The sequence below is a fragment of the Python bivittatus genome, unplaced genomic scaffold, assembly GCF_059951505.1.
Source record: "Python bivittatus isolate LINGU-HERP-01145 unplaced genomic scaffold, Pbiv_v1 ctg000400_np1212, whole genome shotgun sequence".
Lineage (NCBI taxonomy): Eukaryota > Metazoa > Chordata > Lepidosauria > Squamata > Pythonidae > Python > Python bivittatus.
This window is the reverse complement of record NW_028277073.1, coordinates 4,525,623-4,666,943: the sequence shown is the minus strand read 5'-3', so window position 1 is coordinate 4,666,943 and position 141,321 is coordinate 4,525,623. Positions and strand designations below refer to the sequence as shown.

At 39.5% G+C, this 141,321-nt stretch overlaps 1 protein-coding gene across 18 annotated transcripts; it reads right to left on the bottom strand.

Moving 5' to 3' along the window:
- Nucleotides 1-21,141: 21,141 nt before the first annotated feature.
- On the bottom strand, nt 21,142-125,222 carry COL13A1 (collagen type XIII alpha 1 chain). 18 transcript variants are annotated; one of them, XM_088144336.1, is made up of 37 exons: nt 125,171-125,222; nt 119,986-120,021; nt 116,791-116,817; nt 113,869-113,919; nt 104,956-104,991; nt 102,921-102,947; nt 102,550-102,576; nt 97,944-97,970; nt 97,214-97,240; nt 91,375-91,431; nt 87,878-87,943; nt 86,130-86,228; nt 85,750-85,782; nt 84,742-84,768; nt 83,845-83,880; nt 80,362-80,424; nt 78,915-78,941; nt 71,268-71,312; nt 65,366-65,392; nt 64,309-64,371; nt 61,596-61,649; nt 60,267-60,353; nt 58,009-58,077; nt 57,208-57,231; nt 56,136-56,189; nt 55,283-55,327; nt 53,501-53,590; nt 52,796-52,840; nt 52,531-52,572; nt 50,844-50,870; nt 47,365-47,445; nt 39,214-39,267; nt 35,746-35,799; nt 35,073-35,108; nt 30,842-30,928; nt 26,115-26,153; nt 21,142-25,541 (listed from the first exon to the last, which is right to left on the bottom strand). In XM_088144336.1, exons 2-37 carry the CDS (start codon nt 120,004-120,006, stop codon nt 25,539-25,541), a joined length of 1,677 nt encoding a protein of 558 aa, XP_088000462.1. In that variant the 5' UTR covers nt 120,007-120,021; nt 125,171-125,222; the 3' UTR covers nt 21,142-25,538. The 18 variants fall into 18 exon arrangements, 17 of the variants coding, with proteins under 17 accessions (XP_088000462.1, XP_088000458.1, XP_088000464.1 ...); XM_088144332.1 differs by having other exon boundaries at nt 21,142-23,108; XM_088144338.1 differs by lacking the exon at nt 30,842-30,928 and adding an exon at nt 29,852-29,929.
- Between the last annotated feature and the right edge of the window lie 16,099 nt (nt 125,223-141,321).

Sequence of the window (141,321 nt, the reverse complement as noted above, 5' to 3'; positions counted from 1 at the left end):
ATTCATGTGGCTCCCACCCTGATGTCATTTAGGAAACTATTAAAGATCTGGCTGCCTTGGGAACAGGGTTATTGTGAAGCCTCCTTTTGTTTGTTCTGTTGGGTTTTGTTTTGAATACTTTGCTCTTCTGGTCAGTTGTATCTTTTATATATATACTGGTTCTTGTAAGCTGCGCAGAAACATTTGGGAGTCGGGCAGCCTGTAAATAAAATGAATAAATAATAAATAACAAAAAATGGTAATAAAATTTGTCGTGCTGTGATGCACTCTACCACTTTGTCTGCTGTGACAACCATGTGGATTAGAGATCCAGCTGTAGAAAATGCTTTCACTGTTAGAGAACACGAGTCGAGAAAGAAATCATGTTTGAGTAACGTACTGCTTAAGAATAAGGCTCTAAAACATATGAACACATTTGTGTTACAAATTTTAACACCATTTTGGGTTACACAATTTGACGCCATACCCCACAACCACTTTTTCTACTGGTTCAGTATCTCACTTTGTGCAAATCTGCTTTATGCAAGGTTTTCATAAATATGAGGGAAGCTTGTATTTTGGCATGGATGTCTGAGAAAAACGGGGGATTTCCAGCACAGGAAGAGGGTAAATAAATTGAGGACAACATTCAGTGATCAAATGATCACGCATTAGATAAATGAGAGAGATATTCTTTATTACAGTAATTGACCAATTGACATAAAATAACAAAGCATATAAGATAAATAATAGAGCAATGAGTCATATTCTGACATTAACTTACCAGCACCTGCCAAATTTTATGAACTATGGCAAAATTTTACAAGGTACACATCTGTTGAAGAATAAATAATTGAAATAAAACAAATCTGAGTGGCCTTAGAATTTTATTATCAAAGGGGTTATGAGGTGAGAATGCATATCCCTTTAAAATTAGTAATGTAAAACAATGTGGGCTATGCTTTCAATAGCAACAGCGCAGCAAGGGCAAAGTCTAACTGCTTAGACCAGGTTGGTAATTAAACTGAAATGAAACTTGGAATATGTGGGTTGTTCCAGGTTTGGGCTGAAAAAAAAATCTGGAGGGATTTTAGGAAATGCTGGTGTGTGTTGCCCCTCCCTCTGTATGTCATGTGTGCTGACTGACCTGCAATCACGTTCAAGGCACTGGGAAGATGAGGAAGGCAGTGCAATTGGTATTCTGTGCTAGAATTCAAGGGCAGCTGTATACAGTGGTTAAGGTAAATCTTCCCTTGGTCACTGCCCTTGAATTCAAGCATGGCATATGCACCCTGCCCACCCACCCTTCCCTTAGTCACACTGCTACCAATAGTCTTGCTTTTCTTCCACATGTTTTGCTCTGGACACAGACCACCCAAAGTGCAAAAGCTGGACTGCTGCTCAATATTAAAAAAAAAGATTATGTCAATTGCTTATGCAAAGTAGAGAAGCAACTGAAGCAGTAACAGGCTTTATATTCCTAGGCTCAAAAATTCACAGCAATTGTAACCGTAGCCATGAAGTAGAGACATCTGCTATTCAGACTATGACAGTTCTAGACAAAATATTAAAGCACAGAGACCTCACACTGATAAGAAAAGTGTTGTCAAGACCATTTTTTCCCCATTTGTAAGACTGATGTGGAAGCTGGATTTCAGCAAGGCTGAATGAAGAAAAACATGTTCTTCTTACAGATAATGTGATAAGATAATTCTTACAAATAATTTGTCAGGTTCAGCCGGCACTGCACGCCTAGGAACTTGCCCAGCCGCGCTTTAGTCAATTTCACGCTCGAGCGCCAGCGCAGAAAGAGGAAGTGCGAAACCGCAAACTAATGACTGGGCCCCCTGGCGCCACTTCACTAATCTGGAGCGGATGCGGATGTGTTGTGTTAACGCCAGAGGGCCGGGGCGCTATAGACAAAGGAGAGAGCCGCGGAATTGAGGAAGAGATCAGCGCGAAGGGATGCTCCCGGCTGTGCGCGCGACAGAAGCCCCAACGAAGGCAAGACCATGCAACAATCAAAGAAACAAGAGAACTGGGCTGAACCTGCCATTCCAGTAGAAGGGGGGGATTACAGGGGGCAATCTGCAATCTAATTTGTAATATGTAACCTAGCAACGGGCCCCGCGGGGGATTGAGACAACTATAAAGGAGCAATGTAAATGTGCCAAGCCAGTCCTGGCTTTGCTTGTAACCGCTACGTTACGCACGAGTAAACCTCTTTTGTGAACCACACGTGTCACAGGAGTTTCTCTTTACATAAAGCCAGGACTCCCATTGAGTGCTACCCGGTACACACCGAGGAGCGCTCACCTTTTTTCCCTGCAGCCAAGACCGGAGAGGAATCGATTAACGGCACCAGGAGATGGCAAGCGATGGGGAAACCGCTTGCCAGCTGGGCAACCAGGAGCCCAGATCCGAAGGCGTGATGGCGGGACCAGTCCGGGGAGAATGGCGCACTGACACAGCCAAGAGGGCGCCAGAGGACAGGTGGTCGTTCGGCGGGGGCAGGAGCCCCAACGGGTCGCCAGCATGGGGGGTCGCGAAGAGTCGGAACCCGAGGCCCGGGAGCTGGAGGAACGATTCACCCGACTGGAGGCCAAGATCGAGCAGCGGATGGACGCTGTCCAAGTGATGTTGCAGACCATCTTCCGGCGGGGCAAGGCCCCAGGGGCAGAGTCGCAGGCGAAGAAGGAATCGGACGCCGGCAGCAGTGAGGGTACAAACTCAAGAAGCTGCACGGAGCCTAGACCAGAGGTTGCGCAGATGGCTCCAGTCCCTAGCGTGAGGAAGAGGGGACCCACAACCACGGCCAGTTCGCGGGGCGCCAAGCGGGCGCTCAGCAGCGGGACGGAGCCAGAGGGCTTGACAGGACGTGCGGTTCCCGGGAGCAGCGGTTCCCGGGAGCAGCGGCGCAGGATCCAGGAGCCAGGAGCCGGAGGAGGGGCTGGACCGGCTGGAGGGCGACCTCCAGCAGCAGACGACAGCTGTACCGGGCATGCGGGAGGCATGGCGTGGCGGACCCAGGGCCCCGGCTGGGGCAGCCGCAGAGGGCGGCGTGGAGACCAGGCTAGCAGAAGTGGTCAGCCTGACGGGGAGCGCGAAGGGGGGTCGGCGGCCAGCAGAGGCGCCCCGATTCAGGAGCTCAAGGAGCGAGCTCTCTGGGGGCCCCGAGCCACTAACCTATCTCCGTACGCAGGACAGGCTCCACTCAGAGATCCAGGGGGGAGCCCCCAGTAGGGACGACCTGGAGGCTCTAGTGAAGTGGAGCTGGCTGGCGGAGGCGGCACCGGAGGCGAGGCGCAGGAGCCGACGGCGGCGGAGGATCGAGGTTGGAAACGCCCGGCAGACTGCAGGGACTTGCTACCGGTGTGGAGGCAAGGGGCATCGGATGGTGCAGTGCCCCTCGAGGCAGGGAGTCTTGGCGAGCTGCACAAAGGACGGGGGCTGGCGATTCCCGGCTACAAGGAACCCCGACCGATCCTGGGAGGAGACAACAGCTAGTGGAGCGGTGTGCAGCGGAGCCGGCTGGCTCACGAGGAAGCCCGGCTCTGCGAGGAGGGGAGAGCGAGCCAGCGGGAGGCGACGGCCGGCGACGCTGAGGCGCACCCCGGAGCAGCCAACGGAGTGGCAGCATGAGGAAGGGCAGGACAGAAGAAACTACTCGCCCATGAGGATCAGGGTCCACCTCAAGGGGGTGAGATCGGAAGCAGAGGCGAAAGTCGACGCCTTGCTGGATTCAGGATGCACCCACTTCCTGATCCACCCGGTACTGGCATCCGCGCTGGGGCTCAGAGTGAGGAGACTCAGGGAGCCCCTCGCACTCAGCCAGTTGAATGGATCGACGGCAGGGGGGGACCCGGTGCAGTATCGCACTGAGCCGGTCGGTTTGACAGTGGGGACAAGCCGGGAGGAGCTAGGCTTGGTAGTTGCCCCGGTGGCCGACCATGCACTAGTGCTGGGGCTGGCATGGCTTACGCGCCAGAACCCGCACATCGATTGGGTGGCCAAGGCGGTGCGGTTCGGCGGCACCACCGAGCAGACGGAGTCGAGCCGCGGAGATGGCACGAGAACAGGGGGCCCCACAGAACTCGGTGAGGTGGCGGCTGCATGACGGCGAGCCGAGGGCCAGCGAGCTGCAGCAGCGACAGCAATGGGGCCCGGGCAACCAACCGCACACGAGGTGAGGGCGGCGCCGAGGGAGACCGGCAGAGGAGCCGGGGCGGCAAGCGCACGAGAGAGTGTGGCAGCAGAGACGGTGCGCTTTGACAGCACCACCGGGCAGGTCAGGTCGAGCCGCGGAGGCGGCGCGGGAGCTGAGGACCCCACGGAGCTGGGCGAGGTGGCGACTGCGCGACGGAGAGCCGAGGGCCGGCAGGCCGCAGCAGCGACAGCAGCGGGGCCCGGGCGACCAACCGCACGTGAGGCGAATACGAGGACGGCGCCGAGGGCGACCGACAAACAAGGGGGGTCAGAGACAGGGGTCGGCTACAGCAGAGACGGTGGCAGCGGGACCCGAGGGCCCCGTGGCAAAGCAGGCGGCAATCACACTGGCATCAAGAGCGGGGGCAGGAGCGGCGCCGGGAGCCGACTGGTCCGCGCCAAGCGTGAGTGAAGCAACCGGCGGTAGACCGGGACCTGGCCGCGGCCAGGGGGACATGGAGGGTTGTAGGACCCTGAGGGAGCCGCTGCTCGAATCACGGACCGAAGGAGGACGACTCAGCTGGAGGCGAAAGGCGCAGCCCAACCCCCAAGGGAGAAGCAGGGGAAGGGAGCCGAGCCGGAGCTGAGGCGGCGCTGTGCGGAGGCGAGCGAGGGAGACCCCTGGTTGGTAAACAACAAGGACTCCCTGAAGAAACAAGGGACCTGCTGGGAGCACAAGGGGAGGCTCTACGTTCCAGAAGCTTGCCCGGTGGATGTGCTCCGGAGAGGGCACACCGAGGACACTACGGGACACTGTGGGTTTGTTAGGACTTTCCACCTCCTGAGTGAACAGTTCTGGTGGCCGTCTCTCCGGAGGGATAAGAGGGAGTACGTGGCCAGCTGCTCGACGTGCGCAGCGGCGAAGGAAGGGAAGGAGAACCTTCGGGGACCCGTCCTATAAGTGACTCGGCCATGGTAAGGCCAAAGCCCCAAGCCAAGGAAAGGCACACCGTTATGGCAGATGGGGGGGGCAGCACCCTAGTAGCCCAATTAAGAGGGGGACTGTATGTCAGGTTCAGCCGGCACTGCACGCCTAGGAACTTGCCCAGCCGCGCTTTAGTCAATTTCACGCTCGAGCGCCAGCGCAGAAAGAGGAAGTGCGAAACCGCAAACTAATGACTGGGCCCCCTGGCGCCACTTCACTAATCTGGAGCGGATGCGGATGTGTTGTGTTAACGCCAGAGGGCCGGGGCGCTATAGACAAAGGAGAGAGCCCGGAATTGAGGAAGAGACCAGCGCGCGAGGGGGAGCTCCCGGCTGGGCGCGCGACAGAAGCCCCAACGAAGGCAACGACCACGCCACAGGCAACAACAATCAAAGAAACAAGAGAACTGGGCTGAACCTGCCATTCCAGTAGAACGGGGGGGATAACAGGGGGCAATCTGCAATCTAATTTGTAATATGTAACCTAGCAACGGGGCCCGCGGGGGGGGGGGGGGGATTGAGACAACTATAAAGGAGCAATGTAAATGTACCAAGCCAGTCCTGGCTTTGCAGATTAAATTAAACTACAGACTGGAAAACGAATAATAAATTTAAATCCTAAACATTTTGGATAGATTATGTGAAGGCAAAATCCTTGGATAAGACCCTGCTTGGAAAAGTCAAAGACAAGGGACAAAGTGGCTAGATACTGTTACTGATGATGCAAGCATAAATTTTCAAAAACTTAAAGAAGTGGCTACTGATAATCTCGTGGCACTGATGTTCAGAGCTGGAAGCGAATGACTGGATAACAATCTTACCCTGGTGGGATAAGGTTTTTGCAGTAACAGTAGGTGGAGGAACAGTTTCTGAGATGCCCCCATTGTATTAACTATCTTGAGATACCCAGCTTTGAGCTCTAATATCTGCAATCCATAAAAATATTGTTGGCAAAGATGTTTCATTTGAAAGATGAATCACATAACACATTGGTAAATCCATTAGATTCAGCTTTATATTTTTCACTTACTAAAACAGCCACCATTTTATCATATTCTCATAACTGGTTTAGTGTTGAATGTGCTGCTCTTAAGAAGGAATTGTGGCACGCTTACCATAGCTATAAAAGTTAAAATCGTCCTTCTATAATTAAGTTGCATTTGCAACTTAAATGGCTAACTGAATTAGTCTTCCATTAGAAAGAAATGGCAGGTAGGGTTGATAGAATTTAAATTCAGGAATGTAACTACAAATTTCATAAATAAATGACCAAGGTAATGAATACAATTTGGCATATAGTTAATTCACTAAATGTGCTATTAAATCTTTACTTGGCTGTACATTCCATTTTTATGGGAAGCTTACTTTCAGTAAAGGTTTAACCTAGTTAATCATCTGATACTATCCCTAAATTGTGGCCTATCTGTGGAGGTGACTGTTGCTCAATAATTATAGAACCATTAGATGATGATGACCACTTTACAGTTTATTAGGCAAACTTAATAAATAAGGAAATCAACAATATGGATGAATTTAAGCTTTATTTATGAAGAATAAAGTGGTTTCAGAAAATGGGCTAGTAATAGTAATATTTTGATTCATTTGATGCACAAGTATTGCAAAACTACTTGTATTGGTAGACCTGATCTGATTTGATCCCCAAATTAGCTGTTATTTCCATAGATAAACTGTTGTTATTTATTTGGTTCTTTATTCAGGTGAAATTCAGTGTAATATTAATGGAAAGAGAATTAATTCTACTTTTCTGCTGCAGGAGCAGAAAAGTGGATGTGGGCTAGTTCTAGCCATTTTCATCACAGGTCTTCTTTCAAGTTGTACAAATATGTAGTAATGCAATTTTAGTATAAATGGATGATGCAGTTTTATTTCTATAGCTATGTTAATTTGATTGACACTTGTCTATTCTGTTAAACCTTTTAAATGCCCAGTTGGTCATTTGTTATAATAAAACTAGTTTTTTATCATTGTCTAGATACTTGATTTTCTGTGGATAATGTCTGCTCATGTGCTGAACTGTTTATTCAGTTAAATATTTGGATGTTAGGTACATAGCTATTATGTAAGTGCAGTCGCTATCAGTACATTTTTCTTTACTAAGAGATTTGCTTTTTGCTATAGCCACCTTTCTAGACACTGTATATTGATGGCTTAATTATTATATGGCATTCAAATATGGATTGCAAGAATGAGATAGGAGTTATAAAGCACTATGCTGTTATTCATAAAGAATAATAAAAATATGAATCAAGAGAGAATACAGTACAGGCATCCTAAGACCATTTTTTTTAAAAATGAAGTTTTAAATTAAATCTATTGATATTTTTTCTGCAATATCAATATCCTAACCCCATGCCAGCTAGTTTTCTTTTACTTGTGTGTTTCTGAGGAAAAATTTTTAAAAAACCTCATTGGAGACAATGGAATGATCCCATAATAACTGGAACTATAAATACACCTATGAACAATCATTTGAAAGGATTTTTACTTGTTTACCAAACGGAACAAATTATTTTTTTTACATTTTTCCATTAGTTGAATAATAACTGAAATATCAGATGATTGATATGTTATACATATGTAAAATTCTTCCTTTAAAATATTTCAAAAAATGTTCAATAAAAAATGTGACAATTAAATCGTACTTTGTGTTGTTTATTAAGGACATACAAGTCTTAAATGCACTTTTTCTAAGGAGCTTTCCTGGAGTGTAAAGCTTTTGGGGCCCTATGCTTGAAGAATGACTAGCCTAAATTTCTCTCTGGATCCATGGCATGGAAGCAGGTAGGAGGGTGTAGCATCCTTTGAATCCACAACCCTTTCTAAGATAGCCATTGCCCAATCCTTATTATTTTCCTGTTCTGAATTTCTGACATCAGAGTTTTTGATGAAAGAGGGAGGGATGGCACACTGGTCTTACTGTGAAAGTTTCTCTTCTACAATGGATCGATTTTTTGGAAGTTGGGTTCTGTGAAGCAGGATTAAAAGACAGTAATAATCCCAAGTAGGAGACAGCATACTAGACAGTAAGGAGATTGAAAAGTGATAGGAACTCCAAAGAAAGTTCAAAGTAAAAAGAAAAAAAAAGTGAAATGTTTTTGTCCCCCTGATGGTAGAACTATATATCTAAGAATGTGCAAACGACTTTGTGCACAGAGCTGCTTTGGGATAACCCGTGTCTTCCATAGGCTTTGCTCTGTCTGAAATTGGGAGTGGGCTTCATATGGAATCTGAAAGAAAAGGGTGGCATTCCATTTTTAATTTAAATGTAAATGTGGTGTACGTTTAGGATGGATGGCAGCCAGGCAGGGAAGAATTTTTTTAAAATGTGCGCTTCTCAGGATGGGCTTTCTATTATTCTGTCAGAAATTGCTGAACTAATTTTGTTTATTGGTTTGTTTGTTTTTTGGTCAGCCGGCCAGTGCCAGGCTGCCCAAAACAGGGGGAAAAGTCCATCCCTTAAATGGTGGGTGGTGGAGGGGTATTTAAAGAACCCGTCTCTTCACCCCCAGCAATTGCTAGATAACAATAAAGAGGTGTTTTTTCCATCTCCCTCAGTCATCTCCCCAGATCTCTGGAGGTGGGGAGAAAAATGCTGCTTGTTATATTGTCTAGAACTTCCATACCTATCTGGACTGAGGGAATGCAGGGCAAGCAGACAGTTATAAAACCTGCTCCATCCAAAAATCAGCTGACCCTAGCACAGCGATTGAACTTGCAGAGCCCAATATGGCTGCTGTACGCATGGAGTAAAGCGCAATTTCTGTTTTAGGCACACCTCTTAATGTCTCCCAGGAGGGACAGATGTACTTCGTTCGCTGAAACAGAACATTCACAGTACGTTCGTGTGCGTGTAGTGTGTTCGTGCACGCAGATGCACATGCCTTCAAGTCAGTTTTGATTCCTGGAACTAGAGGTCACAGTCTTCTGGTTTTTAGTCTGGTGCCTTAACTATGATACCAAACTGGCTCCCTTGCAATAAGTACAATCTTCCATTACCTTGTGAAGAAAGGAACTGTAAAAACTAGGAGGTACCAAAGCGATCTTAGGAAAAGAGGGAAATAACATGAATTTTAGGAAGTTCCTTAACAAAGGAAGATGGAAAGTAATAGTAATAACAGTCTATATAAGATTAAAGGGAATTTTGGTGGACAGAATGATGTTTTTGTAGAATCAATTATGACTCCCTCTAGAGCAGTAAAGATGAAAAAAGAGCAGAACTACATTGAACAGAAAACCTATGTATTAATATGGCTTGTTAAAAGGAAACAAATAGTTCAAATCTCTGACATGCTCAATCCTAGAAAGATACATCTGTAATATTCTTTGAAATCTGTGCAAGTCAATCCTTTTCCAGAATAATCTATTGAACAAAAACAATGGTAGAGACAGCAGTTAGAAAATTAAGATACATATTGTTCTTTTTTAAAAATATTAATAAAGTTATTATAAAAAAATGAAAAAAATTAGGATACAAACGTTCTAAAATAATAAAAATGAAAGGATACCAAAATGGCAATGTAATATTTAATTACAGGAGATATGTTAATTTTGAAAAAAACACTGCTGAATGGTTAGAGAAGCAGGGTAGAGACCTGTATACAGGTAATCCTTACTTAATGACCTTAATAGGGACTAGCAGATTTGTTCTTAAGCAGGGCAGTTGTTAAGTGAATTATGCCAAATTTTATGACCTTTTTTGCAGTGGTCATTAAGTGAATAACTGCAGCTGTTAAGTGAATCATGTGGTTCCTCATTGGTTTTGCTTGCTGGAAGCCGGCTGGGAAGGTCGCAAATGGCGATCATGTGACCCAGGGTGTCTGCAACCGTTGTACGTGCAACTGGTTGCCAAGTGCCCAGATGGTGATCACGTGACCATGGGGGTGCTGCGACAGTTCTAAGTCCCTTTGTTCAGTGCCATTGTAACTTTGAACAGTCACTTAACGAATGGTCATTGTGAGGACTACCTGTAAGAGAGATTTAGGTATATTGTAACTTAGAGAAATAATGTCCTTGATGTCATCATTAAAGAAGTAATACCTAAGGTTTATTTTTTGTTTGTTTATTTAAATCAATTTATATGGCTGCCTATCTCATTAATGGGGGACGCGGTGGCGCAGCGGCTTAATGACGCTGAAAGTTGCTGGCCAGAAATGGTCGACGCTTCAGCGGTTCGAGTCCAGCCTTCGCGTTAAACAGGGTGAGCTCCTGTTTCCTCCCCAGTTCCTGTCAACTCAACAGGTCGAAAACTCATGTGAGTAGACAAATGGGTACTCTCACTCCGGTGGGAGGAAAAATGCTGGTGGCGCCTTGCAAAAAGGAGTTGGGAGCAGTTGCCGGTAAGCGCAAAAAACCGCGCGCGCCCAAAAAGGGCGTGAAGCAATGGAAACCCCGCCTCCTGTGTGCGCCAGCTGGGCTCTGCTCTAGGAAAGAGGCTCTGGCAAACCACTTCCGAAAAGCAGTTGCCTTGAAAACTGCAAGGACTCATCCAAGCAGTCACTGCAGGGTCAGCAATGACTGAGCGCAGACCAAAAAAAAAAAAAAAAATCTCATTAATGCAACTCTGGGCAGCTAGCAGAAATTTTTAAAAATGCAATATAAATACATTATAAAAAATATGTATTAAAAAACAACTAAACAAAAAGTGGCTGCTGAAGATACCATACATCAACAATGGCCCAATTACTCTCCTGATCTCCTTGGCTGGGAAAACAGCTAGGTCTTCAAGGCTTTCCAAAAGATGAGCTAACCTATCTCAGTCAGTATTCTGTCCCGGAGGGCAGGCACAGCAACAGAAAAGGGATGCTCCTGGGTCCCACTAAATGACAAGCCCTGATTGACAGGACCTGGAGCATGCCCCCTCCTGCCCAAGCTAAGAAGATGATTAGAATAAGGCACCCCCACATTCTGGACCATTGAAGCTTCCGTATGTTCTTCAAGGCAGCCCTATATAGAGTGCATAATTCATTCAGGAGGTACCAAAGCATGAGTGACCATGCACAGTACCCCCTGATTCAGGAAGGTACACAACTGGTGCACAACTTGAAGCTGTATAAAGAGCCCCCAGCGATGACTCCCATCTACTCTTTGAACAGGAGCCATGAATCCAGGAGATCACCCAAACTGGGCACCAGTTTTGTCTGAGGTAGTAGAACCCCAGGAGGCCCTAAGACCCACAGCTACTCCATCTTGCTAGGGTTGAGCTGAAGCCTGTGCTTCCCCATCCAGACCCCCACAGCCACCAGGCACTGAGACAGATCAGCATCACTTGGCCAGGCAGGGGTGGAGACACACAGCAGAGTAATCATCAATGTATTGGTATTTCATCCTGTGCCACTGAATGATCTCACCAGTGGTTTCATGTAGAAGTTAAACAGGAGTGGGAAGAGAGTCAAACCCTGAGGCATCCCACACAAGAGGGGCTGTGGAGCAGACCTCCTTCCCCATTGTGAATGACTGTAGGAAACAAAACCAAATGTGTTGATAAATAAGATTCATTTAGTAAGTGTGTGTGTGTGTGTGTGTGTGTGCATAATGTGTATTCCCTAAAGATATTAGAGTACCAGGGAGATAACCTATTCATTAAAAAAAAATCTCTTGACTGTACTGACTACAGTGACTCAGGTCCTTGTCATCTAACCTGTGGTTGCAGATTTAACCATATTACACCTATGCTATAGTTGCTGCACTGGTTGCCTATCTGGATCCATGTCCAATTCAAAGAGCTGGTCATCACCTTTAAAGCTCTGCATGGCTTGGCTCTTGGGTATCTACAGGATTGTCTCTGCTGGCAAGATCTGTCCTGTCCTTATATTCCTGTAGGGAAGGTTTATTGAGGATTCCCAACCCTATTAAAGAGAATGGGAAGCCAACCATGTATCTTCTCTGTTGTGCTCCCATGCTGGAACTCCCTGCCTCCTGAGTTACTGAATGACCCAAACCTCCTTGCCTCTGGAAATTGCTCAAAACATAACTGTTCTGCCAGACAAATGTGGGCTACTTATTAGGTAGCAATATATGCTGGATTTGCCTGATTTTAATGAACATACTTTACACCTTCTTCTAAACTCTCCTGAGTCTTGTGAAAGTGGGTGGTATGAAAAAGGATGTAATAAATTTTAGCCTGATCTGTGTCTAAAGTTCCTTAATTTCTAATATCACTAGGTAAGGTTTCTGACGTTCCTAACCTACAGTTAATGTTTATTCACAATTTTAAAATATATTAAGTTAGATATGGGTTGGCTGGTGTGGGTCTTCCGGGCTGTGTGGCCGTGGTCTTGAAGTTTTGTTTCTTAACGTTTCGCCAGCACCTGTGACCGGCATCTTCAGAGTGCAGGAGCACAGACAGGAGCAGTTCTCTCTGTGCCCAGGGTGATGTGACCCTTTTGTGGGTATTTATAGAGATCTGAGGGGGGGGGGGAAGGGGGGATTGGGGGTGTGTGGGTGGGATTGGGTTACTGAGTGGCTGCTTGAATCTCAAGGGCTTCCCTGTATAGCCTGGTATAGTGGCTGTTGGTGTTGTCCAGTATCTCTGTGTTTTCATACCATCCTGGTATGGATGCTGTGTTTTGTGGTCCCGATATATACTCCAAGAATGAAATAAAAAGAGCCATCAAACCAAGAAAGCAACATGCGACTGAAGAAGAAAAACAGCCACCCACCAACAAAGTATTTCTGCCCTATATCAAAGGGGTCACAGACCGCATGGGAAAACTGATGGAAAAGCACAATTTCCAAACAATCTTCAGATGACCAGAAAAGTACAAGAAGTGCTAAAATCAGCAAAAGACAAAAGGGATCCCCTCACCGCCACAGGAGTATACCGCATACCATGCAGTTGCGGGCAAGTATACATCGGGACCACAAAATGCAGCATCCATACCAGTATAAAAGAACACGAAAGACACTGCAGACTACAGCAACCAGAAAAATCTGCAGTAGCTGAACATGCTCTCAAGCACACTGGACACAAAATCCTATTTGAAAACACAGAGATACTGGACAACACCAACAGCCACTATACCAGGCTATACCGGGAAGCCCTTGAGATTCACAAACACCAGCATAGCTTCAATAAAAAAGAGGAGAGTCTAAAAATCAACAAAACCTGGCTACCAATCCTGAAAAATACAGCCTGCAAAAGGTCAACGAACTCAGCTCAACCACCAGGACATGTGAACAGTTCACACAATGAACTTGCTAATCACTCCCAGCAGCTCCTCGTTAACAATTCAATAGAAGAAAAAACCCTGCCTAATCCCCAGGAAGATACACACAGATGGTGACACCAAAACAAGCAGCCACTCAGTAACCCAATCCCACCCACACACCCCTAATCCTCCCCTTCCCCCCCCCCCAGATCTCTATAAATACCCACAAAAGGGTCACATCACCCTGGGCACAGAGAGAACTGCTCCTGTCTGTGCTCCTGCACTCTGAAGATGCCGGTCACAGGTGCTGGCGAAACGTTAGGAAACAAAACTTCAAGACCACAGCCACACAGCCCGGAAGACCCACACCAGCCATCGTATGCTGGCCGTGAAAGCCTTCGACAAGACCTTAGATATGGGTTACTTACAGGTAGTTTGGAATGTGTTGGGCTATCCAGTTTTAAGAAGGCATTGGGTTAGGGTTTTAAAAATGTTAACGTAGTATTGTGTGATCCTTAGTTGAGATTAATTACAGAAAACATTATTTTTGGACATACTAGACACCTCACAGGATGGATAATAAGGGTTGGGTTTCAACTTTTGTATGTTGGAAAAGATGCTAACTCATATGTTTTGGGTCTGTACTACATTGTGATCATTTTGGTTGAATATTCATAAGGTTATAAATAGGGTGCTCAGGAAAGTAATAAAGGACAAAAATATGAGTGTGATGTTGAATTACACTCCAAAAATGTGAAACCTAAAAAGTATGAAGAACTTCAAATCATGTGTGGCCAGAATCTAAGAAGATTCTAATGTACCTGACTTAAAATTTTGGATAGAAGACATGATTATACTTTCTGCATATGAATTGATTTTCTACTGACACTGTGGGAAATCTAATAAATATGATTCTGTGTAATCAGAATTTAATTTGCTGTTAAAGATGTGATGTAACTATACATTTAATTAATCTAATATGTATTTTTTCCTTTTATTTTGTTTTTTTTAAACATGCCTATATTTAGGGGGTGGAATTGCATTGTTTTGTACTTGGTTATTGGTTTCTTTTTCTTTGTTATAGATTAAAAAGCAATAAAATACTTCGTAAGGATAAAACCTGATGAAATAACGATGCCCATAAGGTATATTTTCCATTTTGTTTGAGTCTTGGTGCCAAAGGACATGGAAGGCATCCATGAACACCAGTTGACAGTCAGAAGACATTATGGAAATTCTTTAATTTCACAACAAAGAGAAATTTAACCACAAGTTCAACTGGAAAACCACCATTTTAGACCAAACCAAGAATGCACAAGAATTCCTAGATCAACCATTAACAGACACATAGGAAGAAACCTGGTCTACAAAGTATTCAAAATGCAAAGACCTCAGAAGGAAGGAAATGGCTGGAACACGTCCTCCCTATCCACAGAGAAAGGAGAACCAACCCCACAGACAGAAATAATCTAAGATGAAACATTACAGCCAACAAAGCCAGGTAGACCAGTTAGAAGCAGGAATACAAACTACAACCCTAATCAAGATAGATAGACAAGCTGCCACTCATAAAAGACCCCACTCTCTTGTGTCAAAGCACCAACAGCTTTACTTAGTTTGCAAGAAGAAAACCAAGCTCACTGAACACCAAGATCCCAACATTTTATCCCTGAGCGACACATTTTCCACTACTGAGGCTCCTTTCTGTAGGTCTCCTACTAATAGATTAGGAATTTATCTTTGAGGAGAAATTGAGCAGCAGACATTAATGCTGGGTTGAAAAGGAGACTGCAGGAGGATTCTAGGAGTTGAAGCAAAACCATTTTTTTTGGTCAGTGTTAAGGTTTCCTTCTGAAATGTTTCATAGAGCAAACCCTGTGAAGGTAGGCTTCAGTTTTCTTGAATGCAATGAAATCATCAGCTGTCAGCGCAGGGAACTTTTCCAGAAACTTTTCCCAGTCCTCAGATTATATTAAAATATCTTCAAATTGCTTATCAAAATCAATATTCCACACATGCACACTGAGGGGAAGCCAAGTTAGCCTCAACCTTGAAATATATCCTTCATATATTACAATTTCACATTTATACTTATCATGTCTGTTGCCAAGACGCAGGTAAAAGAGAACATTAAATGGCAACTGAATGGAGCCGAGTGACCTTATAAATTGAATAATAAATAAATAAGGATTTATTGTCAAGGCCAAAAACCCTCATTGCTTAATCAAACCATTTGCCGAGCACTAAGCACTAGCAGGGCGTCCAGCTCTAGAACATTTGGGGCCAAAGGCTGGAGGTCTTTAGAAGGACCATCCTTAGAGGCTGATTGATTAACTATAGCATGAGAGCTACATGGCGTCTCCTGCAGCTTCCCTTGGAAAACCCTCTCAGGCCTTGCCTGGGAACAGGGAAGTAGCTCCCAAAGTAGAAGAGGCTATTCCTCTTGTCCTCATGGCTTAGAGAAAACAAAGATGGCGAATGAGGATGTCCTTAATGGGTCACTTATTTATTTATTGAATGATTAAGCCTGAATGTGCCCTCCCATTTCTTCTCTCTTGGGAGAGAAGGCAACGGCAGTTCTGAGTCGAAGCATGCATGGTTGCATCTGGACAGGCACAGAGACAAAGACAGAAGGACGTCTTAAGGACGAAATCCTCTCTGTTTCTGCTCAGGTATCTCAGTGTCCTTTCCCTTGCAAGCTGGGTGAATAAAGGTCTCCACAGGAAAGAGAGAGGGAGACTTTGTGATCTCACCAAATCACTCAAATGGTGGGGAATTCTGGGAACTGAAGTCCACACATCTTAAAGTTGTCAAGTTTAACTACTTTCACGAGCCAGCTTTCAGTATTTCCAAACACTTCCTCCTGCTTGCTGTGCTCTCACACTGCAATACGATTTCCAGGTCAATGGGCAATATGATTTCCAGATCAAACCAAATTAACAGATGACTACAGTAGCAAGCAGCAGATTCTTCTGTCCATCAGCCAGGAAACGGAGACCAGAACAGGTCTTTTCTTTTACCCCCACCTCTCGTTCCATCAGGACCCCCAAACCTAAAAGGAAACCAGCAGCTATCAAGGAAACGTGACTCCAGTGACTTGCGCAGCCCTCTCACTGAGGTCCGCTTGACTCCAGTACCTGCGCAGGTGCAGTCAGCAGTGAAGGCGGAAGTTGCTCTCTGTGCTGCGGCTCGAGCGCTCCTCTTGTGTTGGGGCCACCAGGCAAACCCGCTTGCTAAAAACTGGGGCTTTTTCTGGTTTTTGTGGGTGTGCCGGAGCGGGACGACTAGTCGCCCGATAAAGGTTGAGTCTGCAATGTCTCGCTGCCTTTTCCACCTTAGCCCTTCCCTGGCCTACAAGCGCAAATATTGCATCCTCTTCCTGGGCGCTGGTCCTTACTGTGCTCAAGGAAGTTGGAGGCTGGAGATGGGCGATGGGTGTGGAGAGGGATGGACCGAAGGAGGGAAAGGACTGAAGGATTCTCCCGCGGTGCATCCTTATTTTAGATGAGCAAATGCCAAGGAAATTTTGCTCTGGGTCAATGGACCTGACCACATCTCTTGTGTAAATGATAAAGTATGTGATATAAAGTAATCTCTATAAAGCGTGGCTTTCATGAAATCGTGGATAGCGGGTGGCAGTACTTGGCATATCTCGAAAAGCAGAGCAGGAGTGGGTTTGGTTAAGGGTTGGAGGGAATACCGGAAGAGGGCTTTAGCAAAACAGCTCTCTAGAATTATAGATAATATTTCTGTGTAAGCCTTAGGAGTTACACATATGGCACATCACCTGTTGCTCAGGAAATATTTGTTATTAAGTTTCATAAGAAATGTTCAGTGCAGCTGAAGCTCAAATAGTAAAATGCAATTACTTCATAACGTAAAAGCACACATGAAAGGAAACTTCAGAAGCAGCGTTTTGGAAGAGAATCCACACTTTATTTTTATAGCGGCTGCATTTGAAATGGCAGGTGAAATAATAAAAAGTAAACATTTTAAAAAGGAAAATATTTACATCATACACAAACAACATAGTACAGAAATGCATAAAGCTAAGGCCAATCTATCTCACTGCAAAATTAATACAGAGAGAATATTGGTAGTTTTCTTGGAACGGAGTCAAACCGTTGTCCCATAGTTCATGATACAATATAGTCATTACTGGTCAACTCAATATCCATTAGATGTGACTACAATCTCAATTTTGTAATACTTTGAAAAATGAGAAATCAGTGGATTTCTGTATGAAAAAGGAAACATACTTTTAAAAAGGTGTCACATGTGTATATAACAGTATCTAAATTGTACAATCAGATTTTTTTTGTTTAAAAATATACATAAGTGTACTATATGATGAAGATAACCTATCTGAAGAAACGTGAAAATGTAACAGAACAGCTTTCCGATGATGATTTATGTGGAAAACCTTATTGAAATATGTATGTAGTGATAATTACCTGTATTAAGGAAAAAGAATAGTAACAGAGTTTTCAAAAGCTTATTAAAATATCTTAAAATATTTATGTATGCATATAAAGTAATTATTTAACAAACTTGAAAGTTCAGCAAAAAGTATGTACAAACACAGAGATTTAAATCTCAGATCAGTTGATACCTTCATAACAAAATGTAAAAAAAATGCCCCATCAACACTCATTTATAAATCACTTTGATAAAGTCGCTTAAAGATTTGTACATCAACTATCATTGGATAAAAAAGCAAACTGTCCTGTAAGTTAACACAGCAGAAACACATCAGATTACTTCCAGAAGTCTCATTCTGTAGAAATTAATTCTATAACTGATGTCCAATAAAGAAAAATAAAAATGATAACCTTTTGAAGGATTACCTATTCATAAATAAACAAGTTTCTTTCTGGCTAATAGAAAGGATGTCATTCTGAAGTTATTTCGGGATTCCATTGCTTATTAAGAGGTAGGATACCAGAAAAACAACCCAAAAGATAAATTTCTGTCTTTTCCAAGTATTACCTCTACCTATTATCTACAAAGGTTGATAATGATTTTTGTATTGATTTGCTTTACCAGGACACAGTAGTAATTCCTGTAGAATTAAATCCAAATTAACATTTGCATTTACAGCTGTCAGAATTTTTTCTTTCTTTGGGGATGGTGTACATGGAATGAAAAAGCAAATAAACAAGACCATTTGACTGGAATGGGCAATCTTCAATACACCTTGGTTCAGGTAATACGGACTCTCAATGCATTACAGGGGCTATTCAAAAGATTTTTCAGTGCCTTTGGGTTTTATCAAATTCCTGTTTTCTAATCATTTTATCATGCCCATTTCCACAACTATGAACTTACAGAAAAAAGTTTACATGAAGTCTCCTAGGCATTTTTGTGTGCATTTCATTATTTATTTATTTATTTATTATTAAATCTGTATGCCACCCATCTCCCCCAATGGGTGACTCTTTCATTTATTCATATATGAATTATCAAGATGAATTAATACTTGCATGCACACTTTTTGCAAGTGATTTTCTGTTACATAAATCACTTAGATTATGTATTATCTTCACATTTTTGTGTACAGATTTCTTAAATATGCACTTTTGGAAATTTAGATCTGAAAATCAGTCACAGAATTCTTACATATGTGCTCCAACTTGGGGACAGGTTTAATAAGTGAACCTTGGGTAAGTCCCTAATAATATTTGGATCAAGTCAATTTTTCTTTTTTTATGATTTTTACCTACAGAAATCATATCCATTATCTCTGCATGCAGGATGTTGTTTTGGTAAAGGGAAATAACTGCTAATGCTTCTATAAAAATTCACACTGCGGTAGTAGGAGATGATATAGCATTTCTTATAATTGCAGAAAAGTTTGCACAGTTGGAAAAATACCTCCAGATTTAATTTCACTTTTCTGGTTCAGTGTGGTAGCATGTAAAACAGTCCTTGAGTAGAAAAAATAGAAGGAGTAGCTTTACCTCTAGTTCAAAATATATGGGTTTATTTGAAAATATTTGGGTGTATTGAAAAAGATGCGAGGCTGAGCAGCAAAGGTAGCACAAGAAGTAATGGCATATTCACCAGAGAAATAAGAAACATGTTGAAGTGAGATATCTGAATAAAAGGGCAGGAAATTTCTCAGCACTATTCTACATTCCTTAATGTGCTCTCATAAAGAATTTTGCACCGTGGAAGAGACATTTATGGGTTTGATGGCTGTACTTTATAATTTCCATTAATGTCTATTTTTTAGTTACATGGTAACCTTTCAGGAAATCAACAGCAACAAGGAAACCTAGATTACTGCATTTAACAACAATAACTTTCTGTCCAGTTCCATGTTATAAGGAATAAGACTGAGCTAAACTTTATTTATTTAGATTTGAAATACTGGAGCCTAAGTTCAATATGCAAGCAATGAAAATGCCCAAAAGACTTCACTGAAATCCGGTAGTTGTTTCGTAAAACCATTCTAAAACTACACAGTGAACAAGTGAATGAGACGTATGAAGAACGTTAATCTAGTCCAGCATTCTGTTTCCAACCAAGAGCAGGGTGATGTTTCAGGAAGCAAACAATCAATGTGTCAAGATGGTTATAGACCCCTTTGCCTGTTTCTCAGTGTTATATATTGCTCTGAAGCACAAATGGTTTACTGTGGGCAGCAGTAGACAATCTGGGTACTCCAGATGTTGCTGAAATTTGACTTGAGGGCTGCTGAACTCCCAGCCAGTATGGCCAACATGGTGGAAGATGCTGGGAGTTCAGCATCCCTCACTGACATGTATAAAAAGTCCAGATATTATCAAAAGTTTTGATGAATTAGGCAAAAAAGGCACCATGGAAGCTTTTCATTTCAGCTACCATTTCAAAAGTTTTGAATTAGTATTAGTCAGTCACTCTTTCCGATAAGCATAGATTCCAAGCCCACCTTCTGTTTGAGCAATTACCTATCATCAAATGAAACGATTTCTTTACCTTTCCTGGTCCCTAAACATTTTTTTAAAAAAAATAACTGTATAAATGATGGCTTCAGTCTAGGTGTAGTTGTGCACATTGGTGCCCGACTAGCACTGGCAGAATGAAAGGCGAGGGGAGAGGAATCACCTCTATCGGATGCATATGTAATTGAAAGAGATACAGATCAATTATGTCTACACTTGGATATGCATCCCCTTATTTATATAGCATTAATATCTGCACCACATTACTTTTATTATGCATCCTTGTAGTGTTATTAGCTTTCTCCAGCCTGGTGCTTTTCAGATGTGTTAGAATTCAATTCTCTGTGGCCATGCTGGCTGAGGATGATAGACCTTGAAGTATGTCAACTGGAGGATACCAGATTGTGGAAGGCTGGGCCTGCATTGCTAGGACTTCATTGTAGCCCTGTAATTAGGGAATCTATGGTTGTTTGGTCCCCAGGATTGTTTGTGGAAAATAAATTGTCGACTGAACACCAGTCCGTCAGGAAAAAAAAAAAAGCACCAGCATAATACAGTAATTTGGGAGGCAAGAACACCATTATTTAGGAACATCAGGATTAGGAACAATTAAAACTTCCTTGCATTCCAGAAAACCTTAAAGTAAAATGAATAAAAGTGTAACTTGAAAAAAAAAAAAGAAATGTAATACTACATAATGAATAATAAGATAGGTCATTGCTAAATTAACACGAGTGAACTCATATATATATTTCTTACATAATAAAAAAGGCACACCGCCCTGCAGTTCTGGTCACTTTTTTTCTCTGCGCACACATACAGATAAACATAAGAAAGTTTATAACAAATACAATGAAGAATCTAAAACTTGTTTCAATCATATTTTTGTAAATAAAACATCAGTTTTGCTTGCTGTGTGTGAGACAGCAGCTTCTCTGAAACTGAAAAAAGGCTGTTTTGGATCTCCATGGAGATCTGACTGCAACACTGAATAAATGTCCTATAAATGCAACTGTGGAGTTCACTTTTGATAGGAGTTCTGTATTATGGCCAGTGCAGCATGATTATCCACGCTTAAACTATTAATTTTGATGACATTTAATTACAACTATGCACTGCGTAGCAGTCAGTATGTTTCGAAATTAGATGTGATTTGATGCTATAGTTGCATAAGAATAAAAAATAGCATAAAGATCTTGGATCATTCTGATTTGATTATCTCTGATTTTGCTGTAGATAAAACTAAAGAAGTGACGAAGGGGTGGTACCTAGTAGCAATTAAATAGTGTACTATTTATTCCCCATATTATGAAACTCTTCTATAGCTTCACTAAATAGTTCAGAATCTTATGCAAAATGTACTTTGATGATGAATCAGAAAAGGATTGTACATGTGGTTCCATTCACTTAAGAGAATGCCATTCCCTTTTGGCTCCTTAGTGTATCTTACACAATTCCCCCCAATATTCAGAAATAGACCTTTGAGAATTTGGAGGGAACTGCCTCAGAAAGAGAAAGAAAGCTTTTGTCTGTGAATTATTATCACTCATGGAAAGGAAGTTAGGATGAAAAGTTCCTACAAGCATTTCTATTTTGTTAATTGTTACTCTTTTTTAAAAAAATATATTCAAAGTTATTAATCCAGAGGTTTGCCAATGCTTCAGTAGGCCTATAGAACTCATGTATGAATCAGTTCCAACAGATTGGAAGGCTACTATGTACCAGCAAGAAGATGCTCAAGAGGCTGTCTTGTGTGCAAGGAAAAATTGGACTGAAATTTCGCTGAGATTTCTGAATGTAATAAACCAAAAAATTTCAGAAAAAAATAGAAATTTCAGAGAAACAAAACGGATTGTTTGAGCATGTCTTCACAGAAGAAGACATTCCAAAAGTTATCATACCCGATTTTTTTTTTTTGAAAAGTTGATGCATATAAACTAAGGAATTAGTATAAATTGACAAATCATGACATACTGCAACTATATTGCAAGTATTATTTCTGCAGAACTGTATAAAAATAATTCACTAAAAATCTTCAATAATAGAATCAAAGGTGAAGTGTTACACTTTTTTTGGCTAATTCTTTTTCCATAGACCTGTACAATCCAATAAAAGTAGTAATATAAGTTTTAGTACTGGGACAGTTGGGTTGAAAAAGATCTGTTAAATATATTATCAAGACAAACTTAAAGCAATATGTTTCTAATACAAAAATGTAAGTCTGAAAATTACTAAAACAATAAAATTATGCTAAAATGAAAGTGATTTTCTGCTATACTGAAAAGAACTTTCTGGAAGAAAACAATTCATAGGCTTTCGAAGAGAATCTGTGAAAGGATTCAGGAGGGAATCATCAAATCTGAATACATGAATGTTCACCATCTGACAGCCAGGGAAAATGATGAACCGGTTCAACTGGCTGTATTTTCACTGGGCTGTTCAAAATCTAGATTCAAGTTTATCATCCAGAAATACGGAAAGTCCTTTCAAAAAAATACAGCAATCATAGAACCATTGTCTATGTCCTTTTGCTTTTCACACCATATTAGACAATGTGTGGAGATCTCCACATGAAGGCTTCCATCGTGATAACAGACTGAACTGAAAAGGAAAAAGTAGAAAATAGAAGCCAATTTCTTTCCTGATCGACTTTCTGCTGACTCTGAAAGGAGAGAGCAAAACCCACTGCTGAGTCCATCTTCTGTAGCCTCACCAGGCCTGCTATTCAGGAACAAAACTCCGGTGTGCATGACTCAAGAACATTTCGGTGCTCTTTGGTGGTAATGCAATATCTTCAGCAAATCTTTGAGCAGGAGGTTCTTCGGTCATCACTGCAGACCTTCCACAAGTTATCTGCACCCTCTTACTTGTCTCATTATTTTGCTATCAGCCAAGGAGTTTGACCCTTTAAGGGACAGATGTAATTATTTTACATAGAAATGTCTCATAGAAAGTAATAAATATGCTGCTTATATTTGCTTAAATTATGCAAAAGTCTCCCTTAGAATTACTTATCTGTGCTACAGTGTTGTGCATTATAGCATTGTCCACATTTGCCTTTTCTATGTGCAGTTGTAATATTCAGTTGACCCCGGTAGTGATTACTTCTAGTTGCTATTTGCATCTGTACCATACTTAAAAAAATAACAGTCATTTGCAGCCAGTATATTTGCAATTGTCTTACCATTCATTGCCCCAATCAGAAAGTGGCACCGTAAGTACTTGGCATCTTGTCCCAAATGAATCCAGGTCATGTATGGTACCTATCTATTTGAGTTGCTCTGGGTAAGATGCAGAATACACAATGACTTATTTAAAACTCACTACGCCGCTACTGTAGTTCTTAGCGGCAGTTGTGGTGAAGAATTTGCAGGGTGCAGTACAGAAATATAATATAGAAAACCTCAATTTAACGAGGTCTGTTAAACTGAGGGTTTATCAAGTTTCAGTATGAAGAAGCGTGCTAATAAGTTGTGGGGGGTATATTGTCCGCAAGGCTGGAAAAAGCAACAACACAAAATTCTAGCATTTGCTAATGCTAACCACTTCCAGTTTAAGAGAGTTAGTGTAGACCAGTGTTTCTCAAAGTGTGGTCCTAGGACCCCTGGGGGTTCCCCAAAACCCTCTCAGGGGTCCGCAAAATTAATTTATTTGCCAGCCTATGTTGAAAAAGAATACAGTATTAAAATCCCATCGAACAATTGTGAGAAGTGGTAATGGCAGCAAATGCATCCATTTTAATTTTTAATACAATAAAAATCTATAAATACTGTATAACCCATACAAAGAAAAGCTCTTTTGGGGTCCTCCATAACTTTTAAAAGTGGGAAGGGGTCCTGAGAGAAAAAGGTTTAAGAAACACTGGTGTAGACTATTCACTGTGACCACTGAAGGGACCCCAGCTGCCTTCATATGGCAGTCGTAGTTCCTGTAATCATGTTAGTGGAGCTCAAACAGAGTAATAGCACTGCTCTGGGACAGTGGAATTAATCCTTTACTTTGTGCCATTTTTGCTAATAGCCTTTCCTCAAGTTGCTAGCTGCCCTGTGGGGACAAAAATGTGTGTAGGCCCAAGAAATGGCAGTTTTAGAAAGGAGATGTGAGTCCAAGAAAATGGTACAGTGTTACTTCTATTTCTTCTATGGTGCTGATCTATTTTCATGATGATCACTTACAGCTGTTGGGATTAAAAAACACACATACACACAAAGAATTTTCCCCCCTCCCAAATTTCTGTATATGTGTTTTAAATAATGGTAATCATATCCCATTATTATAAACTTCCAAGTTCTGTTTAGCTTGATGCTGAGATTATGAGGTAGGGAGAACAGCAATGTATGCTGCACGGGCTGTTCAGCATTTCCCTTCCAATTCTTTACAAAAATCTCCAGCTCTGAAAAAAAGGTGTCTGTTGGCCTTTTCTTTCCTGCATTGTTGTTCTTAAAGAATTTCCTTCCACAGAGCATTAGATGGACCTAATGGGGCAAGGATATTGGAAAACCACATCCAATGAATTTATGAGGGAGGGAGCATAGGACCAGGTTCATTCCTAATGGCCCTAGCCTCCAGAGGCTTAATCTGTGCAGTTTCCAAATCTCTTGAAAAGCTATGTAAAAATGCTAGAAATGTCCATTATTTGCTAAATCGATCACAACTACATTTAGATCTCCATATTTTTGCACCAAAAATTGTGCTTCTGTCAATGAACAGAATCTGATGGAAAAAATTCAACTTTGTCTTGACTCATTAATGACACTAGATACTTTTTGGGGGCATGTATGTCCCTACTTTGTTGTCCTCAATTCTGAACAATGATGTGCATTACTTCTACCCTTTGTGTACAGTAAAAGTGAGGATAGATTGCCCCTGTTATCTCTTACTATGTTATTTCATTTTGCACGTTGAAATACCAATATAGAATGTATTTACAAATGCTACATTTCATTTCATTTTAATAATCAAAATCCATAGTATTTTAAGATGTTCTTGCACCCACTTTCAAATGTTTTTTGTCTTCGTATGTACATAGAATGGTTCCTTCTGGCATCTTTATGCAATAGCTTATTAAGCCGTAGCACTTACTCTGAGTGCAGAAATATCATGCAAATATTGCAGCTGAATCCCACAATGCAAGAAGCATAGTTATCAACATATATATATAATTATACAAGCAACTGGCAGACAGCTAAAGGCGAATTGTAGCATTTTATGTACAAAAATATGCAGCTTTTTATGCATATCTGTCGGCACTTTCAAAAAAGAACAATGTATAAAAATAAATATTCTATGCACAAACATACACACAGACACACAGGCCAGTCCTTGGTTAGAATATTCACTGCAAAAGAAAAACATATAAAACTATGTTAGTATCACTCATCCTGCTGGAGGTATAAAAAATTGAGGAGTCATTGACCCGTATGATATTGTGAACTTTTGGTACTTTTTGAATAGTATTTCAATATACGTAAGTAGATTCATGGGGAAATCTCTAAACGTTAAAGATGTTATGTATCCAAACTCTGGAATCTGACTGTGAGGAATCACGTCCATTTAAAAAAAGAAACACTAAATGGCCATTTTTGCTGAGTTAGAGGTACGCAACCTTTCTCTTCTGCATTTTTAACAAAAGTAAACTAAGCTGTTACTATCCTTAGAATGGAAAGTCCCCATGAACTTTCTTTGCAGGGCTAAGAGGAAGCATTTAAAAAAAAAAGCTTTGTATCATTTTCCCCTAATCATCATGTAATATGTAATTGTACTTTTGTATAATTTAACGGTCATAAACATATATAGTACATGGAAAGATAATATGTTACTACACATCCTTCATGCTTTACATTTTGTTACTATATTCACAACATGCAATAGCACCAATGTCATAACATGCCACAATTTGAGGTATTTTTACCTTATTCCAGCATCCCTGAATTGGCAACCCATCTTCCCCCTACAAGAGAGAATTATATAATCAGGGTAGACAAGGAGAGGGACTAAAATAGGGAAAATTTATAACCATAGAAGCTGTACAGCATTTAAAATAATTGATGGAAATTAACCTAATGCAATACCTCTTGCTTAGACCTCTTGCCCACAGACACAGGGGTTGCCAAAGTGTTGCTGTTTCTATACTGCAAAATGCACATGGTCAATCCCCCATCATCTGGTCGACTGTAAGCCTTTCAGTATGATCTACTGCGTATGTGAATTCTAGGTCCATCAGACTCAGTAAGGCTTGCCACTGATTCCTGTGATGACTGTGAAGATCACACTTCAAGGATGGAGTTACTACTGGTTGAGAAAGACCAAGTCTTTCCTTCAAATGCTCCTTCTTAGCCTTCTGAGTATAACACAATGTAGAGGGAAAGTACGCTTCAGCAGCTACAGAATGGTAGTACATATGATGGTGAGCAACACAGGTGCCCTTTATGTGCTGTTTTGTTACAAGTTCAGTATTTCTAAATATTCTTCAGAGACAAGGTACTGTATGTTCCTGCTATTTAATTGAAACCCAAGAATGTTCATAAGGTCTTTAAAAACTTAACTCCCTCTGTGGAATTTTTCATACACTCTTTTTTCCCCCAGATATTTTTGAATATATGTAAAGTCTTTCTATTCAAAAGCTTGAATGAATATCTGCAGTATATATACTCTGTGTGTGTGTGTGTATACACACTCATTGTATAATATACTGATTAGATCTGACCAATCCTGTGGACCAATCTAATTTCAGGAAGAAACATTATCTATGTATGTATGTACCTATGTATGTTTTCTCATAATTAAACAATAATCTGGAAAATTGTATTAGAAAGTAACATCTGATGACACCTGTTCCCAAATAGTTTAATGTTAAAGGCACTTCCATACTGCCATAATTTTTTCTCCCCAGTCCTTCAAATGTAGTTTGAAACTAGTTCGTGATAGTCTTAATTCCTGCTCACCTTGAAAAGCTAAGAATAAGGAACAAAGAACATCATTTAGTGATTGTCCTGTCATCAGCTATCACAGGTCTTGAAGTAACAAAAATGCCCTCTCCTCCCCATTCTCCACAGAAACAGAAATAAAATAAATAGCTAGCATTTTCCCCAACACCACCACATCCTTCATACTGTATGGATTTACAGTATCTGTTTATATGCCCACCTCAAATAAATATCTGTTTTTTTGAGCGGCAGCTGCAAAACCGTCAAGCTACCATTCCCCTTTAAAAACCCTGCCAGAAGAATGTGTTGTGCCAAGAATTTCCACTAATGGGGAACTGGACTGTCTACCTGCTCCATATACTTACAGGGTTTCCAGAAAAGGAAAGAAAAAAATTGCTTTGTGGCAGTTTCAAATAAATTGCAGTTGAATCTGAGATAAATTGACTCGAATCCCAAACACTGCTGACATCATGGGATCACAGAGGACCAGAGCTGGTGCAGAACCCTTGTATGGAGGAGCCCTAAGTAACAATGTTGGCCTTTATATAATCAGGTGCTTTCTAAATCAATGTCTTAAATGCTGCCATTTCCTAACGATATTGACATCTATAAAATTCAATAGCTAAAGTTCTATTAACAAGAAGTGGGAAAAAATTCCATTGGTACAATGAATCCATTGGTGGGAGTGAATTATATAGTGCATTGCACATAAACCCCAAAGTTAGAGAAAGTGTGATAGGAGTTACAACTCAGGGATCAACAGCAGGATATGGTCACAACAGTATATTTCTTTGCAAAGGCTGGGAATGGAAGCACATATTAGTAAAAAGGAAAAATTAGGTATCTCAAACTGAAAAAGCATAATCACTAAATTTGCATAGAATATAGTTTAGCTGAACTATAGAATGAAAGGCAAATGGTAAGTGGCTTGCATGCTTGAGTTAGAAAGTATATTAATTTAAGAATGGTAAACAACAAAACTGTGACATTCTTAATTTTTTAATACAAATTGTATTCCTAGTCCTACAGAATATATATGTCTTTTACAAAATAACACCAATAAATGAAGACTATTCTGCAGAAAATGTGGCCACAAATTATTTGGAACTAGTTCTATGAATCTCAGACGGAACTGTTTTAATTCTTATTGAAGTTAGGGGTGCTTAACATTTTTGAGGTTTGTGACTGCCAAATTATTCAGTGAGCTAGATGCAAATGTGCACAGATGTATATAATTTCCAAATTGTATAAAAGCAAGCATTAATTGTTTAAATTAGGGTATATGCAGAATGAGCAAAATGAATGAATTATTATGCTTTTAAATAACTAGCATTTGAGATTTTAATCTGGGTTCCCTTGGTGAAATTCTTTGTTTGCATGTTAATAGTGCTGTTGAGAGCCTTTCTCAGCAACATTTGAAGAAAACCCGATCCATTTCATATTCCATGTGTTGCTCAACAGTTATCCTGTGGTGTTGCATTTCTCCCCTGTTCAGTGAATTTGTATATTTTAAAAACTTACATGAATGATTAGGGGTTTAATTTATCCCTTTTGAAATTAAGGAAAAGTGAAATTACACATATTGTATGTTTTTACCAAACGATGTCTCAAAATAAGAGGAAAAACAACCTGGTATTTTCCTTTATAATAATTTCCGTTGTTTGCGTGTTTCTATCACTTCAAGGGAGTTTCTCACTTTTATGAAAACAAACCAAAATGAAAGCAAACCAGGTAATTTCTCTGTGCTCACCCCACAAATAAATATTTCAAAGTAATACAGGGATCTTGTTCCCAGTTGGGGCAAACTTCTCCAACATGATATAGAAAGAGTTGGTATAGAAAGAGTCAACAGTCCTACTAGAACACCTGGAGATTATTTAAAAGCAAAATAAGTAAAACACAAGTGACATTTATTATGTTTCACTGTATTTTGTTTATTATTATTTTATCTTTGAATGTTGTCCTAGAACTTACTTGTGTGAATAAAAGGTAGCACAGATTTTTACAAAATAATTTGATTGGGATGGGCAAGCTGTATGCTCACCCACCATTGATTTCAGCCATGCTCCACACTGTTACCTCCGAGAGGAGGTCCTTGACTGGAAAAAAAGAGAAAAAGACTGCCTCCAATAAATAAGGGCAAGAACAAATGATAAAAAAATAACCACATCTGTGGACTTTGGATGGAGGGTTTTCAAAGAGCCCTCTTTCCACCATCTGTATCAGCCAAGTGTTCTTGGGTGTAGACAAATGTTTAAGGCAAGTAAACAAGAAATATTATGAGGGTAAGGTTAATGAAGAAGCAAATGTGAGAGTTTCAAATCCAGGATCAGTCTCGTGTAAGGCAAGAAAAATGGCGGTAGCAACTAAGCTCATTTTCAAAGCAGTCATGCATGATGCTCTGAGTGCTTCTGGCCACCCGTTTGCTGTGTAACTGTATTCCATCCATAGAGGAGACTCTGGCACTGTCATCTTCCATTTGAAAACTTACCTTATTTTCCTATCACCTTCCCCCCGTTTTTTATTTTAGTTTTAAAAACTGTTGTGGGGGTGTGGGGAATCAAATTATCTGCATGAGGCTGTTTGCCCTGGGCACTGGCTGCCTGGAAGCACCCTGAGCATCAATGATCTAGAAAGCCGCCAGAGATCTGGAAAGGGTTTTTCAAAAGCAGGTGAACCAACACAATCTAGAACATGCAGGAAAGGGAAGGTAACACCATACCAATGGGCAAGGGGCATCCAGCCCGTCCAGCCCTGGTAACCCCGGCTCACCCTTCTCGCCTTTAAAACCTCGGAGTCCCTGTTCATGAAATCAACCGCTAGAATTACTTTAGTCAATGTAGATGATCTGCAATTTCTGGGTGGAGAAACTCTGTAAACAATTATATACTAAATGCACTCAGCTTATATACCCAGTGTATTTCTATATCATGGTGAAGAAAGATAAACCACTCTTCGTTTTCTAGAATAACCATAAAGTATTGCTTAATTGTAAAAAGTTAGAGGGTGTCTTAGAGATATGCCTTCCTTCTGGTATGGAAGGTAAAGAATTAGTTGTACAGGTTTCTACAAAGTGGCCCATGTTTGAAATTAATCTTCAGAGAGCTTTAGAAGTTTGGGAGTGGGGGATTAGAAAGACCATTAATAAAATAGTTCCATATCAAGAATGTTCTCCTTTTCTTCACACCGTGATCAGTTTGTTTTCTACTGGGATCATAAACTGAGTGCCTTGCCTCATTCTCAACCACAAATTATTTTCAATTATATCATTTAATCACAAGTGATGGGGAAAAAAGAAGGCGCTTTAGATTCCCTTGTGATTTAGGCATATTCACCTGATAACTACAACATTGAGTGATGACTTGAACCTATTCCAGATCTGATTGCAATGCAGAACTTTCATATTGTCTCATAACACCTCCATGCAACACAATTCACCAGGCATAGCTAACGTACTGTATTCAAACGAGGGTTCAAGTTTGCAGATGAATTGGCCTTAATTTTTAAAGAAGCACGCGAAGAAGGGTTAAGGTTTTCCACTTCTTCAGAATCCAGTTGCTTCCAAAACTTAATTTATATTTCTGTCCATACCCAACAGTACAGAAGAATGAAAATCTAATCTTGTAATGCAATATACTACTACTGTCTTTACTCCTTCTTTTTTCCCCGGTGGCTTAGTTTAAAACAATACATTTGATAAAACGAAACATACCAATGGACAGGGTGCATCTAATCCAGGTGCTCCTTGGTCTCCCTTATCCCCTTTAGGCCCCCTAGAGCCTTTCTTGCCCCTTTCCCCCTGTGAATAATAGTTTATTAAAAAAAATACATAAACGGACCATCTAATCCACGTTTGAGTTACAGAAACAAAATATAACATTATAAAAATAATCACTTCAAAGGCTTGATTCTTTAAGCTTTTGCAGGAAACAGTTTTGCATGGACACTGGTGAATTTTACTTTTGCATTGAAATGAATGCACTTTAAGCCATGGTTAAAATTTCAAATTAGAAGAATTAAAAGGTTTTTGTTCTCCCACGTTCATCAGTCAGATGGCAAGAGTGAGGCCAAGATGTTCCAAAGTCATGCCATGAGGAACAAGAGTTTCTCATGCTTGGTCAGTGGTCATTCCCTTAAGTATGGTGGAAAGTTCTGATCTCAGGAAGACCCAAGGAGATGATAAATGATTTTATTTCATGGAAGTCATTGCTCTTTTTTTTCTGTTCATTCCACCTTTCCTATGGTCAGTAATAAACAAAAACCAACCCTAAAGATATGTTCATAGATTTTCTTCTCTCCCAGGACATGTTCTGCAAAAGCCAGACCTTCTAAGTTACTGTAAAGATGGCTTTACTTCCAATAGGCTATATACAGTATCTAGCCTGATTCTTTGAAATCCTATGAATGAGAATGAGACTTCATGGGAGCTAGCAGCAATCACACAATACTGCTGTCACTGGGCATTTCCTCCCCTGTGTCAAATATGGACAGATATGCTCCAGTAACCTCCTTTTTCATAACATTGCCTTCATCCCTCTCTCATTTTCCCTCCTATTCCAACACAGATTTGCTTTGGATACAATCTGACATGCTTTACTGTCCCTTATGTTGATGGTGTGGTCAGATGAACCATAGGAAATGGGATCAACTCACCACCTATTGGCCAATTGAAGCTGGTATGGGTATACTTCCTCTCCTCTAGTCCACGAGACCCCCATTGCATTGTGCATCCCTCACACCTAATAACTATTATTCAGGCTACTTTTAAATACAGATTTAGCACTCTTTCAGAAGAGCACTAAACCCATGTTTAAAAAATAGCCTAACTTAACAACAGTGAGGATTGTTCACCTGTCAACTGTTAATAGCCCAAGGGTTGCATGGCAGGGAAATCTCCCTGCTGCTGCATCACACAGCTTCCCCACTTGTCTTTTAGCTGTTACAAGTAATAGGTGCAGGGAGTGGTTGGTTAGTGAAGCAGAAAGATTCCCACCCACCTCCCACTGGCTGGTGTGCAGGGGCTGTGCAGTGTAGTATGAGTCCCCCTCCTATCCTGTATCACCCCTTGAATTTCTAAAAGGGTGAGAAAACTCATCCTTAAATGTAGCCTAAAATGTAACAGGTGCAGGACCAGGAGATGGCTGGTACAGTGCTAATACTCTCTCCCACTTCACTGTACAGCTGCCCCCCCCCCCCGCCAAAGCATCTGCTACTTGTTAGTCAGACTACTGTTGGACTCATCCATGCAAAACCCAGAATGAATTTTGACATTGAAAATGTCATCCTATCCATCTGATCAAACTCGCCTTTTCCTTATCCCAGCTTCATCTTATATTAAGGGCAGTGATTGGTAGATGTTTTCTCACCACCTGGTGAGTTTGTTGGGGAAGGGAGGAAAACAGAGTTAGAGAATCCACCAGTCCCTTTCCTGCATACAGTAAATAAGAACGCCACTTTTGGCAGCACCTTGCTTGTGGTATGGTGGAGACTGGCAATGGGGACAGCAAATATTACCTAGATATAATTTCCTGCTAGCACAAGGATAGTCCTTTAACTGAGCCATGAGCAATAGCCCATAGTCTAATTCTGCATATGTGGTTGGGGAAGATGTAATTGGACACATCAACTGTTTATATTTAGCTCTGTTGGGTTTTTTTTTTTTTTTAACATAGTCCTTTCAAGAATAAATGTAAAAGGCATTTTAAAAGTTGTCTTGCTTCCTGAAAAGAATACACGCTAATGTTAATGCTGAATTGTTATTTTAAAAAGCTCAAAATATCACTTTTTAAATTGATAGGCACCCAGGGCCTATTGTGATTTTGATTTCATAGGAGAGGAACTTAGCAAAGCAATTTAAAGCTGTTGTGTCCTATTTAACTTCTTAAAGTTGAACCCCGATGGGATAAAAATAGAGACTGTGGGCTTGATGCCAGCTTCCTGTATAAAGCTGAAAAATCACCTTGAGTGTCTCTGAGGTCAGTCTATTTTGAACAGAGCCAACATCCAGCCAAGGACCAATATTCAGTAAGAGAACAATATTCCTTTTCTGGACCAATTTAGAATGTCAGTAACATATGCAGTTTTGATACGTGCTCTGGATATAAAATGTAAGTGGGATTGGCGGGAAGGAAATTTCATTTAGTATTTGGTATAAGGATTAGATGACAACATAAAATTAGGATGTAATAGATTTTCCCACTCTTGTTTTTAATTTTGGAGGGGAGAAATGAATGGGATTGAAACATTAAGCTGGCAGGAGGAAAAAAAAATGGATGGGAAAGGAGAGGTCACCCAGGATCAAACGCTGGCATGGAGGAAGCATAATCCAGGAGGAAATGCAGAATGGGTTGCGCAGGAAGAGGAGGAAGAACTCAGGAGAAAAGGCAGAAGAGCAGGAAGGAATAAGGGGGACAAAGGTAGACCTGTGGAAGCAAGGAAAAGACACACGCGCAAACACACATGTAGAGAGGAGAAGAAAAAGAACAAATTGAAATAACAAATTCCACTTCAACGGATAGCTTAAGCATTGATATTTTTTCAGTTGGTTTGCTCCAAGAACATTCTACGCTCCCTAGCTCTCATTATATGTCCCACGCCATCTTGACTGTTTGGTGTTAAGAGGTTACCAGATCCTTCAGTGGTAAGACCTAAAACAATGGAGCAGAACTGCAGAAAAGAAATGACTAGCTTGCAAGGGAGCAGATTTCTGAGCCAGAATTAGACCGGCTACTGGATCTCTATAAAAGAGGAGTTGGGAGGGATGCTGAAAAGATGCTCGGAACAGACAGGGATGAGGTGCTGAAACCTGTTCTTCCACAGCTCTCTCTACTGGTTCTTCCTGGTTGCTTTTCTCCCTTCACTAGGACTGAGAGCAAACCACCATGCAGAAGGGGAGGGAGGACCAGAGTCAAATGAAGGGACCAGAACTATCTTCTTGCATTTTTCACCAGCCTTTCATGCAGCTTTCGCAGTTGCTGAACTGGGTCCAGCGTAATCAGTGTGGAATTAGGCTACCCCTACATTTTATCTGGGAGGACAATATCTGCATCTCTGAGAAACTACCAATAGCCTTTTCCTGTCAAAGCATCAGGCTTTTTAGCAACTTTTTCACACCAACATGTGAAAAAGACTAGGAACATGTTTCCTTATTAAAGGCTAAGTGACTATTTCTGCATGATTTGGTCCTGGTTTGGGAGATGTTTGCTCTAATTCAGATCCTTCTGTCTCATTATTTTGCAAATATACCACCCACAGGCTACAGAATAAAACTTTGGATTTTTGGTCCTAGTAAATGTTTCTTGCATTTTTTTTCCTTGCATTTTCCTTGCATTATGAGCCACAGCTAAGACAATTTCTCCCAGTGGCTTATTCCAATTAACAGTATTTTTTCTTTCAAGATTCATCATCCAGATGGACGGAGGTTTATCTGATTCTACCAAACATCTCATTAGTCAACCAAGTTGTTGGAACAAAATCCAAGCCTTAGTTAACCAAGACTGGACATTGTGTGTCCAAATTCTATACAAATTTAAAACCAACTAAAAAAATATCAGGGTGTTGCTAGGTTACTTAGTATGGAGTCATCCTGATATTAAAGGTTGTATTTATATCTAGAGGAAATTATGGAACATAATCAGAAGTAGAATGATTAATATGTGATATCAACCTTGGAATCATGATGAATGGAGGCATGTTCTGTGTCTGATTAGCAACCAAATATTTGTTGCAAGTTAATTTTAAGACTAACCAAGGAATTCATGAAATTTAATCCAAACTTTTTTTTTTTTTAACCAACCAGTATTGTTGTCAAAACTCATGAAAACTTGTGCAGCTTCCTGATAGGATGTAATTATCTTTTCCATGCCATAAAAATTAATCATTCCACCATTTCTTAAAGACAAAAGTATGAAAAAGTATGTAAATGAGCTTAATTGAAGACTTACCCGGTTTCCTTTTTCACCTGGTGAGCCTTGAAAGCCCTACAAGATATTTTTACAACTTTGAAAACGTTATGTCACTTCAGGATATACAGAATTAGGGTTGTAGTCAGTTTGCCCCAAACCTGGAAGCGTTGTGGAGATCCAGAAAGATTACCCTGTTACAACCTATATTTTCCCAAGTATTCTGCACTAGAATTCCAAAAGGGTTTCTACCCAGTTTTTTTACATTCTGAACTAACTGCAGCTAACCTACTACACTTCAGTATATAAATCTTAATTTTGATTTCTCACATTGGGGGTTTATCTGCATGAACATTTTTCTCATCCCTGGGTTTAAATAAAAGCAGATTGGCAAGTATAATGTTCATTTTTGAGCCTTACAATTTCTCAGCAACGAAGCAGAACATTTTTATTGTTTCTGCTTGTGGAGAGAACATTGAAAGCCTCTAGCACTTTCAAAAAAGACATTCCTGTAGGAGAGTGTTGTCCAAACTTGGCCACTTTAAGATGAGTGGACTTCAACTCCCAGAATTCCCCAGCCAGCATGGCTGGCTGGGGAATTCTGGGAGTTGAGGTCCACTCATCTTAAAGTGGCCAAGTTTGGACAACACTGCTGTAGGAAATAGTTGATATAAAATGAAAAATCATCAGAGAGGAATACTAGGTCTATACTTACAGGAAGCCCTGCTGGTCCTATCGGTCCTGTAGAACCAGAATCTCCCTTATTTCCCTGCAACAGAATTAGGAAGACAGAAATAGTTCTGGATTTTGAACAAGTACTGCAGACATGGAGTAATGTTGTCTCTCCATCAAGGAACGTTCAACCATGCATAAGCTAATTTTTAATAATCGTGAGCTTTACTAACTGGAGCTAGGTGAAAAACAGCAGCTTAGGAATTGAGACAACTATAATGGTTCTGAACATAAGTATGCCTGTGCCTCTGGGAAGACATAGAAAGAGCTACTTTTAGTTCCTCCTCGCACGGTTTCTTCCACCTCGGCTATCTGATTTAGATGTGTGTGGGAGAGAGAGGCGTTTTTGCTCTTGCTGCCTAATACAGTTGTGAGTCAGACATCCTTGCTGTTTGGACTGCAGATCAACAAATGATCTAACAGTAAATACTACCTTGTCCCCTGCCCACCGCTGTTTTATAGAAATTACCTCCTTTCAATCATAAAACAAAAGCACATCTCCAGTTTAGTCCTTTAAAAATATTTCTACCTTGCCAGTTCAAGGCAATTTACAGTAAGATGGTAAAACATACCATAATAAACGCAACAATATATAAAAGAAACAAGTGTGGACACCAGCAGCCTCAAAATTTAAAAGCAACTGAATCAAAAGCATCCTGAGACAAGCAACCTTAGAAGGCCAAAGATTTTCTTACAATGTAAGGTCCAAGCAGTAAGACAGAAGCTTAGAAAAGAGGAGGAATGATGTGGAGTGGCAACAGAGAAGGCCCTCCTTCCTGTCGCACCCAAATATGATTTGGGGCTGCCAAAAATCTAAATAATTTAATAAATGGGAGAAAGTAATTGAGACCTATGGATATCTTCACATAGGAGCACACGATCCATCAGATAGTCATGGATGTAAACTTCATTAGGCTTTAAAGGTCATAACTGGTATTTTGAACTGGATCTGGAAGCAAAGCTAGAGCCAGAATTTCAATGTGTTTCCAGGCCCTTCTCCAACTCAGCTCCATTTAAAGCGCATTACTGTAGTTCAGTCATATGAGAACCAGTTGTGGTATAATGGTTAAGGGGCTGGACTAGCAGCAGGGAGACCCAAGTTCCAATCCTGTCTTAGGTGCAGAAACCAGCTAGGGGGACCTGGGCCAGGCACTCCCTCTCCGCTATGCTCAGCATCATTCTCTGCGACAAGCCAACTGATAAAGAAAACAGCTTGTCACATCATGCATTGGTAGTTTTGCTGCAAGAAGTAGGTGAGTGCACTGCAAAAACAAGGGAATTCTGCAACCATGTGGGGCAAATGCTAAGAAACAACAGAAGTTCAACAACAACAGCAACTATCATGGTTGGTCATATAGTCAGCCAGATGTTTAGACTGGATTTGGCATATTTGTCCACCTATCAAGTCCTTCCCAAGGACCTGGGATAGGCAGATGTTGTGGTTTGATGGTGTTAAAGTTATTGTCGCAGGATATAAGCTGTTCCAAGTAAAGCTGTTGTTGCTGCTGTTGTTGTTATTATATTGTTATGGCTGCCCACTCCAACAGACTCTGGATGGCTTACAAAATTCAAAAAATAGTAAAAATGACACAGTCCAGTCTAAAACAACCATAACAATAACAAAAACCACAACAGGCCCCCCACAATCACATTAACCCCAAACCTGGGACCAGAGCATGTATGTATTTATATATTTTATGTTTTTAATGTTTGTTGTGAATTGCCCAGAGTTCCCCCATTGGGGGGAGATGGGCAGTTGAAAAATTGAATGAATGAATGAATGAATGGCTCTCTGGAACTCCAGGAGAGAAGGTCTGGATCTCTGAGGGAATGCTGTTCCAGAGGGCCATGACAGAGAAGGCACACTTCCTCAGTGGCTAAGATGACAACATTTAATTGAGGGAACCTGGAGCACACCCACTCTGCCCAAATGTACTGGGCGGGCAGAAACAGTTGGAGGTGGGAGGTCCCTCAGATAACCAGGCCTTATGCCATACAGGACTTTATAGGTAACAACCAGCACTTTGAATTGCACTCAGAAGCCAGTTGGTAACCAATATCACTTGTGTAGCAGCAGTGACACATGGGCATAATGAGAAGCATCCGTTACTGCTTGTGGTACTGCATTTTGAACGAGTTGCAGCTTCTGGATGGTATTCAAGGGCAGCCCTATGTACAACGCATTGCAATAGTCCAATCATGAGGTGACCAGGGTGTGAGTAACTGTCTGAAGGGCCTCCCTGTCAAGGAAAGGGCACAACTGCTGCACAAGATGAACTTGTGCAAAGGGTCTCTGGCCACAGCTGCCATCTGCTCTTTGAGCAGAAGCTGTGAGTCTAGAAGGACCCCCAAGTTGTGCACTAGTCTTCAGTGGGGAAGTGCTTCCCCATCCAAGACCAGTGATGGAAATGCACCTGACCCAGGGAGGCCAAACAGCCACAACCACTCAGTCTTGTCAGGATTGAGCAGAAGTCTGTTCTACCCCATCCAGACCCAAACAGCCTTCAGACTCTGGGTCGGTCCATTGACAGCTTCACCTGTGCAGGTTGGGTTTGAGAAGTACAGCTGGGCATCATCAACATAATGATATAGTTCAGTGTTGTCCAAACTTGGCCACTTTAAGATGAGTGGACTTCAACTCCCAGAATTCCCCAGCCAGCCATGCTGGCTGAGGAATTCTGGGAGTTGAAGTCCACTCATCTTAAAGTGGCCAAGCTTGGACAACACTGATGTAGTGTCTTTGGCTACAGCTGTCATCTAAAGGATTAAACTGGGTCCAAAATAACTTGTACGTGATAAGCCTGTGTTTTAGAAGCATCATTCCATGCAGCATAGGTTAAAACACTATTTCTTGAGCATCTCTGTCCTTATCTGGATTTTCAATTTATTAATTCCTCCAGCATATTACTGACTCCATACATTGCCGCAGAACATGCACAGCTATGTAGTGAAAAGGAAACACAATGGTGGATATCAGCTGCTGATTGGTGGGTTCAGAAACCCTAATTACCTAATGTCTTCACTTTCTTATTTCTGTTTTAATTATTTCACATCATGCAAGCCGCCATGGGCTTGGAGACAGCATATTTCAATCCTTATCCAATAAAGAGAAAAGGGAATGGGGTGTCTACAGGATGTGGCCCCACATTCAAGATGGCAGCTGTGATGATGCAATCAAAGCTCCACTTGTTTTTACGTGTGACACACATAAAAGTAGGAGGAGCTTTGATTGCATCACCATAGCCGCTATCTTGAATTTTTTTAACCATATCCTTCAGGGACCCCATAAATAGTAATAGAAAGGCACTAATTTAACATTCCCATTACTGGTCAATTCAGGAGATTGGAAGGATTATATGGGATCATCATCTTAAGCATGATATTAGCGTCCTATTTAAAATGTGCCCTTGTACCTGAATTCTAAGTCACTTGTTTATAAAAGATTGCTCACCCTTTCTCCTTTTGGTCCTGCTGGTCCTGGGACTCCAACTGGTCCTGGAGTACCCTGAATTTTTTGGTAAAAATAAATTGATGAAGCCAATTATTCAAACATATTTCAAGCAAGGCAAGATTATGGTTTCTCAAGAAAAGAAGAACTAAGAAAAGGATTTGATTACTGAAGATATTCACCACTACAGCTTTTAGAGTTGAGGAAAATAACAGTTTTACAGTATATATAAAAGTAGGATCCTTGGCTGAGTGATGAAGGTTATAGATAGTAAATGACAATCTTCAGTGAATGAGACAAAACATTTTAATCCGTTTAGTTCCAATCACCAACAAAGCTAAAAGCTGTAGAAAAATGAAGGTAATCACCGAGGATAGTGTAAACCATTTAAGGAGAAGCTGAGTCGAGTTGGGGGGCAAGTAAAATTTGCATCACTTTTTTTCTAAGAAGTTCATCATGCACGTTGACAGATAACCATATCGCAAGCAGTAATGTAAATATATTAACAGAACTGACAACATGAGGAGCACTCATTCGTGTTCAAGTCTTCTATTCCCCAGGTGCCATTTATGCACCACTTCACTAGAGCAGGAAAGAGAGAAATCCCGGTGGGAATGTTCTATTTCCAGCTCTATTTCCAGCTCACAGGCACTTTCTTTTTTTATAGTCAAATATTCTTAAGATTAAATTGGATTTTGGCAAGTTAATCAACGGAGCAATCACAGTTTGATCCCTCTTCTGGATCAGTTTGTAAAATCAGAGTAATTAAGCTTTCCCTGGTTGTATCACTTCAAGCTGCAGCTGGGAGTAGTGAATGTTTAAACACTCTCCTGGTAAACTGAATCTTCTTATTAACTACTGTTTGGCCTCTCTGATTTCAATGAGAATGTTAAATGGGTTCCTCTGTTGAAATAGATCGTGCTTCACTTTGGTGGGATTTTTCTTTTCTTCCCCCCCCCCTCCCCCAGTAATATTCATGGATGTGCAGTACAGATTCTGGCAAGGAGAGGCTGTCCTGAAAGAGAGTTGATATGCACTGAGTTTAGACTTACACTTAAACTCTAACCCTGCAGCACCACTATTGGTTTGATCTGCAAGCCATTCCCAGGGGGGTTCCCTCTCTGTTTTTCAGGAATGGGATTTTTCAGACACTCACTACTGCTGGCTGAGTGCAAGATGGGTGGAAGGAGGAGTCAGCCTCTTTCCAATTCAAAGCCAAAGGCAAGAGATGTACTGTAGATAGCGTGCCTGTTCCTCTCAATACAGAGGCATGGAAGAAGGGGGCGGGGGACTTGTTTCTTAGGATTGCAGAGCAAGTGGGATCCTTATTTTCTTGCAAAATATTTGCCCTGATTTGCTGTCACTGCTACATGAATGTCCAGTACCAGACCTGGGGTATAATTCCATATGGTACAGCTCTACATCTTTAAGAATACCTTCAAATACTATGCATTGTAGCACCCTGTTCTCCAGTGGTTCTGCATTGAAGGCTTTCAAATGAGCAAGCGTGGGGCCATTTCAGCGAAACCACTTAAAAAAAAAGTGGTTCAGGCCATACTTTTTTTAACTTCACTTAATAGAACCAGGAATTTCAAGAATAAGAGACTTGCATATTTGGGGTAGGTAACCAATCAACCGAGTTACCTTTGCATTCAGGATTATATAATAGTAAATATAACTTAACAGTTAAATAGGTTCTGCAAAAGTCCTTGTATTCATTTATAGAAGACTGATATATAGATCATCAGTAATATACAATTATTTTGTAATTTCAAAGAAATTGAAATTATAGGGACTGCATGAACTAGTATGAAACCTGATAGAAATAATTGTCAATTTCTAAGAACTTGGAAATCCTTTGGGGGAAAAATGGATTAATCTTTTGGAATGAAATTCTGATTAATAATAAAAAGGGAGTTTTTAACTCAAGACAGGTATTTTGAGACAGTTAACCCCATCAACATAGTCAATAATTCCAATATATTTTAGCAATATACAATCTCTAATTTCTCATGCATATCCTGCATTTTACCATCTTTTGCATAAATAAGATAGCACCAAATTCCTTTCATTATCATTTATGATCTAAAGGGTAAAGGAAGAAAGATGAAGCAAGGAAACCCATATTTTTCCCCAGTAGTGCTGGCAATTCTTCAGCTCACATAATTTTCATACCTACCATATGCATGTGAGCAAATGGAGCGTGAATAGCCATTAGAGAATCACTGGTTGTGTGAACCTGGCTAAAACCAGACTAAGAAGCCAAGAGTCCTGAAACAGCAACCACTGTTAAGCTACTAGCCCACAATTCACATGAGAGTCACCAACTAAAACTCAAAATCATTGCCCACTTTAGATATAGATGAAACTGAGATCACTTGCAGAGGCAGGACATCCAAGTTTAACATCTGGGAAAGCAAGATGGTTGTGGGCTTTACTTCCAAGAGTCCTATCTATCTATAAAGAGCAGCCAGGCTTTAATGAGATCAGAACAAAAAGCTTGAAATGAAAGAGCAGCAGAATTCCTTCCACCCATACAGTTCATATCCAGGCCATTTCCTTGGCCCAGAAAAATGGGTGGGGATGCTTTAGGCAAGATTTTAATGGGAAGGAAAAAAAAGAAGACAATGGACAGTTGACAATATGACAACAGAGGTACATAACATGTACAATGACTACATACAAAGCTTTCACTTGTATTTTACACAATATAATTGCAAATAAATCAAGAGGCCAATTATCCCAAATACTTGGAACCCCATGGACATGTAACGATGTGAAACACAACTTTACTGTTGTTTAGCATCAAAATGCAGTCACTTCCCTTGTTCTACTCTAGTTGTTGTTGTTGCTGCTGTTTTGAAAGACAGTGATACAAATATGGTTGTGGCAGGACAAAGGAGACAAATCACAGCATCAGGGAATAGGAACGTAGGGTATTGGAGAAATGGAACTCACCGGTGGGCCAGGCCTGCCGTCTAAACCTGAAGCGCCCTGGACAGACAGGGAAGGGTTAACAAAACAAAAGGCAAGAAGGAAGGGGTGAGGAGGGGAAACAAGAGGTGAGTGAAGCCGTGACCAGAGACACACATGTGCTAACCATAAAACAAAACTTAGCTCTCAAGGACAGGTGATGGCACTTACAAGGAAACCAACGAAACGACAGACACTGAATGTAACGTAAGCTGGTGGCTTTAGCAGGACTGTGAGGATGCACACTTCGATAAATACAGTACTTCAGCAGGCAAAGGAACAACATTCCCCAGGCTTTACTCTCCCATCCTGAGCAGAACTAAAAACATTCCTGTGGTGGCAAAAGTGCACCGGCCAGCAGTAGGAGTAAATTCTCTTGGACATTTTTTAGAAAATGAAAATGTTTCCTTTGAACATATTAGTGTAGGTTCAGAATCTTCTCAGACAGAAAGAGGAATCCAACAGTGATTGCAACGGACTTGATAAAACATGACATCCATGACATTATAGCTATACTCCAATGGTTAATTTAAGTGATAGGAGAGGGTTAAAACTTACTCTGCAGTCCCTTCTCAGAGCATAAAATTGTAATCATGCCTCCCACAGGAAGAGATTGAAGGAGCTGCATACAGCTGTTGGCATTATCAGCTTCAGGAGAGTGTTTACAATAAAAGCAAGGTTATACGTAGATGACTTTTTGGGTCTGTGTTGGAAGTACAAAAGCATAAATGCCATTTCACTAATTGTTGGAACATCTTCTGAAGCCTCCCCCCTTGCGTCATTCACAGATAGAGTTCCCACATCACATATTTGTTAAACATATTTCATATGTTTAACACAAGGGCACGGAAAGGAAACATTTAGCAAGCATGGCACCTTCTTTATCATTACTTTCTCCATTATGCATCACTTTCACAAGCTTCTGAGTATATTTATTGGCAATCCAAGTTGAGATCAAACTTGTAACAGAAAACTAGCATATGTTCTATTCTGATGGAGACACTAATGAATTCTGGGTTTGAACAATACCAATACCTCTTCTCCAGACACCAGCTGAAATCACGACCTTTTACCAGTTAAGTGTTTTGGTGCTTTAAAAAGTTGTCCAGGCCCCAAAATGATGAAAATGCTATATGAGCCTAGCTTGATTATAGAATAAAATGGTTATTTTTATAATTAGAAAATAAAAATTAAGAAAACCAACATGTAAAAATGAGACTAGGGGTTAAAATTTTAGCAGGCAAATTTTTGCTGTTGCTTTTTTTGTGATGGAAATTTTTACAACTTCAGATATATTTAAATACAAACAATCTCTCGAAACCGGTCACTTTCATCCAGACACACTGAATGGAGTTCCAGTGAAAAATGTGATAGGGGAGTATAGTCCAGTGTGCTTCCGACTGGGCAGTGCAACTGTGCTTTTTGAAAGCATTTTTAAAGCATTTTTGAAAACAAAAACCATGAAACATGAAATAATAAAAGAGTAAAGCACAATAGTAGAATATCAGTAAGTAAACATGGGATCTAAAGTGTCCTGGAGGTTACAGTTGTTCAATATCCTTAGTTATAATTTATCACATACATAATTTTTTAAAGGAGAGTCTAAAAGTCACCAGTAAGCTTCAAAGTAAAAATACCTGGATAATGCAATATAAATCACTAACTAGAATTATAGGTTATAACTATAGGCAAGTTAGGTCAACACTAGGAATCTAATTCCTTATTGAGGAGGAGGTACAAGCTGAGAAAGAGGGACAAATCCACTTTCTTTCCTTTTCTTACATTCAGAGATTTGGGAAATTAATAAATATAGAAAGGGAATTTAAGAGAGCTTTCAAACTGGACTCATTAAGAGATAAAATTTACTTACAATAATATTTCAGTTGATATTTACCCACAAATCCCCAAGTGTTCCATAGGAAAAATGGTACTAAAACTATTGAGACTTGATTTAGGAAAGGAATTTTTGAATAAAGGAAGGCCTTTTTTTTTTCCTTCATTCTGAATAACTGCAGCTACAAAATCACAGTTTCCTGTCAAATGATACATACATTTAGCTTGAATATTGGCTTTTGCATAGAATGATCAAAAAGGTTGATTATTCTTTCAATAAGAACTATTTACAGTTGTGAATCATTGAGTAACTCAAATTACATTGTTCTTACTGGAGAGATTATTAAGTCATCCAAGCATCAGTAGTTGCTAGGAGAAGTGAAACTGACCTGATCTCAGGTCTGAAAAGTAGGACAAAGTTGAAGTACCATCTGGGGTGGAAAGTGCTTTAAGAAATACATGAATGTTAGATCAAACTAGCAGTAATCAACCTTACACAAATAAATTGATAGAAAATGGATTTTACAATCAGAAATATAATCGCAGATGTTTTATTTACAAAAAGTAGGGTGCTTCTATTACAAGTTGCCATGTATCCATTTTCATGTGAATTGGAGGAGGGTGTGTATGGGTGTGTGTGTGTGTGTAACTGTTACATAAAGATCTTTATGTCATTTGTTGTAACCTTCTCCCTTCACCACTGGTCTTTCCAAATGTGATGTTTTCCCCATTTATCGATTTTTACAGAGTCTAGACAACAGCATAGTACACTTCCAATCTACATGTTTCTGGTTTTTCAAAGAAGAATCAAGGCCTACCTCATTAGCTTGAGTGTTTTAATATTACTGTTTTTATCTATTATTCCCTTTATAAGGTTTACAGTATTTATTGCACACTGCCTTGCTTAATGTTTGCAGAAAGAAAATATAAGATTTTTTTCAGTAGGCAAACAACATTGTGTTGCCATATGGCATTCTTGGAAGTTCTTGAACAGAAAATTACTCTTCAAAGGGTCCGCAAAGGCAACATTACAGGTTTTAGAATGTTAGAAGAAAAAAGGTAGAATGCACCTCTCAGATAAAGCTCTTAAAGTAAGCACAACTTGCTTACTCCTGGTTCCAATCTGGTAGGCTTCCAGTATGAATTTCAGTAGAAAATTCAAACCTAAAATTTATCAGGTAAATGGAGCAAACTTACCTTGATTTATTAACCCATAAGGGAAAAGAACCTGGGTAAGAAGGATCATCTATCCATCTATCCATCTATCCATCTATCCATCTATCCATCTATCCATCTATCCATCTATCCATCTATCCATCCATCCATCCATCCATCCATCCATCCATCCATCCATCCATCCATCCACATTTCTAAAACTGTCCAAGTTATCAGTGATTCTCCTTTCCCTCAATTGTTTTTCTGGTTGTCAGTCCTGCAAAGCAAATCCTTTCCTTTCTTCCAAGGCTTCCCTGAGTTATAAAAGAGGAAGATATCTCACTGAACACAGCTATGTTTACTTCTGAATAAACTATCCTTTCACAGATAATCAATTAATTTTGTTTTTCTTGGGACTGAAATCCTAGATCTACTACATCTGTGCTGTAAAACTTCAGACTTTGGGACAGCCAAGTGATATAGAGAATCCTAACACTTTGCTAGCGTCTAGTGGTCATCTGGAATTCTGCAGTCCAAGTAGGCTAGCCCTACACAATTCTGGAATAGGGAACCTGCAATTGTGCTGATATTTCTGTTTTTAAAGAAGAAAAGGAGGAGAAGCTAGTGCTGGGCCAACTATGGTCCTGTTCAGAAAATTGTCATTGCCAGCAAAAAAGGAAGGCTTTTCCTCTTCCTTTCCTCTGAATGGTGCAAGAATTCAGCAAAATGTTTAACGCGATGAAAAAGAGAAGGATGGTTTCTCTCCATTTTCTTTAAATATGACTTTCCTTTTCCCCAAGGACCTGAATTCATTAAAGTTCTGGTTCCAAGCCACCAAAGATCTCTCCTTTTCCATTTTCACTCATTCCTTGATGAATGGGGATAAAATCAAAGAAGAACAATACTTTTGCCCAACATGAGATGAGACAGACACATGGCTTGTCCATTTCAGTTGTAAACTCCTCCCAATTAATCCAAGGAACCCATCTCAATAGTCTGGGAATATGATTCTGCAGTTTTCTAGGCTAAGAAAAAGATACATCTTAGCTCCATGATGCAACCATGCATGCTTGGAACTAGGGTGAAAATCCTTTGGTGCTGTGTAGGAAGTACCCTTGAAATCTAAACAACCTCCTAGTTCTGGAATGATGCTACAATTTTTTGGGAGAAGGGAAGTGTGGTAGCTATGAAGAATTGGAAAAAAGAGAATAAGGCTATTTCCCATTCAGCTGTGTTGCGTCCATTGTGTGAATGGCTCATTGGGAGATATTTCTTTATATATACATACATACATACATACATATATATATATATATATATATATATATATATATATATAATTTCTATGGCCACCCAGATCACAACAGAAGCTTCCAAACTCCTCCATCTTTCTAGTTTCACTGTGTTTCTTCTGCCATGAAGCCACAACCTCCAGTAAGAAAATCCTTCAGTATCTTCCTACTGTCCGGCCTTCCTTACTAGCTCTTAATGATATGGCATCATGATTGTTAAAAAAGTGGATATCTCAGCTCAGCCTGTTACAATATTCTCTAGAGCCACCACTCAAATGTCCAGTGGTTGAGTTCACCAATACAGGTGGTCCTCACTTAACAACCACTCATTCAGGAACCGTTTGAACTTGCAATGGCACTGAACGAGTGGTACTTACGACCAGTCCACGAAGTTCCAGCCGTTGCATCATCCCTGCAGTCATGTGATTGTAACCCAGGTGCTTGGTGCCTGGCTTGCGATTATGACATTGCAGCATCCCGCAGTCACATGGTCACCATTTGTAACCTTTTTTTCAATTCATGAACTTGGGAAGAAAACTGTACCAGATATTTCCTTTACATTGTTGCCAGTCTTCCCGTCCTCCACATTTTTAGAAATAAATGAATTCTGTAAGTTATTTCTTTTAATTCTTGCATATTTCAACATCTGAACTAGCGTTTTGAATTTTTTTTCATTATTACAATTATGATTAAAATGTTAAAATCCTAATAGGCAGTTTTCTTCTTGTCAGCATTACCCAAATAATAAAAATCTGGAGGAATTGCCTATGATTTTTCAAATCCAAGAAATCATTATAGATTCAGATGCTTCTCTGGGTGATATCTGAAATATTCTCTTTCATGAATAATTGTGTTAATTGTTGTTTCTCGTTGTGATTTCCCTTTCTTTCTAGATACTTACGGGCAACCCCAGAGGACCTCGGTCTCCTTTTTCTCCTTGGACACCCTTTTCACCTTTCATTCCATCAATGCCTGCTTCTCCCTAAAAGAAAAATACATCAGTAAAAAGCTAATTCTTCCCTGGTATGTTTCTAAATAGGAGTTAATTACAGAGAAAAGACCTTGGTAACATCTAAAAACCATTTATATAGAAATGACAAGATGGCATTTTGCTAACTTTACTAATGACTGCAAAAAGAGAAAGTTCAAGTCCTGTATGAAAAGATATTGGAAGATAACTTAATCTCCCAATAGAATGAAAGGAAAGTGAACATAAGGAAGGAAGATGTGAAAGCTGTTTGGAACATAGAGGGTGGAGTTATGGTCATGGGCACATAGAAAAGGATGCCTGGTGGAATATTGATGTGAAAAGGCCATGGATGACAAAAAAGGTGCATGAGAGAATGATTGCTGCAAAAAAAGAAGGATGAAAAATAAAGAGATACTATATAATGTGTACGTCGAACAAAGAAAATGGCAAAGAATGTAGACAGAGAGAGCAAAGAACAGATATGATTAAGAGACAGAGAAGATGCAGCATGATTTTAATGGAAATAAAAAATTGCATAGAAGTCGGTGAAGAGGGATTAACAAGGAACCTCCAGGAAAATAAGTGGAATGAAAAATAAAGGTAATGAAATGGTTTGGGATGGAAGTGAAGACAGAGAAAGCTGGATGAAGAGTTTCAGAGACTTGCATGGGAATTATAGCGATGTCAGTAGAATTGAAAAGAATGCTACAAAAGTAAATGTGCAAAAAAAGTGAAAACTAAATAATAAATGCTTGAGAATATTGAAGATGGTAAGAATGCAGGTAGAGACACTCTATTTGGAGTTAGGTTAAAATAGGGATGTTGTTTGTTTGTTGAATGGATTTGTAATTTGTTTAAGGTAGGCGCAACGGCCTCCTCTACGCCATCAAATTGGAAAAATGCGAATATTGCTCCCTTACATAGAATGAAAAGCAGCAAAAATGAATGCAAAAGATACAGAAGGATTTGTGTATTAACGGGGAAGGAGTCTGGCAGAATTCTGATCGAAAAGGTATGAGAGTTAACAATGAGCAGCATCTGGGATATGTTGATGAAGGTTCTCAGTCATCCAGGTGGAATTGTCTGGAGGTTGAGTCATGGCAACTGGACTTCTTTTCTTTTGGTTTGATATGTTTCATGGCTTGTCCAAGCAGCTTCTTCAGTCTAGAAAGTTGGTTGGGGGGGACCCCATAAATGTCTTCCAGGGTGGCTGCGTTTCTCACTAACATGATGGGCTCGTTGAAGGGACAATAGGAGATGTGACTGGTAGAGTCTTTGGGATGTGGATGTCTTGCTCCTAATCCCTCACTCATTAAGAGATGTGCAGAGCAGATTTTTGCTCAGCAGGTCATGAATGTAAGGGAAAAAAAACTTATTGGGTACTGTGTTGATATAGAGAATGCTAAGAGGAATTATGGAAAGTTTTGCATGAGTATGGAACTGATTGTTGATTACTGAATATGTTAAGAATAGTATATGATTGAAATAAATTGTTCGTGAGAATAAATGAAATGTTTAGTGAATGATTCAACATAAGCAGGCAAAGATAAGGAAGTGTGTGTTTATAGATGCATGCATAAAAAAGTGTTTGTGATGTGTTATCTTAGAAGTGAGATTAGGAATATATTGATTGTGGCTGTATATCTACTTATATATGTAGATAGTGCCAATATGAATTACAGTGAATTTTGGATAGATTATATGATGCAATGAGGAGTATGTATCTCAAAATTAATATGTCAAAGCCCAAAGTATTTGTATTTCACAAGGGAAATGGAATGAATGACAGGACATGATGCATAAATGGAAAAAAGCTAACGCAAATAGATTAATTTGTTTACCTTGATAGGAAGTTTATGAGAGATAAAAGAGCTTAGGAATTTTATGAAATATTTAGGAAATTTTAGGAAATATAAATGCTGATAGAAAGGTAGAGGACAGTATATCGTTCATTGTGAGCAATGAACATTTGTTGAAAGAAACTAAAATGAAAATGAAAGAAGAAATGAAAATGATTGAGTTTCTGCCAGTTTTGCATATGGAAGTAAGAGTTGGATCTGTCAGGAGAAATATACATTTTGAATGCAGTAGGAACAGAATACTTGAGAAGTGTGTGTGGTAAAACCAGAAGAGAGAGGGTCAAGAATGAACGGATGTTGAGTGAATGTAGATTTACAATAAAATGAGAAGCTGGTTTGTTTATATAGAGAGAAGAGTGAATGGGTCAAGAGGAAGAGGGGGATTGAGACAGTCATGGTTGGATGGAGTTGATGAAATCCTCAAAAAGACAGAAGTTTAAAGAAAAAAAGGTGGCATATGAAGTGGAATATGGACATGGTAGAAGTCTGATGATTTGCATGACAGAAAGGTATGGAGAGTAAATGATCTATAGAAAATCTAGTTTATGATTTTTGTTTTCTTTTTTCTTGTTTCATGTCTTTACTTTCTTATTATTATTTCCTTTTCCTTTTCTACATTTTCCATAATAACATGTACTCTGAAGGGGAATGGCATGATGAATGTGAATGCACATAGAAAGACAAGCAATGTTTCAGGTTTCATGGCCAACATTTTTAGTATACAACAGACTAGATGCTAGTCAGATCAGCCTATTTGGTAGTTCCCAAACTTTGGGTTGTTTCCACACCCTAGCACTAGAAATCAAATGCCATTGTGCAATTATTAGACCTTTTTTTCCCCTTAATGAGTGTTCATTCAAAGAAAAAAAAAGTGGAAATACATCTGAAATGTATATGTAGGAAACACTGTAGTCTAAACACAGTTGCAACATTTCATGAATAAAGAGGAACAATTATGTGATAAATCTCTTCTGGAAACCCTAACCCTTTGTTGGAATGTAGTTGCCTGTGCTCCAGCAGATGAAGTTTAAGCATACTAGGACTCTACAAAACACTACTGTACTGCTACTATTACTAATGCTCTAATATAAGGGATTGACACATAATAGATATAAAAGGGTTAGCTGCTTTATATCCTTACACATGCTATGCAGGGATATAATGTGTATGTATGTATGTGTGTATATATATATTTGAAGAAACTCAGGGATGGACAAAGCATTGTAGGCATTGTTGAACATCAACTCCTGACAACCTTAGGAAGTTTGGCCAATGGCAAGAAATATTGAGATATATACCTCAGTAACTTTTAGAGCAGTGTTTTTCAACCTTAGCAACTTTAAGATGCTAAGTTGAAAAACAAACATGCTGGTTGGGGAATTCTGGGAGTTGAAGTCCATACATCTTAAAGTTGGCAAGGTTGAGAAACACTGTTTTAGAGAGTCACAGGTTGATTACCTCTGCTCCAAACTGTTTCCCTTCCACAGCAGCACACTCAGTATTTCTCCAAGCTGCCTAATTTAGTTCAATTTGATTACTTGTGATTCTTACCTTAGGTCCTGGTAGGCCTTGAAGACCCTACATTTGGAATTTTAAAAAAAGTTGATATAATAATTTTTCAGCTTAAAGTTCTAGCACTACAAGGACACCCAGCTTTTCTCTACTGCAGTAGTTCTTAAACTATTTGAAATAATGTCTGAAATAACGTCATTATCCCCACCAAAAAAAAAAAAAAAAACCAGACTCACTTGCTTTACACAAGTGTCTTGGCAGTGGCAATCCCAAACTGGATCTTCGACTCACAAACAAGCAATTACAAATTGCTCCATTACCCTCAGGATATGCCCAAATTACCCCTGGTTTAAGAACCTCTGCTCTACAGGTAGTCCTCACTTAACAACAGTAATTGGGACTGGAAAATCCATTGCTAAGTGGCACAGTCATTGAGTGCGATATCCTGTGACCACATCACTTAGCGACGGCAGTTCTGGCAGTCCCGGTTGCCATCATTAAGCATGGGTCATTAAGTGAGGACCTCACATGACTGTGACTTCCAACTTCCTGCCAGCTTCCCCATTGACTTTGCTTGTGCAAAGCCAGCAGGGAAGTTTGCAAACTGTGATCATGTGACTGCAGGATGCTGCAACAGCCGGAAATGTGGGCTGGTTATCAAGTGCCCAGACTGAGATCATGTGACCATGGGGGCGCTGCAACGGCTGCAACTACGAGGACAGGTACTACTCATTCAGTGCTGGTGTAAGTTTGAAGGGTCGCTGAGCAAGTGGTGGTTAAATGAGAACTACCTGTACTGGTTAGCTAACATTTTGAATCATAATAAATGACAGTTACAGGAAACATCCGCATTGTGTTTGCTTGCATACCTACCCATTATGGTCCAATCCATGGAAAATAAGTGTACTGTTCCAGTAATAATATACGCAGTGCTTTTGCTGATTGACCCTATCAACAAATCATTTAAAGGCATCTGCATATATCAAATAGAAGAGGTAATGCTCATTGTGATTTCTGTAATTCACATATATGAACCGTTACATTGTGCAGCCTGGAATTTTGTGGAGTTAAACCTTTTGGTGACTGCTCCTTTCTTTTTATATGCTGCACGCTCATAGGCAGGACTCCCACTGATGCTCCTTGTTCCTGTAGTGGTGCAGGCAGTGATGAACATGTCTCACTATGTCCATGCGACCCCACTGCACTGCATGTTGCGCTGGCTACCAGTTAGTTTCTGAGTGCAATTCAAGTTGCTGGTTATTATCTATAAATCCCTTCATGGCATAGGCCTGGCTACTTGAGGGACCATCTGTCTCTGGTTATTTCTGCTCATCTTCTGCAATCAGGCAGAGTGCGTGCACTTCAGGTCCCATCGATTAAGCAGTATTATATTGTGGGATCCAGGAAGTGTGCCTTCTCTGTCCTGGTTCCAGCCTTCTGGAATGATATCCTGCCCCCCTGAGATCCAGATGGCTTCCACTCTGATGACATTCAGGAAACGATTGAAGACCTGGCTATTCTCCCTGTTAAAAGCTACAAAGAATAGACCACACTGAGAAAGTTGTATTTCTTGTGATTACCAGTTATTGGTCCTTCAAAAGCCAGTAACTTGGTTTAGGCCAATGTATTTGGTGGAAGATTCCTCCAAAATAAAGAGATGGTATTAGGGAATACTGTACTTCAGAAAGGGAAAATATTTATAGTTCACATTACAGAAAAAACTTACTGGGGTTCCAGGTGGACCTTGAGGCCCTGGTGGACCAGTTACCTAAAACCCAAAATAGAAAAGCAAATGTCATTTTCATAATAAATCACTTTCATGCTCAGTAAATAAAAGCAGTAGCCTGACCCACAAAATATTATATAGTAATTAAACCTGTCATTGTGAAAGTAGTACTTAGGAAGAAGGGATGAAGAAAAATGAGCCATGGATAGGGAAGGGAGGAGTTCCTCTAGTGTTCTAAAAGATAACTTGTGTTTGGATCACTTACTGAGGTCCCAATATCTCCTTTTTCTCCAGGTTCTCCCTTCTCTCCCTGTAAATACAACAATATGGTAATAAAAAGAGCATCCATATAAGATGTTAAGTCATTATAGTGGTGAAATTTCAAGATGGCTAACAATTCAGATAAAGACATCATAAAGAAGTAAATAAAAATGCAATCATTAGGATGTTTTTGGAATACTACTAAATGCCCCACTGGCTACTACGATTAACTAGCATTCTATCTAATTTGAGCAATGTTTTTAAACCGTAATGTATGTATCGAAAGGAAGCACCAAAGTTGAAATCTTGAAAAGAAATCTTGCAATGATGACTTTCCAAACCTGCTTTACCCCAGGGATATGCCTGCATACACACCATTGAGTTTTTGTTCCTTCTCAATGATTGCTCTGCATTTGTTGCTCACAACTTGTCAAAGCTGATGGTCATGAGAAGTCTCTTGATCAAGCAAGAGCATGAAGCTGTGTAGGGGAATGGGTCTTTGGAGACTTTGGTCTTGGCAGATCCAAAGGAATCCAACCACAAACTTGCTGAGTGGCCTTCAGTGACCATCTGAACTTCAGCTGAGGAAGAAAGCTTAAGGCATATTGTTTTGTTCAGGGCATATTGCTTTCATCTGATGAATGATTTCACTAATTGATTTTCTTGATAGTGGCAGCAATATTTTAGAAAAATCATTTGGTGTGCTTACTGTAAAACCCGGAAGTCCAATTGGACCGATGAGACCTGGAGGTCCAGGCATCCCTTGGTCACCTTTAGCTCCAGTTAGGCCATCAAGACCCTACAGGGGAAGAAAGATTTAAGGTGGAATTATGTAATGGGAAAGATACTTTAATTGCTTGTTTTTTTTTCAAATGGGAGTAATATTTGTATCCAAGTGCAGCCTTTAAGGGACATGGAGTCCTTTGTGAAAAAGTTAATCCTATGATGTGTTTTTAACAGTCTCTAGTTTAAAAGCACAGTAGATGCAAAGCAAGCAATACTTGAAAAGAACCCAAAATGTACCACGGAATCCTCGATTCAATAGCCACAGAAGGTATGGAAAGAAAGAATATAATTCAAAAGTGTGTCAGTCTGTGTCTTTGCAAATGTAGATATAAAATGTTGGAGTTAGAAACTTTTCAATAGCCTTCTTTATAGACTTGCATGGGGTCACCTTAGTGTGTACTTTCCCCAGTAACGCTTCTCAATTTTAGCTAGTGTTGTGATCAGCTAAGTCCTTAGAAGAGGCTTTCTTCTCCATGATATCCTGTGATAAGGAAGAAGACAGAAGAAATGGTAGGGGAAATACTTAAAATGTAGGCTTGATATGATGCAGAAAGACTTCTTTTTTCCCACCTTCATCTTGACTTAAAACAAAGGACTTTTTGGTTGTTTTAATGCTGCCTTCAGCTGGTTGTCTCCTATGCATAAGCTGGCTAGATGTCAAGCTGGTTTAAGATATTCCTTTCTGGGTTTCAACCCCTTCTTCCACTTGGAACACATTGATGGCCAGGAGCTCTATCTGGACTGCATGGTTCCTGACTGGTGGATTCCCCTGCTTCTTTTCCCTTCCCACCCAGGCCAGGAAAGCAAATGACCTTTCTATTTGTGGGCATGTCTTTGGAGGACTGATGAAAAAAGAAAAGTCAAGAGTTTTGCAGTTCTTCCTGTCTCTTGGGCTAGAAGGGAAATTTAGCAGGACTCTGCTCAGTTTGAAAGCAAAGTAACAAAAATAGCCAGCATTTCACCATTCTGCTGCTGAACCTAATAGACAAAGAGACAGACAAACAAAGGTCCACCCTTTCATGTCAGGCAGCCCAACAGCAGACTGTTGAAGGGAGAGAGCAGGGACAGAAGGTGTACCTGCCAAACCACACATCAGCCAATTGGAATAGAGGCATTTGTGTAGGCCAGAATGAATGCAATAGGTGGACTGGATGCTCTGCTTGCACCAGTGGAGAGAGGAAAACATTACTCTTCACGTGGAGTCAGAGGACCTGAATGGAGATCAGGGACAGGCTGAGGATGACATGACCTGCTCCTGCCCTCCCCTAGATGTGTTCTCGTGCTGGGGTAAGTAGGAAGTATGGATCATCCCAAAGACTTATACAAGGTGTAAGCTCTGTAAGTTATGATACCATGTGGAGTACAATAATCCCATTCTCAATAACTACCTAAATATAGGCTAAGTGTATCACTTTTCAAAATGAACCCAACAAACATTCTTCTTCTTCCATGGAAACAGTTAAACTGAAGAATGTCTTCGGATAGCAACTCCAGCTTCAGGCAGCAGAGTCACCTCTCTGAGAATTTAGTATTGTTATTCTTCTTTTATGGAAACAAACTCAAGAATGCCTTTGTATAGCAACTCTGGCTTCAGATAGGAGAGCCACCTCTTAGAGAATTTAATATGGCAATTCTTCCTCTTGTTATCCTCTGTGGGCCATCCCACCAGACATGCAGCACATATTTCTCATATCTAGCCCCTTACCTTTTCTCCATCACGTCCTGGAAGACCTGGCAGGCCAATTTCACCCTGAAGTGGGAACACCAATGGAAAGGGGAAAAAGCGAAACACTTTTTTTTTTCCTTTTTTTTATTTTATAAAGCTTGGAACTTTACAAAAGAGATGTGAAGACAGAACAAATACTCTTAGCAAAAGTGTTATTTGAAGCTTGACGAATAAAGAGGGAACAGTTATGTTTAAGAGACTGGGATCATGGACCAAATTAGCACTAAAAGTTGAATTATAACCCTAAGATTCTCAGATTCTAAGTATGAAAATAATGCTTGTTCTTTGGGCCTCCAAGTTGTTCTTGAATTTATATTGCAAACATGATACAGTAGTGTCAGCTGTTACATAAATATCTGTTGCAATCTGAAAATGTTCACTATCCATAGGAAAAAGGAAGCAACCACTTTCATTTTACCCTCTTCTTCTCTCCCGGTTGTGTGATGGGGTTGTCCATTTTAATCTTGTAAGCTGCCCACAGTCACTTGTGTGAGATGGGCAGCTATATAAATCATATAAATAAATAATAAAACAAAAGCGAATGGGTGATCAGCAGGACCAAAGGGAAACATTGACTGCATTGGGAAATCACCAAGTACCACATTGACAATTCCATTTGCTTTATAAAAGCTCTCAAAGGGTTTTTACATAGTGCATTTTACAGTGGGATTCAACTCAACATTATGATTATCCACATTTTGAACTGGCAGAGAAGAACAGTATCTTTCTCTGCCTCTGTTTAATTTTCATCATATTCATCCAATTTTTAATTCATGAGATGGAAAGGACTTTATCTTTGTTGACTCTTATGAATCATGAAGACTGAAGTTACCTTCTGTCCAGGTGGTCCAGCTGGCCCTGCAATCCCTGGAAGACCAGGAGGTCCCTGACAGAGGAAAAACTCATTGTTTACAAGTACCTAAATATAACTACTTATTTCCCTTTCTTCAAAAAAAAAGTCAGTGTCCTTATTTGGAATAGGATAAGATGTATGTGGATGTGGGTGTTGCTGTATATTTAATCAATTTCTCTGAAGCTCCTTAAGATGGACAAATGTGAAGTAGGAAACAAATCAAAGCACAATGAAAAATAGATATTCTGCTGTGTGGCTTTCATACTTAGGCTACTGATCAATCTTCAGTATCCTAATTAACCTGTTAAACGAATAGAGTGCCAAAATGAATTTATCTACCAGTCCAAATTAAGCATCAGATGAGTCTTTAAATTACAGGAGGAAGAATTTGGCATTCCCAACATGCTAATGTTGGTCAAACTGGCCGGAAATGATAGAAACTGTCATCCAACATATCCATAAGGCACCAAGTGGGGGAAATTAAGGATGTATGCTTGATTTCCTACTCTGCTCCCATTGGCTAGTGTATTAATGAATTATGGAAGCAAGCTTTGTATATGGAGATGGCCACCTGAATTGTAAAGATAACCTGTTGTTTCCTCCCACTCACCCACAAAGTATTTCTTCCTGGGCTGCCTCTCCGACTCTCCCTTCCAAGGTGGTCACAGAGTGATGTGAATATAGGACAATAACCTACTGCTTTGTTCCCTGTAATAGGAGGGCAGGCCCTGCATATACTGTTTTGGTAACCTGATGCCACACTTGCTCTTTGAGAGGGGGACAGGTTCAATGGCAGTGCTATATCCCACTGAGAGGCAAGAAGACAGCTATCAGTAGGTACATCTCCCAGGTTCTTGTGGTGGGATGAAATGCTGAGATGAAGAACAATGAAATATTACACAACTAGCCTATAATTATAGAAAATGATGAGTTCTCCATTTAGCTGTGTGTGGCATTCTATAATACACCTGCCAGTATTGATAGGTCTGTCCTTCTATTTAATTGACTTTTTATTAAGAACCACAGCTCATACAAAAGAAGATTAACTCACCATGAGGGCCAAAGTTCGTATCTCCTGAATGAAAGAAGAACAACTGTGTGCATACATCTTCTATAGCTATGCTTGTATCTATGTATCACAGAAGCTACAGTGCTATAGGTAGATATGATTCAAATAATTTCAAGTAATAATATGGTTGCAATCAACCTGCCAGTTAATGTATAGGTATCTTTCTATCTGCAATCTCCTTGCCATTCAAAGCCTATTTCAGAGGATTAGGGTTTACTTTGGAATGCTATGAGAATATAATTAGCTGGTGCCATTCAGTCTGTAACAATAGTCTAGATCCATACAGGTAACACTATCATCTTCATCTATGTGTCTAGAATAGTATAAATGAAGTATGTAATTTAATCATATGCTGCAGTGCAATCTACACGAAACTCCCAATTATTCTTCATGTAATAGGAAAGAGGAAGAGGACTATAGGAAAGAGGAAGAAGAAGAGGAAAGAATTATAGGAAAAGAAAAGGACTATAGGAAAGAGAAAGAGGACTATTGGAAAGACGAAGTGGGCTATAGGAAAGAGAAGAGGAGGATGAAGCAAAGAAAAGAAGAGGATGACCAGCAGCAAGGTAGGTGGACTCAGTTGCAGTGGCAATGAGTGCACTGTTGGGAGACCTGAAAGAATATGTTAGGGATAGATCATCATGGAGAAAATCTATCTATGTGGTTGTTAGGAGTCTAAAACGACTTGATGGCACATAATCAATCGATAGCAAATTGAAACAATTAATAAGAAGGTTCACAGGAGCATTATCTGTATCTATAGTATATCTGTTACTTCCTTACCTGTAAAGCTTCATTGATGTTACCATTGTAGTCTACCATTTCACTCTTCCCTGGTTCACCCTTGGGGCCCTAAAAGAAGATATAAATGGTTAGGAACTGGATTTCTGGACTAATACATATTTATAAAGTGTGCCTGTGTCCGTGGCTGAAATCTATTCTGTAAGGAAAGTTGCAAAACCCTTGTCACACACAAAACAGCTAGATTTATACACCACAATGCATTTGGATGGATTTTGGTGGACTGTGATATATGAATTCAGCACATATAATACAGGAATGGCAGCTGTATTCCTTAGTAGCTAGGAAATCTTTAGGAGAATTTTAATACTTTTTGTTTATATATAGGGAGAAAGACTATCAAACTACAGTACCCTTGTATAGAATTTCATCTTACTAAATAGGGTATTTATTTATTTATCTATTTAAAATAATTTATACTGTGAACAAACTTCCTTGAAGGAGATTTTTCAAAGGAGTTTTCAATCCCAAAAGAAGAGCACTAGGGATGTATCCTACTGACACCATTTTTTCAACATCTATGAAGAAATATTTGATGAATTAAGCACTGTAACAGAACTATCAATAGGTGGTATGAAAACAAACAGTTTAAGATATGCAGATGATACTGTCTCCAGGCAGAAAAAGTTAGAACCAGAAGCTTCTAACTGAGGAAACAAAAACAAGTGGAAAATAAGAGTTATGTTTTAATACCAAAAAAACAAAACAAAACCATAAAGTGGTGGTAATCTTAAGGAAAAAAGATCCTCCGAAAATTACAAAAAGTTCAGTGATATCCCTTTTCAGCAAGACAAGAATTTTGTCTATTTTGCATACAATAGCTGATGAAATAAAGAGGTGAATAAAAATTGCCAGAAATTTAAACATGATGGGTATCTGTTCTCAAAGGGAATGGATACCAAGAATAAGAATGATCATATGCTACATTTGAGCAATTCTCCTTTACAACTGTGAAATATCAACAGTATCCAAGGAAGCTGAGAACAGGCTGAAAGCCTTTGAAACTTTTAAGGAGAACCTTGAGAATCCCTTGGAGTGACAAAAAATGAAATCTTGAAGTCCCAGAGGTGGCAGGAGAAAAGACCATCAAACAACAACAAAACAAAGCTCTGAGGTATTTGGATATATACTCAGATGCAACTCTCTATAAAGGACCCACTAGAGGGAACAGTAGAAGGAAAACGAAGCAGGAGAAGACAAAGAGACAACGGGATTGGTCTAATGTAGAATCTGCAAGAGAGGCACAGAGACAGACCCTGTGGAGACTCATGGTCCCCAACCTCCTTGAAGGAGCAGACACTTGAACTGAAATGAACTGAAGTGAACTGAGGGGGCTTTTTGGCAAATGCATGAAGTGAAATACATGGATGGGTGTGGAGTACTTGTAATTTAGCTGACATCTGCTTGCTGGAGGCCTATTTATACTAATTTTAATTTTATTACTGATACATAATTTTATATAATATAGTTGGCTAATTTATTATGTTGATCTATTAAGTTATTGTAACGTGGTCTGATTTTAACTGTACACTGTTACATGTCCTTGGGAAACATGGTGCTTTAAAATATAATAAATTAATACATGCAAACAGTCATACTCATGGGGGAGGAGACTGACTGGATTATGTTCTTTGTGCTTTCTTATTGGCTTTCCTATCTTGGGGGACAATTGGGGAGCACTGATTGGCTCATGGGGCTCTCTGTTTGCTGTGTTCTGAGCTTGGCAGAAGAGAAGAGAATTGTGGGTCAGTTTACAAATGTATTTTTTGAGGGATTGTGGGATGGAAACACCAGTGGTATGGAACTGCCTTAAGCCTCTCCTCACATTAATAGATAATTATGTAAGTCTGTATGAGCATGAACTGCAAGTTAATGTAGATCTTTTATATCTGTGTGTGTTTCATATTAACTCATTGATTACAAGGGGGTGGGTATTTATTAGACCTGAGCAGGTCATTTGGTGAGGACTTTCACTCATAAAGGTTCTGCTCCATTTAACTGCTCTTCTGAGCATGTGTCTGCACACTTGGATGACACTTCCTCTGGAGGGCATCAGGGTGGTAGGTGAAACGAAGCAAGCAGAATAAAAGCAGGTAGGAAATTCTGATACCTTTAAGAGATTAAAGAGTGGTTTTATATTCCTCTTGGAAGTGCTATTTGCTGACCTTCATAGTCATTTCTAGCCCACTTCTGAACATTGTTCACTACATAAGTGTGGAATGTCATAGAAATGCATTCACCTTTGGTCCTGGAGGCCCCGGTAATCCTGGTGGTCCTGGTTCTCCTTTACCTCCTCCAAGTGCATTGCTAGAATCTCCTTTTTCGCCCTTAAAGAGGTTAACAAAATGAGCCATGATTAGTATTAATGAATCATATTTTCTATATTTGAGGGCGATCTGATGCCCTCCAGAAATAATGGAATTGCAACTCTGGGAACTCTGAAAGTTGTTGTCTCAACACATTTGCAGAATATTAAGTTGGTAGCAAATTCATGGCAGACTCAATTCTTTGAGTGCCTGTCCTTTGGTTAACCAAAACAACCCCATCTATGCAGAAGAGGGATATTTCAGGAGAACTTCCCCAAGATTTATAGACTTAGACAAAATATAGAATGAAATCAACATAACTGGGAAGTGTTGATGGTGGGGAAACAGTTCAGTGAAGATTAAGCATCCTCAATGGATTGGATATAGAGCACTTTTAAATGGTGTGGCTTGGAAACTGGAATTATTTTCTTGCTGGATTTTTAAATGAAACAGTCCAGATGGCAATTTTTTTGCAGGTTCTACATGTTTATTATTTAGAGATGCAAAACTATCATCATCATCATCATCATCATCATCTGGACAAATAGAAATAATACATTTGTTGGCAACTTAATTACTAATTTATTGTGGCATAAGGTTTTGATATGTAGCCTGTTGTCTAAGAAAAGTTATGCTTTAAGTTAGGGTTCCTCAACCTTGGCGACTTGAAGACGTGTGGACTACAAATTCCAGAATTCCCCAGCCAGCATGGCTGGCTGGGGAATTCTAGCAGTTGAAGTCTACACATCTTCAAGTTGCCAAGGTTGAGGAACCCTGCTTTAAGTCTTTAAAGCCTTCGGTCCTTAACTAGCTACTGGATAAGAGATGGATCATTATGGCCGATAGGCTGTCAAATATTCATAAATGGAGTTTATACTTGGAGTTTATATTTGGAATAAATTCAGTCCCAGTCATGACAGGTCCAATTTTAACACACACACACACACGCACACACACACACACACATATATATAGAGAAAGAGAAAGAGAGAGAGAGTGCGCATAAAACAGGATTGAATTAAAGAAGTTGATTCAATATACTCCAGATTTTTGTACATAGCTCACCATGTAACCGCTTCAGTTCGATGTATCTACCCATTCATTTTCAAAGTTAATCAAAGCTCTGTTACAGTTTTATCTCAGTTTGAGATGCTCATTTGATGCCAAGAGGGGGATCAACAACTTATATGTTTTTGAGCTTGCAATAAAATAAAATAAATCTTCCCTCACTCTCCTAGGTCCCATTTAGATAACAAAACAAACCTTTTCTCCCATGGTTCCATGAGGTCCCGGGTCACCAGGTTTCCCTTTCTCACCCTGTTGACGAAATATAGGTAAGATCAGATGCTAGATGCTATGATTTGTTTTATCTTATAAGGGGGATTGGAAAAAGAGCATAATAACCACCTCTCCTTTGTTACTTATGCCTATTTTTTTACAAGCTTTCAGCTGGAAGAAGGTCCAGATTTTCAAAATAAATGTAACCTGGATTTCCTACCAGAAGTATTTTCTTTTTGCCTGGAGAGCATGGGTGTCTGTGGGGGGAGGGGAAGGAAGGTGATGTCATACGCAGCATGATGTCATTGCACAAATAATGCAAATTAGACAGTTTGTGTCATTTGTGCCCTGAAAGCATGATGCATGTCACGTCATCATGGCTTGCACCTCACCTCTGTCCTGCTGGACCCTATCACACCATGGTTGTATGTCATTATCTGATTATGTCTGCAAATATTTCAAACTAAAAGGCTGCAAAAGTCAGAAGGAATCTCAAATAATTGATATTAATTTTTTTTTTTTAAGTTGGGCTCTTAATCTTTTTTTAAAAAAAACTGCTCTACAATGGGATTTAAAACTAATGTAAATTTTAAAGCTGGTAGCCTTAAAGGAGGAGGTGATATACCTCTCCAGAAAAGCTTTCCCAAAGATGCATCAGGGACCTCTTTACTGGGCAAAGTACTGCAGAGGGCAATATTTGTGCAGCTGCAGACATTTTGGGAAGAAACCGATTAACCTGGCCTGTGTCAGTCTGGGTTCAAGACTGAATCACTTTGGAAGCTCTGATGAATCACCTTCTGATGGAAAGAAACAAAGAGGGAGTACAGCTCTGTTGATTCTGATAAGTTGCTTAGTACCTTCTGAATTATCTCTGTAAAATGGGGACTGGAGACAGTGATTCAACTCCTACTTGCAGGGACAGTTTCAGATAATACTATTATGCATTTAAGCTCCAGCACCCTTCTAGTTATAGCACGAGAGCTACAAGTCTGTCTTGATCCCATACTCTATAACATCTATGTGAAGCCACTGAAGATGCTCATCAGGTATTTTGGGTGAAGTACTAATGACATCTAACTCTGTTCCTCCATAATATCTCAGTCAGGTGAGGTGTATAACCTTCCATGGTATCTGGACGAAATAATGAGTAGAATGTTAATACATTTAGGCTGAGCCCTGATAAGTTGGAGGCCTTGTAGGTGAGTAGATCCTAGGTATGGAAAATGTTGACTGCCTGTTTTCATTGGGGTTGCATTAGTTCAAAAGGAACAGATTTGGAGTTTGGAGGTTCTCCTATTGTCATCATCACTAAAAGCCTAATCCCATCCTGGATGACCTTCTACCTAGGGCCTTTCCTGGACAGGGACAGCCTAGGTTCATTTTTGGATTGCTAAAGTGCATTAATTTACACGATGATTAAGATAATCTGAGTAAGTCCAACTATAAGTGGCATGAATTACTGGTGTCATCTTACAATCATTCATGACTGAAGCTTCTACATAATAGCATCAACTCTTTAGAATGATATTCCCCACAATGTTTGAGAGGCAACTAAAGTTGCATCATTAGGGGTTTACCAAAGACCCAGTTTTCACCCAGGTTACTCCTGGGTGAATGATAGAAGCATTTTCTTCTCCCATCCATTTTTAATGTATTGTACATATTTTCTATCAATTATTGTAAAGTAGTGTCAGTTCATTATTATTCATTAATAATGAGGAAGATAAGTACATTAACTTATCTTCATAACATAATAGATTAACATTGGAGGACAGTAACTAATAAGTCTCAGTAGACACTAAAATCAAGGCGCTGCCACTATCTGACAAAAATTATCCACTGAGCTCATGTGGATGCCTTGCTCCTTCTTTATGCCCAACTACCTGGACAATGCACTAATTCAGTGTTTCTCAACCTTGGGAACTTTAAGAGGTGTGGACTTCAACTCCCAGAATTCCCCAGCCAGCTTTAAGTTCTGAAGCTTGAGAAACACTGCACTAATTTAATTTGGGGTGGATGGAGGGGAAAGACCTAGTCATTTATTTTGCACAGAGAAAATGTTATTTGCCTAGTAATGAGCACTCTCTTGTTTCTAGAAGTTCCTAGAAGTTTATGACCACCCTCTTGTTTCTAGAAGTTTCACCCTCTTGTTTCTAGAAGTTTCTGAAGATTTTGAAACACATGCTTCTGAATTATGTTAACATTATATTTAGTTGGAAATAGCTATTTTTTTTAAAAAAGGTGCATATATAAAACATTTGAAATCTTAAGGAGAGTTACAAAGTTTTAAATCTTGGTATTCAGTATTCTTGCCTGGAATGAGCCATATCTAGCATACATTCTGGTGGCAAGACTTTATAATTTTCCTTTCTTTTTCTTTTTCTTTTATCCCAGAATAAAACAGCATAAAACATAGAAGAATCTAAAATCCATGCAAAATCCATGCTATATCATAAAATTGCTGTTAAGCATTCAGCATGCTGAGATGTTTATTTCATAATTTCAGTGAAAAACCAAATTAATAAAAAATAAAATAGTTTTGTTGGCCTTGACTTTGGGGTTAAGCTTCAGCCACGTAGGTAGCAGAAACCTCTTTCCAACTTTGAAAATTTAGCTCACAGCACTCTGATCACGAGTTGTGGGTTGTTGGGAAGGACAATACAGACCAACAAAATTCAAGCTTTTTATGTTTTCCTACCCTCTGCCCCCTTTTTCCAGGCAAACCTGGGGGGCCCATCTTCCCTGCAATTCCACGTTCTCCCTTTTTTATTTTTTGGTAAAAAAAGAAAGACACATAATAATGTCTGTTACACATAATAGGTAGCATGGCATATCGAAGAGCCAAAAATATGACCTCCACCCCAATCCCCATTCCTCACAAAGGACAAATTTAGATTACTTTTGTACCAAATAATATATTCCTTTTCTCCATTTCACTTAAGGTTGCTTTCCCTGAAAGGGAATAGCATGATGGGTTTACATTATATGTATGTATGGAACCAGAGCAGTCTTTCTCCACTTTAGCAACTTGAAGATGTGTAGAATTCAACTCCCAGAATTCCGCAGCCAGGGAATTCTGGGAGTTGAAGTCCACACATCTTCAAATTGCCAAGGTTGAAAAACACTGAACCAGAGTTTTTCCACCCAACATTCCACTAGCATCATACTGATATAAATAACAAGAGCCCCAACATGAAAATATGACTGTTCTAAAAAACTAATGATAAGCATAGCAACAACAATAATAATATTTATATAATGCTTCCAAGCAGTCAGAGAAATTCACATACATTATTTTAATAATTTTCAGACAAAGTCTGTAAGATGGCCACTGTTAGTGTCTCTTTAATGTAGATTGGAGAGGAAGGTAAGAGCTAAGAGATGGTAGTTTGCCTAAGATCATAAGACAAATCTGAACTGTGGATTTCTTGTTTCAAAAATGAAGTTCTTAATCATCACACTACAATAGCTCTTATTCCTCTGAGGAAGACTCCTTGAGAAGTTAATTGGTCTCCTTGGTGCTAAAGAGCTCCCACATGGAACAACTACACATGAATTGTGAACAAGGGTATAGTGAGTGTAGTTTGGAAATAAATCTCTCCTTTTTGTCTCTCCAGAGCAAACAGATGAAGCCAACTACCTGAGTTGACATCCAGTTATTCATATACTGGTTATTATAATACCAAATCTACTTAGGAGACTGAAATAAAATATGGCTAAACAAATTTAGAAGATTATTTTTTTAAATGCAGTACCTTTGCTCCTGGAATCCCAGGTTCACCCTGCATTAGGGGGAGGGGGAAAAAAAGGAAAATATATTGAGAAAAAGGGATGGTTCTTTTCTTCCTGAGTAATTGACCATTTCATGTCAAAAACGTTGTGCCCAAGACCACTTCAGATTTATTTCAGTTTCTATTTACACCTGTTTAAAAATTTCACTAAATCTCACACAGAGAAATTCACTAACACAAAATTTTACCCAGCTTTAATTGGACCAACAACCTTTTAGAAAATAAAAGGAAATCTGGAAGAATAGAAAAGCTGACAGTGAGACTGGATTAATATTTAGATTTGTCTGTGGAATTCATGAGGAATACATGGGGCACCCAATCTTATAGTTCCTTTGTATTGCTGATGTAGATTTGAGGTGCATTTCTGCCAATGCCCCCCTCAAGTGAAATTTAAGGAGATGGATATTGAAAGAGCCAGGGCCGATGGCATTTCCCTTTGTCTTTTTCCACACAAGGACACTTTAACTTGCTACTAAACAAACTTATATAGCTTCCCATCTACCAGAAGGAACTCTTGGAGGCATCCTGGCAAGAACATGGACAAGCCCAGTTCTAATCAGGATCCTTATGGGGTAGAGAGTCAAATCTACATCAGTATCTAGAGCATCTGTAAAAATATGCAGTTCTTCCTTTTACACCATTCCACCTATCATAATGGCAGCAATTTCACTACACTAACAATACATCTATCTAATCCATTCAGGGGTGTCCATGGGAGAGAAAGCTCCAAAAACTCAAGATGGTGGCTACAGCCATGCGATCAAATCTCTGCTCCTTTTTTATGTGCATCATGACCCCCCTTCTTGCAGACACTCCCGAGCCCATTCAAGATCTCATGACCTTGAAAAATGGATGATACAGAAGGTTTGGATATAGACCATATTGTCTCAGTATGGATTGCTATTCTGTATTATTGCTTTTGTTGGCACATTAAGGTTGCTTTTGACTCCTGTTTTTTATTTAAAAAAAACACACCTGTGTATGTCATGTCATGTCAAATGGGAATAGTCTGTAGTTATCTGTTGCTGTTCATTCATGGCTGCACATAATATTTTTATTCTGAAAAGATATGAAAGTTATACCCCACTTTCAGGAGTTAGGGGGAATGGAGGCCAGGGTGTTCTCTTTCTCAGCAATTTCCTCCTCTCTCTGCTACTATTATTAAAACTCCTCTGGGACCTTTTTCTGCTGAAAAGTAGAGTGAAAAGTAAGACATCTGTGATCAACATCCTTTGGGTTTTATCTCCATTTATATTTAGGGGCTCTTTCTGTAAGAGGCAACCCTTGAGTAGAAAACTAAAAGCATCTTCAACCTTGCCAGTGCAGTTCCAGGAGCCCAGATGGAGAGAGAAGAAAGACAGAATCTTTTGAAGAGAAAATAAGCATTGGTTGAGAAACAGATTGCTTAGAGAGAGAGAGAAAGTTTAATTGTTTAGTTATTATTTAGGCCAAAACATACAGACAGTATGTTGGGTTCGTGATCTAGTTTTTAGAGCAAAAGGACATCAGGTGAAAAGATGGCTTGTGAAACTCTAACTTCCCTTCTTCTCCCAGTTAACCTGAATATCCAATCTCTTCATGCTTCCTATCTGAGTTTCTGTTCTTTAAAATCTGGATCTTACTCCAGCTTTATATAGGAGGGAGGCAGAATGGGAGATATAAACTCAGTTTTGCTGCTGTTCTGCAGAGAATGGCCCATCAGAGATCCCTTTGTGGGGTCCATAATGGCAGATAATTTCCAATGAAAGATAGCTTGACTTGCACTGGCACTCTCCCCCTGCAAGGTCTAACTTGCATGCTGGAGGCATTGAGGGTCCTCTTTTTAGTCTGAGTGGGGGGCCTTCTGTGAATGGAGAAGGGAAGCTTCCTAAATTCTTTTGTATGCCATTCCATGCAGGACGTCCTCCACATAGTCACAGTGTGCCTCAGGAGACAGGGAAAGTAGTCCTTCAGTGCCTTAACCTAACTGAAGTGCTTTATTGATGTTTTTTCCTATCACTGTCCCATCTCTTCCTTTTTATTCGCAAGTGTTTTTCTTTCTCTTAATTTTTAACAGAAGACGCACTATTGAGCATCCCTGCAGTTGCTGATTTTACCTGCTTCTTTCTTCTAGCAACAACCAAAATCTGGTTGCTTCACTGTCTTAAGGATTTCACCCTTTCTTTCCTCAACCCTAACAGAGAGTTCACAGTCTTATAATTACAGTTTGTAACTGTCCATCTGCAGCATTTTGTTTCGTCAGAAAACAAGTGAACTTTAGAAGGGAGACATTAATAGGGAGAAAAAAAGCAAAACAGAATAAAATGAAATGTAGCAAAATTGCTGGGCAGTCTTAGACCTCATCCTGGGATCTATGCCCTCTGCACAGTGAGGGGAAATAATTTCTTTGGTTCATCTACACAAGTATAGTGACTTGTAACAAACTGGAGACATTTATCCTGATGGAAGTCTGAATCTTCACGTCCTTTTTCATAACATTTTCTCCTGATTCTTATTCCCTTGGAGCACTTTCCGTCCATAAAAATGAGAAGGAAACCGTTGAAGGCAATTAAACATTACATTTTGGCTGTCACATCTTAAAGTTTTCTTCTCATTGCTCTGTCAATGTTTTCTATTGCACTTGGAAATTTAAAACATATTCAGGAAAAACAACCCCAATGTTTGCCAGGTCAATGAGATACAATACTTACGACATGACATTCAGAACAAGAATCTATCCCAGTGTTTCTCAACCTTAGCAACTTGAAGATGTGTGGACTTCAACTCCTAGAATTCCCCAGCCAGCATGCTGGCTGAGGAATTCTGAGAGTTGAAGTCCACACATCTTCAAGTTGTCAAGGTTGAGAAACACTGATCTATCCATAAACAATGTTGTTCTTTAATGGCTTCACAAGTGATCTGATGAATCTTTGGGGATTCTCTGTGCAATTTGAAGGACATACATTTTTGCTCATAGGCATAGAGCAAGATCTATTATTAGGCATGACAAGATGGCCATTCAGCTAGAAGATTGGGGGGAGAGGTCATATAGAGGCTGCAAAATGATTTGAGTTCAAAATCTTTTAAGCTCAAAATGTTCCATTTCAGGCCCAAAACAGTGGCTTCTGTTTTGAAACAGACCTTTCTAATATCACAAGTAATGTTTGAAGCTTGAAATAACTTGTTTGAGCCACAAAACAGATCTTAGGAGTTTAAAATGGTCCTGTTTTGAGCTCAGAACACTTCCAGAAAGATCAAAACAGCATTGGAAGACTTCTGGACACACTTCCAGACAAGTCAGAACATCTCATTTTGAACCTGAAATAGCCTTGACATGTTTGCACATTTCTCATGTCGTAAAAGACAGCGTTTATTTTATTTTTGAATGTTTACAGCTAGGAGGAGATGGACAGAAATATTTGCAGGGTTTTCTGCCTCAGGGGACACAAGTGCTTGTATGACCTTGGCAATACATGTTTTGAGTTGGCCCTACATAGGATTACTACATCAAATAGACTTTCTATGATAAATATTTGTTGCTCTGCCCATAATCAGTAAGTTTTGCACAACATTAAAGTCAGCTACATGGGGAGGGAGAAGAGATTTAAATTCTTAATCCCTCTAACTGAAGTTGTAGGGAGAGGGAGAGATTTTAGAAATTGTATGCCTAAGTGTAAAGGTGCTTTAATACAGAGCCTCAGGTATCAATGTGTTTGTGTGTGGCCATGTGGATGCAGCCTTGATCTACCATCCATTGTTTCATGCAGATCTTGGGGTGTGGTGGAAATTATCTGTTCCTGCACCAGCATCATTATGAGTGGCATTATGAAGATGGGCCTCAGCAAGTCCAAGGCTCAGACACTCTGCCTTCAATTCTTTACCTTCTGGTGCTGCCATGAGAAGAGTCAAACGCTGGCTTCCATTTTGGATTGAATTCAATTTATCTCATATGTGGGAAAGCTGGCAATATTGGGAAATATGCATCATATGTATCAGGGCCAGAAGAGGGCTCTGAATATTTAGAATATGGTAATTCAGTCCATTTGGAAGGTGCTTATTAAGGACACAGCAAGGTAATGAATCGGATACGAACAGGCCCTTTTATACTGCTCTTAGGTATATTTCTCAATATGAGAAGCAGTGTTAAAATGGATTCCATTAATGAAATAAACAGCATCTCTGGGGCAAACCTCCTGCCCGCTTCAGCCAGTCACATTTGACTGCATCTCCCAAGGGGAAGCAACTTCAAGAGAAGCCATCGTAAAAAATATAACATCTGCCTCACGAAGAAAAAGTGCTCCTGGAAATGATACCAAGTGGTAAGCAAAAACAACAGTAACTAAGAAAACCAGATAAATGAGACAAAATGAGGGCATGTAACTCTGCAAGATTCTTTATGGCTATACTGCTGAAAGAGCTGCATATTCTGCAAATTAGTAATTTGTTTAGTATCTGTTAGGCCAGTGTTTCTCAACCTTGGCAACTCTAAGATGTGTGGACTTCAGTTCCCAGAATTCCCTGGTTATATGCTGGCTAGGGAATTGTGGGAGTTGAAGTCCACCCATTTTCAAGTTGCCAAGGTTGAAAAACATTGTGTTAGGCTATTCAGTATTTAACTACAAGAGCAGGTATGAGGGGGAGAAGTAGGAATAGGTAGGACGATTTATGGTTAGAACTGGGATAACGTGTGTCTGCAGGATTTCATGCAAATGGTGAGCAACAAAGATATGGCTGCTTGGAGAACCCAATCAGAAGATCATTGAGAAGAGCTTGCAAAATATGAGAGGAATGAAGCAGGCAGATGGAGATAGAAGAAGAGGGGAGAAGGATCGTACCTCTCAACTTTCTGAAACAGAAATCAGGGACAAAGCTAAAAAACATAAGGACAGAAGATGGAAATCAGGGATTCTATGTCATAAACAGATGAAAGAAATAGTAAGAAATGTATCAGATGTGAGTAATGGTTAGTACCTATGGGCTAGAAGGATGAAGAGGATTCTAGACAGAAAAACAAATTTTGAATGATAGATTTAATTGAAGAAATGGCACGTCAGTCCTTTGTCAAATAGATATATTTAATTTTTGCAATTTAAATGTTTCTTTTCTTTTAGAATATGTGCATTCTTGAGTGTCGGATGTACACACGGTTAAATCTAAGCCACACATGGATTTAACCTAAAGCACAAACCTCAGTGCAATTCCTATCCCTGAAAAAATAATACACATTAGAACTTGCATCAGATTTAGTTCATTTCTACAGTGTTATATGTAATAGCCAAAGCTCTGACTATTGTGTGGTCGTATTAATGAATTACATAGTAATTTCAATGCATATCTTAAGGCTACAAATTTTCTTTTCCTCATTCCTACAATGGAAATGCAGAAATGAACATGCCATTTTTTCAACATTTCTTCTTTGTTCTTCCTCTGCCTAAATTGAGCTTTATGACATGCAGTGATTTGGATTTGATTCCATAAAGCAGGGTTCCTCAACCTCAGCAACTTTAAGATGGGTGGACTTCAACTCCCAGAATTCCCCACCCAGCATGGCTGGCTGGGGAATTCTGGGAGTTGAAGTCCACCCATCTTAAAGTTGCTGAGGTTGAGGAACCCTGCCATAAAGGAACTGCATTTAGGGTGACAGAGGATTTAGGGTGACAGAGCACTTAACTCTCTGCTCTTGATGCATGATCCTGGGAGAAGACATAGCTGCTTTAAAGCGTTGCAGACTAGTGCAACTCTTTCTGTGCAACAGGTGCAACATACATATGTATAGAGAAAGACATATAAACACACCAGCTTGGAGTCATATGCAAAAGTAGGAGAACAGTTGAAAGGTATGGGTTAGAGCAGCTGGATAAATCAAACTCCATTCCTTGCCGTATACCTGAACTCCTTGTTTTCCTGGCAGCCCTGGCATTCCCCTCTCCCCCTGGAAGAGGAAAATAAAATAAAGAAGATAAAGAAGAAGGAAGAACTGGGGGCAAATATAAATTCCCCATCTTAATTAGTGATCATTTAGAACAAAAGAAAACTATTCCATGAGATTCTAAGAAGCTTTGAAAGTCATGAATAAAAATCCATTGTAACAGCAAATAGTTCATTTGTGGTCCTTTTAGACATCACTCAGTGGGCTGATATTAGCCCCCTCCCACATGGACTACAGTTTGCAAGGAGCAAAATATTTTATTTTATTATTTTATTTTATTAGCAGACTACCCAGGTTGCTTTGGGGTATTTAAACAAGCATTCCTCATTACATGCAAGATATATCTTTGGAATGGTAATGTTATATCCAGTATAAAAAGAATATTACTGAAATGGTGCTTTGATAGGGAAATTAGTCATGCACAGGGAGGCTTTATATCAGTGTTTTTCAAACTTGGCAACTTTAAGACGGGAGGACTTCCCATCAAAATGGGAGGAAGGCCCTGGGGAGTTCTGGGAATTGAAGTCCACCCATCTTAAAGTTGCCAAGTTTGAAAAACACTGCTTTACAGCAATTGAGAGGACAGAGAAAAATCCGTAATACTTTAACCATAACTGTGCTGGGCCACAGAAAAATTACTTTAAATTCAACATTTTCTGGCTCACCTTTCCTTTATGGCTTTATGGAGGAAATTGACCCACTTGTGTTATGTGAATGACTCAGTGCAAGCACCTTAACATATGGAAACTGGTGTGGAGTGATTCAAAGTTGACAGCACTCGTAACACCTAATATCCTTCATTGTTAGGGCAGAACTTGGCTAGATGCACGAAATTGGGACTGACAGAAAATTACATCCCAGTGCCAATTCCCTTCTCTACTGCAGAGTATCATTTACTGCTAGACCACAATGTTATGTGTTTTCCCATTCCATGCTGCTGATTGTGACCAATGGAAGTGGGAAATTACACAGCATGGAGCAGAGAGAGAGAGAGAGAAAGAGAGAGAGAGAGAGAGAGAGAGAGAACTCTGATCTTTTGATTCAGGATTATGGCTTTGATTACACTCCTTCCTATTCTGCATAATATATAGTTCTATCATTAGGATTGTACTCATCAGTGTGTTTCTGAGTGTAGCTGAGGACAGGCTGATATTCACGGAAGTATTTATCAGTATAAGTCACCTGATTAAAAACTATTGTGTGCTCTTCTTGGATGAAGTGCATTTCCGTGAACTTATTTTTTTCCCAAGAGCTACTTCCTTGTGTGACATTTGTACCAAAGTACCTTTACGTGGATCTAAAATTTCTTGTACAAAGCAGGTCTAAGAGAATATATATGTATCTGACTGTGTTAGTTATTAGCCTTCAAGGGAAGTTCATATTAATTACCTGTTTGGAATTCAGGAAATTAATATCCAATTTTATACCTCCAGAGTGAAACATGTGGACAAAGTGGAATTGAGATAAACTCAGATCTAGTTTAGGCTCTTTTATCTTTCCCCAGTATCTGTTTTACAGTCCAGGTCTGTCTATAATTCTTTCCAGTCTCCTACCAGTGAAATGTCCTTGCTTGCATTTTTTTAAAAAAATAATCATGAAATATTAGTTGTTGCTCAACTCTTGCAAGCAGACTTTAATTCTTTCATATGAAATGAATGTTCACCCCCCCTGCCCGCAGCCCCCTTTTCTACAATGGAGAAACAAGCCTTTGTTCTGCTTTCTGATTTATTCTACATTTGTCCCAAAGAAGAGACCAGTTTCCAACACTAACAAAGGGCCAATAATGGACCTTTGGCTCCTTGAATTAATTAAAGCTGGGTGAATCTTGCATTCTCTGGCTCACAGCCTTCTCCTTCTCTTGGTGACCTGGTCCTCCATGTCCAGTGTGTTTCAAACTTGGCAACATTAAGATGTGTGGACTTCAACTCCCAGAATTCCCCAGCCAGTGTGCTGGCTGGGGAATTCTGGGAGTTGAAGTCCATACATCTTAAAGTTGCTAAGGTTGAGAAACACTGTCCTAGTCCTTTCCCTAGCTGAAGAATCCAAGGGATGTGTTCCTGATACAGCAACATAGGGCTTTTTGGCCAGGCTGCTGTTCTGTATTTTCATTATGGGAATAATAATAATAATTTGAAAGTTGTTGATAAGCAGGTAATTGGCCTGTAATTGCCTGGTGCTGCCCCTTTTCTTGGTTCTTTCATTATCAGGTAGGTTTTGCCAGATGTTAACCAATCTTCCATTTCACCTCTTTGCAGCAGAAGTCAGTAGAAACATCAGAAGCTTTGTGCAAAGATCAATAGCACAACAGAAGACACAGTTGCTGGTCAGTGGTGATAGATGGGGAGAGGCTAACATCAAGAGAGGAATCTTTCAAGGAGACTCACTATCACCGCTATTGTTTGTCACGGCATTGATTCCTCTGTCAACAATACTGAACGAATCAGGCCATGGCCATCAAACATCAAAAACGTCTGCCAGGTTATCCCACTTCCTTTACGTGGACGATCTGAAGCTTTATGGAAATACACCATCTGAAATGGAATCGCTGCTCAACACTGTCTGAATATACAGCCAAGATATTGCAATGGAGTTTGGAATGGACAAATGTACCACCCTGATCATCAACAGGGGAAAAATAGTGAAAACTAAGGAATCAAGATGCCCAATGTAAATAACATCAAGAGTCTGGATGAAGAAGATCACTACAAATACCAGGGCATCCTTCAGGCTGACAACATCAAGCACACTGAAATCAAGAAGAAGGTTAGTAGTGAATACATAAGGAGAGTGAAGAAGATCGTAAAGTCTAAACTTAGTGGAGGAAATACCATCAAGGCAATGAACACCTGGGAAATTCCAGTCATTAGATACCCAGCTGGAATAGTGGACTGGACTCAAGCTGAACTAGGAAGACCAGAAAAATAATGACAATGAATCATGCCCTTCATCCACGCAGCAATATTGACAGACTCTACCTACCAAGCAGCATAGGTGGGCGTGTATTGTTACAAGTACACCAGACAGTTGAAGAAGAAAAAAGGGTATTGAAATAATATATGAAGGACAGTGAAGATGATGGACTGAAGCTAGTATGCCATGAAGGTTTATTGAATACCAAAGAGACCAAACTGGCCTACAAGAAAGACCTAATGAAGAACAGAAAAGACAAAGTATTACATGGCAAGGGAAAGTATTATATGGCCAGTACATAAAAAACTAGCAGGCAAAGCAGATAACAACAAGACCTGGCAATGGCTAAAAGCAGGAAAGTTGAAGAAAGAGACAGAATGGCTAATTCTGGCTGCACAAAACCAAGCCTTAAGAACAAATGCATACAAAGCCAGAACTGAGAAGACAGCAACAGGCAGCAAATGCCACCTCTGCAAAGAATCTGAAAAACAGTGGACTACCTAGTTAACTGCTGCAGGAAGATTGCACAGACTGACTACAAACAACAGCATGACAGAGTAGCAACAATGGTGCCCTGGAATATCTGCAAGAAATACCATTTGCCTGCAAGCAAGAACTGGTGGGACCACAAAACAGACAAAGTAATTTATGAAGAAGCTAAAGTGCTCTGGGACTTTAGAATTCAAACAGACAAGCATACAACACCCCACTTAACAATTGTTGATAAGAAAGACAAAAAATTCTAGATAATGGACATTGCAATACCTGGAGACAGCAGAATAGAAGAGAAAGAACTGGAGAAAATAACAAATTACAAAGGCCTACAAATAGAACAACTGCAGCAAAAGAAAGCTAAGATAGTACCAATAGTAATAGATTCTTTGGGTACAATCCCAAAACATCTGGAGCACCACTTGAACATCATCATTGGCATTGACAAAATCACCATCAGTCAATTGCAAAAGGCAGCTTTACTTGGAACAGCTTGCATCCTGCAATGATACCTTTAATATTATTAAACAACAACATCTGCCTATCCCAGGTCCTTGGGAAGGACTTGATAGGCGGACAAAAATGCCAAATCCATCTGAACATCTGGCTGACTGTGCAACCGACCACAATAATAGTAATAGATTGCTTATATTTTCACAACCAGATTTGGATTTGACATGGAAAAAACCCCCCACATCTGGACCTTGCTACTCAGTGGTACTCAGAGGGCCAACCCTCAATGAGTTTAGTGCAATGCACAACAGTGCAAATAAGCTCATTCCACTGTTTGCAGAATAGAATTTTTTTCAGTGCTGTTTGATATAATTTTGCCCCTCTTTCTCTTCAATACTATTTTTCGTTGTTTTGTCCTAAACATCTCTAATTTCATTTGCATTCACCATTCTTTAATTCAGCGGCCACACACATGATTTCGTTTACACATGACTGCCATGTTCAGGGGTAGTGCTATAGGGTCATCAATAAAAACAAGAGACCCAGATGGCAGTGACAGCGCGTATAATGAAAAACAATTGAGGCAAAGAAAATGAAAGAAAATCTCAAGGATTAAGAGCAACAACTTAGGAAGAACAGAAGTGCCTTCGCAAAGCATAGAAGCAAAGTGTCTATGTTTGCAACGAGTAGCAAAATTCACAACACACAGCAGCACAATGCTGAAGGTCATCACTCAAACATAAAACCATGTATATCAATTGTAAACTTGAAATATTAAAATATGACATGGAGCAGATGATGTCTTCTAGTAAACCACCAGAGGGCAGTCCAAGACCTCATTTTAAAGTTGAGAAAATCACTGGGATTTGCCCAAGAGCAGAACATCTGTTGGCATCCTCTTTAAACTTAATCTTTTATGGTGCTTGGACACTTTTCCTACCATGTAATATGCGCTACCTTCTGAATGCTAGCCCACTGGAAAGACTGAATTAAGGAGCTATACATCTTTAAACTGACCAAGCCAGCTGGGCTGACAGAGTTAAGTTCCTGAGAAATCTTTTTTTTTTTTAACTGTAGTAGATAACTTAAATGTCTTTGGTTCAGCTGCTCATGGGAAATAATAGGCAACTTGTAAGTAGGTATGAAAAGCAACAGTAAAATATATTGGATGGGTTGGACCTTCCTTCCTTCCTTCCTTCCTTCCTTCCTTCCTTCCTTCCTTCCTTCCATCCATCCATCCATCCAAGAATGTGTGAATAGTCCTGGGACCACATCAAACAGCTGTTAACGTGGGTGGTATTTGGAAATATTGAAAAGGACCTCAAATCATACCATCAAATGTTAGTTTGGTAGGGTAATGTTCCACCCCTGAAGCAACCCCCAATCAGCAGAAAGAACAGTCACAAAACATTCAAGCAAAGTTCTGGACAGAAGAACTGATTCCCATCAATCAGTGACAGTCAGTACTATCCAATTTTAAGGAGAAGGATCGTGTAAGAAATAATTAGTAGAAGAGAGTTTGAGAGAAAGAAGACAAGGAATCCATCTCTGCATAATCACTGTCTGTGATCTTTGCGGCCAAGTAGACACTGTGACACAATCAGCCATATCATTCTCATAAAAATGAGGGGCCAAGGAAAACCTATTAAAGAATGGAATTAGGACAGCAGGTGGCAGCATCTAGCTGTCCCTTGAGAAGTCACATACTTAGTTTGCAAATTAAAACAATACATTATGTTTTTAAAAATCTGAAAATTATTATATGTGTAGTACTTTCTCTTTTTCTTTGGGTAACATTCCTTACATAAACCACTGCAGCACCAACACACCATTCCAAGGCCATATATTCAGTCTTTCACCATCTATTGTGGGTCAGAATCTCTGAAGATGCTCACAAACTTCTCTTCAGCTTCTTGATGCCCACTGGTACCTTGCATTAACTCTTCATCAACAGTATAATACACAAGATTTCAGATAAATGGAGGACTACTGAACTCCATTTGTTATTTTTTAAGAGTTACCTATCTTCAGTTCAGTAGCTATTGTCTTAGGTGGAAGTCTGATGTAATATTCTACTTGACTGGGAAAAACAGAGTCTGGGGCACAATCCCTTTCCATTGCCAATCAGCAGTGGCAGTGTGTGGATGGTCCTTAAGCATTCGGGTACCACTGCTATCTGCTATAGCCTCTCCCTCCATCACAGCTCTTTTTACCACAAGACTGCAAACATGCCTGGGACTCTGACTGGGGGACAGATGTTTCCTAAAGAAGTCACAGGGGAAATTTAGCATCCCTGTCCACACAACTAGGTCTTCATGAAGTTCATGCTGTTCAGGCTGTGCTATGTGCCTCACCGAGCTGCAGAAGTAATGCAATTTGCGTCATGGAAGGGCTTTACATTCCTTTGGGGGCCTCTTCTGGCACTCCCAAACTGAGAGGGGCTTCTGCACAGGTGCAGAAACTTATTCCAGCTGCTGAAAGTGACAGAAGGCACCCCTGAGGTGATGTGAAAGAAGCTATGGGACCGTTTTCCTTTGTTCTTTAGAAGGCATGTGCTGCATTGTTTCATGAGGTGCTTCACTCAGAGCAAAACACTCCTTGAAATCTTTGTACAGTCCGACTGCCTACCATATTTCCTTTGCAAATCTGTATGTTCATACTCCAGTTTTAGAATGAAGGCAGTTACGCAACCTTTCATTCCTTAGTAAACATTGATTAGACAAGTTTAGAATCTAACTGAAGTGTAAATTCAAATCTTCTATTAAGTTGCTTTGAATGTTGCATACATGACATTGCAGGTTTTCTTCCCTACTAATATTGCCTTCTCAAATGTTGTGGCCTGGCAAAATGTTAAACTACAGCTCCCAGTAGTGCTGGTAAGGATTATGGGATTTATTGTCTAGCACACCTGGAGGGCATCAGCTTGGAGAAGACTGTATTGGTAACTGAGTATACATGTTTTGATTGCTCGTGAAAATGAAGGTATATAAATCAAGGGAGGCTGTGTTGGATCAATTATTGTTGACTTTTACTGCAATACATGTATCATATGACTAATGTTGGTCTAAGCAGATCCTGATGGGAGCAGGGAAGAAAAACAAAAAGCATCCATATCCATTTTTAGATCAAAATACACACATTTGCATTTGTGATATATGAGAACCAGGCATTTTAACTCTGGCCAGGCAATTTGCTTTACCTTTTGTGGATGTTGGCCAAAGTTGTAAGATGCTTTTTTTAAAAAGACAGTAATATATTTAAATTGTATGGGTTCAATATACATTTCAGTCGAATAAATAACATATGGGCATGAAATCATGCTAGCTTTTCCAAAGAGTCCTAAGCAGCAAAAGAAGAGAAAGGATCATGCCAAACCTCAACGTCAGGACCTGTTGACCTCAAATAGATCTGATGTGTGTCAGCTAGCCAGACTTTTTGAAAAAAACCTCAATCCAACCCCCAAAGTGCAGGAAATCATCAGCCAGTTGGAGTGGTCAAAGGAGGGGATTTGCTAAGAGTCAAATTCCAAGGAACCCTTCAAGGTGGATTTCACTGAGTACGTCTCTGGGCATGGTGGAAGCAAGACGTGGAACGTCTGCTTGTGGTTAATCCCATTACAACACAAGACAGATGTATATGCCATTAAATAAGCTGCATGTCTGTCTTGGGCTGTGGTTTATATAACAATGCATTATTTTCAGTAACAAAATTTCCTGTGTCAAATTGATCCAAAAGTATTTCCATGCCTACCTTCAGGCTACTGTCTCCCTTTTCACCCTGTGCAAGGGAAAGAAAGCACATTCAAAAACACTGATAGAGAAATGCAAGAGGAAATAAGAGGAAACCAGACACACTGAGCTGCCATGGCCAATGGATGGAAAGTGAAAGAGTTTTGTTCTTGAAAGGTTGGGAACAGACATTTTTTAAAAAATGGAAGTGTTGATGGAGCTATCCAGACACACGCTAAGGAACTGGCTCATTTGCTGCCTCTTGAAACTAATGTGGCAATTAACTAGTGTGGTATCTTGGTTAAAGTGCTGTTTGGTGTCAGGAAGACTCGGGTTCCAGTCCCGCTCAGCCACAAATGCTCCCAGGGCCAGATGCACTTTCTCTCAGTCTCACATGCTACACATGGTTACTTTTGGAGGTGGGGGTGGAGGGGAAGGAGGAGGAAGCGCCATGTATGTTGCCTTGAGCTCCTATATGAAAGGTGGGACTAACCCTAACACATCTAAATAAAAGCAACAAGAAGCATCTTCTATTTCAGGCTCACATGAAAGCTGAAAAAGTCAGGCTGCTCTGATGAATATCATGAGATCAAAAGTACTTCCAAATCAATTTTGGAGCATCCACAGCCCTACTTTACAGAAATTATAATAGTAGTATATGAAATGAAGAAGGGGCAAGTTTCACTTGGTCCACATTTCTTAAACAATCTGAAGCAATTTACATTTATTTGTCTAAGATGGGGATTGATTCCAATTATTCCTTTTCTCTATATTTTGGAATGCCTTTTGTCTCATTTGCATTCAAGGACAAATATTAAAAATTATATTTTAGGGAACTCAGTTTACAAAAAGGAATTTGTTTTTTGAGCATATAAAAAAATCACAGGCTAGTGTAGATATTGGACAGAACAGTGATGATTGAATTTATACAAAAGAGACATAAAGAACCAACTGATTCATCCCATATGAAGCATCAGAAAGTAGTGGCATTTTTGCAGATGTAAATGAAGAAACAGTTTTGCTATTACATATGTAATGTATCTAGGGACAATATTATCAGCTAAAAAGTCCTTTCTATGGCCATTTTTAACACCAAAGATCTGCATATATACAGGGTTGTTCACTGAAGGGTTAATATAAATACCCCTCCTTCAAAGATTGACATATGCCTTGGTTATACATCCTGCCAACTACACGTGCAGCCAGGTTGTAAAACAATCCCAAGCACATCTTGGCCTAAAGGCCTAGAGTGTCCGTGGGCAAGGAGTGATCTGGATGGGCAGAGATTCCACCTGGCATGGAGATATTCTATCCATACAGGCCTGCTTCTTATACTGGCAGCACCTATCATCACCTGGACTCCTTTCTTTCCTTGCAATCCATGACATCATCATGGGACCATTCTATCTGACATGCCAAAATAATACTCTGATCAGTTCTAACACTTGTTAGTGCAATGTGATAATTACCTTAGGGCCAGCAGGTCCAGGAAGTCCAGGTGCACCTGGGAGGCCTGTCTCACCCGCTTCACCCTAAAGAAAAGATGCAAGGAACAGAATAGTAATAGTAATAGTAATAGTAATAGTAATAGTAATAGTAATAGTAATAGATATACAGAGAGAACCCTTACAAAATGCAATCTTTGGGATAAGGAAAGAAAACATTATGAAACATGTGGTGGGGGATTCTCACTGCCTGGGAAAGTACACCTAAGTTTTTAGGGGATTGGAGAATGAAGAAGAACTCAACAAAGCTTAGGAAAGCAACATCGAGGCACCCTCTCAATCACAAAACTGGTATGGCTTCTTCCTTTTCAAAGCAATGCATGCTTGTCAGTCTTACAATCTGAATCTTCAGGTTGCATTGTTTCCATGCACAGGAAGCTTTAAACTGTATGTTCTTCATTCCCACTTTGTGTGACCATGTTAATGCAAAACCCAAAAAGGAGGAAATGGTCTTGGTTGGGAAGGTTTTATATGTTTGTTCTAAAATCCCTTTACAGCAAAAGCTACCTTGTGCCTCAGGTCTGGTTTCGGAATGATGCATATAATAGAGTGCTAGAAAAGAGATTTTTGTACTTGACATTGGGAAGTTTGTCATTCCTGAAGTGCCTTTCCCTGTTTTGAAAGAACTTCTACCTCTGTGAGGCATCTACTCCAGCCTTCTAACCATTCTCTCAGCAATAGAGAGCCAATGTAGGTAATGGCAAAAAATGTTGTTGTGGGGGAAAAAGGGGAGAAGGAACTGTCTGTTGCCTTGAGATTCTGAATGAAAAGTGGGATATAAATCTAATAAGTAATAAAATAAGCAAGGCATCCTAGGAGTTCCTTCTTATAAGACAAAAAAAATCTTTTCTTCCACTGATTAAAAATTCAGACCTATGAATCCCTTCATATAAGAAAACAGCTCTTTCACTGGTGCACACCCACACAACCGCAGATCAGTGACTCGCTCAACCCTTCAGAGAGCTGTGAAGCTACTAAGTATTGCATAGGCAGCTAATGAAGAAAACATCATTTTCATTGGAAAAGAGTCCATAAATTGTGCACACAGATGTGAACAGATGGATTTGGGCCACAGAGACTATGATTTTCACTTCTCCACAGAAGGCAAGCTCCTTGATTTATGCAGATTTCAAGATAAGTAAGACTGTGCCAAGTCTTACTATTTTAGCCAAATAATGTATGCAAACTGTTACACAATGTGCATAACCACAGACTGCTAAAAGTATTAATTTCTGTTTATAAAATTATCTTTTGAATTGCTCTCTTTTATTAGCATTCTATCCTTCCACTGCCTGAAAAGAGTTTATCTTTTTTTCCACCCTTGTCTTCCTCATTTACATAAGATTGAGTCGATCTATCTCTGATAGCCTGAGATCATTATATCACCATAAAATGCTAGGGCAGTTTTATACAATCAAAATATCAACATTCGGAGAAACTTCCTGGAAGTCTGCATTGGGAGATTCTTCTTTGCCAGGACCATTGAAGCAAAAGTGAATGTGGAGTCCTTGGTGCTCTCTGAGCTTGGGTGTCTGCTTGCAGACATTTCATTACCCAACTAGGTATGATGATGTTACCTAGTTGGGCAATGAAGCATCTGCAAGCAGACGCCCAAGCTCAGAAAGCACCAAGGACTCCATAGTTTAACCTTGAGCTACAGAGATTCTCTTCTGTTGAAAAGTGAATGCCTCTCTCTTGGAGTTCCTACTTTGCAAAGCTTTCAATGAGCAGGGATTGAATGAACGTATTATTTTTTAGATGCTTAAAACAGATTTATTATTTGGACTGATTCTCAGAGCTACTGTAGGGAGTAAGAAAGATGACTTTGATGGAAATAAGAATTGTTATCTAGGCAAAAGGGACTGAAACATTTTTTTTTAAGTCCTGTGAAATGAGTTAATATTTGGAAGCAGCTCAGACAGACCCCTCCCTATTTCACTGGAATATAAGGAGGAGGAGGAAGTGCAGCGCAGTCAGACTTGCAAGATTCTGTCCTTCAGTTATTATAGCCCATCTCAACAAAAGCAGTTTTAGCCTTCCTGTGGAACTGATTTCCTGATCTGGTCTACCTAGTGGGGCTGACAGCTACCTCTCACCCTGCTGTGCCTAGTAGCATGATTTGACGAATATATCTGCAAAGATATTCTCAGCAGATAAAATCTCAGAAAAGCACTGTTGGGTATAGTTCCTGTTGAGTGCACACTTCATGTCAATCCTCATTTCTCTAAAAGAGATTCAAGTTCCTGAATCATCCCTAGATCCATTGGAAGTACATATCAAGGGGCTTCAATTCAGCCTCTCTCTCATGCATATGTATTTGAATAGTATTAGGGGCTACCATATACAGGCTACCAAAATCTAGGTGACCCCTAGAGTTTTCCATATCTCCAGTGGTCATGCAGATGTTTGCAGCCCAAAACGTGCAGTCCTGTTGTATGAACCTCATATTTATATGTGTAAAGTAGCAACAACAGGGCTGTAATTCAATAGAAGTAATCTCAATAACAATAGTAAACACTCTCAAGATTAAATATAAGTCTAGAACAGCAATATGGTGTAGACTATTTTTCACCACTACCATAATGACACAGTTCTGTGCCATTACTGTAATTAATTTCTTCCCCCTTAAAACATCATCCATCATAAAATTTAAGAACTTAGCCCTATAAGCCAAAACAGTAGATTTTATAGCTGGATCTCAGAATTATTACAACATGATCTTAGCATGAAATCCTGCCATAATCTATCTGTGAAATTCAGTTGAACTTACAGCATAATAAAAGTTGAAAATCAAATAAAATTGGAGCAGGAGAATAAACACTTATCAATACTGATGGAAGTATTGAGAAGAATTAACCAGGTAAAAGAACTTCCTAACTTACTGCTGATGCAAATGCTTTTAATGGAATGTATAATCAGTCTTTATGGAGCTACATTATCTCAGAAGAAGCGTGGGGCTTGTTTATTCACAAGTGCTCTCACTTCTCTGGCATTTTTCTCTGGTAATCTCCCTCTCTGATATGCAAACTTGTGAGGATGGGAAAAGTTTAACGTAACCAAATGAACTTCTGATTCAGGTGTTCTTATGGCTGGATCAGAATCTAGTCAGCTTTCCAAGCAAAAACAATCTTAAACTGCTAAGAAAACATAGCACTGGAGAAATCTTCAGGACCACACTCTTACAACAGCTTTTACCCATTAATAAAGCATTTAAGGGCTCAAGAGGATGTCACAATTACTACAGTCCTAGACACTGGCACTCTCAGCCAAAGATGCTGAAAGTAAGAAATGAGGGAAATGCTATGGCTAGGATCATGCTTGGGTATCTATGCATAAGATGAAGGATGGTGTATCACATTCCCAGATGGCTCTGGTCCACTTTAATGAATTTAAAATGTGGCTGTCTTTACTTTTTAATTCAATGTTTCTCAAATATATTGTTCATACCTTCCTTCCATGGTATCCTTGAAGTCCAGGATCACCCTATAAATTAAAGTGACAAGAAAAAAGGAGAGAGTGAATTAAACTACATGAAGACTCAAACCAAACCAAAATTTATTTTGGGAAATGAACACAAATCAAGATTCTGAAGAAGACATTGAATGAGCTGAAAATTCCACAACTGGAGAGCACTCATAACTCAGTAAAAGATTTAACTATGGTATCAGGCCATTTTACCATTTAGGATCCACATGAATTTGGCTGCTGAGAAGAATTGTCCTTAGAAGAAGGAAAAGGCAATGCCATATAGCAGAAGGACAAGTGTATGGAAAAAAACAGACAAACAAACAAAATACTCAGATTTTGATTGCCAATTTCTCTGTGTCCTAACAATGGAGTTCCATGTAAGTAATGGTCCAGGCACACTACCTGATTATGTCTTATTAAACTTCTCTCCACACTTTTGAATATTGAAAGTCAGTTCTGTTTTTCAAAATGGGCCTTAGGTCAACTCATTTCACGCAATTCAATACATTACCATAGAGAAGGTGATGTGGTTACAGTGCATAAATAATCAACATCCCAGTTTCTGAGACCATGTAATTTGGGAATTAGGAAAATTGAAGTCCAACACATTCGGGAGACCCCAGAAATGGGGTCAATGGTACCTGTCTTCCAGAATGTATGCCTTTGTTTTCAACTGAAGTTCGTATGGCTGGTTACTTTTTCTTCATTGCAAAAATTTTCCTTGCCCAGCTGAGAAGCACCTTACAGTTAGAACAACTGACCTCATCTTGGCAATTGGATTTCTAGCCACATTCTGGCTATTGCAGTGTTCATGCATGAAGCACTGACATTTCAAAAGGCAGTTCTAAGATATTTATTTCAAGATACTTTACTCACCTTTGGCCCAGGGGGTCCTGGCAAACCCTGAAGATAGAGGCACATGAGATCATGAAGCAGTGAAAATGTGCAAAGCGCCTTAGCTCTGCGATAAGATCTGTACTTCATTTAGTTCTACTTGCTCATCAGCATTGTTTGCATTACTTGGATGAAGTTTAATGAAATGGTTTTCAATAGAGGGATGCATTTCAGTCTACTCTGGTCAGATCTCAAAGATGCATTTGAATCTACATTGTTCAGCAATCACTATATCTTTTGTAATCATGCATCCATACTGTGGGATTTCTCATTTTCCTGCCCACACTTTTCAGATTAGAACATGGAAGACAAGAAAATTGTCTCAGGCTGCGTCAAAGCCCTGGTTAATTAGTCCAGTATGGCTGACACTGACTGGCAGAGACTGCACAATTCAGGCAGTTTTTCCAATCCTACCTGGAAATCCTAGGGAATGAACCTGGGATCTTCAGCATGATGCCTACCACTGAGATGTGACTACCATTTTGCTGAATTCCAGATGTATAGGACAGGAATTCAGTTCTACCTAAAAGCTAAATAAAGAAATATAGTCATGGAATCTTTTTATAACAATCTTCTCTGAAAAAGCACACAAATTATTCACATCTCCTAGACAATTGTCTATTATCATATTTCATGATCATGATCATAATCTTATGGAATCGTCTAATGGGATTTTATTTCATAATTAAAGCAAAGTTAATTAAAAATCTTTGATCTTGCAAGGAATGGCTGAATCTCCTTCCATTCACTGCCAGTTCAACCCTCAGTTATGCAACATAACCAAGAGACTGAAATGAGTCCCAAAACTTCATCCTAGGAAAAATATGACTTTTGCCTGATGGACAAACTTTGCAGTTGATTCATCTATTAATCCATGCAACCCCCTGGAATTCAACATGCATTGCATATTGTTCTTCTCAGGCTCTGAGAAAAGAATAATTTTCATGCAAGCAAAGGCAAGTGGCATGAGAAAAATGATTAAATGGATACCTTTCCATCCTTGCCAGGTTCTCCTGTTTTCCCCTATGGGAACAAAGAAACAAGCCTTTCTGAGATACCACAATGTGGTCCTTTTTGAAAACAGAAGTTCCACCCAGACCCTGAAACTCTGAGCAGACCATCAAAGAGATTTGAAGAGTTTCTTAAACTTGGCCTGGGAGTGAAATGAGTTCAAATCAAAGAGTGATTTCCTCACTCTGGCACTTTTCACAGATGGGAGTAAGAAAATGGGCAATCTTGTGTAGTCATCTCATGGCAGAAGATATCAAGGGCTTTGATGCAACCCCAGAAACTGAAGAGCCATAGAGGTAAAAGGTAATTCAGAGGTTCTTGGGGAGGGGGAGATCCAGACAGACTCAAAAGAAACTTACAGCTGGGCCAGCTGGGCCAGGTGGTCCTGGAGTTCCTGGAGCGCCTGGGGGCCCAGGTAGCCCTGGAGGCCCTTGGATGCCTGCCTGTCCTTGTTCACCCTGAGGTTTGTTGAGAATAATATTACCATAAATGCAGCAAAATAACATGGGAGCAAACACAGCCCGAGCAAAGGAACAGAGGTAGAGCCAAGCAAGTTCTTGTTAGAAAGTCTCTGAAGGGGGTTTCCAAAACTCAGGCAAAGAGTAACTCTGGATTGGCTTTTGGTGGATTCCTGCATTTTCTAAGGTAGTTAGACCTTAGGATGGAAAAGTAAGTGCAAATATTACACACCATCCAATAAACTGTTGTAATTTTACTTGGGTTTTTGCTGTATCATATGCTAAAATTCATGTCATGTAGATTGTCCTCTCTGAAGTGGAAAGGATCCTTCCAGAGGATCAAAAGTGAAGAAAAGAGGAGGAGGAGAATAATTCTTTTGCAGGTATGCATTTGAAGCACCCTAGTGGCAAAATCTACATGGAAGATTAAATAGCTGTACTCCTACTCAATTCCTTTGAATTCCATCTTTTGATCATTGTATGCCACGCCAACATGGTGATAGATTACCTTCAGTGAAATCTAGCAGCACATTAAATTCACATACAAGGAAGCAAAACAAATTTTAATATAGCTCCAATTAATGGCTAAAAATAGCATGTGACATCTGGTAAGGGTGGTGTTTGGTCTCTGACTTACTCCCTCCATCTAATGAGATTCCAGATGGATCCTGGAGGGCCATTCCTGACCAACAGTATTCAGAAGCCCATCATAATGTCACTAGAACAAGAGGCTTTACATGAATTGGCATCTCACTCTAGCTGAGATGAACCATCTGCCCTCATCTTCCGAAACTCATATAATGCTATTTCCCAAGATGAGGATGATGAACGCAACTCTATGTAGGCTTCTATCCAGTGAAGGATGCTGTTGCTGGCAGCTGAGATGGTACTTGTTAAATGTCCACTGACGAAATCTCTGCAAGTCCCAATTCTGCTATTCATATAATTGTCTCAGAAGTCAGTGATGTTCCAGCAGATGCGGTCAAGCATGAAATATTAGAGCAACACTTCCCACAATGAACAGTTTAAGGCTGCAATTTTGTTCCCACTTAATCAGGACCAAGCCTTCCTTGAATGCAAGGGCACTTGTTTTATAGTCATATGAATACTTAATGGGACACATGGCTCTAAACATCTATTGGACAATCACCAGAAAGACTATGTACATGTGTCTCCAAGTATGTGGTTGTGTTCTTCCCACTTTACCACATCTGCAAAATGTTGATTTAAAAGCTGATTGTATATACTTTGGTTAGCTGTTTAGAATTGTGGCTAGTGATCTATATTTGCTTGGTAGGTCATATTGTGCAAGAGACCAGTGTCCAATAAAATCAAATTAAACCCTTTTTTCAAACTCATTATATTCTTCCTCTGTAATATTCTTTCTTCTAGAACCTTGTATGATCTGACAATGTCTTCAAGACAAGTAACCACAAAAGGTGCTCATGCTTAGCTGCTAAACTAAGCATGCAAATGCATTCAAACCCGAGCTGCCAAGCCCGTCAAGTGGGGGAGGTGGCTGAGGCTCCAGAGAAACCTTTGCTGCTTCTAGTTTTAAGGAAACCCTCTCCTAGGGAAGATGGGAAGCTGATTAATTGCCCATTTCAGAAATGAAAAGACCAGGAGAAGGAGGAGAAGGAGAAGGATACCTGGAAGGTGCGTCTCTTTATGACTGGGGGTGGAGCCAGTCGCACTGAATTGAGAAGAGGCAACAGCTGAAGACCGAACCAGAAGGTCACAGGGAAGGGCCAAAAGTCACAAGGCAAAAGATGTCAGTAGGGCATCGAAAGTCAAACAGAGCAGCCAGGGAAGAAAATGGAAACAGGGGAAAAAGTGAAATAATGAGAGGGGGGAATAAAAGCAAGTTTGAGTTCATAAATATGAAAGAAGGGTAATGGAAAAAGCATTGTCATTGGGCACCTCATGGCAAGCCTCTGAGCCGGTCTCTTTTCCTTTTTACTTCCACAATAGGAATGTGGCTGAAGCACCTATAAATTATTTCAACTTTACTCTTCACAATTTAGAGCATTCTAATTTCTAGCCATATAATCTGGAAAATTTAAAATGAATTTACTGGTTGATTCAGCCAAGTTACACTGTAGTACAACATAGATTCCTTAATCCTTTCTCAGTCTAACATGAACACTGCTGCGCTTAGAAGTGTCTAGCCACGTTATTTGTACTTTCCTGTTTTTATTATATACTTCTCTGTAGAAGAGAATATCTGTAGCTCAGGATTCTTGGTGCTCTTCGAGCTTGGTTGTTTGCGTGCAGATGTTTCATTACCCAACTAGGTAACATCATCAGTGTGAGTGAGTGCAAACCCCACACTCACTCAGCATGATGATGTTACCTAGTTGGGTAATGAAATGTCTGCAAGCAAACAACCAAGTTCAGAGAGGATTTCTCTTTGCTTATTAGATGTCCTTATTAACACTTTTGGAGCTTTCTTTGGTGAGATATTCCTCTTTTTCTTAGTAATCAATGTGTTCTTATTATATTGATCCAAACAATAGGAGCCTGGGGATTGCAAGCTTCATCTGGATTTTAAAAATGTAAATAAAATAGGCAGAATCAGTCCAGAAAACATGGAAAGGGTTCAACCCTCAATCATTTCCATGAATAAAGCAGGAAGATTGCACCATCTCCTCCATATAGTCATAGCAATCCCTTAAATACAACTATTCAGTCAAAATAAAAAATATATACTTGTTTTTGTTCAATCAGTGAGAATGAATCTCTCTTTTTAGCAGTTGAGGAGGAAATGCAAGGCAATGCAAAGGACCCCTTTCCAGCAAAGAATACAGCTCTAGCCTGTAGAAGGGATTACTTTGGGAAGTGATCCCTGCAAAATAGCATTAAAAAAATTCACATAGGGCCTATTGCCTATAACACAATTAACCCAGTCAACTACTAATGAGTCAAAAGTTACCAGAAGTCCTGGCAGCATGCGGTCACCCTGACTGGATCAAAACCCATTCTTTTCAGAGTCCCCACCCACTTCTTCCAGAAAGAGTCTCTTGAGTTCATGAGCTCTTGCAACCAGGAGAAGCCGGTAAGGTTGCATTACATCATGAACCCCTTCACCATTTGCCAGGCAGAAAACAATTGATGCATTTTGGCCATTGTAGCCAAAATTTCAGAGATGTGTTTGGTGCTTCTGTGCTCTGGCAATTAGTTTGGTAATGGAAAGACTTGCTTTTTCAGCTGTTCTTTCTCTCCAGCAATTTGTTTGGAGGATTAAGCTGGCCAAATGAGTTAAAAGACTGGGTTTAGGTGTTCATAGAACATAACGGACTGGATGGAATTATTTAACTCTGTGCATACCTGGGTCTGTTTGGGGTTAAGTTTAATCCCCTGCAGGTTAATTATTTGCCAACTGACTCTTTTTTGGGGGCGGGGGGGATGTTCCTATAACACACTAAGCTTTTTCCCTTGATAACCCAATTAAATGAATTATTTAAGTCTTCAGTTTTTCTCTTGCTAAACATGATATGAACTGCTAGGGTAGCTACTTCATGGTTTTTAAATCTGTATAGCAATCCAAAGGCATCTAAAAGTCATATGCTTCCATGTTGAAAGAATCTATCTATCTATCTATCTGCCATACTGCTCCAAAGTTATTTACTATACTATTCTACTGATTACTCTCACTGTGACTTTATTTCCACAACTGGAAATAAGTCACTCTGTTCTCATCAATATAAATGCAAGAAGAATCAAGTCTTGTCATTGCTCAAGTCTATTCCTGCAATAATCATCATTTTGTGGCTTAGAGGTGTGCCTGCAGGCCTCCCATGACAACAGCTATAGACACACTAAAGAGTATACTTTTCTACTCATATTTAAGATCACTTGCTCTTTAGTGCAAGTTCAAGTTCCAATCTTGTTGCAAACTGAAATGTCATCGCAATATTGCAGCCCTGCAACCCAGTTATTCTGGGCAGATGATTTAAAATAGAGATATATTGGAAGCACAACTTTGGATTAAGAAGGCCACAATTAACAGCAGATCCAAAGGCCACAGTGGGATTCAGCAGTGAATCACAGAAACAAAATTGCCATGGTCCTTAGAGTTCTTAAAATGAAGTGAATAAACCAAATTGAAGTTTGCAAGATTATGTGTTACATGTAATCTGGTTGAGGCACTAAATTTAAGCACACGTGGCAGTGGTGAGGCCTTGAAATGCTGTTAGTCTCAAGGATGTAAACTGGACCGAGAGCTTCTTACTGTCATTATACCACGTTCTTTGTTTGATTACATCATTTCCCATAAAAAGAGATTCTGCCTGGAGAAGTATTTGTAATCTGTACATGGGCATATCTGTATCGTTATTTTCAAAAGATGTCAGGTAAAATTTTGCTGGTGAGAAGGTAACTTTAACGACATTCCCACTTTGTGTTTGGGACTCAGTTTCGCAAGCCTAGAGGGAAAGGCAAATTTTGAGAAGCCACTTGTATGAAATTTTAAAAACAGCAGTGGTGAAAGCCTGATCTATTTTGTACAAAAATGCTGAATTCATACCATAAAAAAGATTGGGGGAAATCAGGACGGTTGAGGCAGGTGATGGTCCCTCATGGAGACATCAGAATAAAACATCAAAGCCTCACAAGATTGGCAGAACTGACCAATTTTTAGCATTCTCACTTAGAATCTCATAAGATTTTTGCCATTCTTGCTCACAATCTCACAGGAATTCTGGCAAGAACACCAAATTAACATAAGTTAACTTTAATGTTGATGTCCCGCAATGGCCATCTGCATCGCTGGCTTATATGGTGATCTAGAAAGATCCCAGTTATGCTGTAAAGGCCATAAAGGAAAAGGTTGGGAACAGCTGCTCTAGATCAATGACCCTGGAATTCCTACTGGTATTATCAGAAATTGCTAGGAAAATAGATGAACATGCATGATTACAATGCAGAGAATGCCCCATTTGTCTTTCCTTCTAGCGAAAGCCTCAGTCTGGGGGTAGGTGTATAAAGCATGGATTTAAATATCCATTTTGCCAGTATGACCTCCCTGATAATCCACAGACATGTTATCAAATGTTTGGTATTGCTCAGGGTATGCAATATCCTTACTGGGTTTTTTTTTTTTTTTTGCAACAGGACTGGCCACAGTTAAACTTTTTTTCTCACAAACCTTCAATGCAAGGATGTGATTAGAACGAAGAGCTGCAAGTGTGGTGCTTAGATATTCCTAGGGGGACAGTGGAAACACAGAACGGGGTCAATTCAATTCATGGTACCGTCAAAATTGCAAAATAAACGTGATTGTGCTAACTCCACTTGGGTTTGAAAACTCAGCCCAGACTTTATGCTTGCATCTGTTGCGTTTTTTAACCTGTTTTGGTCACCTCATCTGTCCTCAGGGCTAGTATTGTATAACACATGCATAACCTCTTAGTGTGCTAATTTCCTCCACTGAAACCACCGTATCAACTTTCTCAATTTGTTGCCCAACAGAGGGACTATGGATACTCTATTACAGTGGAGTTAAATTTTCAGTTCTTACTTTGCTGACAGTGAAGAGAGGAACAGTAACCCAGCACACACATCCATTCATATGCATTAAAAGTTGCCACTAATACTGAGGTCAGACCTCAGATAACTATTATTCAAACTATCCAAGAGGACCAGATGAATATTCCATTATTATTATTATTATTATTATTATTATTATTATTATTATTATTATTATTATTTTCTCTCTCTCTTTTAAAAGCTTATAAATATGATTGTTGGGAACAAAGGCAATAAATCTATTCACTATTAAAACCCATATCATGCAGATTATTGGCAATACGAGCATGATTATTAACTATGAAATCAGTTGTGAGATTGTAAATTGTGGCTAGTGACTTCAGTTCAGGCTTGCCCAGTCTGATGCCCTCCAGATGTGGTTAGTTCCCATAATTTCTAGCCAGCATGGCCAACAAATCGTGGAAATTAAAGTCTAGCGTATCTAGAGGGCACCAGATGGGGGAAAATACTTTATCCAAGAAACTCTGCAACGCAGGCTGAAATTTCTGGTTTGTGTCTCAAAGTTCAAATAACATGAATTTTTCAATACCGTTACATGACAATGAAATCAAAATATAGTTACGATTTAAAACTTGGGGGGGGGGGGGCATTTAAGAATATTTTTGGCAATAATCTGAAACATAGCAGCAATGTTTGAAAAGAAAGAACACCTCTTTCCTCCAGTTTCCTATGATTAGCTTTTTAAGTTAAATTCTCAAACCATGCTGGCTGCGATTCCTATGTTTTAGGATTCTCAACTCCAAAAACAGAGAGCAAACTAAGAGTAGCTTAAGGCATACCTTCCCCCTGCAAAGCTTTGTTGAAATTTCTCAGCCATAAGATGTTGTATGGTTGTTCTAATGCTGATTTCTTACCACTGAGCTCACAATGGGATGGAGACAGAAGATTTCTTAAATAATAATTCTAATAACCAACAGTGTCCTAAACTGAGACAGCCAGATTCTTTTCTCTTTGTGGCCCTATATTTTTTTACTCCTTTTATTTTATGATCATGTTTGGGGCTCTTTTCTTTTTGATCAGTGCAAGGAGAACTTGCATCTGAACTCAGAAAATGTTCAGACACCAACCAATACATAACACCCTACTGCGATTGCTTTATTAAGTAAATATACTTGGCCAGAACATTGGGTCAATCAGCCAGCTTTTGCTTCCTACACCCTTCTGTTTAGATGCCTCTGAAAGGTTTATTATCTACATACTGTTGTCATCCAGAATTCTTTACCAGCTGTAGCTCCAAACTTCTCTTGGAGGACGTCCAGATCTCAAGTCTGTTTTCCAAAGGCATTTTCAAATCCTGAACAGAGAGTGTTTAAGCTTCTGCCTCTATTATCATTTCAGCCTCAATGTTTGATGTCTTTCCAATGTGTTCCAAAAAGCAGTAGTGATTGTTTATGCCAGGTTAGATCTACCTGAACCTCAGGATACATGCCTTCTACTTTGATCCTGGGAGCAGTGGACTCAGGATAAGAAAATCTGCTGGGCTGCCTTCCTGGTTATCTGGAATTTTGTGAGTATGTCAAGGATAATCAGAAGGTAACTAGTGAAGTTGCTCCTGGCCAGCCTTTCTAACTTTCCAGGGTCTTCTCAGGGGCTCCCAGGTCAGGGCTGCAAACTCATCCATGACTTTGGATGGCAGCAAAGGATTCGAGATTTAAATATACCTTGGTTGCCATCTAATGATAGCCTAGAGTTTTGCATCCCATATCTGGTAATCTGAATGCTTCCTGCCATGTTTTTTATCTGAGGAGGTAGACATATTACCAACCAAAGCAAAGAACTGCAGCTAACTACACTTTTTACTTTCTAAAAAAAAACCTTTGTGGATCCCTGAGGCATTATAGGATTTTTAAATTTATTAAAGTATTTATAGATTGCTTTTTATTTTAAAAAATATTGAATTAGATGATGCTAGAGATTGACATTTTGGATTATGCAAAATTCCCAATTAATTTTGTCTTTAATTTTTAAAAATCTAAAATAATCAGAGTCAGGTGGGACCAGAAGCTTGATAAGCACCGTAGTGAGTTATTCTATGCGCCAACAAGTGATTCTATGGACTTGTTGGGTATGCGTAGTTTACCTGCATAGCCAACAGGTTTACTAAATTTACCTGCAAAAAAAAAAGGCCACCTAGGTAGAGCCTTTCTTCATAACTTTTAGAACCAGGGAGTACAAATAATACATTGGCATTCATAAAACTATGTTACTATATTTCAGAAATTCCAGAAAAGAGAATCTAATGATAGCCAGGTATCATCTGCCTTGTGAAAGATTATTTTTTGTACTCCTTTTACAAGTGCATGGAGTTGAAATCTTCCATCAAGAAGTATCTAAAATATTTTGTACTTTTTGCTGATATTTAGGCTGGCATTAAGCAGTCTCTCTCTCCCCAAGCAAAGGTCTTGATTTTATGCTTGGAAGATTCCATCCATTTCTACAGCTGCATCTGTTAAAGGCTTCAAAACACTTCTGAAATCACAATCCAATCTCCTTGAAAATACTTTATACTTCCAGACCTGGAGCAGCAAGCCAATTTATTTGCCAAGGTTTTAGTGCCAATTTAGACATTACAAAACCATAGATTTGCACATTCTTCCCATGGCCTCACCTTATAGAAACATCTAAATCAATCTGCGGGCACATATAGAAGTTTCAAAGAGTTGGCTCCTTTCTGTATGATTTCCCAGGTTTTTTAGCTACAAGGAAGGGTAAACATACGACACCCAGGAAGGAAGGAATGGCTTAGATCAGTGTTGTCCAAACTTGGCCACTTTAAGATGAGTGGACTTCAACTCCCAGAATTCTTCCCAGAGTTGAAGTCCACTCATCTTAAAGTGGCCAAGTTTGGACAACACTGGCTTAGACTGACCCATCATTCCTGCTATCCCTACACTCCCATGTCACCGCTGGGAGCATAAAGAATAACAAAATAAGAGGAAATGTTGGAAAGTCTATCAACGGCTAATGCTTGCTTTAATAGATATAGGGAACCAATGCATTTGCAGGCAAAATTCCACCGATTACGCGTTACCGTAGAGCAATCATGGGACAAGACCAGTGTTTCTCAACCTTGGCAACTTTAAGATGTGTGGACTTCAACTCCCAGAATTCCCCAGCCAGCATGAATTCTGGGAGTTGAAGTCCACACATCTTAAGGTCACTAAGGTTGAGAAACACTGGACAGGACTATACCTTTTGCATCTTGCTTATAGGCTGCTCAAAGCCGATAACTGGTCATTATGGAATGCTGGAACAGATGGAGTTTATCCAGCAAAGGCTCTTAATTTCTAGCTAACCATTTACCAAGATCTTGTTCTGGCCTTTTACAAATTTAGACAAAAGTAGAGATTTAAACTATGCAATCACCCCTTGTGTTCCTAACCCTCCTGGGAATTTCTGGATCCTGATAGTGCAGCAATGCCCAGTGATTGCCACATTTCTGAATGTTGACATGCAGAATGCTCTTTTCTTTTAGCAGTACAGCAGTATAGCTTGTCAAGCAATGTGTCACAGACCTATTTTCTAAGAGGAGGAATTTCTCTAAATGTATGTTAGGATTTATGACAGGGCTAATCCTCAATGTTTTCAAGAACAATCTATTAAGTAGATAAACTTAAACTTTGGCTGAAATTTGATGCATCTGAGAAATCTTCCAAGCTGAGATTGGAACATGAAGTTCTGTTGAATATTATTGTTTATTGTCCAAATAATCTACAGGAATCTAAATCACTTTTCTTTTCAACTCCAGTCAGCTTCATATAAACAATTGCTTAGTGGAGATTTTGGCATACTGAAATATTGTTCTGATGCCTTTCAAGTAAGACAATTAAATCTCATCATATGCAATATTGGCTTTGTTAAATGTTTGATTTTTTTTCTGTTTAATGACAATTGCATGATGTTATGATTTTATGTTGTTTTTATGGATATAAACTGCCAAGAGTCACTTTAAAGTTGGCAGTGTACAAATCACATACAAACTGTATAATTAAAAATTCAAATAAGATTCAGTGGCAATGACCAAGTTTGCATTGGATTCTCAATGAATTAGCATTGGTTAGGGAAATACCTTTGGTCCCCGAGATTAAGAAAATAAGGTCAGATACCTCACATTCATATTCAAAACTTTCTTTAGACATTTGGAACAGACAAAAACAATACTTGGCTCCTGAACTTTCTTTTCTTCTCCCATTACTTGATCATCCACCTTTTATCATAAGGATAAATGCTATGGAAGAAATGAGAATATAGTTTTTTAGAGGATTTGAGAGACTTAGCTATTGATGGAAACCTTGTTACGCTGAATACATTTTGCAAAACAGTTGGTCATAGCTTTTAACTTGGTTTCAAATGAGTCAAATTTGGTAATTCTTGTAGACACTAACTTCTTGTATAAATTGTAACTTGTTTACATGGTTAGATAAATTAAAACTTTAAATCCTGAAAGCTTTTTCAGAATTGTCAGCAAATTATTGCTATATAAGGTCAGACATGTAACTATGCATGCTTGGGTTGTGTACATTCCCAACTTCTTATTCCCCCATTGGTTTTTTTGTGCTATGTTCTTTTCCCTTGACTGTTTTTCTTCTAAGCACAATAGTTTTTGTCATGTTGTTTTGTTGTGCTCGCGCTCGTGTGCTCTCTCTCTCTCTCTCTCTCTCGTTAGTTACAGTTATAGTTTATCTGAGCATCCTAAAAGAAGGCAAAACAACACAGTGTCTGCCCTCTGGAACTTCATCCCCCGGAGATCTGTCTGGTTCCCACCATGATGATGTTCCAAAAGACATTGAAAATATGGCTGTTTTCCCAGGCTCTAGGGTAGGCTGGCTGAGGAGCCCCTGGAAGATTTTCTGCTGTTTTCTTTGGTTTTTCTGTTTGTGGAATCATATCCTTTGTTCTTTTATCATATTGTTCTGGCTTTTCATACCATAAAGCACCCTGAGCTGTTGGGGGTTGGGTATTTTTTAAATCTATGCCAATACATAAATAAACAAGAAAATGCCGAATGATATCTGAACTTTTGCATCCTCTTAGAATACCTGCTATGCTAATAAAAATGTTAGCTTCCATCATGATCAGGTCATTTAACCCTACAATGCTTTGGTAGTGCTCTGCTGTCATTTTAATGTGATTTGAATAAAAGAAACTATAGGTGAGGAGCTGAAACAACCCCAAATAAATTTCCCCCCCCCAAATTTTGATAACAAAATTTATGGGAATAGATCAAGGAAAGATCTTTACAGGACTTTCTAGGAAAGACTCTCCTTTCTTTGCCAAGATAGGATTCAAGCCACAAGATATCCAGGGTGGGTGAGAGGAACACAGGAACTAAGGATGGACCTTCCTAGTTGATCTCTTTGTAGTTCCACTGAAGCTATTCAGGCCAACAAGGGATAAGATACAGACGTCAGTTCAAAAACCCAGAAGAATCTGCTTACCCTGTGTGGATACTCTCCGCACTGACCCTGTGAAAAGAGAGGGATTAAAAAAGAAAATAGTTTAAATCATGTAACCCAAAATAGACTCAAAGAGATGGGGCCATAACAGGTGCATAGTTGTCAAGAATTCATTCATCTTGGTCGGGATAATGGTGGTTTACCCACCCTGGATACTGGCCTCTTATCAGAAAGAACATCTTGTACAATTGTTCTTGTACTGTTCAAAGTATTTATGGTTCAAAACTATTGGCCAATTCTTTTTTCTACAGTTAGTGTACTGTAACTGATCCTGTATTCAGGAACAAATGTGCCCATGGTTCTAGAACTGCCCTTTTAATGTATTCCTTTCCCTGCAATTAGTATTCTCTGACTTGGAGCGAGGAAATTTTACTGGAAATTTTTGCAGCTACAAAATGCATCAATGGAACTTCTGCCAATCCATTGGAAGCCATTCATTCCACTGGAGATGCACGATTTCCATTTGTTATCTCTTGCACCTGCCTGCTTTAGCTATACATTTTTAGTTTTAGGTTTTGGGGCTTTTTGTTTTTCTAATAACTGTTCTTACCTGTGTATATGGATCAAAAGGGCAGGTTATATTCTTTTTAAGCAATAACCATGGATACTGGGACTATTGATTCATGCATACAGGAAGAACCAGATTTCAGTTTTGAAAATATCTGTATTCTAATGTGACCTAAACTTTTACACACTATGTGTAAAATTTTACCTTTTCTCCTTTTTGTCCTGGGATCCCCTATTAAAAGAGAAAAAGAGAGGGGGGCAATGTTGAATACTTAATGGTGATAGACAATGTTGAAACTTGATATGATCAAAAAGCTTAGCATTAGCAGAAGTACTTATTCATTGACCTTTAGGACCATCTAGCCCAGGGTTCTTCAACCTTGGCGACTTGAAGATGTGTGGACTTCAACTCCCAGAATTCCCCAGCCAGCATGCTGCCTGGGGAATTCTGGGAGTTGAAGTCCACACATCTTCAAGTCGCCAAGGTTGAGGAACCCTGATCTACCCCCTTTGAGGGGGGAAAGCCCAAGGTCACACTGAGTGAGAAGGTAAATGAGCTTTATTACAAAAATGGTAGTACATGCTATACAAAGTACTGACATTACAGAGAGGAGAAATGAATTGCATCCTCTTTTGGAATTATTAATATTTCCATATTTTAAAATCCAGGTGTACCTAGAATCTTTCAGACAGCTTATATTAAATGGGACTTCAAGGAAGGGTTATCAAGGTGGGCAAGTTTGGAATTTTGAACTGGCAAAGAATTGTGGGTCCACAATAGAGCTGCTAAGGTAGGCTTAGCTAGGCTTAAAACCTTGTTCACGCAAAGAGAGACTCCCTCACCACACCAGGTAATTTTCCTTTTTTCTGAATAGATGAGCCTATTTCTGTACAAAGCATCAGGGCAGAATCATCCACTATTTCTATTTTCTATAGGATCTTTGTGGACTAAGAGTCATTGTTTAAAAAAACCAAGCATCTGCCACTTAAATTTACAGGCAACCCGTTAATAAGTCTTAAAATAAGTCAGGAATACCAGAAACTCTTGAGAGACAAGATTGCCTATGCTTTTGTTCTATATTTATGTATAGTCTGTGGGAAAATAGGCTTGTTTTCAGCATGAGGATGATGCATGTAAAAGAGATGAATAAATTTACAAGATGCATAGCCTTCAATATCCACATTAAAGCATTCATTACTGGCACTATTGTCAAGGCTGATCTTGATGGGGTGCACATATGCCAAGATTCTTTTAATCAACATTTCTCTTCTCATTTGTAGAATCACCTAGCTGTTTCACCACATATGGGATAAGGACATCAGAACTGGCCTTTGAATTTTGCTGAGTAGAGAAAATAATTTCAATGTGTGATACTTAAATAGCAGGAGCTGTGAATAATCCATAGAAAAACCAAGGAAGCGGAGTTTCATTCAATTGGGGTGTCAGAAAGTCAAGAAGGCAGCTATAAGCATGTGGTTGAAGTCTATGTGTGTAAAAGGGGATGGGACTTCAATCTTGTGTTGGCAGCCATCATCTTGATTTTTTTTTACTCTCCCTACAGATGTCTCTGCTTCAGGAGTGGGATTAATCCTATTCCACATCTAATTATGGTGTGCTATGACATAGAAGTTGCAACCTGCATCCCTGTTTAACTATTGTATTTAAGAACAATGTCAATTCAAACTAAAACAACAAAGGTTACGATGAAAATTCCCATCTTAAGTTAACTTTTAGAAACACCAATTAAATGTTCATAATTTTATCAAGCAGCTGGTGATCAGTTCAAACTGATAAAAATATATTATGTTCCCATATACATGGTGATTTTTTTTTTTAAAAAAAGGATATTTAACCTTTTTCTAATACTTTCCTTGGGAGGGATTTTCATACGGGTTTTACAGTGAGCTCTTGGAGAATGTCACAAGCAGCTTAAACTAACTTAATAGTTCTCCTCAGACTTCTCACTCAGTGCTTCAGACTACACTGAACATACATCTGATACAGATGTGCCCCACTAAGCTGAACCCAGCTCACCAGGGGCTCAGTAAACCTGTGCTTGTCTCCTGCCTGGAGCTGCAAAACCATTTGGCAGGCCCACCATGTGTGTTCATGATGAAGACCCATCCCTATGTTTAGATTAAAAGAAAAGCACACTATCAATTCTCCAGATACTTTAGAAAGCCACCATCTGTCCAGAACAAAAATAAAGGGAAAACACAAGGTATTTGCAGAATAAGAGGAAGCCAGGTGACAATTATTTTGAGCCATGGAGTTAAATTAGATGTCTATCAGCTTTGTGCCAAATCAAGGAGAACCTGGCCATACTACAAACTTGCAATGTCTTAGTTTGTATAATGGGATTATTTCATTAAATTGGAGGAGAGGAGAAATAAACATTAAATCCTGTGGTTCACTGTTTTTAGATGCTGGGTAAAACTCTGGTTACACTGAAAACAGAAGTATGACTCTAGCAAAACCAGGAATTCACCCACACTGAAATGAGATATGTGTCTAGAATAGTCCAAGACACACACATATGGCAGCAGAATTAGCAAGGTAGAGAGAATGTACAGACCAGGAACCAAGTATGCAAAAAGCATGTTCAGTTGCAAGCAAACAGTAGTCTTCACAGGAGGGTAAAAACCTCAAGATAGCAGCTGTGACTGTGTGATCAAAGCCCTGCCCACTTTACATGCATGTAGAAAAGGAGTGGGGCTTCAATCTCATGGTCATAGGCACCATCTTGACTATTTTACACCCATTCCCCCAATGCCTCTCCAAGCAAGATAGGGATATTCTGGACTATTACTAATTGTGGTTTCCAGCTACTGGCATAAATAATTTTGCAGACAGTTTGTTTTCAAAACCTTTTGGGATCTCTGACATATATTTCTAGTTTTAAAAAATTGGAGAAAGAAAATAGAATATCTGAAAACAATTTCCTAGGGCTCCATCCTGCTTATTTCCAGTCTTTCTCCCACCTCTCTCTCATACATGCGTATACCAGCACTATTCTTCTTGAGATATATGTAAAAAGCACACTTTTATGGTTATCTATATTTATAGTTACCTATAAAGTACATGGTAATTCAATAAGGCCATTTTCATATAATTCCCACAGTGGAAAAAATGACCAGTTAACAGCATGCACAGTTTAGACTCCAATGATTAAAAAATCAATTGAATAAGTGTTGTGATTTCCCATATTAACATCTGTTCCTAAGCCAAGTCATAAAATCAACCATCTGGGAAGTTCAGACTAAATTCACACTATTCTTGTAAAATAGCGGTTGAGATGTTGTTTACAGTACAACTATTAAACATCAAATCTAAGGCAAAAATATGTCATTTCATTATTTCATATTTTACCTTAATTGCAGTTCCTTATGGTCTCCTAGCACCTTCTAGCATTTCTCAGACATCATGGAAGTGGGTGTAAAGCCTGTCCCCATTGTTGCTATTTCAGCACAACAATGGCTAGAGATTGCTTGAAGATGCTTTAATTCACAACTGGGTATACTGCCTGTATCACAGCAAACTTTTCCAACGATTCAAATAGCAATCCATCATCCTTACTTATATGTGCAAGTCAAGAGATCAATGAAATTCAGGAGATTAATATTGTACTGCATTGAGGTCATTACCAAACTGAGTTTGTTTCTGCTGGACCTATATGCTCTCAGAGTGACTTGAGAAAGTAGCTCTAACAAGAAATGCTGAGTGCAAAAAACCGACAGCACAAGTGAAGTATTTGTTCAGTTATGAAACAACTTCAATATAATAAATAAATTCATGATCAGTGAAATAAAGTCCAATAACGAAGCACAAACACTGTGAGGTGATTTAGAAATGCATATCCCTTGTTTCATGGTTGCAACACAAAAAGATAATATAAATAAGACACCCAAAATCATACACAACAGATTGAAATGTTGTGCCCCTTCACAACCAATACAACACTTTCACTTAAACATACACCAGCATTAGATGAGAATGGGGTGGTGGAGGGGAGAGGTCATATAACAGTCTCTGGGTATTGCTTCAAATTACAGATGGGAGTTTATGCTCTTGAATGCGGTCTTATACTGTTTTGGTAAGCCATACCTTGTTTATAATGAATAAAATCTGTTAGACCACTAGATGGGAGCAACTAGTTGGTGTTTTGGTGTCTGTGCTGCCATCCCATGGTCATCTGTAATACTGCAACCACAATATGGTAACATATTTATGTTTTAAATATCCCTGGCCAAGAGAAAGCTAGTACAATAGAGAAGAGTTTGGGAAATCGTTTAACATTCCCCAAAATTTTGAAATGAATTTCCAGAAATCTGTTGGATCCATTTGTGAAGTATAGTTTTCCATTTTAATTCCACAATAGCAATTCTGCCCACTCCTAAATATAGTACTTTCCATTATTCCAAAGAAGCAAACCTGTTCTTACACATACAGCATTGCTCTTAAAAAGTCTGTGGTTGTTTTAAACAAGTATAATAGTATATTAGAGCTGTTTAACAAAGACCAAGATCTAGTTTGCAAATTTCATACCCAAATCACTATCCTCCTGTCTTTCCAATCTGCCAAAGAGAGGGAAAGCTATTCCTGGGCTAGAAATCTTAATTTTAGCTCCCGGCAACCCCAGCCAGAGCAAGGACTGTATTTTAGCTCCATCTGGAGAGCTTCATGTGTTCTACCTGTCCATCCCTTTAAAGATGGGTCCTAAAAAACATCCCTGCTATTTGTTCTTTTTCCATGAACGTGAAACGTAACAAGCAGAATGCAGCATACAAAATTGATTTTAAAAATGTATTACCATTTCCCCCTTCTGTCCAGGTTGCCCCTGAAATAAGATAAAAAAAGAAGTGGGTTTAGTATAAACCTTTCAAATGCTAAGATCAGAAACTATTTTAGACTTCTCCTGTTATTCACCAGCTGAGAGGAGAGGAGAGGAGAGAATTTATTTTATGAATTGCTGCAAAAGGTTAATTTCTAACCTATGGAAAGTCTCATGGTATTCTGCTCACTATTGCCCCTTTGTCTATGAACCCACCCAAGCTTATTTTCCTGATCATTTTGAAATATGCATCTAAAAAGATCTGGGTGGGAAAATGTGTTTTTTTGCGGGGGGAGGGGCTCAGAGGCCAAAGAATAAGAATAAGAGCAAGGGAAAATGACTTCACTTACTGGTTTGCCATCCAAACCGATTGGACCCTAAAAGAAAGAGGGAGAGAAAGGGGGGTGGGGAGACAGAGACAGTGATCAATTGATTAAAATAGCAAGGGTTTCTTTTTACAGCATGTTTTTCTGTTGTCACTACAGCCCACCACCTTGATTTTGCAATGTTGGGGTGAGAGATATAAATACATCAAAAACAGGAAAAAAGTTAACATTTAAAATATGCATGAGTGTAGACTTTACAGAAATAGAATCTTCCACTATAATCTAACACATGATTATTAGTATGCAAGTCCCCTGGGTTTGATGATTGAATCCCATATGAATACATATAAGGTTACAACTATAGTGAGTTTTGTGATATCTTACTATGAATGAGAATGGATCATTTGATCTGGTACTAAACTGCTAAGTTTTAGCTTCCATGGACTAATATTTTCTTGTATTATTATTTTAACAGTGCAGTTGGTACATATAGCAAGGTTTGTGGGAAGGGGGACTAGTGACAATGTTTGTCATGACATTATGATAGATATGGCATGAAGTATGTTATTGCATTAAATGTCAACACACAAGTACATAAGGGCAGGATTTGTATTGTGATGTCACTGCTGGGTGATATCCTTTTCCCATCTTTGACACGTGCTGCAGAGGCGCATTTACGCATCTCATATAACAATTGAAACTCCTGCATGGCTTTTCACATGAAAGGAACATTAGAACAGGGTTCCTCAATCTCATGCTGGCTGGGGAATTCTGGGAGTTGAAGTCCACCCATCTTAAAGTTGCTGAGGTTGAGGAACCCTGAATTAGAACACAGACCCTGAATCCTTTGTGGAATATTTAAAGGTGCCAGTCCATATTCATGGACCCTCTACCCCACCAAATCCTACTGAAGAGGATTGAGAAGTATTGAAACTGTTTCAACTTGCTGATCACTTAACTGTAAAATAGAAAACAGCATTTTTTCCCCCTAAATCGCCAAATATCTTTGAGCTTTCTTCTCAGGAAAAAAGGCAGTTATTACAATACATTAACATAATTTCAGGAATGTTCTCTGTTGGAAAAGTCAAAAGACCTCAGAAAAGAAAATGGAAGAGAAAGGGAGATGTGGAGAGTTTTATATAGGGATTTTGAAGGAAGGAAGAGGATTCTCTTTATCTATGTTTCTTACCCCAAAGCCAAGTAAGTTGTGTTTGGACTACATCTGAACTGCAGTCTTTATCAGCATCTGTAGATAACATCTACAACAGGCTGATTGATTGCTTCAGAAGAAGCCCTTCAACTATAGTAATTTAGAATTGTTATGAATTATGGCCAACTCTCTACTTGAATGCAGTAGAAATCCATAAGAAGGTTAAGAAATGATTCTTATTTATATTCTTCCCATGTTTCTTTTCCCAGTTTTCTTTCCCTGCTGCTGTTAATTTCCAGTCTGATCAGTTCACTTCTAAATTGGCGTCACATGGTTAGGCAGGTGCAACCCCATGTGGTTTCTTGCTCTTCTTTCCCATTGGCATTCATTAGATTAGAGGTTCTGTGCTGAGCTGTCATTTCATTGAGCATTTATCTCTAATTCTTTTCACTGACAGAACTGGAAGTTAAGCCAAACGATTTATGCGTTTTTGCAGCTGGTTGGAGGTTATAGCATTTATTTTGTTGAATTATTGTGGAAGGAAATTCCAAGAATAATGTTGCTCGTTATCTTTATTGCAAAAATGAATAGGGGAATGCAAATCACCCCAAACCTGCTTCGAATATTGGATCTGGTTAACTGAGTTGATCTGAAACCCTGAACCAAATCGATCCACAGCAAATTCTAGTTTGCACATCTAACTGATAGGGTCATTGGGCGTAGGATTTGATCTAAAAAGATGTTGCAATTGATTGCATTTAAATCAAAGAGTCAAGTCTTGGAACAGACCGAAATGTATGTTTGTTTGAATGTAAAAAATGTATTTTATAGGGTATAATGTCTACCTGGCCATTTTCAAACCAGTGCAATAAGAGTTCTTCAGCAATTTATACTAAGGATCCTACTTACTGGAAACCCTGGAAAACCTCTTGTTCCAGGCTGTCCCTGAATAAAATGAAGCAGAACAAGAAATTAGAAGGAATAAATGAGGCTCTAGCATTTTTTATTATTTTGCTTCCATTAAGCTTAAATTTCCTCTACTTTGTCATTAGCCAGATGAAAATGGGTACACTTGTTTTAGATTAACTCCTGATTATGGAGAACAAATTGTACAACTAAATAAAACAGAAAAATCCTAAACCACCTTGTTTCATAGTGTGCATTTGTCTGTCATTCCCAAAATAATCTTTTTATACTTGGGCATGGGCATTAAACATCTATTTTTCACTGGCGATTACACCCTTGCTTTTGTGTCTTTTTCCAAGTTATAGACAGACCTACTTATATATCATGTTCCCAATGTGGCTAATTTCTGCCCATGAAATTGCTTCCATGCTCTTCTGGCAATATAGAAACCTTTCTTTCCACCCATGTGGTTCAGTTTCAGAAACATATTTTCAAGACACACAAATGATGGGTCTCCTAGAGGTTGAGCACCACATTCAATATGTGGTTGTAAACACACCCTGGAGCCAAACTAAGTGGGTAGGAAATGTATTCCTCAATCAGTATGGAAGTAACAAATTGGACAAACCAAATCAAGCAGATGTATGTCTGTCATATTGAATGTCACTTGCTGATTCCATCACATCATTACAAAATCTCAAATTTAGCATCCAGAGGTAGACAACCTAGCGACTTCTAGCTGAGGTTTTGGACTTCAACCGCCTTTTGCCCCAGAAAACAGGGCCAATGGCAAGGAATTTGGGGAGATGTAATCCAAAACACTTGGAAGGCCCTAGGTTGTCTATGTCTGTTGTGATAAAATTGGTTGGTGCAGATGTTCACTGGCAACATACCCAAACAGCTTACCATATGAAGCATTATCTGTTAATTCCAAAAATACAAACTTCTCTGGCTATGACCAAAGTGACTTGGACCTAATCTTGGAAACAGGCAGAATTTGGGCAAAGCTCATTCAGCCACACAGGACTTACCAAATACTGGATGAAGCCAATGGGTGAAGCCAATGAAGCCAAACAAATAAACAGATGAACAATACCTTTAGGAATCCCTTTTCTAATTAGAATATTTTCAGGACCAGCTATTGTGTACTTGAAGAAACACCATTTTAATAGAAGATAGGGAGCCCAGGACTGTATGAAAAGGCCATCAAAGGCAAAGAGCGGGGATGCTGGGGGCAGGAAAGAGAGATTCACCTGCCAGAGAACACACCAGCTATTTGGAATGGCAGCATTTGTGTGAGAGAATAAAGAGACAGGTGGATCAGACTGCCCTGTTCCAACAGAAGATGGGGGCCAGGGGGGGGACACGGATTACTTTTGATGTGGAACAATAAAACACAGGTGGAAGTCACCTTCTCTGCAGGCTGGGGGAGACTGAGGACAATGTCATCTCTTCCTGCCCTCCCCAAATGGTAGCTGATGATCCTCAAGGTGGGGCAAACAGGAAGGGCAGATCAGCCCCTGGTCTCAGTGTTTTATAAGGTCTATAGGATGGAGAAGGGAGCCAGTTGTCAGTTGAAGGAGGAAGCCGAATGGATACAGAGAAGGAAAAGACCTAATTAAGCCCACAACTCTCTCATGCCAAATGGTTGGGGAGAGGCTTGCTCATTCACCTTCACAAAGCATTAATTTACCCTAAGGATGCTACCTAGTATTCCAGCACCTCTGTATCCTTTTTCTGGGTATGGAGAACACCTTCCCAACATAGCGTGGGCCTGGACCCATGTCCCATTTTTATGTAGGGCTGTCTAAGAAGTATCTTCTATTTGAATTTAAAGACTTCTCTGAGTCAGGTTCATCTTCTGTGGACCACAAGGACATGGATATGTAGTTTTCTTAGCAGCAGTATGGAAGTCGTTTGCTATTGTTTTCTTCTGAGATTTTATTTTTTTCTGGGATTAAATGTAAAGCCCTACAAAAGCTGTCCATCCCTGTTAGCACCACAGTTAGATGGAGTAGGGCACCCAATGTTAGCAAATAATAGTTTTTTCCCTCCTTGGTGAGCTGAACCAAATAAAATTATACCAATAATTTCTAAATTTGCATCTGTATATGTATACATTTCACTCTGCAAAGCTGTGTCCTTTTTTGACCTCCTTTTCGTTGAGGCATAAACAGCCACCCTTAATCTAAGACCCATGAAGAATCAAAGTGAAGGAGATGAAAAAGAAAGCAGGCTTATGCAGGATTGCATCTGATGCTCAATTCCTCTTCTGATGTTCTTCAGCTACTCTTGTTTTGCACAAATGATGGAAAATGAAGGGGTCCAGGCAGAATGGCCTGTTCTGAACCCTAGCCAATTAGTTGGAACTTTCTGAATCAATTTCATGTGTGTCACAACTTCAAGCTTGCTCTCCCCGGTGCTTTTGGTGTAGTTTGCAGTGCCTGGGGTCACTTCAGAGGCATTCTTTACATAACCACATCCCAGTCCATAAAAGAAAGCTTGGAATGGTGGTTAATCAGCTGGACAATATCTTATAGAGCCTCAAAACTGATGGAAGTCTTGATCCCTTGGATCCAACTGCTTGGCTTTCCTATCTCTCTATTTATTTTATGCACAAGCAGTAATGACAAATAAATAAATATAAAATACCAGTGGGATGATGGAACCACAAACCCTGTTCTAAAAAGACCATCCGTGTTGTTCCATTTGTTTCAACTGTACTTAACTTGAATGTTCACTGTGTATTAAATTTATACCTAATTTTAAAGTCATTTTAAACTAAGAATATCTGGGCCACTTGAGCAGTATTGACTATTTATATTTTAGGATCGCTGCAGGTATGTGCTGGAGGTAGTGTTGGGTATTATGTTTTAATGTAGGATGTGCTTACACATCCCTGCAACAACAACCCTGTGAGTTTGGTTGGGCTAAGAGACAGTGACTGGCCCAAAATGATGAATTAGTATGTGGGACTCCCTAGTCCTAGTCCATTTTAACCACTTCACCACACTGGTTCTTCTATCTATCTATCTAACTATCTATCTATCTATCTATCTATCTATCTATCTATCTATCTATCTATCTATCTTAATATTATTTGTGGCAAAGTATGTCTCTGACACATATGTGTAAAAATATGCTTTTCTGGGATTTAGACAGCTTTTTTGTTTTTTAATTATGTTTGGGTGATGCCACCATATTGTATATTAGTGGCTCTGTCATCTGACTTACAGTCAGCCTACTGTCAGTATACCCTCTGGTGATGTAAAATTCATTGTCTGAACTGCCCTTCATGGCTGGTACTGCATTCAAGCCACAGGCACTCCCATCATAAACGTTGTATGCACCGGCTTGCTGTTCTATTGTTCTAATTGATATTGTCATGTTTGTTATGTATATGTTTTAATTGTTACACAATTTTTATTGCCAGATTTGGACATGACACCTAATTACAATGTAATGATTTGCATTAGCTTCAGGCTTCTGCAGGGTTTTTTTTCTTTCCTCCATTTGTTATTTTTCTTGGGTGCAGAAAAACCAGAATATACTACTGCTTCTGAATTAACTGAAGTTTCTGGAGGCATCCAAACTAGCTTTATTTACAAGCCAATTATAATGCAAATATTTTTAAAAATATAATGAACAGTGTATGACTGATTTGCGCACTGAAAATTGTTCTGAAAATATGGTAGTAGATGAAAGTCATTAATTAATCCTAGATTTACAAATATGGTTTTGGACAAAGTTTGCCACAACTGTTCAAACATTAAGGGTTCCCCACTCTGTGCTTAGGAGGTTGTTTCCTGCTGAGCAAGCAAAGGCTGCTGGAGAGATAATAGAAGGAATATAAGGCAGCCAGTCTGAGAGAGCAAGCTCATGGTATGAGCAATCAGGGAGACCTGACAGGAGTTGGGCAGTGGAGATCAGCAGATGAATATAAAGGGGTCTTCCCTAACACATTTTCCAAGTGGATCACATGTACTTGATTAATCTGAGAGCCCTAAAAGGAAATAAAAAGAAACAAAAAACCTTTCTATTGGTGGAGCAAATGTCAAAAATTGAAGTAAAAATGAATGGAAATGACCCTGGAGTTGTGACTTGTAATGCTTTTAGTATGTTTGTGTTTCTGTCTGACAACAATATGGCAAATATTTTCAGAAAATGGAACCTTGTAATTTTTTAAAAAAGGTAAAAGGATTAGAGCAACCAAAGCCAGACTTCAGCTTATAAACAGCAAAAGGATTTATTATGCTAAGCGTAATAGGTACAAACACTGAGTATAATCCTCTGCTCCGTGGGCTAGAGAATCAAGTCCAAAGGATGAGAATAACAACCCTAACAAGAACATATTCTGTACTGCTGGAACTCAGAAATAGCTTGCAGACAAAGTAGGCTGTTAGTCTCCAGGGAAGGCATAGAAGAAGCAGGATAAACAGAATATGAGAGGCTACAGCCCTGAAAAGAAGAAGTAATGTGACTGTTACCTGCAAGAGGACATAGAAGACAGCAGTTGGTGACTCCATAAGGGGAGAAACAGTGGAGTGCCTGGCTCACAAATTGTGGATTCTCCTAGGAGAGTGGAGAATGGTATCCTTTCCATCTCATTCATGGGGACAAATGCTACTGCTAGGAATAATTACATCAGAGCAGTTATTGTGTTATTTTGGACTTTAAAGTTCTAGGAAACTTTAGGAACTAGGAACTGAGCTCAGGGGGTGTTTCCAAATATCCTTTCAGTCCATGGAAAAGGACTGGAAAATGAAAGAAGAATGTTGTAGGCAATGATGTCAGTGGAAGAGGTTCAGTTTCCGGGACCACGGTCTGCATTGCCTGGATGATGGATTGCTTACATGAGATATGTGACATTTCCCAAAGATAGAGAAGAATGTATGTGACAGAAATATGTACAAATTTGATCAGAAGGTAAACTGAGCCAATGAAGGAAAACCTCCAGCACATTCTTTATTAAGTCATATTGTCTATTTTTTCCCTTTCCGTTTCCAATGACATTCACTCTCCAGGAACATTAAGATTAAAGATAAAGAAGCATACAACCAGCAAGAATTCCGACACATAACTTTAGTTTTCATAAAAAACTTGGAAAAACAGTTCAACCCATAGTTTATTAATAGCTCTTTTATCTACAATTATTTCCTATTTATAAAAAGTACAGAAGCTAACTGCTTTTGAATAGGATCCTTAATTCAGTGACATTTAATAACATTTAGTAGTTGTTAATTACTGATTACTTCTTTTCTGTGCCTTGCATAACATAGCTGAAAGAGAGCAGGAAAATATGTATTTTAGAAACATTTTGAGCTTGAAGTGGGCCCCTGTCAAGTTCAGAGCACAGCCAGAATCTTTGCAGTACCATTGGAACCCTTCTGCTAAGATCAGAACAGCTGTTTCAAACTTAAAAACAGGATCAGGACATCAGAAAACTAGATCACAGCTTTTCAGCCCAAAAGCTCATCACTGCTTGATTAAAACAGAGTGTTTCAAATTAGAAATGCTTTGCACACCAGTACAAGGCAGTGATTACTAAGAGCCATTCTTGTCATAGTCATAAAAATATCATAGTACGTTGTACAAATGCTCTCTACTTAATACATCTTGCTCAATATTCTGCAAAACGTTTAATGAAGTACCCTATGACTTTCCAATTACAGTATTAAGCTAGCTAATTAAGATGACATGTCTACTATATCGATCCACAGGCTTAAAAACAAGAGTATTAATCAGTGTTCCTCCTTTAAAATTGGTGAGATATCAAGGAGGATACCACAAGGTTCACACCTGAGCCTGGTCTTTTCAACATTTTCATTAATGATGTGGATGAAAAGGTGGAGATGTCAAAAAAGATCTTAGAATAACTGAATGTTGATCAGCAATGTGATGTGGCTGCAAAAAGGCAAAGTAATTTTAGCCTGCATCAATGGAAGAATAGCTTTGAAATCATGAGAGATAATAATTCCATTATATTTGTATTGGGTGGATGACTCCCACTAAAATACTGTGTCAGTTCTGGGCACCACATTTTAAATCAGACTCAAAGAAACTACAGATGGAAAGAAGGGCAATGAGGATGATCAGAGAACAGTAAATCAAGTCTTACACGGAGAGACTCAGGGAACTGGATATGTTCAGCTTTGAGAAAGGACGACTGAAATGGGATATAACGGCACTTTTAAAATACCTGGTGTGTCACTCAGAAGAAAATCAAAGCCTGATCTCTTTCATTGCAAAGTGCAAGGCAGGGCATGGTGGTCTTATATTACCTGAAAGCAGAATCTTGTAGATATTGGGAAAAACTTATTTAATAGTGTGAACAGTCCAATAGTAGAACCAATTGCCAAAAGAGATGATGAGTTGATATGTTCAGATAGCTGACAGACAGATTGTACAATCAGGGATGTTTTATTTTGGATTCCTGTACCAAGCAGAATGTTGGATTTGATGGCTTTAGGCAGTTTCTTCCAGCTCTAAGGTTTCATGAGAAATTTTACGACAAGGGAGGTGTCAAATCTTCCCTTTTGAAAGCTTAGCCCACTGTAGGATTGTGCTCCAGTCCTACCTTAGATTATTATTCTTTTTACTGCAATCATTTATATCTAATAGAAGTTGCATTCAGATACAAAATGGTGGCTCATGTGGTAATCCCAAATTTTATTGTACTTAAAGATTAATTATGAATAAGAATAACTTATTAAAATAATGCTTGTACTTGGATAGATAAGTTCACATCTATACCCAAGTTACAAGGATTCTATAGCCCAGTTGTGATGGGAAGGAGACCCTTTTTATGGTTGCATTGTTAAATGTCTTGAAGTTAGAAACTCCAAGACACATTACAAATGATGACAAAGGTCCAACTATATTGGTCAAAGTAGCCTCAAGGTCAGCAGCCTTCACAAGGGCAGTCAAAAAATCCAAGATGGCAGTTGCAGCAATGCAGTTGAAGCCCCACCCCTTTTGAATATGGACCTACAAACATGTGGGGCTTCAGTGGTGCTGTCTCCACTATCCAAGGTTGATCTTCGCTGCAGTTCTTTTCTACCTTCTATCTTTAGGTAATCTTTACTGTGTTGATTAACCTGCCATCAGACCTTGCACCTCAGCAGAGCATTCTGGAGTGTTTTATAGGAGCAACATGGCCATTTAATTTACCGCATTACTTCAGATCTCTTGCATGGTACAGGAGAAGCGTGGAAATACTGGGCATGCTCTCTTTGTGGGAATCAGGTCTGCCAAGTGCTTCATTGAAGCATGTTTCCTAAGCTTCCAAGGAATCTTAGAATTGTTTCCTGCATACTTTGAAAATAATTGCTGCACGGAACATATTTTTCCACTTACAAAACACATTGTACAAGCCATTATGTTAAGATCTAAATCTCAGATTGACCTAAATGATGTTTTTTAAAAAATACAGAATGCTAGGATGCCTGGAGTACTCTTAAAAAAAATCATTTGGTCATATTTGCTTTGGTGGAATACATAAAACCACCTGGAGATGTTGGCCAGGCACCAAAGAGAGATGACCTACAATAAATTCAATGGCCTATCCATTACTTAGCTTTCCAAATGAGAAAGAAAGGGAAATAGCTGCTGATCTCTCTTTTGTTTTACCATTCCAATGGCTAAGAAAAGAATGCACGAGGTAACCCGGAAAGGGTGAAACTTGGCCTCGGATATCTTCTTAGGCAGGAGACAATAAAAAGGCCAGAGCAAAAGTTCAGACACTACAGATTCCCAGAAGCCTTGAGCTTTCCCTTCCTCAAATGTTGTGTCTTTCAAGTGCTCCATAATAGAATTGTGGGAACTGCCAAATTGTAGAGAGAGTCTGTTTCTGCCATGCAGAGCATGCTGCTTTGCTGAAGCCAAACAAAAAACCCCAAGTAATGTTGACTAGCTGAAAATCTCTGGATCTGCAAGTGCTCACCTCTCTTTGCTTCCAAAAAAACCCATCTGGAAACTATTTGCCATTGCACATCTGTCCAAAGCATGCTATCATTCCAGCTCCCTTGCTTTTCTTTGCTATCAAGGTGCTCCTTGATGCTTATCACCAGCCTACCATGAAACTAAACAATTTTTGCAATCGATTTGCAGACTGAGAAAAGAACATTTCCCCCTGCCCTTCCTAGTACTGATAATTATTACAGACATAATAATACATGGCTTTTTCAGTCACAGCCCTGAACTATTTTGCTCTCCAGTAGATTTGTCCCAGTAAAACTTAGAAAAAATGTTATCTAGGGAGTGGTCTCAAATTCAGATGAAGTGGGCTTATCGTTTTATGCAACAGGGTATCTAAGAATGGATGAGAAAAGGCAGGTCAGAAGTATCTTCTAGCCAGACTACTGAAAAGGAGGTGTGTGGGGAAGAATGGGAAGGCAGATGTAGATAACATCCCAAGTTACCCACATCCTTTGCAGTTGTCCTGAACCTCCTCCTGTGAAATGGGTATTCTCTGTATCCCTCAATGCATACAGAATTACCTTATGCACGTGTGTGCAATTTTCTCATGTGATGACTTTGAATTCTTTACTCTGTTAACAGCAGGTTGATTTTCTCTGCATTTGTACTTTGCTGAAAAGCTGAGATTGTATAATTTGACACTTTGGTGCTGGTTTCTCTGTTTAGATCTAGGAATATTTCCTTCCTTTTTAAACATAGGAGAGAAAAATGCTGATAAAATCATTTTAAGATTTTGTGCTGAGACCTGTGCACTTTCTAACCAACATACTCTGCAATTTTAGTGTAAAAGCAAACTTAGCCAGTGGCAGAAACCACATCGTAATTCAGGCCCTTGGGAACAGACTCCAACAGGATCTTTGGATTCCCTAGCCTTTTTCTGTGATTCATCCACACCCTTTAAAAATTAAGAGGAAATTATCAGAGGACACAGCAACTTACTGGGGGTCCGCGGGGACCAATGATGGACATGCCAGCCTCTCCTGGAGCTCCCTGCAGGAAGAAAGAGATAGAATGTGTATGTAGAAAGGAAGACCAAAACCAAATTTTAAAAAAAAAAAACAGGTTAGAGATTAATATTAAAAAAGAGGCAGAAAAAACAAGGAGACAATTATGAAGGTAAGCAATAAAGCCAAAGTGAGTATTTAGAGTGAAAAATTCAAGGGAACAAGAACAGAGGGCTGAAAGGAACTTGTGGCCAAGGAAATAATAACAGGAAATGAAACATTTATATAAAGGGGATTAAAAAGAACAATACACACTCATATTCTTCATCATGATTAAAGCATGTTTTAACAGCAGGTCCCCCAGCCTTTTCCAATCAAGACAGGGAGCCATTTTGGATCTATCCTGAAATTGGATCAAAGCACCCCTCTGAGTTCCTTGGGAATGGAAAGTAATCTCACTTCATGGCCATAAAAACTATTTTTGGAAGCCAAATTTATCTCATGTCCAGTGCTTATTCTTCTCCATTGCAAAGCTGCCTCACTTAATCTGAGGTTTAAGAGTAATTAAGAGGTAAGCTACCTGTGTTTTGTAAAGGGAAATTGTGGAATTTGCCTTGTCAAGCAATATATGTTTGTGGGTGCACACATTCAAAACACTTTTGTTGATCTGAGAACACAGTGCTTTACACTGTCTCTGATTTTGACTGCGTATATGATCTTACAGCAACGCTATACACCTTTGATTATATTTGTAGAATAGGGCTCTTAAAAAAAGTTATTTCTACAGGGCGTGAACTACTGCAGCACAGTATCAGAAGTGGAAGAACCAAAATACCAGTTCTCACCATAGTACTTTTACAGTTTACTTCTGGTATTTGCTTTTCATGCTGCATGCCTCCCACAAGCTTCCTAAATTTCTTTCAGATTAAAGTTGATTGATCATTATCTTTACATCTGCCCTTCTACTTAGCATCTACCTAGGCTCCCTAGCCCTTAAACATTTCTCTGGTAACGAGGGTGTACTTGCACACTTTTGGGTTAATGTAGAATCAGAGGGCCACAGAGGTTCATGATCAGCTGTGAAATCAAAGTTACAGGAGACAAAGGGTATGCACGTGTGGGGCGGGGATATACATACAGTACTTCCCAACAAAGGACTCCGTGGGCTACCATTGTACAGCTACTCTGTCTTTTCTCTCCATTAACAGAACTAATTATAGTAGGACAAAAGATGGGAGAAAGGAAAACACAAGAGGACTGACATGAAATTTTCATAATGTGGACCCTCTACCCCATCCCCATTCCACTAATCAAAATTTACAAGTGAGGCCATGCCTTTTTGCATGAAAAGCCTCATACAGAAGCACTCTATAGGCCACCCAAATGCTTCGTAGACACAGATATATGGCAAGGGACAAAATACCATGGTTCTACTTTGAAGAAGAGTTGGACAAACCTGTATTTTTCTAACTAAATGATCATTTGCTGACCATTCTGGAAAAAGTTTCATTTCAGGATATATTTATTTCAGCTGGTGGACTTTACAGGCTGTATTCTGTTCAAAAACTGAGCTAGGGCCCCAGCCCAGTAGGAGGCACGCTTATGTTGGCTAATGGGTGAAATGAAAGAGATCAAGCCCCTCTCATTTTAACATATTATGTAAAAAGGCCAAAACATTTAAGGCCTAATCAGGGAATAAATTCCATATTGTGCTTTGTATGATCTGAAAGCCATCAAGCCCTGAGTCCAAAAACGGCTTTGTTCTTACACCTCAAGGAAGGGGAGAGAGTGGAATAAAGGATTCACTCTTGCCTTTCATTGCAAAACGTTTTGGCTCTGATAGGGAAGGAATGGATATATCGTTCATTCTTAATAGGCGTAAAAAACCCACAACCATGGATTGAAAAGAATATTGAAGGTTCCTCTCTCATTCGCTTTCCTCGATTATTTAATGAGGCTTTCCTCACAGATGAAATATAAAGTTTGCATCTGGGATTCTGTGAATGTGACTCAACCGATTGCCCTGAGGTGGGGCTGTCTAGGACCCAGCTGGTAGAGTTAACTACATTTCCATGTGTCATTTTCCTGGACTAACCAAGCACAGCTGTTAGCTATGAAACTGAAAATAGTTCCAGAAAGTATCAGATAAGGCCAGCTGCAAACGGTGGGTTTACCTGATCGTCAGTGCAAAGAAGCTTTGGCAATGTTAGTATAAATTATAATAAACAAATCAAAATTTCTGAAGCCTTAGATCATCTGTGGGCTTTTTCAACAGAATATTAAAAAAAAAAAAGACACCTCCCTAAACTGTCTGTTTCTTATTTGTATGCATTAATTTGTGTAAAATAAGGTGGCCTTTGTGTTTAATAACAGCCTTTGGTAAAAGGGTGAAGTCTTCTGGGGGCAAGTCCATGTAGTTCTCATGGCAAGAATATGGAAATCATAACTTCATTCTGGAGTGTCTTTCCAACTTCCTAGCCTAGCTTACAACCCAGGGAATTTTACAGGGTATAATCAAAAAAGTCAAGATGGTGACCATGACAGTATGGTTGAGGCTCCACATGATTTTTTTTTTCCCCCTGATGGTCTCCCACTCATGTGTTAAACTGGTCTGATCATGCTTAGCTTTTCAAGATCAGGGATGGCTAACTGCTTTCCTTTCTCTTGGCCCTGATGGGACAGTAATAATTTCTTGCTTGCTCGCTGGCTTACAGGATTTGGGATAGATTGGGAAGGAAACCAGGCAAATCTCGGGACCCTCAAGGCCAGGCCTACTTTTCAGGACAATCTCTATCAGCCCCAGGGAGATGTGTCACTTGCTGCAGTTTAATTCACAGGGACCATCTGTCTAGTGGCGATGGTCCACAGCTATTGACAAGCCCCATCTGAAGGGATGAGCTGGAAAAAGCTGACTCACCTTTTCTCCAAGTTGACCCTTGACTCCCTGGGTCACCATTTATATCAGTCGCAGCCACATGCAACAGGGAGAAGGGGCAGAGAAAGAGAGACACAAAACATAGGAGTCAGTGTTAAGGCACACTAAGCACAAATACACATGCATGCCAAAATGAAAAATGGAAAAGAGAAGACGAACGCTGAAACATGCATGGTTTAATGTTCACATACAAGCATACAGGGTAAAGAAACCCTGCTTTTGACTTCCTCCCATTTAAATCACCTTCAACACTTTTTTTAAACATTTGCTCTCAGAAGCTTTATCAACCAGTTACACAGGGGAAAGGAAATCTTGTTTCTGAAATGTACTTTTTACATTAGAGGTGGGAAACAACATGATTGAATGTATGTGTGTGTGTGTGTGTGTGTGTGTTCTCATAGTGTTATTGAATTGTTATTATTGTTATTCTATCCAAAAACTAAAGTCACATGTGATCATACAGGAGACTAGAAACTGTGGAAGAAGAGTTCTTTTGGGCTTGTTTAATGCTTAGGGATGTTTATAAGGGAACATTTGTTCACATAACTGCTGACCTGTTGATTAAAGTGATGCAGTCCAGGGACTGTTTTGCATCACAATTTGCTATGTGTCCACATAATATTATGAAGGTGAAAGGATATAGTACAATTGCTAGGAATAAGCTGGGGTTCAAGAATGGTGAAACAGATGGAGATATTAGCAGGATATTTGGAGGATTATCTAGGCTGGTCTAGATCTGAGCTTACTGGTAGAGCAGAAACTGGTAGAGGTCTAACAAGTATCATTGCTCCCTCTGTTTTCAGGAACAAGCTACTATTTTTAAGATGGCTTTGCTTAATTATGATGTTTCCAATTCTTGTTGGCCAATGACTCTTTTGGCCAAAGCATCCTTTTGAGGAATGAAAAACAATGACATTGTTAAATACCCCTCAAGTTTGGGCATTTCAGTGCCTAACACAACAGCACTGGATAAAAGTGCTATAGTTATAGAACTCCCAAGGAATATGGTGACTTGGCACCCATTAGTGGTGTTAGTGGGACACCAGTCATTTCTGTTCTGTATTTATGTATTTGCAGTAACCTCAGAGTCATTTGAAGAGGAATGGGGGAGGCTCCTGCTAAAGCAAAACTGGTGAAAAAGTCAAGGCAGCCAAATAGGATTGAAACTGAATTTTGCAGGGAGAGAAGTAGAAAAGGATTCCTGAACATTCACCCACAGCTGGAAAACCAAATGTGGAAATGTGTGTTTGTCCCTAGAAATAAGTGCATTTAATAATCTACCATGTGTCATCCTGTTTTGTGTTGGTGATGAGTGGTTTTCAAATGGCAATGTCAAGTTGCAAAGGCAAAATAGTTCCCTCTTGTGGTAGACCTGATGGTTTTAGCAGCATGCATTAGTAAGTTAACATCTCCTTCCCTTGCCCCTTTAAAATAGCATCAATGATATTGGAAGAATCAGTTCACAAAAAGTGGGCTCTTTTATATTCATATCATTAAGATATGCATAAAATAAATGTTCAATATTTTGCACAAAACATAAATCAGAATTATTCTGTAACTGACTCAAAGGATGTTCACTGCCCTTGAGTTGATGGTGGTGGGTTAAATAGGGGATGGATGGATGGATGGATGGATGGATGGATGGATGGATGGACGGATGGACGGATGGACGGACGGATGGATGGATGGGACTGGACTGGACTGGACTGGACTGGACTGGATTTATAAATACCTATTCCAGATGGTGCCTAGAATTTCTATATGAGCATGCATGAAGGTGTATCTTTACTTTAAAACAGCCTTTCCTTGAAGTTCTTAGAAAATAAAAGTACATAACAATCTTTCCTTGAAATTCTTAGAGAATAAAATTACCAGTCTGCTCTTGTACTTACTTCTTTTCATAATCTTCAGTCTAAAAACACTGACCTTTATTGGGCTTATACCCCATAGTGTGCCCTTGGTGGATGTGAGCTTTTGTTTTGCCCTTTCCCCTGGCAACCTTGCAAATATTTTGAATTTGTTATGAGATATTTCTGGTGGAGGGTGAGCATATGTAGATCTCTCAGTCTCCCATCATGTGATCTGAACTTTTATTCTTTTTATGATTCTCACTGCTCATGGTTGGATCCAGACATAGTTATGCTTAGAGCAGATTCACTACTCTGAATAAATTATGTCTGGAGCTCTTCTTAATTCTTTCAAATTTCTCCTACTTCTCAAGACCAGCATGCAGCTTTATCCAGCTTGTTATTCCTCAATGCACGTAGATGCACCCAGAATGTGTGGTGGATTTCTAATCACAGCTATAAAATCTGAGTTCAATGCATCTTGAGTAAAAATGTCAGTCACCTTTGTAATAATTTTTTTTGGTTACAAAAAGGCATTAAAGTTTATTCTCCCACTTTAGCATACGTTAGAAACAGGAAGAAGAGTGACGGCTACATAATATTCATTAAGAGAAGCATACTGAAAGCATGGAAGAAAAGTGTGAAGAACAAGTTGTGGAAGCTTCTTTGGGAGGTGATGTGGCAATAGAACAGATGTTAATTGTTTATTAAAAGACAATATACATGTTCTACCAATACAGAGTTCATACTGGCATTTTGTTCCATTCTAACAATGTTCTTTCTTAAGCAAAAATCATGCCTAAAATGATTACTGAACTTATGCATTTCTTATGCACTTTTTCTCAATTCTTGAAAAGAGAGAAGAAATAAAGACTCGGAAGCAACCACTGCCTGCCCAAGGCCTTCATTCATGTATCAAATCTGCTACTAAAATAAGTCTTCCAAAGAAATACTATATTCTGAAAGACTTTCTGTGACCTATGCTGATTCAAGTTTCCATGTAATAAATTTCAGACTAGTACTATTCATGATCTATCAAGGAATCATTGTATTTTTGAGCAAGAGAAAGCTTTCGATTGCAATATTATATATATATATTTGTAGTTAATATGAAATAAATATGAAAACAAATTAAGTCACAATTCTGTGCACACTTGAAGTCTTGGAATAAGCTTTATCCAACTAACTAGGGATTATTCCTAAGTAGACATATATAGGACTATAGCATCAGTAACTGAAATTTCCTCTGTCACATGGTATGTAGATCAGTTTAGTAGCAGCAGGTTTGGAAATAGTAATGACAGATAAATGGAAGTGATTTCAGACTTACCGGTTGTCCACGGATCCCCATGGCTCCTTTGTCTCCCTAACAATTAATGCAAAATCAGAGGGTAATTGGCAATTGACCACATGTGATGATAAAAAGTGACACAAATTAACTTAAACATGAAAATTTAGATAATTGTACTGATTATTTTGGATTTTATCCATATGACTAGGTGTTTGGAAGACTACTGAATTGTAAATCAGCTGCTATGATCCAATGTGGTGATATATATAAGTGATGGAGAACAGTATTTTGCACTGTTATACAAGCAGCTTTTCAGAAGTCTGTAGCTTTTCAGTTTTTTTCTCTTCTTATTTTAATTTTCCTGTAATAATTGGACCATTATTGAATACATTTATAACAACATGATTAATAATAATATTGAAAGATAGATATCCAATGTCTTCTCAGTCCTCTCATGTTATTCTACTCATTGGCTGCAACACTGGAAAATGCTTATTCATTGAGCATCTGGATAAAATCCTGTCCCACATTTGTCTGCCTATATTTGTAAGTGAGAGGGTTACAGACTTGTTCTTAGTCTTTTTAGTAAATCTAAATATTTAGAGCCTGGACTGGAATATTGTTATGTGGAACAGATATTTATATAACAAACCACATGGGTTTTGTTCAGGAAACACTGCCAACGTACAATCAAGCAAATCTTTGTAACCAGAAGACTTACAAACATGTGGAAGGAAGGAAGGAAGGAAGGAAGGAAGGAAGGAAGGAAGGAAGGAAGGAAGGAAGGAAGGAAGGAAGGAAGGAAGGGTTATGATGAGATGAGATGAGACGAGATGAGAGACAATTTGATTTCTGCATCTCATAATACTACATGCTGGGCTCAAATGGAATTGGATTATGTCCCCACTTAGAGGATTAAGAATAAGCAATAGATGCTTATGAGAGCAGGGTGCTTATAAATATGAGAAGAAATAAATTCATTTATGAGTAAGCCCTTACAGTAACGTGGTACAAGCGTCCTAGATTAACAATTCAACATTTCCTGTCTGGTGACCTATCATGTTTCTATAAAGTTTATCACCAAAGCAGCCAAATAGTATACAAAATCATGGGGAAAAAAAGGAGGGCTATATTTTGCATTCCTCTCTTAAGGTTTTCAGGGAATATGTTCTGGGCCCAGTGTTATTTGCTTGCTGGTTAGCATTTGTAAATCACATATTTTATCTAAAGGTATGAATTCATTGAACCAAACTATCTTTGCCTTATCTTTTGGAGCAGAAGAGTTACAAACTGATTTACGAAGCCAAGCAAACTTTTGATTCCTAGTGGTAGTAAAATTTATTATGGTCAATAGACTCATGATATCATAAGAGCTTAATGTTGAATGTTTCTACTGTCTGGAAGAGAATTATCTTGGATTTATCGACTCTGGAGAAGACAGAGTCTAGAATACATGAGATAATATAAACAAACATTAGGAAATAGGCAATACCGCAAGTTGTCACTTAATATTTTATACTGAGACAGAGATTAAGTTATTGGATTAGGACCAAGGACAAGAGTGTTCAAACCTATTTGTAGCCATACTCATTTTAACAAAAACTAAAAATAGATATTTTTGTTTGAGCACTACATATGTACTGCTTCATTTTCTGTTTACTATTTAGTACATTCAGATCCTTCAGTTTCATGTCTTGTTTTTTTAAGGGCTGTTACTGTATTGTTCAGTCTGTCATGTCCTCACTTTTGGATTAACCAATTAATTGTGGTCATTTCCAAATCAGTCTGGATAGATGGGTGGCCATATCAATTTGATAAATAAATAAAAATAAGATAAATTGTGATAACCATATATTGCGCAATAATGAACACTTTTCATAATTGATGAAGGACTTTTTAATTTATTATTTGAACCTGAGTGTGAAAGCTCAGCTAAATATTATGCTTTCACATAGGCCTGGCAGGAAAAAAAAAAAAATAGTCTGGTAGTGTTCCCAAGTTCCCTACTGCTTATCAAAAACCACAACTGGGTTCTATTGTCATCTACAGTATAGACTTTTGTGAGCTCACATGGGAGGAAGAAATAACATGGTTCAGTCTAAATATGAATCAGGAGGAAAATGGACCCGGGCAAGGGCAAACTTTCCCAGGGTAAACTAGCTGCATGGTGGATTTCAGCAGTTGCTGTTAGAAGGTGGCCTTCTAGATTTGGTTTCTATTGCACAATCGCTCAGCCACATTAATAGAATTTTTACAAGAAAAATAGATATATATGTTCCTAATTTCTTTCCACTTTATTTCACCCAAATCATCATCCATTATGGAGGATCTAAAAAAAATGGTAAACGACCAACCTGGTGGACAAGATGGAAAGAGAAGGATATCTAATATCGAACCCTTATCAGCAATCTGTTAGAAGGAGTGGCATTTCCTCCAGCATTGTGCAGGGATGCTATCGGCAAATAGCAGGTTCACACAAGAGGTAAAAGGGGAGGGTGTACCATGGTATGTGTGTCATGACATCAGGATGCAAATGATGTGACTTCAATACTTGTATCAGACTTCATGATGCAAATACTAAGTTGTCTCCTTTGTACAATACAGGTAATTCTCATTTAATGACCACAAGCGAGTGACCATGTGACCAGATCCAATTTTATGACCATTTTTATGATGGTTGTTAAGCAAACCACTGTGGTTGTTAAGCAAATTACGTGGTCATTAAGCAAATCCAGCTTCCCCAAAGGATGTTTTTTGCTGTATTTCACTTAACAACCACGTGATTCACTTGATGACCATTGTAAAAAAGGTTGCAAATCACAATCATGTGACTGTAGGGGGTGGTGAGACTGTTTGCAACATTGTAAGTGCGAGTATAGGTTGTAAAGCACTTTTTCCGAGGCTGTTGTAACTTTGAACCACTGTTAAACAAACATTTATGAAGCGAGGATCACCTATAATATCATGGTGCTTGTGTCATCATTTTGATGGATCAGGCAGTTTTTTGTATTGCTCCGGGCCAATTATATCATTGGGTCTAACTCTTTTGCAGCTGCCTCTATTGCGCTATATATGCAGCCTTTTCCATGCCTACTACCAAAACCAAGGAAGTGGTAGAGCCTTTTATGATTTTCTGTCCTAGTCCTTCAGCCACCTCAACTGGTAAAAGCGAAATGAATGGTGGTAAGGAATTGCATGCCTTTAACCACAGGATAAAGAGGCTGTGCAAGGTCTTTGCTGAAACAGAACATAGGTTTTTTGTTCCTCTCTGGAAGGCCAGCAGAGCATGAAAGGAGACAGAAAAAAATGACTATAATTTCTCAGATTTATATGTACAGTGGTACCTCGGGTTACAAATTTAATTCGTTCCGTGACTCTGGTCGCACCCCGAATTGGTCGCACCCCGAAGCAAATTTTCCCATAAGGTTCAATGTAATTACCGTTAATCCGTTCTGGCGTCCGCGGACAACGTGTCAGGGGCGGAAAAATGGCCACGGACCACGTGGCATGGGTGGAAAAATGGCCGTGGACCACATGGCATGGGCGGGAAAATGGCCGCGGACCACGTGGCACGGGTGGAAAAATGGTCGCGGACCACATGGCACGGGCGGAAAAATGGCCACTGACCACGTGGCATGGCGGAAAATGGCCGCGGATCCAGTTTGTACCCCAAGGCGGAGTTCGCACATCGAGGTAAATTTTTGTGGCCGGAGCTGATTGTAACCCGAAAAGTTCGTTACCAGAAGCGTTCATAACCCGAGGTACCACTGTATCTGGTTTTTGTACTGTAGCGTTCTGAAGGATCAACAATGGCGTTCTGCCACAGGTAGAAAATGAACCAAAAATTACAAGGATTCAGAAGTTTCAGATTTCCCGGCGGTATGACCTCCAAATACCTCACCTGAGGAAGGGCACTTAGAAAGCAGAGCTGGGAAACTCCTCAAAGATGCTAAAATCCGATTTCCAGTCAACATACTCTCAGATGCAGTGCATGTCTACAACACTCAAAGATGGGGAATGTGTGAACCTCCAGATATTGCTAGACTTCAATTCCTATCAGTCTCATCCATTATCATCAGTGGCCAATGATAAGATCAGTTGTAATCCCACATGTTTGATAGGCTAAGGGTTTATAAGCACAGGTATAAATCAAAGGCTGACCACTCCAAGGCAATTTCTTTAATTCTTAACCTTCCCATAATATGATGAATAGGTTGCTATGATGCTAATGTCTGAATGTGGAGGCTGGCTTCTTGCCTCATAGCAATGTTCCTGCAATTTGGTTTGGGCTAAACCCATCTTAATATCTGATGTTTTTTGTTCATGGAATTTTATGACATAAGTTCCTTAAGAAAAAATAACCCAGACCACTTAACATCGAATTAACTGGCATCTCCTTACTACTTTAGACAAAACAAATTTAATCTGTTTGATATCTAATACAGTTTAACCCATTTCACTTCATGTCTCTTCTTCTCTGGTGTTTTGACAGTCTGTCTCTATGTACTTCAAGCCAACTTTTCTCCTTTCATCTCCTTTTGGGGCGGGGGGAGGTCATGTCTTGACTGATGACATGCAGATACTTCAAAAGATTGCCTGCAAATCTGTATATATTTGGTTAGTCCTAATTAAAATATTGCTTGATCACATATTTATTCTCCATATGGATCATCCTAGTTCATTGAGATTTATTTATATTCCTGTATCAGTAAGTATATATTCCCACATGATAGGGTTTGTTCCAAAGTATCTGCAAATAATTTCCATATCTGAAATAATATTTGAACAGGCTTACAAGAATTCACTAGCTGAATCTGGAAATGCTGAGAATCTGAAATTCTTTGGCTTACTCTTGTCTGACATGCAATATTCTCAGCTGTATATTTTTTTCATGGATACACTCTTTCTGTGGCGGGGCTGGTTTGGAGAAGCAAATCCATGTATGAAAATAGAAGTGGGGAGGAAATACTCTGAGCACAATAAATTCTTAGGAAAGTTATTTCTTTGAGAGGAAGTGAATGATCCTCAACCAATGCTATGGCAGAACATCATATTCTGGGAATCGTCTGATATTAAGCCCAATGTCTAAAATGTAACCCTCTTTACAACATATTTTTAAAATCTTCCTCACTATTTATAACTTGTAAGCCTGTAGTATGGATTGCAGGTGGCAAGAAAGGAAGAAAAGAGAAGAAAAATACAAAAAAAGAGGGGGGGAATTTACCGGAAGCCCAGGTCTTCCTGTAGGACCCTGAAAAAAAAAACACAGACACAGAACAAAGGAGATGATGGCACAAAGAACAAGGGGATCTGAGTAGTGAAACAATGAGTTGGATTTTGGACTTAAACAATACCACAAAAAGCATGTATTTGATACTTTGTTCATTGGCATTTCTAGCTGAGCATCTATAGCAAGCCAAGTTGCCAGGTGGGCTCTTCTAAGCCTTTCCCAGTTAAAGAAGAAAATGCTAGGCTGGTTTGATGGATAATCTAATTCTGCACAGACAGCTTGATATATCCTACAGTTCATACTAGGGTTAAGGTAGGAGAAGTGGCTGAACAAATATTTTGTTATGGCCAAAAGCCCACAACATAAAATAGCCTACAAAAACAAAACATCCAGTCTCTTTCAGTGGTCTCATGTCCCCTACCCACAAACTAGTATGTTATAATTCATTTTTACCTGGGATTAACTCACATTTGCATCAAATCATCATGTTGTTTAGGAAATATTACATTTCACTTCATATTTCCCCAGATAACCTGCAGTTACCATCTACTAAATTACAGACGGTAATAGGAGTCTTCCTTTTATTTATTTGAATATTATTTGTAATACAAAGCCAAAAGGTTGGGTGAAATGCGTTATTCCTAGAATTCAGCTTCACTAGACAAATCCATGATTTAAAGTTTGTGAATATATTTAATGACCAAATAGTCATCTGACACACAGTCCAACATCCTAACTTTCTCTAAGTCCTCTCTTCAATAGCTACCTTAACCACCGGACTTGTATGTTCTCCTTCCTCTTTTTTCCAACCCTATCTCTCTTCTCACTACTGTCCTTTTTTCTTATTCTAATTTTCTCTCTGTCTCCAATTGTCACTGACCCTAGACCCCATCATACTGCCATGGTGTCATACTTTCTCCACTTATTCTTTTGTTTGGTTGTTTGGTTCATTCTCTGTAACATCACATCAGCCCCACTAGGTAAACCAGACCAAGAAATCAATTCCAGTGGAAGGCTAAAACTACTCTTGCAAGTCTGATTGTGTTGTACCTCCTCCCCTTTCTGAATTAGGGAGGCCTCAATCTGATCTACTTCCAAATGTTATCTGAACATTATGGACGTAGAAAATGTTTTATTATCCCTTATCACCTTGGCAATGGAGCTTGCATATGTCCATCAAGGTCATCTTCCTTACTTTCTCCACATAAGTTCTCTGCAGTGATCAATAGCAAGCATACACTGAAAAAGGACTCACTGAATCAAAACTAGTTGCATAAATATATAGTTGTCTTTCAAAGGTGACCGTTGTGCATATATATTTCAAGGTTTAATAAAGTAGAGAGCTAGAGACATCCTTGTTGTGTGGAACTTTATAGGAAGTCATTGTGGGAAGACATTCTGAAAAGTTAGAATGTCAAATATTTAAATGCACAAAATATCCAGTCTTATTTTCTATGGCTAAGCCCTACAATTGTATTATCATCATCACTGCAGTTGCAAAGTTAGGGAACAACTGGTGATTGGAAACTGGCAGAAAATGGAAATAGATGTTTCACTCAAAACCTATACAGAATAGCATTGACACTCCCTATGTCTGCAGTACTTCAGAAGATTCAGAGACAGGACAAGAAATATTGCTTTCTACTCTTTTTCCATCTGAATTGGCATCCCAGAGAAGAATGTCATGTGCTATCATTGTTACCACAAGAAGCATGCAATCACGTGGCTGAGGGAAAAGAAAAGTTTCATGAAACTTTCCCCCTATTTTAGCTAATCTCCTCCATGCATTAAAAAAAAAAACTCAAAAGAATCTCCAGTTGCATTCTAAATTTACGCAGGAGATTCCTGAGTAAACTGACTTACTCCAGGGCCATTCTGCTCTGGGCAGCAGGACAGTCCACTTCTTTCAAACTAAGCTGTTCCTGTACCTGCTGGGTCTCCAAACTAATTCAGCTGATCTGTGGTGGGAAGAGGGAGGCTACTTGGTGAAACAGGGCAGTCAACCTTTTTCTTTTTCTATGCTGCTTAGTGGAGCAACTCTCCCAGCTCCCCTCAATTCTTGTTCTGGCTACTTTGGAGCATAGGCTTGGGATTACTCTGGAACAGGGTTTCTCAACTTTATCTACTTTAAGCTGTGTGGACTATAACTCCCAGAATTCCCCAGCCAGCATGCTGGCTGGGGAATTCTGGGAGTTGCAGTCCACACATCTTAAAGTTGCTGAGGTTGAGAAACACTGCTCTGGAATATCATTATTTTGAAATAGTGCTAAGCCTATGACCCAAACAAACCTGACTCTCAATTGTTATCAGGCTCCTGAAGGGACCTACACAAAACATTTCCACAAAACCATAGTGAGAGCAGACAATGGCCATACCTGCCAGTCTAAGTTACCTGACAAACCTTGGGTCCTTCCCAGCCCCAGCTCCATCCCACAGGAATTTTTTTTTTCCTTGTGGCTGATGATGTTTGCGAGAGGGGAAAAGAACAAAGCCTGCAGACTCCACCGATCCCCACCTGTACCCTGTAAGTCAGGGTGGCACCATTTGCCCACATTGTTTCTGCCACAGGATATTACATGCAGAAAACATATACTGCGTGCAAAGGCTCTTGGTTTGATTTCCTGGCATTGCTGTTTTTAAATGAATATATCAAATAAAACAGCTGGGAAAGATCTGAAGAAGCTGCTGTTAATGGATGCAGGCGATTATGGAGAAGGGGCAATCAAAAGGCCCTTCTCAAACATATATATGAAATTAGAGAGGGAGAGAGAGATTGGATCTCATGTCCCCTAGAAGCCAGTATGCTTGATGGCAACATCTCCTGCCAGGTGTACATTTAGCACCAGTATTAAGGAATTGTGAAAGTGGCTGATTGGGTTACCACATTTAACAACTGTCATGATTAACAACAGAATACTTCATCCCAGTACAATGGCGTTCAATTTCACTGCAATTTGATAGCACTGGTGTTTAATAAAAACAGAAGCAAAACATACTTAGGCAATAATTAAGCTGATATATCATATTCTCAAATATTAGGTAGGGCCAAAGGACAAAGTGCAATACATGATTGTTGTTTTGACTACACAAGTGTAAAATGTTTGCTTCTGAATTTTCAGTGATGTTTTTAAACTAAGCAATCAGTCCTCGTCAAGCTCAGAGAAGTCAAACGCTTCTTTTGTTCCAGTGATGAAATATGCTGCTACCTGGTTGAAAAGGAAAAGCAGCATTTCTGAATCTAAATGGCAGCAGGTTATCAATTTAGTTTTTCTTTCTTTCTTCCTCATTTAAAAACTGTTCCCTCCCTTTCCCCAGGGCCCATTCACTTTACCAACAGATGTATTCTTCATAGCAGAATCAAAAGCTTTGGTACTTACAGGGGGGCCTGAAAGAAAAGAAAAATAAAGAAATAGTTGATCTTCCAAAATTCAATAGCACAATTGCTTTATATAGTTAAGTTCCAATCCACATATCAATCAATCTTTATTTATAAAAACCAAGATTAATCCAACATACATAGAAAAATAGAATAGAAAACAGATCTAAGTACAGCATGATATATATCTGAATGATGTGGAAAGACAACAAGACCAGGCTCTACTGCCTAGGAATGTTTTTCTGAGCAGCCAATCTTATATGTTTAGACTGGTGAAATACTTAAACAATATTATAGTACCCAAGCTGAAAAGGGCCTTAACACTGGCTCTCTTTAATGATCTTCCTTCAGCCATTTTGGAAGGTAGATACAAACAATTTCCATGTGCTGCTCAATCATGTCTATGTGCTACAAATGCCGTAGAATCTATTGTGCACATTTTACTGTACTGCTGCTTTTATACAGATATTAGAATCAGTTTTATTTCCCCTCACCTGGTAAAATACCCAAGTCACTCTCATACTTTGTTTGGGGTTCTACATCATCAACTTAAACTGGACAGAGGATGCAACCTAGGGTACATCCACATGCGCCATTTGTACCACTCCTAGATCAGTTTCTGGCCTGCATGATCCCATGCCATCTTATTTGTTGGGTGCTTGAAGTAATTTCTTTATGGCTCAGCTGTGGCAGGTCAGATTTCCACAGCTGAGCCACTTTTTAGTAGAAGCACTATAGCTCTGCGGAGCTTGGGGAAAAGTTATTTCCTTTTTGACTTGATCTCTTTCCTTAACCTGTCTCCCAGGTTGTGAGACTAGGCTGAAGCTGCCATAACCTAAAGATGAAGCAGGCACGTAAGCAGAGAGGACAAAAACCAGGAAACTTGTCTATGAGATCCCTTCAGGGAGGTAGATAAGAAGGAAGTAAGTCCTTAAGGAAACAAAGGAAAAATGTGACCTGAACCAGACAAAAGAAGTTGGGCCTGAGCACATGGAAACCCCAATCCCATCAACAACTGCCAGACTTGTGAATCAACAAAGCAAGGACTTTTGGGGATAAAAGGGGTCCCAAAGCCCGCCCACTCTGAGTCGTCTGAGTTGTCTGAGCTAAGTCATCTGAGTCACCTTTGGATCCAGACTTGGCGGCTTCCGTCCCTCTAGCTAGTGCCTGGCAGCCTAGTTGGGAAGGACATGGGTAAGTGTGGATGAGCGCGCGTGTGTGTATGAGAAAGAGCAAATGTACCTTGCAGCCAGTAAAGTTTTGCTGTTACTTTAAATTCTCTGGGTCTCCATGTATTCCAAAGAACCTCTTGTGCCTCAGTGTTCAGTTGGAAGTGATTTGTGTGTATCCCTAATTATTTCTCACCTGTTGACCAGGGCTGTGTGTCTGTCTGCTCCAGCCGCACCTATCTGGAAAACCCAGGTAGAAAGCAAGGGGGGCTGACAAGATCCACGTGCCTCAATAGGCTGTGAGTGTGTGACCATAAGCTGAACCTGGGAGCAGCGTGTGTAACAAGATCCTGGGCAACCTTTCCTCCCCCTAGAACAGTGTTGTCCAAACTTGGCCACTTTAAGATGAGTGGACTTCAACTGCCAGAATTCCCCAGCCAGCATGGCTGGGTGGGGAATTCTGGGAGTTGAAGTCCACTCATCTTAAAGTGGCCAAGTTTGGACAACATTGCCCTAGAAGCTAAGTCACCATAACCTTCCCACCAACATCTCGCAGCTGCTTTTACACTGACCATGGGACAGCACCTTGGCAACTTTACAACATTAACTATTGCAAATACTCAGAATTTCCCAAGTTAAAAAAATACACATACAAGAATATAAAGGGTGGAAAGTACTGGTTGAGTGCTGCTTATTGTGTTCAACTATTGTCAGTTAGAGGTTGCATTGATTGGCTTTTGGGGTGTTGTAAAGCATTTCAAGACTGAGAGTTGATTAAGATGCCAGCAGGTTACTTGAAAGAGTTCCTGAGGGTTTGGAACATGAAAATGATGGTAGTGCAGAAGAGGGCTACAAATACACCCAACACTTTTCTGTAGAGATATGCTGCAGCAAAGAACTGTGCAAATAATAAGGATGTCATTTTAGGGCATTTTTTAAAAAATAGGGCACTGTTGATCTTGTCATCACTGAACTCCAGTTGAAAGGCTTCCAGATAACCTTAGGATTCTTTGAGAATTCTTTTGAAAAAACAAAAGTGGATGAAAATTCTTGCAGTGGCAATCCCAGTATATCTGGAGTATGGCAAGATACAGAATGCCAGTTTAGAGGAAGCCTGCATTGATGCAATATAGCCATGCAAAGGAAACAGGGGGTGTTTAAATTGTTCTGTGTACAGTGTATGTTTTCAGGAGTAGCTCTGTGCTTTTCAGCGTGGTGTAGGTTTGCTCTGAGAATGCAACTGGAGACATTTTAGAGTGTAATTCTGGTTCCAGTTTCACTTCTAAATTCCTTCTTCTCTTCTCGACATCAAATCTACCGACAATACATTGTCCAGCTATTCAATAACTCCTAAATGACATCATGCTGGAATTTTAGGCTGCCATCCAAAAACCTTATCTACTCCTTACAGATTGCCCAACACCTTGAAAACCAATGTGACCAGCAAAGTATGCCTGAACTCCTTCATCATCTAATGCAGCAATACTAGCTATCCGTCAGTAGCAGGCACACAGTTTGTAGAAGACAAAATCACTTAACACACTTTAGTGGCATGCATGACTCTAAGGCAGTGTTGTCCAAACTTGGCCACTTTAAGATGAGTGGACTTCTGGCTCACTCTGCTGGCTGGGGAATTCTGGGAGTTGAAGTCCACTCATCTTAAAGTGGCCAAGTTTGGACAACACTGCTCTAAGGGCTCTTCATCATAGCCAAGTTGAAGTGTGCCAGCATAATTCGGTACCCCCAGTAGCAATCCTTATCATGACACAGGCATTATATTAGTAAATGCTGTTCTCTTTATTTACAGAGTACGGGGCATAGTAAGGACAGGGTTTGGTAGATTCTTCCAGCTTTGTTTCTTTCCTCCCACCCTGACCAAAAATCACCAGTCAGTGTGAAAACATCCACCAAACCTCCATCTTAATATGGATGAGGCTGGGCCTGGGGCTGAGGATGTGTTCAGTTTTGACAGATGGCTAGACCAGCAGATTTAGCTATCTGTCAAAACTTATTCTGTTCTGCATGTGGGTGTTCAAAGGGAGTTTATTCCAGAAGAGTACTATACCTTGAATGGCGCAAACAATTGTGGACAGGCAAGGGGAGGATTGAGCCATGAATCACCCAACAGATAGATAGTTTTCCTGCTTTACCATGCATCCCTCCCACAGTAACTAGTGGTCACTGCAGTTTGGCTTGTTCTATGACTCTCAAGGAGATAGGCTTGAAGACCTGGCAGATACAGGGTAAATGCCTGGTTTGGGGTGGGGAAAAAGAGGTTTCTTCTTTTGCCAAAAGGAGAATGGCCTTCGAAGTGCCCAGGAATATAAAAATGGGACTAAAATTAAATATAAAGAAGACCAAACTAATGACAACAGGTACAAGAACCAGCTTTAGAACTGACAATGAAGACATTGAAGTGGTGGATAGCTTCTACCTTTTAGGATCAACCGTCAACAGTAAAGGAACAAGCAGTCAAGAAATATGCTGCAGACTTGGTACAGCAGCCATGAAGGCCTTGGAAAAGATTTTCAACTGCTGTGGTGTCCATACCTACAAAGATCAGAATCATGTAAGCCATGGTATTCCCTATGACACTCTGTGGAAGCAAAAGTTGGACTTTGAAGAAATGGAATAGGAATACTATTGACGCTTTTGAACTTGGTGTTGGAGAAGACTCCTGAGAATGCCATGGACAGCCAAGAAAACAAACAAATGTATCATCAAACAAATCAACCCAGAGTTCTCATTTGAGGCCCAAATGACGAGGCTCAAATTATCCTACTTCCAAACATTATATGAAGACTTAACACTCTGGAGAAGGCTCTAATGTTGGCAAAGGTGGAAGGAAAGAGAAAAAGAGGACAACCAGCAACAAAGTGGATGGATTCAGTTGCAGTGGCAATGAATGAACTGTTGGAACACCTGAAAAAACAGATTAGGGACAGATTGTCATGGATAAAATCTATGTGGTTGCTAAGAGTCAACATCAACTTGATGGTACATATTCAGTCAATCAATCCCAGGTAAGGACAACTTAGGGCTGCCTCAGGATATGGATCACATAAAGGGGAAAATAGAGATTGTTTGGACTACTTGCATCTATTGATGCAAGTAAGGAAAGGCTTAGTCAAAACACATATTCTCCCACCCACCCCTCTCCAATTATGTTTTCTTGGGATTAAAATCCCCAAGATGTGTATTGTCTAAATATGTGGAATCACATTATAGCGCTATTCCCCCCCCTCCCCATTTTCTTAATTGAACAGTGAAAACAATGAACTAGTCAGTAAAAGCTGGACCAGAGTTTAGATTGATAAGTGAGATTTGTGTCCCAATTTATGCTCAATCATGAAGCTTTGGACAAAACACTATTCTAATCCAGAAATGTGGAGTTTGTGGTCCTTCAGATGCTGTTGAGTTGTAACGCCTAGTATCCCGTATCATTGGCCATACTGGCTGGGGCTTTTTCAGCATTATAATTCAGAAATCTTGAGAGGTATAGGTTCCCCATTTTTAGCTTAGCTTGTGACTTCATGGATGCATCCATACAGTTTTCTTGGCAGCAATATGAAAATGCTTTATCATTGTCACCTTCTATACAATTTCTTTTCAATTTCCCAGTCTAGCCTATACATGTTTCCTGATAGTTTCCATCCAAATACTAACCAAGCCCAACCCTGCTCAGCTTTACAAGATCAACCAGGTTTAGTTGGTTGTATAACTTTACTCAGCAGTCAGGACACATCCACTATTGCATATTTACCATCCTACACATCCATGATGCCAACCTACATGTTGATGATGCCAACATTATCTACTAAACCACTTTTTATTAGCATGTCCTTCCCCAGTGTCTTTCCATGTCTCAAGATATTTTTCCCACCCAATTCCTGGCATCATTCAAACATCCATATATGTTACAACCCTCCAGTCTTGCTGGAGGTTCTTCTCTGACATTCATATCCATTCATTCAATCGCTCATTCAATTATATTTCTTTTCCCCACTTCAGAACTAATTAAATTGTCCTGAATAGTCCCAAGGGTTTGTGTCATATGTACAATAGACAAATTGTTAGACTGTAAAAGGTGGGATTAAACTGTTCAGTTATGTCCTTGATTCTCAGTGGAAAACTGGTCTTAATTCCAAGACCCGTACATGAAGGATCAATAGACAAGCAGCAAGGACAGTAACTGATTGGCCAGTTTGGTCAACAAACATCTCAACATTCCTAATACACTAAAGTGAATGGAACGTAAATGGCAGGAAGCAACAAAGGTATCAATACTAATGCAATTGCGTTTACATCATATTAACAAGTTTTGGTATGAGTTGCATTTTGGTAGGGGATGAATTATCCAGATTTGGGAAATAAAATAATATTAAAATAGTCCACCTCCGATTGAAATGGAAAAACCCCAAATATTCTTTACCAAAAGTGTATTCCCCAATATATCGGTCTGTCTGAAAGGTGTGAAAACAGAAATAATTTTGTGGTTTTGCTGCAGGCTAATTTTCCTCTTTTCATTCTAACTCTTGGCCTAAAACCACAATTTAGCTTTGATCTTACCCTTTTTTAGTCTAATGTCCCCCCAGGTATGTTGGAACTATAATTCCCAGCCTGCATTAAAATAGACAAATACTTCACAATTAATAATCGTGCCTTGAGATTTGATCAAGTCTGCTTTACAATAGAATTGGACCCTTTGTTTCAGGATTGCTAGACATATAAGCTTTTCCCTCTTTGGCCTATGAAGTTGGTAGGGAAGAAAGCAGGAAGTCTCCCCTCCCCCCACTCCAGAAAGTTACAACTAAAATTTAAATGGTGTGACAACTAAAAGGATTATTTTGCTTAGACCAATGGTTAAATCCTCCCAAGAAATGAATTGGCTTGGCTGTGTCTGGTGAAAATGTACACTTTTTGCTAGCAAACGCATAAGATGGTTTTTCTTTTTCCTATGAAAAACTCCAGAGAGCTTGCTGGGTTTGGCTGTTCCAGCAAAAGCCAAAAAGAGATTTGAGGTTAGAGGCCTAATGGAAAACCCCCAAATATTCTTTACCAAAAGTGTATTCCCCAATATATCGGTCTGTCTGAAAGGTGTGAAAACAGAAATAATTTTGTGGTTTTGCTGCAGGCTAATTTTCCTCTTTTCATTCTAACTCTTGGCCTAAAACCACAATTTAGTTTTGATCTTACCCTTTTTTAGTCTAATGTCCCCCCAGGTATGTTGGAACTATAATTCCCAGAATTGTCCAGCCCGCATGACAATAGCTAATGTTCAAATTGGCTGAAGACGTCTAATGCTGCAGTCCTGATAAGTTTCACTGGCATGAAGTCAGAGGTTTCTGCTTAGAGTAGTGTTTCTCAACCTTGGCCACTTGAAGATATGTGGACTTCAACTCATGATGGCTGGGGAATTCTGGGAGTTGAAGTCCACACATCTTCAAGTGGCCAAGGTTGAAAAACACTGGCTTAGAGTATCTCTGGCTCTGCCTTTTGAAAATTCCATTGGAAAGTAGACATGTCCATATGGATTGTGGGAAAATATCCAGCACTTAAGCTGTCAGACCTCTTTCATCAGGTTCCTATGCTCTCTTCAAAAGTCTGCAGAGATTGCTTGTAGAAAACAGATCTGAATACCATTTTGTGGTTTTCTTGCAAGGAAGGAAAATGGGATGTTCAGGATGATGTAAGTATATGGATAAGATACTCAATGATGTAAGTACTTTTCATATAATTGACATTTTTTTAAGAAAGGTAAACAAAAGCCCCCAAATTAGCTTCATTCATAAGAGGCAAGATCTAATGACAAACTGGCCTTTAATTGGAACATGATGGAAATGCAGAAGAGTAGAATCAAATACAGGCAAATGCCTGATATATGCTGATTTTTCAATTTTGCTACATGATTCTCATGATCCATTTTTAAAACCAATAGGGGATAGGGGTGGAGGGTCTGCAGGAAGGACAAAAAAGCCAAGTTGATGGCCACATCCATGTGACCAAAGCCCTGCTACTAGTTACATGCATCCATCTTGGTTTTTCTGCCTCCCCCCCCCCCCGCCGATACAACAACAAGAAGCAGAAGAAGTTTCCAAACAAACCAAAACTTTGGGGTGGGGGGGGGGAGTGTGGAAGGGAAGGGATAAACACATAATTTAAGGATCAAATTTTGAAAGCCAAATCAAATAATATGAAATCATGTAATATAAACTGCTATTTTGGGAAGGATAATGATGGAGGACAAGAAGCATTCATGAATTTGGAGGATAGCAATATATGGCTGTTCCAGCTCTGAATAGTTCAACATAATCATTAGGTGATAATTAACTCTACAGTGAAAATATCTAAATCAAATCCTGGGTCCTTTTTATATTTTTCTGTAGAAGGGGACATGATTTCCCTTTCTATGCAGCCCAGGGTCCCTATGGACAGAATCAATGTAACGGAATCATTTTACTTTCCAGTCTGCACCCACTTCCCCACTGGCCAGAGAGGCATGGAACATAGCTTGCCAACTATCACATAGTAAGGCAGGCAGCCTCCAGAAATCAATGCCCACCATATTTTGCACCATCTGAAATGTGCATGTGTTTTGAGAAGCAATCTCATACAAAGAACATTAAGTAAAATCTCCTTTGAGTTGAACTCAGCTCCTGGTATTTTTATAGACATATCCATGTAGGCATTTTTTGGAAACAATATGGTAGTGGTCTGACCCTGCATTCATCCAATATTTTTTCAACTTCTCATCCATATTAGCCAGACCCTATTTAGTGTAATTGGAAGAAGGAATAACCTTGAGGAACAGAAGGAAGAGCCCCAACCAAGACTATGGTCAGATAAAAGAAATCTGAGTCTGGGGCAGAAAAGTAATTTGAGAAAGCATCTCAGAGATGACCGTCCCTAGTTCTCATGAAGATAAAGGGAGGGAGGGGGAAGTGCATTCAGAATTGCAAGATTCTGTTATTATAACCTTATAATAAAAGTACTATTAGCTTTTGATAATGAAGCTCAAGCTCAGATACTTTGGTCACCTAATGCAAAGAGAGGACTCCTTGGAAAAGACTCTGATGCTGGGAAAGATTGAAGGCAAAAGGAGAAGAGGACGGCAGAGGATGAGATGGTTAGATAGGATCACTGAAGCAATGAGCATGAAACTGAGCAAACTCTGGGAGGCAGTGAAGGACAGGAAGGCCTGGCGTGATATGGTTCATGGGGTCACGAAGAGTCGGACATGACTTAACGACTGAACAACAACAACTGTTAGCTTGCATGTTTTTAATTTCCAAGTTTGGTCTACCTTGGAGGGCTGACACTTAGTGTCAGGCCCTTTGAGGCTGGTAAACTCAGGGAACAAAATCCACTTGGATTTCTGGAATAATCTTTATTGCTAGTAAAGTAATGTAACAGAATCTTGAAAGCTTGCCAAAGCAATGCTCCAGATTATTTTATACCTACTGTAATTAAGGCAGAGTTATTATCTTACTCATGTTTCCCCCATCCCTCCCTTGGAGTAAGGAAACATTTCTGTAATGGCCCTGCTTTTTTCTGTAATACTTTAAGCCAGCCTTCATGGATTCCTTCACTCTTCTGAGTAGTTCAGATGTGACAAATTTCAAGTTCTCAGAAAAATTCAGGATAGTTTTACAGGCAGTAGGTTGATAGAGAAGTAGGAGTTTTTCACTACATCACTATATCTTAGAGACTAACATATTCAGATGGATGAATTCTCACTTCTTCATCACTCTTCCCAGTGGCTACACTATCCCAGGTTCCTTAGAAAACCAAGAATTTTAAATTCCTGGAATTTGGGGAGCAACTGTGACAATGATCTAGGTTATCCATTCCAGAGGCTTCAAAAGAATCAGCAGTGTTGGCTGCAGGAGAAAAAAAATCAGAGTCGTTAGCATATCTGGATCCATCAGCCAACAAGGTCTGACTATCTAACTTGCCCCTCTTCCCTTCAAAAGTTGGGTGTCTTACTATACTGGCCTGGTTCACACATGTATACAATACATTGATTCATTGTTGCTGACCACTTCTGCTTGGTTCTTCCTACCAACAAGAGTAGCTCAACAAACCTAAGAAATTTATCTGTAATTTATTTAGTGTTACATTTGGGGTGGCTGCTCTCCTAATTATCCATTACTACTAAAGTTTTAATTGGTACTTTTCCTGTGACAAAATAGTTAATGCTGACTACTCCATCCACTTCACCATCATTCCTGTTCAGGAAGACCAAATCAAGTGTGTGTCCTGCATTATGCATGGGAAAAAAATAACATCTGTGAAAGAGCCATGGTTTCACAGTGATTGTGAAATTGTAAGCTGCTACAAAGAAGGAGATCTTACGATAAATGTTGAAGTCCTCCAAACCACCTTCACCAGTTCATGCAGGGAGACTGTTGGATATGAGAATCAGTGGGTGATATACCAACACTATCTAAAACTTGTCTTAATAGACTACCATCAAATGTACATGGTTAGGAGATGCATAGAGTATCCAAGCAATTCTAACTCTCTCTTTTCCACCTCATCTCACCATCTGCTGAACATGAACATGATGAACAGACCTGATTTTTGCTAAATCAGGGAGCCTCTTTTGCTGATCTGTGGAATAAAAAAAGCTTTAAAGAATGGAAGAAAAGATTTGGGGGAAGTATCCTGACATAAACAGAAACTGAGCAGGTTTGGATTTCCTATTCTAGTAGGACAGTCATCCAGAACTAAATCCTGGATTTAATTGTGCCATTTAACTATGGCAATTAAAACCATTGAATTAAAAAAAAAGGAAAATGGCACAGGGCATTCCGCTACATCTAATTTTTATTGTTAAGGTCACCAACCAGCATCTTGTACAATTTTTATAAACGGCTAGAAGGTTTAAAATAAGAAGCATAAGCATCTCTAAAAATCAATCAAAGTAAAATAAATTGCTCGCTATAATGCTATAAGTGCAAATAATAGAATTCTATTTAAAACTACTAATAAAAAGAAACCCTAAATATTAAACACTAATATCAGGATTATAAAACTACTTTATGAATAAAATATTAAAAAGCTTGCTTGCTAAGTGCCAAGATGCTACACACATGTGGATGTGCATATGTGTATATAACTTGTGGGCTCATGGGCTAGTGAGGTGTAAATTGAATTATATATTCAGCTGGGATTGTAAGGATTAAAGGAACAATTTCCTGTGTAAAGCAATAGCAGCTGAAAGAAATGTTACTATTCTCCTAGGGTTCTGGTCTGACAGGAGGAAGCAAATGAAATTGTCCTCAGAAGTGTATTAGCAAGTGGAGTTATGAAGGTAGGGTGCAAGTCATTGTAGAAAGGGCATTGAAGGATAGGTGGGCTCTGAAGGAGGCAGAGGCAGGCTTGCTCTGCAAAGGGGGCATTATTGTACTTTCCCTTCCCTTCAAAACTCCAAGGGCAAAACAACAACAAAATGAGCTGAAGAAAAACCTTTGCAGGACACTGGGCAGATCATATGAAATAGGTAGTTTGCTGCCATGAAAGTCAGCCTCCATGGATTCCTTCTTTCTTCTCAGTAGTTCAGATGTGACAAATTTCAAGTTCTCAGAAAAAATCAGAATAGTTTAATGACATTAGGTTGATAGAGAAGTAGGATTTTTTTCGCTACATCACTATATCTTGGAGGCTAACATACTGTATTTAGATGGATGAACTGTCACTTCTTCATCACTCTTCCCAGTGGCTACACTATCCCCAGTTCCTTAGAAAACCAAAAATCTTAAACTCTTGGAATTTGGGGAGCAATTATATACCATATTAAATAGGTAGTTTGCTGACATAAAAGGTTTCCTATTTATATGTTGCCAGTACTGGTGACCCTGTTCACCCTGCTGTACCTGGAGAACTGTGTCAAATACCCACTGCTGAATTGTGGCCCTAGCTTTAGGTAACCCCATGACCAGGAGGTCTTGTCTTTACAGTGGTATAAGTCACTCTGTATTCCAGCTTTCCAGGAAGAGGAAAATTTACTAAAAAGGATCATGGCAGCCAGGGAATCACTAGAAAAGCAGGGCTTGAACCAGATATAAAGTTGGCATATGTGGAACCTAGATTTCAGGGGAATCTTCCTGTTTCTGAATCACATGCTGCATTTGAAAGGCAGCAAGGTACTCAGAATTCTCCTACGCCAACAAACTGTACCTCCACCTCTCCTTCCCTCTTGTGAGAACCATGAGACATAATGCCTTCTTACAAACGTCTAAAGAATACCCTCTTCAGTTCATAATCTGTATTCCCAGATGCTTAAAGAGGAGCTCTAAACTGAATACAACAGCCTGAAAAACTTCACACATTGAGCTGGCTGACTGAATGAAATGGTGAGGTGTTTGGGGAAGCATGACACAATTTAAGTTGCAATCAGCCACTTACTGAGGAGTAAATCTCATTTGATCAGTGAGATTGATATCTGAGTTAATGCACATAAGGCTGTGCTTTTTGCCCAATAATCCTGACTTAATGTTATATTCATGGAGGAACAAAACCTCAGCAAGGAAAATCCCTCATCAGTGCTTTTATAGAGTTATAGATCTCATGCTTCTCTGCTCCCTTCAGTGGTGATAAAGCCTTTCAAAGGAGGGCCAGTTACAATGTTTGGTTGCCTACTGCAGTCTTCTCTCATCCTTTGCCATGTCCACACCTTCTCCACCCAATTCTTCTGACTTTCCTAAAGTCCTAGCCGATGTTGAACCAGAAGTTCCTGTGCTCCTAGGTAACACCTCGCAAAGGATCACCAATTCTCTACCAATCTGCCGGTGGCAACCAATAGTTACTTTGGTCAATCATAGGATAAAAGATATGTTTTTCCCCCAAAACACTGATTAAACTTTTAATCTCTTGATGATTTCAGTTAAAAATGTCAAACTGAATAATTCAGCCAATAGGCCACAATGAACCATTACTCCAGAACTCATGAATGCAATTTCCAGGGACTACTTAACTATAACAGCCTGATTAGAAAGACTGATGAAATTATGATGAAAAGGTCAAAGATCCAGTAGCTTTTTTTTTCTCTCCCAGATTCGATGGACCATGGCAAATTCATTCACCAGACTTCAATTTTCTATCTCAATGGAGAAGTGGAAATTAATTGCATCCGTCACTCAGTCACCCCCTAACAACATCTGTACTTCATTATAGCTTACAGAACTGGAGGTGAACCACAATCAGAGAGCTTTAAATCAAAAACCTCTGGAATTCACTGAAAGACTGGATTGGATTCACATTCATTTGTTTAAGCTCATTTGTATGATTTTTTTCCAGTTCTTATTCATTGTGAGAGAGAGAACAGAGGAAACACCTCATTTTCTTGCTGTCAGTTAAACACAGTATCGTTTGGACAATTTGGACAACAGTGAGGGGAATAAAGTGTAAATGATGAGTTAACTTTATTAAATGTCAATATCTTTGGCAAACACTAATTCAGGTCACGCTATACGTACGTTTTTGGCACGTCCAATTGTAACCTAAACTAAATAAATTCATTCTGCTACTGCTGCATGACATTTTTCAGGTTATATGGAGAAGTTTTTAGATGGGATGTCACAGCCTTGAAACCACTT

Excerpts from the sequence above, each read along its gene's own strand:
- COL13A1 (XM_088144332.1), bottom strand. The coding sequence starts at position 120,006 with ATGGGGATCCGTGGACAACCG. Across the intron at positions 97,241-97,943 it reads CAGGACAAAAAGGAGAAAAG|GGTCAGTGCGGAGAGTATCC; the intron begins GTAAAATTTTAC and ends CTCTTTTCACAG. Across the intron at positions 52,573-52,795 it reads AAGGAGATATTGGGACCTCA|GTAACTGGTCCACCAGGGCC; the intron begins GTAAGTGATCCA and ends TTTGGGTTTTAG.